The 102,105-nt window shown below is 43.4% G+C and overlaps 1 protein-coding gene across 3 annotated transcripts; it reads left to right on the forward strand.

Annotated features, from left to right (window-relative positions):
• The first annotated feature begins 5,760 nt into the window (after positions 1–5,760).
• MINDY1 (MINDY lysine 48 deubiquitinase 1) lies at positions 5,761–80,628 on the forward strand. 3 transcript variants are annotated; one of them, XM_068253550.1, is made up of 10 exons: positions 5,761–5,909; positions 31,634–32,860; positions 39,046–39,103; positions 45,760–45,824; positions 47,541–47,699; positions 49,370–49,472; positions 52,682–52,824; positions 53,352–53,534; positions 65,824–65,964; positions 76,619–80,628. In XM_068253550.1, exons 2-10 carry the CDS (start codon positions 32,234–32,236, stop codon positions 76,697–76,699), a joined length of 1,560 nt encoding a protein of 519 aa, XP_068109651.1. In that variant the 5' UTR covers positions 5,761–5,909; positions 31,634–32,233; the 3' UTR covers positions 76,700–80,628. The 3 variants fall into 3 exon arrangements, with proteins under 3 accessions (XP_068109651.1, XP_068109649.1, XP_068109650.1); XM_068253548.1 differs by having other exon boundaries at positions 5,762–5,909; positions 65,794–65,964; XM_068253549.1 differs by having other exon boundaries at positions 5,762–5,905; positions 65,794–65,964.
• The last annotated feature ends 21,477 nt before the right edge of the window (positions 80,629–102,105 follow it).

Below are 102,105 nucleotides of genomic sequence, written 5' to 3' on the forward strand. Positions count from 1 at the left end.
AATTTGTAAACACAGGTTATTATTATTATTATTATTTCTTGTATGTATAAAGCGCCAACATATTATGCAGCGCTGGACATTAATTTAGGTTACAGACAATATTTAGGGGTGACATACAGCAATATGACAATACAGGACTACAAGAACAAGAAAAACCTGGGTCTCCTAATGGCAATGGCTGAAAAGAGAAAGGCCTCACTGTGCAAATTGCATCCTCCAGATGGCCTCTTCAGCTATGTGTGGGCCTTAAACTTGAATATTCAACTTCTACACCCACAAAAAGAAGTTTAAACAGGCCTCACTTGTCAATATAAAAAAATACTTTATTGTGAATAAGGCAATCAAGGGTTGTGAAACAGTTCCACTACATCTAAAACCATTAAAAACACTCTAGGAACCCCAGAGAATGCACAGCAATTCCCCACCTCAATTGCTCCATACATACATACGCCATTCATCCCACAGGAATTTATGCATGCATTACGATAGTTGTCATGACGCAGAAAAAGTTGCACGTGCTGATCAAAAATTCACTATTTGCTACAAAAATTCCAGACCTACAAAGTCTAGTAAAAAAACACGCTGTCTCCAGGTTAGAGATTGTCACTGGTAGTTTATATCTGCAATCCTTTGGCCAGCAGTTAGCACTAATGTGCATACAGATGCAGTCCAACTTTTGCTACAATCAGGCTGAGCTCATAGCACAGCTTTTCAACTCCGGAATCTTCTCTGCCACAGCAGAGCATCTAATTTGTAAACACAGGTTATTATTATTTATTGTATTTATAAAGCGCCAACATATTATGCAGCGCTGGACATTAATTTAGGTTGCAGACAATATTTAGGGGTGACATACAGCAATATGACAATACAGGAATACAAGAAAACCAGATCACACAGCACAGTATGAGTACAAGGTAATGCTTAGTCAGTCACTGGATGGAGCATGGAGATTAGACAAGTTAGGTTCACTCAGATGCATAGCATGGGTTTACAGTAATGGAGGTGCATGATCAGGTAGGACACAAAAGGAGGAGGACTCTGCCCAAAGGCTTACAGTCTAGAGGGAGAGGTAGGGACACGAGAGGTAGGGGACCAGAGTTCAGCTGTGGGTTTAGAGCAATTGTGAGGGGTGGTAGGCCAGATTGAAAAGGTGAGTTTTGAGGGCCTTCTTGAAGGTGCTGAAGGAGAGGGCTGCCCTAATGGGTGGAGGTAGGGAGTTCCATAGTGTTGGAGCGGCTCTTGAGAAGTCCTGGTGGCGTGCATGGGACTGGGTAATGCTGGGGACGGTCAGGCGAAGATGTCTGCTTCCATGAAAGCAGGAAGTAGACACACTGCAGATTTATTGCAGGAGTTCTGTATGCAGTAACAAGGAAAAGTGTTTATTTAAAAATTGTTTTGCTGTTTCTTATCTTTTAGAGCAGAGAGGAAGTTCTGAGTTCTGGTCGCTTTAAATACCTATCTGTTCACTATTGCTACGTGCCATCTTTATAGCTCCATCCCCCTTTCTTAAACTTACACCCCTTCCCCCTTATGTGTCCCTCTTCCTCACCCCTTAGATTGTAAGCCTATTTGGCAGGCCCTCCTCATTGTGTGCGCTTCTCCGCCACCATGGACTTGAAAGCTGTACTTATCCCTACATAGTTTACATTGTTACTTTGTGTACCATTATAATGTAATGCTATGTCCATGTTTAAAGCGGACCTGAACTCATAACTTCCTCTCTTCTCTTAAAGATACGCAACATCATAATAACCTTTAAAGAAAAACATTTCTTTGTTACAGCTGATAAAAATCCTGCAATAAATCTGCAGTGTGTCTACTTCCTGCTTTCATAGAAGCCGACATTGTTAAAATCCAGTGTTTACAAATTAGCTGCTCTGCTGTGGCAGTCAGCTGACACAGGTGAGAGATCAAATTACAGCTTGTTATTAAACGCTCTAAATGTACACAGGGTGCATGTCTCTATGTTTTCATTCTGTCCTGTGCAAGAGTTCAGGTCCACTTTAAGGCCTGCTTGAATGAGTTGAAGGTGGGGGTAAGCCTGATAACAGAAGGGAGGGAGTTCCATAGAGTAGGGGCTGCTCTGGAGAAATCCTGGAGCCTCGTGAGTGAGCAAGTGATGCCAGTGAGGGACATCTGAAGAGTGTTGGAGGAGCAGAGAGAGCAGGTTAGGGAGTATCTCTGGACATGATAACAGATGTATGAAGGGTAGGTATGATGGATGCATTTGTATGGCCAGGCAGAGCAGTTTAAATGTAATTTTGAGTGGGACAGGGAGCCAGAGAAGGGACTTGCAAAGAGGTGTAGCTGAAGAGGAGCAGTGGAAGGTTTTAGCAGCTGCATTCATAACAGATTGCAAGGGTTGGTGCCTGGTCAGGTAAAGTCCATGAAAAATCAAATAGGTGCCACCACTCATTTGGTATATTGTGAAAAATATCTTTATTGGTACAAAAGTGCTGGAGTACTAAAGAGGTCGGTAAGAATCTGATTAGGTAAGTCCTGCTGTGTCCGGTGAAGATTGCCATTGATTTCTGCTGCCTGAAGCTTTGTTTGCGGACTGTACCCTTGATTAGGATATAGCCTAATAGGACATACCAAGAACACTGGGGTTTATTCATTCTACCCACTTACACCCACAAGAGTTGCAAAGAGACTCCTGGTACCGGTACCTGGTATGAGTGGTGAGGAGGGAATGAGAGGCGCAGTGTGATTGGTGGTGTGGGAGCGCTCCATTTTTAAGTGGTTTTAGCTTTATTTACTCAAGCGCTTTTGTACCAATAAAGATATTTTTCACAATATACCAGATGAGTGGTGGCACCTATTTGATTATACTTGGTATCCTACACAAGTGACGCCACTCCTGCTATCAGCAGTTTTCTGGTCACACGACGTGGTTGAGGTTGTGCAAAACTTAAATTGATTATGTAAAGCCCATGAATGGGATGGACATTGCAGTAGACCAGATAGGAGAGGACCAGACCATGGACCAGAAGTGTGGAGTTGTTGGGAGTTAGCTAAGAGGAAAATGTTGCCAATGTTGCGGAGATGGAAGTGGCAGGACCTGAATAAGTTCTGGATATTGGGGGGGGGGGGTGAAGGAGAGTGCTGAGTCGAGGGTGACAACCAGGCAGCAAGTATGAGGGACAGGGTGGATGAACAAGGTGTTGATAATAATAGGGATGTTGGGGAGCAAGCTCGACGAACGTGGTGTGAAGATCATGATTTCCTCGCAGAGATGACATTGACAGTGGCCTCAATTCACTAAGATCATGCTGGAGATAATAAGGCAAAAGAAAACTTGCCACCACACAGTGAGAGAGTTATCTTATCTCTTCATTCCTTAAAGGGAAGGTCCAAGCAAAAAAAAAAAAATGAGTTTAACTTACCTGGGGCTTCTACCAGCCCCATGTAGCCATCCTGTGCCCTCATAGTCACTCACTGCTGCTCCAGTCCCCCGCTGGCAGCTTTCTGACCTCGGAGGTCAGGGCCGCATTGCGTACATTTTTACGCATTCCCGCTAGTGCAGGAACATTAACATATACATTTTTACGCGTTAGTGGTGCAACGCATACATTTTTGTTCCTGCACTAGCTGGAATGCGTAAAAATGTATGCAATGCGGCCCTGACCTCCGAGGTCAGAAAGCTGCCAGCGGGGGACTGGAGCAGCAGTGAGCGACTACGAGGGCACAGGATGGCTACATGGGGCTGGTAGAAGCCCCAGGTAAGTGAAACTCATTTTTTTTTTTTTGCTTGGACCTTCCCTTTAAGTTACCTCCTCTGTAGTTAAGTTACCTCCTCTGTAGTTAAGTTACCTACTTTGTAGTTATTTTCACACGCAGTTACTTAAAGGACTTACGAGCCCAGACATAAAAAAAAAAAAGATCAGTACATGTAAATTTTTTTTGTACCATAGAGGACGTCATCTGCGCCCTCCCCTACATTCCGCCGCCTGCACAGCTCTTAGCCCTCCTCCAGCCGCGCCCTTGTTCCCTGCATCCTCTTGTGCCGCCGTAGAGACGCGGCTGAAGGAGGGCTGAGAGCTGCACAGGCGCACTCGCGTGTATGCGTACAGCACAGCCGCTGCTCAGCGGCCATCTTTAGTGGGGAAAATAAAACGACCCGTGCGGTGGGGTCGGGACCCGTCGGGGCGCCAGATAAAACTAATTGCAGGCGGCGGAATGTAACGGAGGGCACCGATGATGTCCTCTATGGTACAAAAACATGTACAGGTACTGATCTTTTTTTTTTGTGTTCCCTCTGCCTAGTGTAGTATTGCTGCAGTTGTCCCTACCAGGAGCAGAGTAACTACAGTGCTACTTCTGCTGGGTGCAGTGTGGTTGCTTCACAGCCTTTTTGGCAGATAAAAAGTAGTGACTGTATTGTCTCCTCTGTTTGATTCATTGTGGTAACTGCACTGTAATTTGCACTAGACACAAATAGTCCATTTTGTTAAGTTCCACAGGGTTACATTATCCCCTCTGTAGTACTGTAGTAATAGAAATGTAGCTTCACTGACTTTGGTACAATGGTGACTGTCCTGTCTCCTCTGGTTGGTGCAATGTGGCAACGGCACCCCCTGTCTGCCAAGGGCAATGTAGCTACTTTGTCATCTCTTTAGGTGCAATGGGGCTTCTCTCTATAATAAAAAAAGAGTTTCACTTACCTGGGGCTTCTACCGGCCCCCTGCAGATGTCCTGTGCCTGCACCATCAGGCCCGCGTCCTCGTTTGCACTCCCATCGCAGGGAGCATCTTGCGCAGGCGCAGTATGAGAAAACCTGTACTGCTCCTGCACAGGACACTCCCGGTGACAAGAAGCACGAACGAGGACGGGCGTGGCCAGGGCTGCACAGGTGCAGTGGCCAGCGACATAAAAGTCGGCGATAACGGATGTGAGCCGCCACAGAGGACTGGAGGATCGTTTTTGTCCCGGCACAGGTACAGGCAGTCTGCAGGGGGCCAGTAGAAGTCCCAGGTAGGTTAAACTCTTCTTTTTTTTTTTTTTTTAAACCACTTGCTGGTGTCTTTTAACTGCAAGCAGGCTTTGAATTAACGTCTATGTACAGTCTCCATTGCAGCTCACACGCATTATAACGTGCATTATACAATGCGCATAGTATGAATTCAGTCTTTAGCTAGGTAATATATTATTTATGAGTAATTATAATACATACTTTTCCATCTTTTCCCTTCTTTTTTCATCTAGTCATACCCAGAGCCCACCTGAAAACATTTGGTCACAGAGCCTTCTGTCATGCCGCTCCTACATTATGGAACTCCTTACCTCAGCAGATCAGGACAGCTCCATCTCTGGACGTGTTTAAATCCAGACTGAAAACCCACCTGTTCAGTTTGGCATTTGAAGTAATATACTTTTATCAATACTACCAATTTCTGAATCTGAGAGAGCCTAATTGCTTTGAGCTCTATGGAACCTATGCTCCTATCTTATTTTCCTTTCTTCTTTAGGTCCATACTACTGTATCGCTCATGCAGCATGCAGCTCTGCAATCAAGAAGAAATTAATTTTATAGATGAAAATGTCAGAAGGAGATGGCTTCACAGGACACAAGTATATAGAAGAAAGGTTATAAAAAGAAATATAGAACTGTATTCAGAGTAAAAACCCACTAGTTGAATCTTTGCAATGTAACCTCCCTGCAGCAGGTGTCAGAAGTTTTGTTTGTGTCCTGCGTGATCTGCTGCGGATTGTCTCTGTGGTAGACGATGAGTGATGCGCAGTTCTTTCTCCCAGCCGCAGATGTCAGTAGAGCGCTCGATGTCCTGTTTGGCCAGTGGACTTTTTCGATGGTAGCTCCAAGCTGGAGAGAGAAGTTGATGAGAATAAAAACAAGCAGAGAAGCTACTGCCAGACCTGTGCCCTGAGAGGGGCCTCAACACCTGTAGGTAACATCTCGGCTCAAACTATAACCTGGTCTATGTGCTGTGCAGCTTTATGTAATTTGTATATGCAAACGACATATATAGTATTCTGTGTGTAGCAGGGTGTGTATATCTGGGGAAACCAGTTCACCTATCAGTGTGTCTGTGAGGAAACCAAAGCAGCCAGTGCAAACTCACATAGGCATGGGTAGTACATACAGACGCCATGTAGATAGTGGCATCTAACACTGGTACCTATGCTGCTTGCAATATGTAAGTGCTAACCTCTATCTTACAATTTAGTACTGTGCCCTTATCTAGCTGGAATTTAATCTGTCTTATTGTATTTTTTTATGAGAAGGCAGAGAGTAACAGTACCCTCAAATAATTTGGACCACTTGATAGCTTCAGGTGATGTTTGACAGGCTTGCAATTATTTATAAACCTAAAAAAGGTATGTTTCTTGTTTTAAATATTGCAATGCAACTTCATTGTCGTAAAATTGTTCATGGTAAACTCTCCTTTAGGCCAAAATAAAATAAATGGGGAGAAAATATGATACTTCTCTCCTCAGGAAAGCACCCTCTGGCCCACAGTCCCATTTGTTGTGGCCATGACTCCAGTAGTAAATTTAGGGCTGTGGAGTTAGCGAGAAGATGGAGCCTTTTTTTTCTGGTACTGAAGTCGACAAAAAATAAGATCTGCCAACTCCTAAAAAGTACAGTATAGGATTGCTACAAAATAGTTTTTTTTTTTAATCACTGAAGTGAATTTGTAGTGATTGTACTACCCAGAACAAAATACATAATAATCCCCATAAATTGTTGAGATTAAATAAAACAATTGCTGGTAAAATGCCAAAATCTATCAGAAAAGCACCACAATAATCGATAGTAAAAGAGATTGCGATTTCCAGTGAGCCCCAGTCCTTACTTGAGTTATACACAGCAGCAGCAACATAAGGTGGGAGCTGTGATATGTATATTTACCTAGTTTTATATACTCTGCTGTCCTATAAATTATGGTACCACGTCCTGTCTTAATCATTTACTTTCCATCTGCTGCATGATTTCTATGATGAATGACCAGCACTGTTTTGAATACAGTTCTGTAGCAGAGAGCTCAGGTGCCTTGCACATTATTAACAATGCACCTATAAATATTGTTAGGCTGAGCCTTGGTTCCCATTGTGTTTTGTGTTTGCCTTAGCAGAGACCGTGCCATTGTTTTCCTGACAATGCCAGAATTCCACAGGCTGCAGACTACCTTTTTACAGGATTTGATCTAGACATACACAGGTAGATTATGGTCCGATATGCTTAGCTGAATGATCCCTCTCTGATATGAGTGCGATTGGATAGTTATTGATTCCTACCATACATACTGCGAACTCAGTTTTAAAAGACATCACTAAAAAAAAACAAAAAACAATTAATCAACCATTGATAGAATTATAAGCACTGTACTGCTCGATGCAGGAAGAGTTATGGGCCATTGATGCCCCACCACCCAGATATTTTCCAACATTTTTGATCGATTAACAGCTAAAAATTGAAAGTTAATTGATTGGGTATGTAGGATTAGATTACTTGTAGATATGATCAAAGTGATTGAATTTGCTATATAGCAATGAAAAAAAATCATCTTTCTGTAGCCAACTTTAAGGGCCAATGTATAAAGCTGCAAAAAAGTATTTATTGCTGATTTGCCTCTGCACCTTTATTTATCCCTACCATGTCCTATTCCTAAAGCAGCAATAAGTGCCCAGCAGTAGTTCTCAGGCAGCGTTGAGTTCCCTGTAAAAGCAGGAAAGCAACATAAAGGTCACACTGCAAATTTTCAGTGCATTGCTTTGCATGCAGTGAGGGATACAGTTAATGAAAAGTATGCTTCACCTCCATTGTTAATATCCCCGCATTTTGCAGTAATGCACTGCTTACAGTGCATTGGAATTCTGCACTCTGTTAGCTTACACGGGGCCACACTGTGAAAATTGCATAGGGGTTGCATTGCCCCACTGGAAATGGTGCCTAAAGCCTAGTACACACATACAACTTTGATTGTTCAATGGCTGACCAATTTTACCACCTCCATGTATTATGAATACCAACAGGTTTTAAATGCTGTGAATTGTGTAAGTAAGCTCTCATACTACATGGAAGAGGTAAAATGGAATGTGTGTACCAGGTTTAAAGGACAACTGAAGCAAGAGGGATATGGAGGCCGCAATACCAGTTGCCTGGCAGCCCTGCTGATCCTCTGCCTCTTATAATTTTAGCCATAGACCCGAACAAGCATGCAGCAGATCAGGTTTTTCTGACATTACAGTATTGTGAGGCCCCGTTCACACTGCACGCGTTTGCAGCCGCGGTTTGGAAACGCGTGCGGGAGGCTGACATGCACGACATCAGACAGTGCATAGAGTGCACTGTCTGATGTTCACACTGCATGCGTTCCAGACGTGTGCGGTCCTGGAACGCATGCTGCATGCATTTTTTGCAAAACACGCGCGGCTGTCCTATTCACTTTTCAGTGATGGGTTCAGCCACGCAACGCATACAAATGCGGATGGCGTGCGTTCGCATGCGTTGCATTCCGCACGCATGGCCGTCCGCGTTTGTAATGTGAACGGGGCCTTACTCTGACAAGATTAACTGCATGCTTGTTTCTGGTGTTATTCAGGCCCTAATAGAACCGAATAGACCAGCAGGGCTGCCAGGCTACTGGTATTGTTTAAAAGGAAATAAATATGGCAGCCTCCATATTCTTCTCACTTCAGTTGTCCTTTAAAACACTCACTGATTTCCTGTAGCAGCACTTAAAGAGAACCCGAGGTGGTTTTGAAGAATATTATCTGCATACAGAGGCTGGATCTGCCTATACAGCCCAGCCTCTGTTGCTATCCCAAACCCCCCTAAGGTCCCCCTGCACTCTGCAATCCCTCATAAATCACAGCCACGCTGCTGACAAACAGCTTGTCAGAGCTGGCTGTGTTTATCTCTATAGTGTCAGTCTGCTGCTCTCCTCGCCTCCTGCAGAACTCCAGTCCCCGCCTGCATCCCTTCCCTCCCTGCTGATTGGAGGGAAGGGACGGGGGCAGGGACTGGAACTATGCAGGAGGCGGGGGAGCTGCTGAGACTGACACTACAGATGTAAACACAGCCTCACAGCATGGCTGTGATTTATGAGGGATTGCAGAGTGCAGGGGGACCTTAGTGGGGTTTGGGATAGCAACAGAGGCTGGGCTGTATAGGCAGATCCAGCCTCTGTATGCAGATAACATTCTTTAAACACACCTCAGGTTCTCTTTAAAGAGTAACTGTCGAGCATAAAATCAAAAATCAATTCTTTATTTTTATCTGGTAAACAAGTAATAAGGATGCTAATCAGGCAATCCAAAAGATAAAATCACTATTACTATTCTTGTTGATAAATTATCATTCCCCAGTTTACATGCCTTTTATTTGTTACACAGAACATTTGGTACACAAAAGAAAAGTTGCAGGGCATGCTGGGTTGTCTTTTTTTTTTTTTTTTTTTTTTTTTTTTTTTTACTTCCCTTCAGACTTAACTAATGCAGCCTGATTGGCTGATGCCTCTTTCCCTCCTGTTTTCCCATCCCACACCTCTGTTCCTCTCTGGTCAAAATTTCTCAGGCTGAAACAATGCACTTTCTATAGTGAAAGGCGGGCAAATCGGGCAGAGGAGACTAAAGGTAGCCATACACTGGTCGATTTGCCATCAGATTCGACCAACAGATGGATCCCTCTCTGATCGAATCTGATCAGAGAGGGATCGTATGGCTGCCTTTACTGCAAACAGATTGTGAACCGATTTCAGCCTGAAACCGTTCACAATCTGTGGTGGTGCTGATGCTGCCACCGCCCCCCGCGCCGCATACATTACCTGCTCCGCCGGCCCGACTGCCCCCGGTCACCGCTGCTCCGTCTCCGCTCTTGTCTCCAGGTCCAGCATGCTTTACTTCTTCCTGCCCGGCAGGAAGTTTAAACAGTAGAGCGCCCTCTACTGTTTAAACTTCCTGCCGGGCTAGAAGAAGTGAAGCATGCCGGAGACCAGACCAGCACGGAGACGGAGCAGCAGTGACTGGGGGCAGTCGTGCCGGCGGAGCAGGTAATGTATACGGGCTCTATTGCGTCGGTCGTCGGGTACTCGAACGCCGCTAGCGACGCGCTCCCTACCCACGGGCGATCAACGGTAATTTTCCACACGGAAACGATCGACGGGATCGGACGAAATGGATCGAAATTCGGCGTGTTGCGGGAACGATGTGACAGCAGATTCGATCCCAGTGATCGAATCTGCTGTCGATCTGGCGGGAATCGGCCTAGTGTATGGCCAGCTTAAGGGCAGATATTACATCACGACTGGCTTCAAAATGGCCACAGCAAATATGGAAACTGTCTAGAATAGGATTCTCTACTTTTCCTTTATAAAATTCACAGGAATCATAACGTGGACAGTACAATACATATGTTATGTAAGTAGAGCAAGTATTTATCTATCTATATATATATATATATATTTTCCTGAGATAGTATGGCTGACAGCTCCTCTTTAAAGAGACTCTGAAGCGAGAATAAAACTATTCAGCAGGGGCATGTTTACCCAAGCCCCCCCCCCCCCCCTGCAAATTCTACGACCAACTTGGTCGTAGACGTAGATTTTGCTGCTCCTGTAGGCAGGGCTAGGTAAACTATGATTCGTCAGAGAACATCTAATTTTTCCACTGCTCGAGGGACCAATTCTGGTGGTTTCTACACCACTCTAAACGCTTTGAAACATTTGTCTTTGAGAGCAGAGGTTTTCTAATTGCAGTTCTTCCATGGAATCCAGATTTGTGCAGCTCCCGACGAACAGTTTTTGTGGAAACTGGGTTCTTCTGTAGGTGTTCATTCAGCTCTGCAGTGATTTTAGGAGCTGTGGTCTTGCAAGCTTTTCTAACAATTCGATTTAGACAACTTGGACTTTCGGCCACAACCGTGTTTTGCTGAGGACGTTTTACCTTCTCTTTCAAAGGCAATCATTACTTTTGAGACAGTACCTCTTGAAATGCCAAGCGTTTTCCCGGATCGTCACTCGGACAGCACCCCTGGATGAGACCCGTCTCCCTCCCCACCGTGGATAGGAAACTGAAAAAGAAGAATTTGCATAAGCCATAGGCAGCCTCCTATATAAGGTACTCACTTGCTGCTATACCTCAGTATAGTTTCCTGTCCCGAAAGGAAGCGGAGGGAGAGGTCTCCAGGATGCCATCCGTGTCAGTCGGCAGGAGCAGCGGTTAGCAGGACTCCCAATGGAGCTGTGCAGTGAACAGTGGGGCGTCCTGCAGCGTATGGGAGGCTTCTCCAAATGTGGCAGCGGTATTATGCACGTAGGCGCGCGCATGGAAGAGTTTACTTCCGGTTTACCCGGAAGTAGTCACGCGCTGGCGTCCCGCGTGATCTGAGGTCTGCAGAGCGGCAGTGAAAGTTGAATCAGCGAAACAGTTGATTCTAATCAGGAGATTCATTTGCCTGGCTAATTATGCGGCAGGGGCCGCGGCGGTGATACGGAATCAGCGCTAAAGCTGATTCATTAAGGTATGTGAGGCTAATTAACATAATTATGCAGCACGGGCGGCATTAAGTGAATTCAGCTGGGTCTCTTTTACTGTATATTTAACTGGATGTTAGTCCATGATTCAGTTGTTGCTGGCAATCATGGAGGACGCTTCAGGTTCAGCTCCTTTGCTGTCTGCTAGGTCTGGCCAAGACCCCCTCTCTGGCAAGTAGATGTGGTACCTGTGATACTCCTGCTTGATACTATTATATATTATGAGAAACCCTAGTAATAGTTCCTTGTTTTGTGTTTTTTTTTTTTTTTTTTTTTTTTTTTTTAACAGCCTAAAAAACATGACAAGTCGGACAAAACTGATAAAGTTGAAAAGTCTGAAAGATCTGACAAATCTGTTACTCAAACCAGTCAGCATAGTTCAAGCAGGTCTGAGAAGAAATGTGCAATTTGTGGCAGTGGTTTATCTTCATCCTCTAAGAAGTTATGTCAGAACTGTACAGAAAAAGTTGTTAAAGATGAATCACCTTTTATATTTAAGGATTTGATAGGCTGGATGCGGGCTGAAATGTCCACTGCAATAAAAGAGATGAAGGATTCTGCCATTGCTTCCACTTCTATGATTCCGTCTGATGCTCCTGGTGGAGCTACTGGGGATATGGACACAGTGCCTGCTATTGCTATCCCATCATCTCCCGTATTAACTTTATCCCAGCCGGGGCCTGCTAGTTCTAAACGTAGAAGGGAAGGATCAGAATTATCGGAAGGAGAAATTTCTGAATTTAAAGAGGAACTGTAACGACAAAACGGCCCCTGGGGGGTACTCACCTCGGGTGGGGGAAGCCTCAGGATCCTAATGAGGCTTCCCACGCCGTCCTGCGTCCCTCGGGGGTCTCGCTGTAGCCCTCCGTACAGCCGTGACGCAATATTTACCTTCCTGGCTCCTGCGCAGGCGCTCTGGCGGCTGGTGGCTCCGAAGTAGGCGGAAATACCCGATCACCGTCGGGTCTGCTCTACTGCGCAGGCGCAAGTTTCCGGCGCCTGCGCAGTAGAGCGGACCCGACGGAGATCGGGTATTTCCGTCTATTTCCGTGCCGAAAGTCACCACAGCGCCCCCGCTGGAGCCAGCAAAGGTAAATATTGAACTGACAGTCGGCACAGTCGCCGGCTGTTCGGAGGGCTGCGGCGAGACCCCCGTGGGACAGAGGACGGCGTGGGAAGCCTTATTAGGATCCGGAGGCTTCCCCCACCCGAGGTGAGTACCCCCCAGGGGAGGTTTTTGTTGTTACAGAGTCTCTTTAAACAAACATCAGAGATAGAGGAACTTTCTAATACAGAGAGATCAAAATTTGCCTTTTCTACTGATTTAATGAAGGACTTATTGGGGGCTATGTATGATACAATGGGTATCAAGACAGAGGAAAAATCTGTGACACCTTTGGATGAGATGTATAGAACTTTGGCGGACCCCCAGCCTCAGTTTATCCCAGTCCATTCCACCTTAAAAGGTATGATTAAGAAGGAATGGAATAACCCTGAGAAGTGAGCCTTTTGGCCTAGATCTTTGTCTACTCGTTACCCTTTTTTCTCCTGAGGATCAAGGGTTTTTGGGGTACTCTGCCTAAGTTGGACCCATCCTTTTCAAGGGTGTCAAAGAAAACTGATTTATTATTTGAGGATTTCGGTAGTCTGAAGGATCCAATCGACAAAAAGATGGACAACCTTTTACGCAGGGCATAGGAATCCTCTTCTTTGACCTTCAAACCAGCTGTAGCATCAACGGCAGTGAGTAGATCATTGAAGACATGGTTGTTAGAGATGCAAAATAAGATTGCTTCCGGGGTCCCTCGAGAAGAAATTCTGAATGACTTTCCTAAGGTTTTTCTTATCTCTAAAGGCTCTCATAAGTTCATTTTTTTTCTGAAAAATCTAAGTATCTTGCAATTACTGGTCTAGGCAGCTTGCGTTCTGGGCGCACCGGTCCCACCCTGTGGGCACGCTCGACTTTAAATGTAACATTTAGCCCTAGTGCTTTTGGCAGTTCTGATGAACAAATTGCTGATCGTTCTGCTGGTTTTATAGTCTCTGGAAGTCCAATAATACGTAAATTGTTTCCTCTCGAGCGATTCCCGAGATCGTCCAACTTGTCAAATACAATGACTTGTTTATTACATGCAGTTTGGGCCAAGTTCTTGGCTTCCTCCGCCTTATCTTCTATCGCACTGACACGCTTCTCTAGGCCACTAGCCCGTTGCTCGACTGTCACTACACGAGCCTCAGTTCCCGCCAGCTTCTTCTTCAACTCAGCCATCTGCTGCCCTATCGTTTCCGAGATCATGGCGGAGAGTTCAGGTTTTAGCATGTCCACCATCTCTCTAGCCAGGATTTTATAGTTTACCTGGGGTCTCAGGGCTTCTTCGCCGTCTGAGCATGGCGAGGTCTCCAGCGGGGTGTTTTCCGGCGCGGCCTCCTCTGCGATCTCCGCCATCTTGGTGGCAGTGCGGGCTGTTGCGTCCTTTGTCAGGCGCTGTTGTTTGGTGTCCCGCGGAGTGCGCAGTAGGTACCAGTCAATAGTGGCCGTGTCAGTGGGAGCTGTCATCCTCTCAGGGTCCCTCGGGAGATGCAATTAGGCTTTTGGGGAACTCAGTTTAGGTGGGGAGATCGGAGCTCACAGCTTAAGCTGCCATCACGCCAGGCGCCGGAACCGGAAGTCCTTTCCTAAGGTTTTAAATGCCTCTAATTATATGGTGGATGCTTCAGACGACACTGTTAAACTTACGGCCAGAAGTTAACTCAGCCAGAAGAGGCATATGGGTTAAGACTTGGAATGGTGACAATTCCTCAAAATCAAAGTTATGTGGTATAGCATGTGAAGAGGGTCTCCTTTTTGAAACAAAGTTAGATGATACACTGGATAGAACAGCGGATAGAAAGAAGAACTTTCCAGATAAGAAAAGACCATTTCAGTATAAGCGGCCATTTTGTCCCCCTAACAGAACAAGATTCCAAATCCTCCAAAGGAAAACGTTGGGTCCCATACAGACCACAAAAGTCAAAGCCTAACTTCAATCCTGCCAAGAGGCAGGATAAGCAATGACGCCAGGATCCCAGTGGGGGGGGGGGGGGAGAATTGCAAAATTTTACGAAATATGGCAGCCACAATTTGCAAATCAGTGGTTACTAAAAATGTTGTTTCAGAAGGGTATCAGATCGAGTTCAGTCATGCTCCTCTGGTAAAGTTTTGCATTACTCCCCACCCCCAGGATCAGAGAAAGAGTCTAGCATTACAAGACTAGGTCCTCTCTCTACTAAAAAAGGGTGTGATAAGAGATGTACCAAAATGTCAGAGAGAAAAGGGTTTCTATTCTCCGGTGTTTCTGGTAAAGAAACCTCAAGGAAGCTACCGGTTTATTCTAAACCTAAGGAAGCTAGATCTGAATTTAGAGTACAGGAAATTCAGGATGGACAATATAAAATTTGTGATTCATCTCTTGCAGAGAAACGATTTTCTTGCCTCCCTAGCTCTAAAGGATGCATACCTGCACTTACCCATCCATCCGTCATCTCAGCAGTACCTAAGATTTACGGTCCACATGGAGGAAGAGGTAAGACATTTCCAGTTTATTGCTCTTCCTTTTGGACTTTCTTCTGCCCCATGGCTATTTACCAAAGTGATGTCTGAGGTACTAGCAGAACTTAGACTAAGGAAGGTTAATATTGTCGGTTATTTAGATGATTTTTTTTTGATATAGGACTCATCAGCAGAAGGTGTAAAGATACAGACGTGGTCAACGTTGGATTATCTCTAGGAGTTGAGTTGGCTTATAAATTGGGAGAAATCTTCCCTAGTTCCATCTCCGGTCATAGAGTTTCTAGGTTTTAACATTGATACTAGGAAGGAGAAGCTCTTCCTGCCTAATAGGAAGATTACTGCTATTCTAAAGGCTGTTTTTTTTCCTTTCAGAACGCAAGAACAATATCACTGAGGAAAGCAATGGCAGTACTCGGGCTCCTAACAGCCTCATTTCCGGCAGTACAGTGGGGGCAATTCCACGCAAGGGTTCTACAGTTGTGGATCCTCAGGTCATGGAACAGAAGCCTCACAGTCTTGGACAAGAGGATTCCTATCCCTTACAGCATAAAAGTGTCTTTGCTTTGGTGGCAGGATCAAGTTCACTTTTCAACAGGTCGGTTATGGAATTACCCGGAACAAAGGATAATTACAACAGATGCCAGTTTATGGGGATGGGGAGCCAACCTGGATGCTCTTCCAGCTCAAGGACAGGGGTCTGTACAAATCAGCTCAAAATCATCAAACAGCAGAGAACTAGAAGCAGTGTGGAAGGCATTACTACACTTCAAGGATCAGATCAAAGGATGTTACAATAAGGACCGACAACAAGGCGGTAGTTGCATTCATAAACAGACAGGGAGGCACAAGGAGTCAGACGTTGTGGAATTAAACATCAAAAATTATGTTTTGGTCAGAGAACAATCTCAGGTCATTGAAGGCACTTCATCTAAAGGGGATATCAAACCAAGTGACGGATTATCTCAGCAGGGAAGTGCTGAATCAAAACGAGTGGTCGCTCAATCCGAAAATCTTTCAGATGGTGATTTCACGGTGGGGATGTCCAGAACTGGATCTATTCGCCAGGAGAAGGAACACAAAGTGTCAAAAATGTTGTGCCCTGTACCAGGAGGATTCACCTTGGGCAGTGGATGCGTTCACGATCAATTAGGGGGGTATGATAATGTATGCTTTTCCTCCAATTCCATTACTTTCAAGGGTATTAAAGAAGATAGTCCAAGACAAGGCACGAGTCATATTGATTGCTCCAATGTTGCCCAAACGTCCATGGTTGACATTGCTTCAGTCTCTAGCAATATCAGAACCTATAATCCTTCCACTGACACAGGACCTGTTATCCCAGGGCTCAGTGTTTTATCCAGAACTGAATCTACTTCACCTCTCAGCCTGGAACCTGAGTGGGAAATTCTAAAGTCCAAAGGGTTCTCGGATGATCCTTCAGAAACATTACTCAATAGTAGGAAAAAGGTAACTCGTGTAATTTACCAAAAGGCATGGAGAGCCTTTAATGACTGGTGTACAAACAGGTCTTTCAGCAACGGGTCACTCAGATCTGTTTTGGAATTTTTACAATGTGGTTATAGGAAGGGCCTCAGTGTTAGTACTCTGAAAGTTCAGGTTTCAGCACTAAGTGTCTTTCTAGAAAGAAAATTAGCACAGGAAGATTATATAATCCGTTTTTTTTTTCAGGCACTGAGGAGGCTAAAACCATCTATATGATCAAGGGTACCTGCTTGGGATCTTAATACTGTCTTACAGGGTCTATGTAAGTCACCGTTTGAACCCTTATCTCAGATTTCGGACAAATTCCTCACGTTAAAAACCGTATTCCTTCTAGCCATTACTACAGCAAGAAGAATAGGAGAACTACAGGCATTATCCATAAAGGAGCCGTACTGTATTATTTCAGAGGATAGAATACCATTACGTCCAGATGCAGCATTCCTTCCTAAAGTGGTTTCTTCATTCCACAGAAACCAGGAAATATATGTCCCATCATTTTGTGAAAATCCTTCAAATGATAAAGAGAAGAGACTTCATTCTCTAGATGTAAGAAGATGTCTATTAGATTACCTGGAAAGGACTAATTCCTGGAGGAAGTCAGACGCAATGTTTGTCCTGTTTGCAGGCAAATCGAGAGGGAACAAGTCTTCTAAAACAACCTTAGCACGCTGGCTCAAACAAGCAATTGTATCAGCATACCAAGCGCAAGGAAAAATGTTAACTTCTTCTGTCAAGGCTCATTCTACAAGGAGTATCTCTACGTCATGGGCAGAGAGGGCAGGGGCCTCTATTGATCAGATATGCAGAGCTGCAACATGGTCGAGTCATAACACCTTTGTGAAACATTTTTGATTTAATGTATCTGTGGGCGCAGATTTATCCTTTGGAAGAAAGGTTCTGAAAGCAGTGGTCCCGCCCTAAGCCTGATCTCTGTTATATCGTCTCATCCAGGGGTGCTTTTGCCTCTGATATTTAACTTGAAAAGTAGGAAAATGTTTACACAGCTACTTAGACATTATTTGTACATTGTCATTTTAGAACACTTGGTTATTGATCAGAGGCATAACTAGGAATCACTGGGCCCCACTGCGAAACTTTGGATGGGGCCCCCTCTCTCACCTCGCTTTCCGCACAGGTAAACTCAGAACCAATGTTATTCAATTGGCTAGTGCACACTTGAATTTATTTTTCCTATGTAGATCAAAACAGACAGCAGTGAAGCATTGCACTCAATTTCTCTATCAATTACATTAGCTTCTGTAATAAAACGTGCATATTTTCACACATGCAGACACACATGGTGTGCAGAAAACTCATACAGAAAACTGACAGACACGTGTGCTCTCAGCTTCAGCTTATTACACTTACTCACTCTCTGATGGAGCAGAACTGGCTCTGCACTCTCCTCCAGCATCACTACAGTACACAGCACTTGGGAGGGGTAGAGAGGTTAGGGGCTGGACACTGTGCACAAGAGCCTGCTGCACTCCGAATAGGGACTCTGTACAAAACTTTGTATGATTCCTTATCAGTGGCTGAGCAGATGCAGTCATTAGAACAATTGTGCAGAGAGCAGAAAGTGTTTTTTCTCTGCGCCCTTAGTTGTCAGTCTCTCAGGACAGGGAAAAGAAACCTCTCCCCATGTAGCTTCTGGACCCCCCTGCGGCTGCGTCCCCTGCAGGGGCTATTGCTACGCCCCGGTATTGATAGTGTTCCTTTTAACTTTGTGGCCGTGCTACTCTTATGGCGTAAGCTTGGCCATGCCTGCACAGTAGTACAAATAGCTTTGGCTTAGTGCGCAAGTGTGGCGATGCTTATGCCTGAAGGGAGCCCAGCATGTGATTACTGGCAAGTCCTTATCGGTAAACTTCAGACTCGGAGATGGGGGACCAGAGCACAGCGTGAGAAGCCTCTGTAGGATCCCGAGGCTTTCCTCTTCTTATTGGGATCTATCCTTTGTGCTCCAGCAGTTGTGTAAAGAACTTTTTGAACCACTTGACAAAATACCAGTCAGACTTTTGACTTTGAAGGTAGCTTTTTTGTTAGCAATCACTACAGCGAGGAGAGTAGGAGACTTGCAATGCCTGTCAGTAAAAGATCCTTATGACGGTATTTGAAGACAAGATTATTTTCAGGCCAGACCCGACCTACATACCTAAAGTCAACTCTACTTTCCACAGAACGTAGGCAATTGTAGTACCATCTTTTTGTGAGAATCCAAAAACGGAGAAGGAGAGGGCCTTCCATATGTTGGATGTTAGAAGAGCTATACTTCATTATTTACAGAGGACTAAAGACTGGAGGAAGTCAAATAGTTTACTTATTTTGTTTATGGGTCACAAAAGGGGTTTACAGACAACTAGGTGTACCATTGCCAGATGGATCAGATAATTAATAATACAATGCTATCAGCTAGCTGGTAGTGAAATAGTGAAATACCTATGCAAGTTAAGGCACACTCCACTAGGTCATTATCAACCTCCTGGGCAGAAAGAGCTGGGGCCTCAATTGAACAAATTTGTAGAACAGCTATGTGGTCAAGCCAGTCTACATTCATAAAGCACTACCGGATTGATGTGCTGTCAAGTCAGGATGTTTCCTTCGGGAGAAAGATCGTGCAAGCAGTGTGTTCCAAACCCCAAAATGTAAGTCAAACAAAATGTTCTTGTACTCTGGGGTCTCTCAACCTATCGACCGTCCTGGAGGACGCAATGATTAAATCCCTGTTAGGCTTACCGGTAATAGGGATTTCTGGGAGTCCTCCAGGACGGCCTCACCTATACCCTCCCTTTGTATTTGGGTGTACCTTTCAAAAAAAATTTCGATTGATTTTCTGATCGCATTTCAGATCATTTCCATTAACTTTTTTATGGAAATCGATCAGAAAATCGATCGCAATTAAGATCGGACATGTTGAAAAAAAAATTGATCTGGCAGGTAAATCTAACAGAAAATTGTATAATGCAGCTTTCTCTCGACCATACAGTGCATCTAAAAAGTTTTCACAGCGCATCACTTTTTTCCACATTTTATGTTACAGCCATATTCCAAAAATGGATTCAGTGTATTTTTTTTCCTCAGAATTCTACACACAACACCCCATAATGACAACATGAAAAAAAGTTTACTTGAGGTTTTGGCAAATTTACAAAAAACTGAGAAATCACATGTACATACATATTCACAGCCTTTACTCAATACTTTGTCTGTGTACCTTTGGCAGCAATTATACCCTCAAGTCTTTCTGAATATGATGCCACAAGCTTGGCCCACCTAGCCTTGGCCAGTTTCACCATCTTTCAAGCTCTATCAGGTTGGATGGGTAGCGTCGGTGCACCGCCATTTTAAGATCTCTCCCCAGATGTTCAATTTGATTCAAATCTGGCTTCTGACTGGGCCACTCGAGGACATTTACAGAGTTGTCCAGAAGCCACTACTTTGATATTTTGACTGTGCGCTTAGGGTTATTGTCCTGCTGAACAATGAACCATCGCCCAAGTTTAAGTTCAAGAGCGCTCTTGAGCAGGTTTTCATCCAGGATGTCTTTGTACATTGCTGCATCATCTTTCCATTTATTCTGACTCTTCTCCCATTTCCTGCTGCTGAAAAACAGCCCCATAGCATGATGCTGCCACCACCGTGCTTTGCTGTGGGATAGTATTTTCCTGGTGATGAGCGTTGCCTGGTTTCCTCAAAGTGACACCTGGTATACACACCAAAGAGTTCAAACTTTGTCTAATCAGACCAGAGAATTTTGTTTCTCATAGTCTGAGAGTCCCTCACGTGCCTTTTTGGCAAAATCCAGGCAGGCTGCCATGTGCCTTTTACTAAAGAGTGGCTTCCGTCTGGCCACTCTACCTTGCAGACCTGATTGGTGGATTGCTGCAGAGATGATGGTGGTTCTGGAAACTTCTCTCTCTGGCTCCAGGTACCCAAAAATGTCTGACTTCACAGCACTGGATATACAGTCACAATCCGATGGAAACAGTAAATTCGGGCGCCTGAGGCTAGTGGACAAATCGGGCGCCGCCATTCACTTCTATAATAAATATCGTTTAATGGGCGCCCGGTAGGAAAAAAGGGCGCCGGAGAAAACTAACGTTTTAAAAGCGGCGCCCGGAGACTTAATGTTTTATTACTGTTTCTCATGATTACACATTATTTAATGATTTATACATGTTTAAATATTATTTTTAAACGAAAACCAGTACAATATTTTTCCCAAACATTATTTTTAAACGAAAAACATTACTTTTTTTTTACATTATTTTTAAACGAAAAAAATAACAGGGGGGTCTTAGGTTTAGGCACCAACAGGGGGGTCTTAGGTTTAGGCACCAACAGGCGGGTCTTAGGTTTAGGCACCAACAGGGGGTCTTAGGTTTAGGCACCAACAGGGGGGTCTTAGGTTTAGGCACCAACAGGGGGTCTTAGGTTTAGGCACCAACAGGGGAGTCTTAGGTTTAGGCACCAACAGGGGGGTCTTAGGTTTAGGCACCAACAGGGGGGTCTTAGGTTTAGGCACCAACAGGGGGGTCTTAGGTTTAGGCACTAACAGGGGGGTCTAGGGGTTAGGGGTAGGTACAGGGAGGGTTACTTAGGCACCAACAGGGGGGGTCTTAGGTTTAGGCATCAACAGGGGGGTCTAGGGGTTAGGGGTAGGTACAGGGAGGGTTACTTAGTAATTTTTTTTTTAAACGTTATTATGCGTTTCATTATTTAAACGAAAGATTAACGTTTTTACAATTGCCGATTTAATACACATTATTTAATGATTTATAACGTTTAAAAACATTACTTTTAAACGAAATACATTTTTAAACGTAATCCATGTTTATCGTTAAAAACCCGGCGCCCTTTTTTCCCATCGCCCCTTTTTAACGTACGCCAATCCGATATGTATTTATAAAAAACAGAGCAGTGGCGTACCAATGGACAAAGAAACAGCCCGAGTTAAAACTCGGGGCCATTCCTGAAGCCCTATTGTGGAAGTCAATAGTAACAATCACGTCCCACTCAGCCGGGAATAATCCATGGTTGTGGTGAAAATGTAAATGACAGCACCTGCAACCAGTGTACAAAGTTAGATTGTCACCTCCTAAGTGATGGTCCAGTCCCGCTCTGACTGTGTGGCAAGGATCTCTGATGTCAGCAGCTGCAAACTACATACAAAATCATCTTGTGCGGAAAGCACTGCATCCGTCTTCCTCAATTGCAATTTGGCTTAATAGAATTTGCTCTAATGGGTTCCCACCAATAAACTTTCCTTGGCAAAGCGCTTTTTTTACATCGCCAGCAATCCAAAAGTGCTGCCAAACTCACTCAAGTAGGTCTCAGGCCTAAAGCCTGGTACACACATCCAGTTTTCATTGGCCAATTTTACCTAGTCTACGTAGTGTGATTGGTTGCCTATACAATCCATTTATAGTATTCAAAACCTGTTGGCTCTCATACTACACGGAGGTAATAAAAATGGCCAATTGAAAATTGGATGTGTGCACCACAATTTAAGAGCAATTGGCAGGGGAAACTAACTGACATATTGGTGTGTTTTGGAATGTGAGTGGAAACCCATGCTGGAAGAAAATACAATCTCATAAAATTCACCTTTTTTATTTTAAAAACCTTTTACATCACTGCCCTAACTAAAACGCTGCATCCCCCGTGGCTGAACACTAACTAAATCTCCCCCCCCCCCCCCTGGAAGAAAATACAGACTTATAAGTTAAAGGGAATCTGAACTGAAAATGAAAAGTCAAGATAAACATACACACGTCATCCCCGTCGCGGCATCCCCGCGGCTGAACACTAACTAAATTCCCCCCGAACTCCCCGAGGCACACTGTGGGGAGCGCTTCAGTGAGAGGCAGAGCTTTTGGCTGTAGCTCTGCCTCTCCACGCGTCTATCAGCGTGGATCGGAGGCGGAAGTTTGGGGAATTTACTTAGTGTTCAGCCACGGGGATGCAGCGTTTTAGTTAGGGCAGTGATGTAAAAGAGATTTTTAAAGTAAAAAGGTGAATGTTTTGAGACTTCAGAGTCTCTTTAAGTTCTGATAAAATCTTGTCAGAACTAGAAGGAATCGTTGAAAGAAGAAAATGCTGAGCCTTTGAAAACAACTGATTGTGAGGTAAGTATGTAATATTTATTCGCAGGTACATCATGTATTTATTTTAAGTCAAATAGAAATTCAAATTTAGCAGTAGTGGTCTTGTTGTCACACCTCATGCCTGTAGCTTACCACCTACGAGTAGGGGAGAGGCAATCGTGAGTCAATTCCAGGAGTGAGCTCAAGTCACATGACCCATTCCATTTACTTTCAAGTATTTGGGAAGTAGGTGGAACCCTAAATTCTGTGGGTGTAACAGGTTCAGTGCTGTGTCAGACTGTCAGCTGAAGTTCACGTTGCAATCAGGTGGAAGAATGTGCTCACTCTGGAGTTGTGCAACTCTGTTTCTTTACACAGAGCTGCTTGCTACAGATATCTTGGTAAATCTGTAGGTTTGTCCTACAGGAGGTTTCCTGAGACACTAAAGCTGGCCATACACTGGCCCGATTTGCCGCCGTTCGACAGCAGATTTGATTACTGGGATCGAATCTGCTGCCAATCGTTCGTGCTAAACGCACCCGCCGATCCGATTTCCTCCCGAAATCGGATCGGTCCGTCGATCGTGCGGGAAATTACCGTCGATCGCCCGCGGGTAGGGAGCGCGTCGCTAGCGGCGGCCGATCAGATACAGGTATACATTACCTGACGCTGGCTCCTGGGCATCTTCTCTGCGCTGCACCGCTCTGTTCCTGCTCCATCCCAGCGTACATTAACTTCCTGTGTCACTCCAGTGACCAGGAAGTTCAAATAGAGGGCGCGGCGGGTAGCGGTGAATCGGCGGCGATCGCGTACTACACGCAGCTAGCAAAGTGCTAGCTGCGTGTAGGAAAAAAAAATTATGCAAACCGGCCCAGCGGGGCCTGAGAAATCCTCCTGTGCAGGTTACCCCGGGATAACCGGCAAGGAGGTTAAAGAAAATTGTAGTCAGACTTATAAGGTTCCAATGTGACATTTTCTAAATACTTTTTGCCTGTCTGCTGTGCTGATCCTCAGATAACAATAATATTTTTATAGCGCTTTTCTCCCTGGGGACTCAAAGCGCTGTGACCTGTATTATGCAGTCTCAAAGGCACGGGAAAAGAGGTGGGGTTTTAAAGCTGTCCAGGGAAGGAGCCTCTTGCACTGACTGTGGAAGCGAGTTCCATAGAGTAGGGGCTGCATAGGAAAAGGCCCGAGCACCAAATGTATCCTGGGAATAACCAGATTCATCTTATTGGCAGAGCGGAGGGTGCATGGAGGGGTATAAAGTTCCAATAGATCCGCTATGTATTTGGGTCCCATGTGGTGTAGAGCCTGGAATGTCAGCAGGCAGATCTTAAAACAGATTCCCCATTTTACTGGCAACCAGTGAAGAGTTTGCAGTACCGGGGAGATGTGTGAGCTGTGGGGGGCATTGACTAGGAGTCTGGCTACTGCATTCTGTACTAGTTGTAAGAGGCGCAGAACCTTATCTGTAGATCCGATGAACAGAGCATTGCAGTAGTCCAGGTGGCAGGATACAAATGCATGAACCAGGGCAGGTAAGTCTTCAGCTGGGATAAGATGCTTGATTCTCGCTATATTTCTAAGACGGAAGAAGGAAGACTTGACAACAGCTGATACGTGCTGGCTGAATGTTAGCTTTCCATCCAGGATCACCCCAAGGTTTCTCACAGAGTGTTTATACTGTACGGTATCTACCCCAATCGCTGGTTTAAAGTGGGGAGCGTTTTAGACTCTATCCATCATGTGTGGCCTGCCTACCACCAACACCTCTGTTTTGTCAGAGTTCAACCTCAACCAGCTGGTGTTCATCCAATTTTGTAATTCCACTAGACAGGCATTGATGTGTCTTGAGTACCAGGCTTGAAGGACAGATACAGTTGTGTCGTCTGTGTAACAATGGCATCCTAGCCCATAGTTATGGTCTATTTTGCCCACTCGGAGCACGTAGACTGCAAAGAGTAATGGAGATAACACAGAACCCTGTGAAACTCCATAGGCAAGTGGCACTGGGTTAGAGTAGTATTGTTCCTGACAGAGAACAATTATGCAGATTGGTGTTCTGACCTCACCTACTGTATGTTTGTCAGGTGTAAAGGTGTATGCACAAACCCAATTTTGTTTGGCCAATCATTGACCAATTTAACCACCTCCCTGTAGTATGAGGGCCAACAGACGTTGAATACCATGAACAGATTGTGTCGGTAAGCCCTTATACTACAGAGGTGGTAAAATTAGCCAATCAAAATTGGATGAATCCATCAAGCTTTATATGCTGTATTCACAGTGTGGGCTGGTTCACACTGTGAGCGATTGGGCTCAGTTTGCCGATCATTTATACCATTTTTCTAGAGCAAATTTTCTTAACCCGCTTGGCGGTATGATTGTTTCCGGATTTTGGGTCTAAAAGCGGTACTTTTTTTTTTTTTTTTTTTTTTTCTCCACTCTTTCAGACCCTAAAACCTGGAAAAAATTATGCTGCCAGGAAGATATGCAGCAGTTTCAGAAATCGCTCCCCTTCCTGGCTCCAGTGCTGCAGTTTTCTCTCCATCCTCCGGGTGGCACTGCATCCCTAAAGTGGGATTGCCGACTGTTTTCATGACGACAGCCGGCGATCTCACCAGGGGGGTGCGGAAACAAATGGCTGGCCGACGGCGGGAACTCCTGGGCGGTATGTAGAAACTCCCGCTGCATGCATTGCTCTGCACACAGCCTCCGGCGGCTACCCTGAGCACAGGTCGTAATTACCGCTCTGAGCTGCGGTTTTCCGCCCCGACCTTAGCTTGGGATTACTGCCAAGGAGGTTAAAGGAGTGTGCAGATTCCTTTCAAAATGGACCTGAAAATTGCTTTGTAAAATTGCAGTCGCTAAGCGCTTAGTGATTACGAGCTGGCCAGTGTAATGGTTAAGGGCTCTGCCTCTGACACAGGAGACCTGGGTTCGAATCTCGTCTCTGTCTGTTCAGTAAGCCAGCACCTATTCAGTAGGAGACCTTGGCAAGTCTCCCTAAGGCCTGGAACCCACTGAAATCAGCAAACGCAAAACGCAACAGCTAGCGTTTTGTCTGAGCGGTTTGCAAGCGGATTCATGCGCGTTTTTGGTTGTGTTTTGCAACATTGTATTTTTTTGCCCAGCGGGTGCGTAGCGTTTTGCGTTTTTATCCTGATTGGTCCTGTGAATTATTTTTCATTTTGTTACAGTGTGCTGAACCGCAAAACGCTAGCAAAACCGCTCAGTTTAGGTTTTGCTGAGCGTTTCTGCTAGCAATACTTTACATTGAAGCGCTAACGCTCCCAAAATGCTGCAGGTCCTGCGTTTGCGTTTCTGGGCAACGCAAACGCTCCTGTGGAAGTTGCCCCATCCATTAACATTAGCCCAGCGTTTTGGCAAACTGCTAGCGTATCGCAGTGCTGCCAAAACGCTGCCAAAAGCGCTCCTGTGGGTTCCAGCCCTAACACTGCTACTGCCTATAGAGCGCGTCCTAGTGGCTGCAGCTCTGGCGCTTTAAGTCCGCCAGGAGAAAAGCGCAATATAAATGTTCTGTGTTTGTTGTTTGTTTTTGTAGTGTGCAGTAGCCCTGTGCATTGCATAACACACACATGTTCTAATGTGTGTGAACTGCAATGGGCACTGCATGCGTTATAACATATACCTTAATGAAAAGCCTGCATGCAGCGAGTTAGAATAACGCAGTCTATTACAAAGCAGACCCATGGGGGCTGATTCACAAATTTTCTGTTGAATCATGTCACCTGGTTTATTAATTCACAATTTATCGCTCCTTAAATTACTTGGCTCATTATTTCTTTCTCTCATGCATTTGCCCTCCTTATAGTGAGGGTACGTTTCCACTTGTGCGGCGCGATTTGCTTGCGGAAAACGCGTCAATGAATCCACATACGGTTGCGGATTCGTTGACGTTTTCATGTGCATTTTCACGCGGAATCGTTCGCGATTTTAACAACGCGATTTTAACCATGTCAATGCCGGCAAGCATTGACATGGGTTTTTAAACGAAATCTCGCGCGGAAACGCCGGGAAAACCGCAAGACTCAAGTGCTTGCGGTTTTCCTATTTAGTTACATGACCGACGATTCGTGTGCGGCGTGCGAATTCTGACGGCTCTGCTGTGCAGATTTTTTCTGCACAGCGAGCCGCACAGAATTCCTGACAAGTGGAAACTGCGCCATCCACTAGTATTGTTTGATCGAATCTGCATGCGGGAAACGCATGCAGATTCGCTCTAGTGGAAACGAGCCCTTAAAGAGACTCCGTAACAAAAATTTCATCTGGTTTTCTTCCATCCTACAAGTTCCAAAATCTATTCTAATGTGCTCTGGCTTACTGCAGCACGTTCTACTATCACCATCTCTGTAATAAATCAACTTATCTCTCTCTTGTCAGACTTGTCAGCCTGTGTCTGGAAGGCTGCCAAGTTCTTCACTGTTGTGGTTCTGTGATGCATCTCCCCCCTCCAGGCCCCTCTCTGCACACTGCCTGTGTATTATTTAGATTAGGGCAGCTTCTCTCTTCTCTCTTATCTTTTACAAGCTGGATAAATCCTCCTCTGAGCTGGCTGGGCTTTCACATACTGAGGAATTACATACAGGCAGAGCTGTCTGCACTCTGCAGGAAGAAACAGCCTGACACTTCAGTGGAAGATTGCTGCAGGGGGAAAGAAACACACAAATGATCTCTTGAGATTCAAAAGGAAAGCTGTATACATCTTGCTTGAGTATGGATGTATTTTCTATGTGTGGACATACTGTACATCAACCTACTTCCTGTTTTGGTGGCCATTTTGTTTGTTTATAAACAAACTTTTTAAAACTGTTTTTTTTAAAACTGTTACTTTTTAATGCGGCGGGGAGCAGCGAAATTGTGACAGAGGGTAATAGATGTCCCCTAACGCACTGGTATGTTTACTTTTGTGCGATTTTAACAATACAGATTCTCTTTAAGGTGAAAAATGAGTCAGCTTTGTAAATCAGACCAATGGAATTGTATGAATGAGGCCTCTTGCACACTACATGCGATTCAGATTTGTGATTTTTGATGCAATTTTCCATGTGATTCCGATTTGCTATATTTTTTTATTTATTTTTTTAAATCGGTACTGCATGCTGCTTTTTTTTTTTCTGCAGTTTCCTTTTTGTTTTGATAGCATCCACGGAAAATCTGAATCGCAAATTGGATTTTCAGTGGGCCTACTAAGTGCACTCAAGTGGTTGCCTCACAAGCGCTTTGAGTCTGACAGGAGAAAAGCGCTATACAAAAAAAGGAATTATTAAACATGCGTATTTTAAGGGTCCATAAATTACTCGATTTTTCTGTTGGGTCAACCGTTCGATTTGATAATGTTATATCAGCGGAGAATCAATTGTTCAATTTTGCTTGGTTGGTGGGCACTGGCTGAGATCTGCCCGAATCGACAAATTTACCCGATGGAGCAGGATGGAAAATAAGAATCAGCTAATGTTCACATGCTTTTGATCGGCAGATAATTGATTTTTGGTTTCAGAGCATGAAGACACAACATCGTTCAGATCGATTAGTGAAAGAGAATTGCCAGGATCTTGCAGTGTGTGGGCCACTAGACTATTCATATTTCATCAACTACACTGTTTTTGATCGCCCAATAAAGTTGATTGCTCACTGTTTAGATGGAAAGTAATGTATGGGCAACCTAACTCTACTGAAGTCAGAACATCAGCATGGTGGTTAGGCATATGTTATTTATGAATGGAATAATGATGGCAGCCTCTGTATTGCTGTCAGCACAGGTTGCCTTTGCGTTAACAGATTGAAAAAAAAAAATGCATGCACAAAGTACCAACTGTGCAATGTTGGATAATGTGCAAAGGAGTCAGACATCTTTTGATTCCGCAGGCGGGGTTCACACTTTTCTCTATGTGAAAAACGCATGTTTTTCCGCACCCAATTTTTTGGGACAACCGGGGGCTGATTCATGAAGCTGCACAGCTATAGAAGCGCAAACTACAGTACATGACAGCACCACAGGCTAAATACAGGGAGGCACACTACGCTCGGTCGTGCAGTGTAGCATGCCTTCCTTGGTTTAGCACCCTGTTTACTTGGTAACACGCTCTCCTGGGTGCCATGAAGTATCGTGTTCGAGATACTTCACAGCACCCAGGCGTGCGCGTAACTAAGTTAGGCATGCTATCCTGCCAGCTGCACGTTGCATGCCTCCCCGTATTTAGCCTGCAGTGCTGTCATGTAGCTTGCGCTTTTATAGCAGTTCAGCTTCTTGATTCAGCTCCCATGTGCGTTGGTATTTGTGTAACTAATGATAGTCAATGAGAAATTGCATGCTGTGTGTGAATTTATTCTGCTAGATGTAAAGGGTTTTGTCTCCCACATACACCAAAACCCAAATGAAGTTTTGCAATTTTAAACTGATATGTAAATCTCTTTTGATTTCATTGCATGTGTTACAATCCCATTTTAACAAATTGGCATGTGACTTTAAGGGCCCTTTTCCACTAGCAATCGCTAGCGTTCACGCTGAACGCTAGCGATTGCTGAATCACAATTAGCGGCGATTCCCCGACGTTCGCGTCCGCGATTTTGCTATGCTATGCACTGCATAGCAAAATCGCGGCAAAAGTCGCTCCGTGGCGCGATCGCGATCAAGTAAAAAACGAATCGCGGTAGTGGAAATGACCTACCGCGATTCCTATGTTAAAAAGCAAACCGTAGCGATTGTAAAATCGCTAGCGGTTTGCGATTCAGCCAGCGCAAACGCGCTGGTGGAAAAGGGCCCTAAAGGACATCTGAGGTGAAAATAAACTGATGAGAAAAACACTTGCCTCCATCCTCCTTCTCCTAAAAATTACTTTTTTAGATATCCCACAGTTTTATTTTGTTTAAATCTAGTTTTTAATTTTTTACTGTTTCATTGTCTCTGCTCAATGACCTCTTCATTGACGTATGCTAGAGCTCAAATCTATTAATTATTGACTTTTTTTTTGTCACTTTCCTGCTCTCAGAAGCCATTTACTGACAGGAAAGTAGTTTATGGCTTTAAGTACTAATCAGTGAGGGTTATGCTAAAGTCAGACCCAGTCTGACCCGATCCAGGCCTGGACAGAAACTGTCACTTGCATACCAGATTTTTAACTCTTTGAGGCAGAGAAAGAAAAAGGCTAGTCATTTGTGTGCTTGGTACTATACATACACATGTCTATCTCATGTCACATGTATGTCACCACGTTCTATGGAAAATGTTTTGTCATTTGTGTCCCTGTGGGGGAGATTTAACCACTTTCAGTCTGGTTTCAAAATCAATATCCCTAAAAGGGGAACACAGGTAGCAAGATAGAAGAAAAACTTGAGGTGCAAATTCCATTCTCAGAATCCAAAATGGAAGTAAAAATGTTCCTGGAGTTGGACTTTCGTTAGGGTACTGACTGCTGCATTATGTTGTTTGAAGGTTTGTTGTTAAATTACAGCTCATCGTGTAGCATGTCAGCAAATCATTGGAAGGGTGTACACATTGAGTCATAGGATTCAGCTTATGCTTCTGCACACCTACGGAGAAAATGTGTTATCTGCTTAACCTACAAGGCTCTCCACAATCTCTCTCCCCATACATTTTCTCACTAGTTTCCAGATACCAACCCAATCGCAATCTCAGATCTGCACAGGAGCTTATTTTGTCAACCTCTAGAAATACTTCCTCACATTCACGTATACAAGACTTCTCACGTGCTTCACCCCTCCTCTGGAATGCCCTACCACAGCACATCCATCACTCTCCAACCTTTGAAATCTTTAAACGCTCCTTCAAAACTCATTTTTCCGACAAGCATATACTACAACTTAGGCTATTCCCCTTCAAGCTCTCAAGTTTTACTCCTTACTAGATAATCTAAACATGCACTGTGCCTGTATGTATACCACATACTTACCCATTCCTTCAGATTGTAAGCTCGCAAGGGCAGGGCTCTCTTACCCTTTTGTGTCTTCGAATGTATTTGTTACATAGCTTGCACTTGTTACACATTTTATTCATCATGTTACATCTGTCATTTTAATCACCAGTTCTGTATTTTGTACCAGTGTCCATATTTGATGTATATTATTGTCTGTATCATTATGTACTCCTTGTTTGTTTTCCTACTTTGTAGAGCCCCGCAGAATATGTTGGCGCTTTATAAATCAATTATAATAATAATAGTAATCTGCTTAAAGCAATGTTTTTTTAAGGTCTTCAATGTACTGAGTAGAGTCCTGTTATGCTTAGACAAGACAAAGAATATTTCTAATTTTTCTCCTGGCGGACTCAAAGTGCCAGAGCCACTAGGGCTCGCTCATTAGGCAGTTGCAGTGCAGGGACTCTTTTTCCAAGGTCTCCTTCCTAAATAGGTGTTGGCTTACTGAACAGGGAGAGCCAAGATTTGTACCCTGGTCTCCTGTTTCAGAGGCAGAGCCCTTAACACTATCCAGCCACTACAGTACACTATGCTTACTAGACCCTTGTGATGTTTTATGTCCTCCCTGTATAGTCTAGTGATGTTTCCTTTATGCTATGTTCAGTGGTACATTTCGGTAAAATGTAATAACCGCATTGTAAAATGGAACATTCCACTGCAATGCACAACCTGTGTGACATTCACAGTGCGGCTGGTGTGGTGGTAATGGCGTGCAGCATCCCAACCTCTACTGTATTCAGTGCTTTACCGCAAAAATGCATGTTTATAGTGAAGCATAATTTTCATTGACATTTGTCAATTTTCAGCGCCACATTCTTGTTTTATTGCATGCCTTCTGTTACAGGGAATGCAAAGCCCACTGTGAGCCTAGCCTTAAACTTCCAAAATTCCTTGCCTACCATCTGAATTCTCAGTTTAGGCTCACTTAGCGACTGGCTACTGATTCCCGGGTGCAATAACAAGTTTCAGTATTTCTGCTTTTCCTACACTGTAGTTTTTAATACTAATGCTATATTTTTTTTCTTCTTTTAACAGGCTACCATTTGGTCTCAACTTGACTAGCAAGAATCAACTAGTATATTCACACTGAACTTTACTTAAAACAAGAATCCTCAAGAAGATGAGTTAATTGAGGATCAATTTACGCAAAGTATTTTTTTTTTTTATCTTTTGATAAATGCACAATTTTTTTCCACCCTTTTGTTCATAACTCATACAGTAGGTGCCAACCCATCTACTTCCTTCCAAAACCTTTTCCCTTCTTACCTCCATTCAGATTCCATTTAGATAACATATTTTTTTTCTTGGAAAACCAGTGTTGTATTTTATCGCACAAAACACCTGACCTCGTTCAGAAAAACCTACAAATAAACCCAAAAATAAATTTGGGGTTTTGTTTTTTTCGGTTTATTGTTTTCCTATGCTTAATATTTTTAAGACTGCCTGTAAACTATTAATGTAAAATATTTACAAGAAGAATTTTTCAGAGTTTTTGGAAGTATATTTATATACCTATATATAATTTTTTTTTTCTCCTTGGGTGAATACATCTGACCCTTTGAGACAGGAAGAGATATTTTGTTATACTTTTGTATAAAATTGTACACCGAGAACCTTTGTGCAGTGTGTGGCATTATGGACCCTTCAACAGAAAATGGAAAAACTGATCAAAGGGAAGAAGCTACTGTCCCTGCCCAGCAGGAACCATCTGAAGTGCCGGAGAAAAAACCTCTAATCGTTCAGGAAGAGCTGAAAATTCCCAAAGCAGATTCAGAGAATCAGGAGATGGACTCTGATTTGGCTTCAGATACTGCACTGGAAAGAAGTCAGGAGACATCCGAGCCTTTCGAAGCGTCTGTCTCCAGTGACAGTAATGGCAGCAAATCCAGTGATCTGGAATTTGATCAGGAAGTTGAGGATGGTAATTTGCAGCTTTCTGCAGAGTCCGACAAGTTTAATACGACATCTACATCTGTGGAATCTGAACAGCCCGAGTGTAGTCGGCCATCGGAGGTTGAGGTAAAACCGCAGAATCCCTCTCTGCAGAACTTGCTGTGCTCCAGCACCAGTGTCAGCCCGTGTGAGGAGGCATTGGAAGGTGCGACATCCAAGCCAACAGGAAATGAGGAGCCAAGTGTGGCAGACTACTACTTTGTCAAGTGGATTAACTGGAAAGGAGAGAGGACGCCGATTATAACTCAGAGCGAGAATGGACCATGCCCGCTTCTGGCAATCATGAACATCCTCTTCTTGCGTTGGAAGGTAAGTGGAATCAATACGTGTGTTGTGTGTCTTGTCACATCCATCACACCCAAATGTTTTCTTAGCCTTCTAAAGGCAAAAAGTGGCAAAACTTTCTGTGATTTGTGTAGGAGTTCCTAGACAAGATTATGTCAGCTAAATAACATGCTAGTGTACATATGTCTAAGGCCCGGTTCACATTAACATTTAAAAACGGTCTGTTCCCGGATTAGAAGGGAACGGATCGCAATGGATGCTAATGGATCCAATGGTAACCTATGGATCCGTTCACATGCGTCCATTCTACCGAATCCGTTCCGCACAATCCACTGAACGGACCGCAAGTTTTCTCCTGCAGCAATCTTTCTGAACTGCTGAGCCCAGTGGAACAGAAGCTGAAGTGCTGCATTGGAGGCAATGAGAAAACAGGTTTCTTCCAGGGCTGTGGAGTTGGAGCAATTTTGGGTACCTGGAGACTGAGTCGGTGGTTTTATAAACTGAGTTGTCGGATGATTTTTGTACCGAATCCACAGCTCTGGTTTCTTCACAGTAGTGAGGAAATGGACTGTTCTATCCAGCACAATTCACTTTGCCGATGGGCGTGTGTGTGTGGTGGGGGGGGGGGGGGGGAGGCTGGGAAACGGGACAGAAGCAGCTTTATCTTTTACATTACAATGAACAGTTTCACTAAAAACAGAAGGGATGCTGCAATTAGCGTTGCTGGATTGCTCCTGTATCCATCAAGCCCAATGTCTGTAATGGTGTAATGCAAATACTTGCAGGTAATTCCATGGTAGTAACATGCTATGGAAAACTATTCCGTGCCTTAGCTTTAAATGTGTTCTGTGTGTGTGTGTGTTTTTTTTTTTTTTTCCCCAAAGAGTAGTCCTACTAGTTAAGATAGTTGTTATATACACCTACTTGCACTACATCAGTGTTGCATGCATTTCGTTTTACTGAGTAGCAAATCCCGTTTTTGTTTATTTCCACAACATGCTCTGGTTTCATTCAGGTTTAAACAAGTGTTTCGATGGTTATGGTCTCCAAGCTAAGCTAAAGCTAAGCTCCTTGTACCCCGTCCCCACCTTAGTTTTGTAAGCTTTTACTTGTCCAGTCAGATTTTCCAAAAATCTCAGTGAGTTTTCTCATGTGAATCAGTGTGTAAGTATGTATATATATGTATATACAGTGCTTTGCAAAAGTATTCGGGCCCCCTTGAAGTTTTACACATTTTGTCATTACTGCCACAAACATGAATCAATTTTATTGGAATTCCAGGTGAAAGACCAAAACAAAGTGGTGTACACATGAGCAGTGGAACGAAAATCCTACATGATTCTAGACATAATTTAAAAAACAAAACTGCAAAGTGGGGTGTGCGTAACTATTAAGCCCCCTGAGTCAATACTTTGTAGAACCACCTTTTGCTGCAATTACAGCTGCCAGTCTTTTAGGGTATGTCTCTACCAGCTTTGCACATCTAGAGACTGAAATCCTTGCCCATTCTTCTTTGCAAAACCGTTCCAGCACAGTCAGATTAGATGGACAGCGTTTGTGAACAGCAGTTTTCAGATCTTGCTACAGATTCTCGATTTGGATTTAGATCTGAACTATGACTGGGCCATTCTAACACATGGATATGTTTTGTTTTAAACCATTCCATTGTTTCCCTGGCTTTGTTTAGGGTCGTTGTCCTGCTGGAAGGTGAACCTCCACCCCATTCTCAAGTCTTTTGCAGACTACAAGAGGTTTTCTTCCAAGATTGCATTGCATTTGGCTCCATCTATCTTCCCATCAACTCTGACCAGCTTCCCTGTCCCTGCTGAAGAGAAGCACCCCCAGAGCATGATGCTTCCACCACCTGTGAGTTTAGGTGGATGGCCTTGTCTTGGTTAGGTTTCTTTGCAAAACAGCTCCAGCTCAGTCAGATTAGATGGACAGTGTTTGTGAACAGCAGTTTTCAGATCTTGCCACAGATTCTCGATTGGATTTAGATCTGGACTTTGACTGGGCCATTCTAACACATGGATATGTTTTGTTTTAAACCATTCCATTGTTGCCCTGGCTTTATGTTTAGGGTCATTGTCCTGCTGGAAGGTGAACCTCTGCTCCAGTCTCAAGTCTTTTGCAGACTCCAAGAGGTTTTCTACCAAGATTGCCCTGTATTTGGCTCCATACATCTTCCCATCAACTCTGACCAGCTTCCCTGTCCCTGCTGAAGAGAAGCACCCCCAGCGCATGATGCTGCCACCACCATATTTGACAGTGGGGATGGTGTGTTCTGAGTGATGTACAGTGTTAGTTTTCTGCCACACATAGCGTTTTGCATTTTGGCCAAAAAAGTTCCATTTTGGTCTCATCTGACCAGAGCACCTTCTTCCACATGTTTGCTGTGTCCCCAACATGGCTTGTGGCAAACTGCAAACGGGACTTCTTAGGCTTTTCTGTTAACAATGGCTTTCTTCTTGCCAGTCTTCTATAAAGGCCAACTTTGTGCAGTGCACGACTTATAGTTGTCCTATGGACAGATTCCCCCACCTGAGCTGTACATCTCTGCAGCTTGTCCAGAGTCACCATAGGCCTCTTGACTGCATTTCTGATCAGCGCTCTCCTTGTTCGGCCTGTGAGTTTAGGTGGATGGCCTTGTCTTGGTAGGTTTACAGTGGTGCCATACTCCTTCCATTTCTGAATGATCGCTTGAACAGTGCGCTGTGGCATGTTCAAGGCTTTGGAAATCTTCTTGTAGCCTGAGCCTGTTTTAAATTTCTGAATAACTTTATCCCTGACCTGTCTGGTGTGTTCTTTGGACTTCATGGTGGTGTTGCTCCCAATATTCTCTTAGACAACCTCTTAGGCCATCACAGAGCAGCTGTATTTGTACTGACATTAGATTACACACAGGTGCACTCTATTTACTCATTAGCACTCATCAGGCAATGTCTATGGGCAACTGACTGCACTCAGTCCAAAGGGGGCTGAATAATTACGCACACCCTACTTTGCAGTTATTGATTTGTAAAAAAAATGTTTGGAATCATGTATGATTTTTGTTCCACTTCTCACATGTACACTACTTTGTATTGGTCTTTCACATGGAATTCCAATAAAATTGATTCATGTTTGTGGCAGTAATATGACAAAATGTGGTAAACCTCAAGGGGTCCGAATGCTTTTGCAAACCACTGTATATACATACACATACATACTTACACACTGATTTACATGAGAAATCTCACTGAGATTTTTGGAAAATCAGGGAAACCATTGATATTGCCGATACTGATCATCCGCTTTGTCTACCAGATTGCACCACTCAATATTAGATCAGATTTCAACATGCGCTTCATGTGCAAGCATTTTGCACCAGCTCTAGCTTTGTGTATGGCTCATTACAGTACATAGGGAGAAAAAGGTGCTCAAAAAATCGTGTTGCAAACAATAAAATAAATGAGGGTTAGGGTGGCTTACCTCCGTGAAGACAAATTCCTCTATTACCGTATATGAATGTTATTTGCACTAGCAACGCATTTTGTGGGTCGTTGCCCACTTCCTCAGGCCAAATAAAGTGCTACAAAGTGCTCTGAGCCAAGAATAAGGCACATTAATGAAGACAAATTCATCTATTATATTAATTTTATTTAAAGAGTAACTGTTAGCCCCCAAAGTGAAATTTAAATCTGTACAGCAATGTTTTATTTTAGTATAAAAGTGATCAAAAAAGCCAATGCGTTCTGCAAAAATCAATATAATTTTGCTACTATGTAGCCTTTTGCCCACGCTAAAGACGCCCCCTCTCCCCCCCAGGACCAGGTGCCGATCTATTTGCACCACAAACAGCTGACCGCTCTGACACGGAGAGAGAGCGGCAGCACTTCCAGCGGGAGCACCGCAGAGCAGCCGCCGCCGTGCATCTCTCACATGTGATTCTCTCACATGTGACTCGGCGGCGGCTGCTCTGCGGTGCTCCCGCTGGAAGTGCTGCCGCTCTCTCTCCGTGTCAGAGCGGTCAGCTGTTTGTGGTGCAAATAGATCGGCACCTGGTCCTGGGGGGGAGAGGGGGGCCGGGCAAACATAGGCATGCTCTGCATGCTCGTCATCAGTATCTGATATGCGGCTTTGCGTCGTTAGCGTGGGCAAAAGGCTACATAGTAGCAAAATTATATTGATTTTTGCAGAACGCATTGGCTTTTTTGATCACTTTAATACTAAATAATACATTGCTGTACAGATTTAAATTTCACTTTGGGGGCTAACAGTTACTCTTTAAGGTAAGCCACCTCAACCTTTATTTTATTGTTTTTAACATAGTTTTATCACTTTTTGGGTGCCTTTTTCTCCTTTTCTGCTTCATATATCCCCCCCTCCCCCGCACTGCTTTGCTTTGGGAGGCGTTTAGGATTAGACCCCCGTGGGTTCTCAGGGACCTGTTTTACCTAAGAGTGCGACCACTTTTGGTTTGCCTGGATCCCCGAGTGGAGTTGGGTTCATAGATCTAGGCAGTGGTTGGTTGCCCCTTTTGCAACCTCCTTTTGTGATTCCTTTGTAGCATACTGCACCATTTGGGCTCCCGTTGTCTCTGTGCTTTTTTGGTTTAGGGTGTCGGCTCATTACAGTAGGCGGCTATGTAGCCATCCCAGCCACTGACCTTCCACAGCTCTTCCTCGCACTCCTACTCATCAGGAAAAAATAGCAGTAAACCTAAGATAAAATGTAAAAATTTTTCCTCTGGCATTTTGGCATATCAAAATCTTTATACTGGAAATATAATATACACAAGCACTACCAAATGCAACGACTGGTCCGCCGGACCCTCCCGCTGGGCGGTCTTTAGCCGACATTATGCGCTCAGTAGATCGTTCAGAAACTGCCTTATCAGTCCGCCGACAGCGCGTACACACGCGCATACTGTTGGCTAAAGACCGCCCAGCGGTAGGGGCCGGCGTACCCGACGTTGCATTTGGTAATGCGTATGTACGCACCTGTACTATAATAGCCACATATAGTGTAAAAAAATTTAAAAAAAATGGTAAATTGATATCTTAACATAATATGCCACTAGGTATGTAATTCCCCCATAGTGAGGAAGAAAAATAAAACATTTTCATAACCACATGGATTTAAAGAGAAACCGTGACCAAGAATTGAACTTCATCCCAATTAGTAGCTGATACCCCCTTTTACATGAGAAATCTATTCCTTTTCACAAACGGATCATCAGGGGACTTTGTATGGCTGATATTGTGGTGAAACCCCTCCCACAAGAAAATCTGAGGACCGTGGTCCTGGCAGTTTCCTGTCTGTGAACCTTGTTGCATTGTGGGAAATGGCTGTTTCCAGCTGCCAAAAAAAACAAGCAGCAACTACATCACTACCAGCAGTAAAAATGTCACCATGTGATAAATGTCAGAATTTAAATTAGGGAGAGGAACGATTTTTTGCAATGGGCAAACACTGACTAAATCATTTATACATAATTATTATTAAAAAAAAAATTTGTATTACATTATTTTTACTGGAGTTCCTCTTTAAGAGCTAGTAAAGTGTTTACCAATTGAAATATCTTTATTTCCACTAATAAAGCATCAACTAGGTGTTTTGGGTATAACAAGACATGTTATAATGATAAAGTTGAAGAGAAATCGAGAGCCCAATATGGTGTAGTATGTCAAAATTGATTGAATAAATGAAACAGTGAGATGGTAATACTCACAAACACGGGTTACCACCTAGGTAACCACTCATTAGCAGGTGAGGAGATTAGACCTGTCCTCACTCAGGATTAAGAAGTCGCTCTGTAGATAGGAAGAAAGGGGGTAGATCACCCCTCCACCTGGGATGGACTCAAATATATTTCTGAGGTGCTCTGCTTGCTATAACTGAATTGCTGTTTATCCCCTGCTTATTGCCTGAAGAAGTGGGCTGTGCCCGCGAAACACGTTGCATCTTTGGGGTATTTTTAATAAATGTGTATATCTATATATTTACAGTCCTTGGTGTCTGCTTTAACGGAGGCGAGTCCACCACTTCCTCCCAGCAATTTTTTAAACATTTTATGTACTTTTATCCTTCTGGCGCCTCTGTTCACCAACCAATATGTTATAATGATGTTACAGAAGTTGGTACTGCATTGTCAGTGGAGGTATTATGTACAAAGTATATTGAAGGACCTCTCCTGTATCAGTGACTTGTCTCTTTTTTTATCACAGGTGAAATTACCACCAGGGAAGGAAGTGGTCACCTCTGAGGAATTAATGGCTCATCTAGGTAAGTGAGGAAGCTGTGTGCATTGCATGTATATAATGATTATTTAGAATTTGATATAGCACTGACATCTTCCACTTTACAGAATGCATAGTCTTGGTACTAGCTGTACCTTTGTGGGGCTTACACTCTCTAATCACTGCCATAGTCCTATATGTCCATTGTAGTCTTGGGCCAATTTTTAGGGAGAAGCCAATTAACTTATCTGCGTGGTTTTGGGATGTGGGAAGAAACCCACATAGGCATGGCAAGAACATCTAAACCCCATGCAGTTAATGTTTTCACACTGGAAATGCTGAGGTATACATCATGCAGATATATTTTACAGTAATTACCCCCGTTATCTGGAACTCTGGCATCTGGAAGTCTCGACTACCAACATGACTGAGGGGCACAGGGGCAACATTTTAGCGATTTTCTGTGCAGAAAAAACTTGGCGATTGTTCAGGCTCCACTTGCTGCACATCTTGCAGCTCCCAGCGGCTTCCCTGTGCCCATGTACGGCCCCCAGCATGTCACGTGACACAGTGTGGGTCACGTGACACGCCAGGCCCCGTACATGGAGGACTCTGGACAGCCGCTGAAAACTGCAGGGTGTGTGGCAGATGGCGCCCGGACGATCGGTAAGTTGTTTCTGCTGCTCTGGGAGTAAGGTTAGTGTTGTTCTAGTGTCGGATCAAGCAACTGGCAAGCACATGTATCTGGCATCGGGCAGTCAGTGTCTGTGCTGTATATAGACGTGCATGCTACTGAGCTTTTAACCCTCCTGGCGGTTAATTTTTTCTGCCAAATAGGCAGAAATCCATTTATTTTTTTGTTTTTTTGGTTTCATGTAAAGCTACTAGAGTGGTAGCTACATGAAACGCCACTAGAGGGCGCATGTGTCCCTCTAGTGCGATCGACGACGGCATCAATAGCAAACAGGGGAACGCGTATATAACGCGTTCCCGTTTGGCTTCTCCTGTCGCCATGGCGACGATCGGAATGACGTCATGGACGTCAGCCGACGTCCTGACGTCAGACGCCTCCGATCCAGCCCATATCGCTGCCTGGAACTCATTGGTCTGGGCAGCATAGGGCTCTGGCGGGGGGGCCCTCTTCGGCCGCTGCGTGCGGACGATCGCCGCTGAGTGGCGGCGATCAAGCTGTGCGCGTGGCTAGCGAAGTGCTAGCTGCGCGCACAGCGCTTTAAATGGGGCAAATCGCCAGGGGCAGAGATATCCTCCTGCACGGCATAGCCCGAGCTCAGCTTGGGCTTACCGCCAGGAAGACACACACACACGCACGCACACACACACACACATTGTATTGTACTTTCGCCAACCCTGTGTGCGCCATAAAAAAAAATTCCGGGTAAAACCTCAGTTATACTTGGCAAAATAAATTATTCTGATATATAATGCATCTATGGATGTATGTGTCCCTCCTCCCTCACACATCTCTGATCACAATATGGCCAATTGGCTAAAATGTTTAGTTTGGGTGGGGTCCCAACTTTTTTGTTTAATTTAGATACATAATTGTAAAATATTTCCTTGCGTAATTCATTTATTTGTTAGGGGTTTTTTTTGTTTGCTTTTAGGACCATTTTAATGTAGTGTATGGAAACTTAAACTGGATGGTCAATTATTTTTTTTTCTCTTTTTGTTTATCTCATGTTGTTCTTTGGATCCCATCAACTTTTTTTCCTTTTTTCTTCTTTTACCTCTTCTCTTACTTTTTTTTCTTTTCTTTTTCTTTTTTTCTTTTCTAAAGTACATTTCTGTACATTCTATCTCCTTTTTGTTTATTTTTAGTTTGCCTTATGTGCTCAATGCATGGCCTTTTTTGTCTTAGTCTATTGTAACTTCAAACACCCAATTAAGGTCATAAAAATGTTTTATGAATAAAAGAAGGGAACAATCCTGCACTGCTCCAAGGCCTTTTTAATTGTATTTCAGTCAGTAAACATCTTCATCCATAAAACATTCAGGTTTTTCACAGGAAAGCAAACATAACTGACATACCCTGTTTTGGTCCTGGCTGTGGGGCAATGTGGGAGTGGCAGCGGCCCGCCTGACGACCGTTTCGCTCTGAGTGAGCTTCCTCTGAGGCTCCTCTGAGCGCACGGAGCCTCAGAGGAAGCTCACTCAGAGCGAAACGGTCGTCAGGCGGGCCGCTGCCACTCCCACATTGCCCCACAGCCAGGACCAAAACAGGGTATGTCAGTTATGTTTGCTTTCCTGTGAAAAACCTGAATGTTTTATGGATGAAGATGTTTACTGACTGAAATACAATTAAAAAGGCCTTGGAGCAGTGCAGGATTGTTCCCTTCTTTTATTCATCAGCTGTACTATATCTAGTTTACCTATCCATGCACGCAAAAGGCTATACCCTGCACCCTGATACCATATAGTGGAGACCCTCCCCCAAGGCTGATATCCACTGTGCCAGCCCCTTTTCACTCTGTTTATTCATCATAAAAATGTTTTACTTTACCTATTCTCTTTCCTGATAATCAGGTTCATGGGTGAAAAAGAAGTATCACTTCTAAGTGAAGGCCCCTTTCTTTATCTTCTTTACTGTTAAGTTTCACATAAAATTGCTTGAATTTAAACGGTCACCTGTTTTGTTTTTTGTTTCAATAATATAGTTATTGTTACATACCCATTCTGTTTGACTCAACTTCTGTTTCCATATGGAGTAATAAATGTGCATTCTCAAGGGACCTAGCACTGCCAAAATAAATCTCCTGTTCTGTTCTGACTTGTTTCCTGAACCCTTGATAAGAACTGAACACAGTCTGCCTCTTAATAAACAATACAGTACACTGCTTTCCTGGACTTCTGATTCTGGCTGCATACAGTAATCTTCTCCTTCATACACACCATTTTTATTTTTTTTCTTCTGCACTTTTTATGGTTTTGCATCAAAAGTTATTTTCTGCCTTCCCATTTTTTTGTGTTGCTAGAGTTCTGACAGCACACACATTTACAGTTGGGGAGAAATGAGTGAAGGCAGTGCAGACCTTTGTTTTGTGATCCTTCCCAATCCCCCATTATCTTTGAGCTGGTTCCATTATAAAAAGAACCAGTTAAAAATGAGAGGGAGAGAGCTTAGTCTGTTCTCTAAATATAATGGTGGAACCTTAAAGAGACACTGAAGCGAAAAAAAATTATATTATGATTTGTATGTGTAGTACAGCTAAGAAATAAATAAAACATTAAGATCAGATACATCAGTCTAATTGTTTCCAGTACAGGAAGAGTTGAGAAACTCCAGTTGTTATATCTATGCAAACAAGCCATTAAGCTCTACGACTTAAGCTGGCCATACACTGGCCCGATTTGCCGCCGTATCGACACCAGATTCGATCACTGGGATCGAATCTGCTGCCAATTGTGCGCGCTACACGCCGAATTTCGATCCATTTCGTCCGACCCCGTCGGTCGCTCCGTGCGGAAAATTACCGTCGATCGCCCGCGGGTATGGAGCACTTCGCTAGCGGCGTTCGATTGCCCGGCGACCGACGCAATAGAGCGGCAATACATTACCTGCTCCGCCGGCGCGACTACCCCCGGTCACCGCTGCTCCGTGTCCGCGCTGGTCTCCGGCATGCTTCAGTTCCTCCTGCCCGGCAGGAAGTTTAAACAGTAGAAGGCGCTCTACTGTTTAAACTTCCTGCCGGGCAGGAAGAAGCAAAGCATGCCTTACCTGGAGACCAGAGCACAGACTGAGCAGCGGTGACCGGGAGGACTCGCGCCGGCGGAGCAGGTAATGTATGCGGGGGGGGGGGGGGGGGGAGCGGCGGCAGCAGCACCAGTAGCACCACCACCACAACAGATTGTGAACGGTTTCAGGCTGAAATCTGTTCACAATCTGTTTGCAGTAAAGGTAGCCATACGATCCCTCTCTGATCAGATTCGATCAGATAGGGATCTATCTGTTGGTCGAATCTGATGGCAAATCGACCAGTGTATGGCTACCTTAAGTCTTAGTCGTGGAGAGGGCTGTTATCTGACTTTTATTATCTCAACTGTAAGTGAACTGTTTACTTTTTCTCTGCTAGAGGAGAGGTCATTACTTCACAAACTGCTCTGAAAGACTCATTTTGAATGCTGAATGTTGTGTAATCTGCACATATTAGAGAATGATGCAATGTTAGAAAAAACACTATATACCTGAAAATAAAAGTATGAGAATATTTTCTTTGCTGCTAATCTTCTAGTAATTATTCATAGTACACAACCAATTCACTATATCATATTTTTTTTTCCGCTTCAGTGTCTCTTTAACAGAAGAGGGATAAAAAGGCTGCCCACTATTAAAATAGGCAGTTTGTTAACCTTTTTTGTAGTCCTTTATTTTTGGGAAATAAGGAATTTGGGCTCGAACACCTGGAGCTTCTTCCAGCCGTTAGAAATCTCTGTGCCCCTCGGCAAAGCTCCGCTCTCAGCCACTCATTAGCTGTTTGCTCTGTAATGGCTGGCGACCCAGCTGGGTTGGCTTTCTTCTGCGCATGTGTAGGTGTGTTTTGCACATGCTCCCATGGCACAGAACACTCCTGGCACGCACCCCGCCTGCCCAGAAGAAGCCAACCCGGCTGGGATAGTGACCATTACGGGGGAAAGAACGGATCTTCGCCGAAGGACTTCTAGGGGCTGGTGAAACTAATATATGAAATAGGAACACTTTGCAAGTGTTTTGGATTAATTAGCTGATTAGAGTCTGACACTTTGAACCTAGAATATTGAACATTTTAACAATATTCTAATGGTGTAAGATTTTGATTTTGGGGTTTTTATAAACTATAAGCCATAATCCTCAAAATTATAACAAATTAAGGTTTGAAAGATTTCCCTTTGCCTGTAATGAGTCTATTTAATGTAAGTCACCTTTTAAGTTGAGTTACTGAAATGAATGGACTTGCAAACGATATTCTAATTTTTCAAGTTCACCTGTACACACGTCTTATTTGCTTCCCACGCAGTCTGCTTATCAATCTCTTCATCCTCTCTCGTGTCCTGTTTGTCCACGCTGATCAATGGAATCCTCCATCCTCCATTTTAAAAATGGCTATGATCTGTAACCACTTCCCGGGGTCAGCACTCCCTTAACCAGTATTACTACTTGAGGTATAGGGAAACATAGACATTACCTTGCACATCAGTTATCCTTCAGTTATACCGTAAAGGACAACTGACGTGAGAAGAATATAGAGGCTGCCATATTTATTTCCTTTTAACCTGCTTGGCGGTCTGGACGAGCTCAGCTCGTCCAGTACCGCCGGAGCCTGCCGCTCAGGCCCTGCTGGGCCGATTTGGCTCAAATAAAAAGCAGCACACGCAGCCGGCACTTTGCCAGCTGCGTGTGCTGCCTGATCGCCGCCGCTCTGCGGCGATCCGCCGCGAGCAGCGGCGAAAGAGGGTCCCCCCAGCCGCCTGAGCCCAGCGTAGCCGGAACAAAAAGTTCCGGCCAGCGCTAAGGGCTGGATCGGAGGCGGCTGACGTCAGGACGTCGGCTGATGTCGATGACGTCACTCCGCTCGTCGCTATGGCGACGATGTAAGCAAAACAAGGAAGGCCGCTCATTGCGGCCTTCCTTGTTTATTCTGGGCGCCGGAGGCGATCGGAAGAACGCCTCCGGAGCGCCCTCTAGTGGGCTTTCATGCAGCCAACTTTCAGTTGGCTGCATGAAATAGTTTTTTTTTTATTAAAAAAAAACCCTCCCGCAGCCTGCCTGGCGATCTTGATAGAACGCCAGGCAGGTTAACTCCAGTTGCCTGGCTTCCCTACTGATCTATTTGGTGCAGTAGTGTCAGAATACAACCAGAAATGAGAATGCAGATATGACCATAATGTCAGCAACACCTTTTTCTGCTGCATGCTTGTTCAGGGTCTATGGTTAAAAGTAGTAGATGAAGAGGATCATCAGGACGCCAGGCAACTGGTGGTGTTGTTATAAAGGAAATAAATATGGCAGCCTCCATATCACTCTCGCTTCAGTTGTCCTTTAAAGCAACTAATATTTCAGCTTCCTGAGAGGCAAGGCTGACAAGATCTTGTCAGAACTGAAAGGAATTATTGTTAGAAGAAAATGGTGAGCTTCTGAGAGGAACTGACAGCGAGGCAAGTATGCAATATTCATTTGCAGGTACATTGTGTTTGTTTTTAAATAATTTTACTCAGTTCATGTTCGTTTTTAGGACTGGTTCTCACTGCAGGTGATTTTTCTAAGCGCCAGTGATTTGAAAAGCACTTGCTAATCGCTTTTTGGAATTTAAAAAAAAAAATAAAATAAAAAAAATCACATTGCTGTGAGAACGCTCAGGTAGCATTCTTTTAGCAAGAGAATGTAAAATCACTGGCGCTCTACTGGGCAAGTTAAGACCTTGAATGCAACCTAAAACCTAGTTTGTGATTGTTCGTTTGTTAACTAGTGGCTTTTGGCAAATATGAGGTGTTTTGTATTTTTCCCTGTATATTTTAGTCTTATTTCCATGATGCTCAGGATACTGTAACTGTTGTATTTGTTTAATGTAACAATTTACTATAAACCTTTTAAAACAGAAAATCACTAGCACCTAGAAAATCGCTTGCAGTGTGAACCAGCCATAAGTCTTTAATTTTTTTCTCCTAGGTGACTCTTTTCATATTCATTTTCTCATTCATTCTGTGCAGGTGACTGTATATTGTCTATTCAGCCGCAAGAAAAGTCTGAAGCTCTGCAGCTTAATTTTCAGCAGGTATGTTTTTGCGCTGATAATACGGTAGAAGCCAAAGTATTATCTGCTGTAATAGTCCACCTATAAGTGTATTTGGCTTGCCTTTGTGTGTTACTGCAGCTGAGGTTCGGCTGCATAGGTGTGACTTTATTGCTTTTATGAGGTTTTTTTTTTAAACCTATTTTATTGGGTTTTTAATGCTTTAAATAACACACAACAGGCAAACATTACATGCAATATGAGTTGTTTTTATGGAGTGACACACATCAGACAACATAATTATTGTATTACAACGATGATGCTGAGAGACTATGTATATTTCATGCATGCTGACTTCACAGTTTTGCAATTGCAATTGCAATCCATCTTGGATCCTGGTTTATTATTAAAATTGGATGGGCATCCTATTAGTCCAACTCTGCTTTACTTCATATCTAAAACCCATTTTATCTACCTAACGTGTTACATTACTCGAAGTTCTTTATAGGCTTGGCATTGGGCACACTATGTACTTAAAACCCATGCTATTTGCATAACGGGACATACCATTTAGAGGTATTCATAAGCCTAGGTCATACTCATGACAGGGTTCTCTGTCAACTTTCCATTTAGATTTGTTATGATCATATTAGTCTGGTTCTATTATCCTTTGTGAGTGATTTGAATTCTTATTCTGGTTCAAATTGATATTATGACATTGTATTACCTCACAGACTGTTTAGTCCCAGTACCAAAATGTCTACTTTAGAGGTTATGTTTGTTATTTATTAATTATTACCATCACCTACTGCATGACATACAATCTAATCTGACTCAAGTCAGCTTTGAAGTATTTACAGTATATGACAGTTTTTCCCTCGCGCTCTGGAGATGGCAGAGTCCGATTTTGGCTCCTCTCCTGCTCAGATGCAGATGGTTTGCATCTGAGCAGTACAGCGGACCGCATTGGGCTTGACTATTCCCGCCAGAAACCAAGCGAAAGTCGCTAGTGCGTCTGGCATTGTTTTTTGATCCTTTAAGGGTTGCAAACGCTGGAACGGATGGATGGAGAGGGACAAGGGAAGCCTCATGAATATCCAGAGGCTTCCTCCCTCTGCAGTTAGTATCTGTTTTTTCTTTAACCTAAAGTTACAGATGTCCTTTAAGGCTATAATTTGCTAGTCATGATCATATGCTAAAGCAGGAAGTCATCACAGCAAATTCAAGCCTACAAATGAATCAGCTAAACATATGCTTCTCTGACTTCTGCTATGCACAAGCAACTATATGGGGAAAGGTGCCGTAATGACATAATTACAATAGCTTTACAACACGTGTGTCTAAAGCTATGTGCACATTTTACATTTCCCTCCTAATTCATTTATCCTCCCACCTTCCCACTCTAGAACAAAAAACACTGCTCAGTTGGGGGCCAAGTAGCGTGTGGGTACAGTGCATTAATGATTGCTCCAGGTGACAGAAATCAGAATCACGAATGTGTACGTACCCTTTTACAAAATAGTCAAATTCCAACTTCCTGCCAGCTGCCTTGCCAATATAGGATGAATTTCCAGATGCTAAAAAGTAGCATTTATGAACAGTTTTTAACTCTCTGTATTTGGAAGGTTTTTTTTTTCTGTTGCCGTACCATGAATCACTGCAGGGGAAGAATTTTCACTCTAGTTGTACATTAACTATTCTAATGTAGTGAAAAGTCAATCCTATTAATGACTGTTTTCTTCTTTCTGTTTTTTCCAGAACGTGAATGATGCCATGACCGTGCTGCCTAAGCTATCAACAGGACTGGATGTAAATGTGCGATTCACAGGGGTGGCAGACTTTGAGTACACTCCAGAATGCATTGTGTTTGACTTGCTCAATATACCGCTATACCATGGTTGGTTGGTGGACCCGCAGGTACTATGGCATGGCTGTGCATTATATGCTGTCTGCTTTCCTGATAGTTGCTAGGAATATTTACAAATCTACATTAATGTCTGAAATAAGTCCATGTATTGATAAATATTCCAGATAGGAGGGCTTAGCGCAGTGGGATAGCAGCTAGCACTCTCACCTTCCTGTTTTATAGTCACTCCTGAACTGGACATTATTTTTGTTGCTTCTGTATGCCTTCCTCCTGTTTCTCCAGACACCCTTGTCTCCTCTCCCATTCCAAAAACTTACTAATAAGTGAATTGCTCCCCCCACCACTAATAGGCCATAGAATATATCATAGAAACATTAGACTACATTAGGGGTTACATTATGATCTCCTCTGAAGGACAGTTAGCGACTTGACTGTTTAAATCTTTAAACACTGTGGAAGTAGTCGGTGCTATAAAAATGCATTCTAATATTAAAATAATAATAAAAAAAAAATTGTTAGCTGCTGATTCTCCTCATAATTTATGTATGAGAAGTTATGTTGGAAACCGCTTACTTTAAGGGCTCCCTCCTCACTTCAGGTTATTGAACTTTTTCCATTGAAACTTATCTGGTTCGGCAACTTTCTCATTTTGAACAGGTGGCCCAAATGGAACAGAATACAAGGGGAGGTTGGCTTGTAGACCACTAGAAAGAAAGGAAATGGTCACACATTACCATCTCTATTATTACTTGGTTGTAGTGTCTTTCCACAGCATAAATTACTATACATACATACATACATACATACATACGTTGTTGCGTAATTTTAAAATTTGTCCTTTGCATTTCAGAATGGGGCACCATTAGTGTGCTCTATGATGCTGCCTTGTGGACATGCAGTAGATATTCAGCTTGGATGAAGATGCAAATTCATCCACAGGCTTTTTCATTCATTGCCAAACTGTTGATTCCTCCACCAGCATTTTACACAAAATAGATTGGCATGCTGGATTTGTAACCATTTAGCAATAGCACTTTAATATGCATTTTATAGCACTGACATCTTCTGTAGCACTTTACAGAGTACATAGTTATGTCACCGAGTGTCGTCAGAGAGAAAATCTCAATCTAATCCTTAGCATTGTCATAGTCTGTCCTACCTTATTATAATGTATTCATATGGCACTGAGATCTTCTGCAGCACTTTACATAGTCATATCACTGACTCCTCGGAGGAGCTCACAATCGAATACCTTCCATCGTCAGTCTAATGATCCTATCATAGTCTAAGACTAATTTTGGGAATTATCGATAGGTTTTGGATATGGAAGAAAACTGGAGGCAATCTATGTAAACTTGTAGAGAATATGCAGATAATGTTCTGGGCTCTACTAATAAAAATCAAGAGTGCAATTTATTATGTCACCATACTGCGCCATTGTTGTGTAGCTAAAATGCCACTACATAAGAGTGAACGGCATCACAACATCATTATTAAATAGAGCGGTTGCTACTTTGCTGCTAGCTGGTATTTTGTTAGCACTTTGGTGTTAGTAGCAGTTTGATGTTATTACCTGTTATGTTGCTGCTTTCTGGTGGTTCCTTACTGGCAGTATGTTGCCAGAAGGACTTGCCAGCAAATCGCCTATTACGTAACTTGGGCTTCAACCTGTTATGGAATATATTTTAGTAATGATTACGATTGTTTAACTCTCTTGCAGAGCTCAGAGACTGTTGATGCTGTCGGCAAACTCAGTTATAACCAGCTAGTAGAGAAGATAATAATATGCAAGCACTCCCCTGACCCTAACCAGGTGACAGAAGGTACCACTTCCAATTTAATCATTTACTTTATGATTTCCTGTGTTGAGATGTTATCAGGTGAAGAAGTTCTGTAAAACAAACCGGAACTGCAGATATGGGCTAAAATATACCATAAAACACTACATTTATAACAGATGTCTAACCTTTTGTGGTAGCAGTTCTTGAAAATGGCCTCTTCTGTACCCTGCAATTGCTCTCTTTCTATCCCCAAGCAATATTGTGAAAAATGACATAATTAGACACTATACATCCTCTCTGCCCTAGACATATATGTGTGTGTGTGTGTGTGTGTGTGTGTGTGTGTGTGTATATATGTATATATATGTATATATATATATATATATATATATATGTATATATATATATATATATATATATATATATATATATATATATATATATATATATATATATATATATATATATATATATATATATATATATATATATATATATATATATATATATATATATATATATATATATATATATATATATATATATATATATATATATATATACATACATATATATATATATATATACATATATATATACATATATACATACATATATATACATATATACATACATATATACATACATATATACATACATATATACATACATACATACATACATACATACATACATACATACATACATACATACATACATACATACATACATACATACATACATACATATATATATATTTATATATATATATATATATATATTCATTTATATTTATTTATATATATATATATATATATATATATATATATATATATATATAATCATTTATATTCATTTATATATATATATATATATATATATATATATATATATATATATATATATATATATATATATATATATAATCATTTATATTTATATATATATATATATATATATATATATATATATATATATATATATATATATATATATATATATATATATATATATATATATAATCATTTATATTTATATATATATATATAATCATTTATATTTATATATATATATAATCATTTATATTTATATATATATATATATATATATATATAATGTATTGTATGTGTGTGTATGTATACTCTCTATCCTCTATAATAAAATCGAACTGTCTCTGCGTCCCATCCCTGCACTTCCTGTTTGTGTGTTTGTTAGTGTGTGTCCCGTGTATTGCGCTACTGCGTATGTGCAGGGAGGGACGCAGAGACTGAGGAGAGCTACGGGAGGACGGGGCCAGAAGGGGCGGGTGTGTGTGCGCACGGGGACTGTGTGGTGGACATGAGAGGGAAGAAAGGGGATGGGAGGAGAGGGAGGCGAGGTTTCGACATAGACCTAGAGCCCGTTTTTAAACGGGCTTACGTCTACTAGTATTTATATAATCTCAACCTTGCTCAGAGCTCATATACCCTTTGCAGTCTACTACTTGATATCTGAGATGTCCACTGTGCACTGCTGATGTCTCGGTGACCTTTTCATAGGACCTAGTTGTGTTGCACTGTGGGAAGTGTATTTGAACGTTTGTTTCGTTAGAACATCCCAGAAGCTCTGTTGTTTTTTTTTTTCACAATTCAAGTTTATTAAAAGAAACATAGAATACAGGTTGATCTTATACATAAAACATCTTGTATACGTAGTTTCAGTGAAAATTACAGAACAAGTTTTTGTTTCAAGTTTAAGGCTCATTGTACACTAAAGTATTTCTAACACTTGAGAAGCACATATTATGAGGCTATGAGCTAAACAGGTATCAAGGTAGCAATAGGTTTACTCTAGACTTAATCCAAAAGCAGGTATATGCTGTTAAGGTGCCTTGGAAAAACTAGTATTATACCCTCTACCAAATATATATAGAGGGAATAGCTTTCTATCCCGTTTTCACTTTTTTCTTTTCAGTATGTAACTTCACTCCATCTCCACACAATATGAGGTTATATGACCCAGGGAGTCAAACCAGTAAGAACACAGAGTAGGGACACCACGAGCCAAATATAGTGTAGTATGTATTGGTACTTGAAATGAAGTATGATAGAGTAATACGCTATACTCACAAAGCAGGGTTATCTCAAAGGCAACCACTGTAATAAGCAGGTGGGGAGATTAGACCTAACCCCACTCATGATTAAGAAGTCACTCTCCGTAGATGAGGAAAAAAAAAAAGGTGGGAACACCCCTCCACCAAGGGTGGTTTGATACTGTATATAGCGTAGTATGGATACAGAGGCTCCATAGCATACTGACCACATATGCTATTGTTCCGTTGTTATTGCCTGATGAAGTGGGATCAAACCTGCGAAACGCGATGCATTGTCCCCCGGAGTATGTAAATAAATTTGTTGTATTTGACAAACACATTGCCAATTTTTGTGTCTGCTTGGAGGAGGTGAGTCCACCACTGCCTCCTCATGTTTTAAACTTTTTAGATATTTTTAGCCTTTTGGCGTCTCTGTATCCATACTACACCAAACCAGTAAAGTCCAGATTCCTGATGGACCATGTGAGAGCCACAGCGGAAGAAAGAACTGGGACTAAACCAGGATGAGTTGCAAGCTTTGCTTTACATTGTATTACAGAAACAACAAGCTCAATGTTCTGATCATCAAGACCTTCATTCATCAATTGCACGTCATGAAGGTCTTGACGACTTAAAAACATTGTGCTTGCTGTTACTGTCATATAACTTTAAAACTCATCCAGGTGTAGTCCCGGTTCATAATTCCATTCATTAATTTTTAGGGCCCTTTTACACTTAATGCGTTGGTATGCATTAATACGCGTTGGTTTGCATTTTTTTCCATAGCAGTGCATTGTGACAAAGCTTTCCGTTTAAAAAACGTATAGTGGCAATAGGTAAACATGGGCATTATTTTGAAAATCTGTTTTCTTTGTTATAACTGAGAGCAACTGATTTAGTGTAAAAGGGGCCTTATCCACTCACCTAAGCCTCAGTGGCTCTCTACAGTCTGCTGAAAGGGTGTGATGTCACCACTTGTTCCATCCACCCCTTAGCCCCGCATCCATCAATAGTTCCACATCCATCAATAATTATACAGGTGACAGAACAGCTAAATTTTACTGATCCGCTAGTTAGGTTAGTTGTTGTATTTTTATATTTGTGCCTCTCAGTACAATGCCACTGGTCTTGTATGTATTATGAGATCTCTGTAGTTAATCATTCCCTACCTGTCCTACAGGCCTGCTGGCGGAACAGTTTTTGGAGTCTTCAGCAGCGCAGTTGACCTATCACGGTCTGTGTGAGCTGATGGCTGCTGTGAAAGAGGGGGAACTGAGCGTCTTCTTCCGGAACAATCATTTCAGCACATTGATAAAGCACAAGGTACATCTTTCTTTATTCTATAGTTTTTACTGCACTTTGCCAGAAGACTTATAATTTATACAAATGTGCTATAAACTGTACAGGCCCTCTCTCCGTCATACAGCACAATTTCTTTAGTCTAGTTATGTTTTTTTTTTTTTTCTTTTCTTTTTTTGACATATCTTTTTTTTTTTGAGGGTTTTCAAAACAAAAACTTGGCAGAAAAATAGAAGTACAGAAAGTATAAGAGAATAACAAGTGAATAGTCTAGTTATGTTTGTCGTTTAAAAGTAATGCCATGCTCTTTCTGACCAGGAGAGGGCAGCAACGATTAATCTGGAAAGTGTAATGCATTTTGTTGTTGTTGTTTTTTTTGCAAGTTTATACACTCTTATTTTTTGTAATAATAATACTTTAAACCCTTCATTTAAAATGTACAGGTTGAAGACATAACATTAAATTTATAAAGCGCACTTGGTCTAGAAGCCCTGCTTGTCTGTGTTGCGTTATCCTATCTGATTTTTAATCCTTTCTGTATCTTCTGACAGGGTCACCTGTATTTGCTGGTGACAGACCAGGGTTTTCTGCAGGAAGAAAAAGTCATCTGGGAAAGCCTCCATAACGTGGAAGGGGACAGCTGCTTTTGTGACTCTGACTTTCACCTGACTCAGCACCTGGACAAAGAGGGGGCGTGCTCCACTCAGCAGATTCAGCAGCGACAAGTTGACCAGGTACTGTAAAAGGGTTTATGGCATTTATGTGCAACTTTAAAGCGGTTTAAAACCCTGACATAAAATTCAATAAAAACATGTTTTCCTACTTTTTTATATGCCATACGGTTATCATATTTGCATTTGTGCATAAGTATTATTATTCATTTATAAGTTATAGGTTCCCAAAAGTACCGTTTTTTGCTTTGTGAGCTGACTTAGCATTTTATTAATAACTGCTTTTATTCATTCAGTCAGGCAGACGTGCCTTGACTCTTTGTCTGTCTCCGGGAGCTTCTCCACAGTCAGAGAATGTCACATTCCACACTTGATGCATTTAAAGAGAACCTGTACTGAGTAAAATTATTTAAAATAAACACATGAGGTAACTTCAAATAAACATTACATAGTTACCTTGCCATCAGTTCCTCTCAGAAGCTCACCATTTTCTTCTTACAGTGATTCCTTCCAGTTCTGACAACATTTTGTCAGAACTGAAATATATCAGTTGCTGTCAGTTACAGCTGAGAGAACTGATGTGTCCATGTTTCCCTATGGCTCAAGTGGGCGATGTTACAGTTTAACAGTGTGCTGACCAGGAAGCTGTTATGGGGTAATAGCCATTTTCAAAATGGAGGACGGAGAATTCCATTTATCACACTGGACAAACAGGACGCAGGAGAGGAAAAATAGATTGAGGAGTAGACTACACACTACACACGAGGTAAGTATGACATGTGTATGTTTATTTTTACTTTTTATTTTCAGCTCAGGTTTTCTTTAAGTAAACACAAGATTACATTGTTTAACATTCGGATGCAGCCAGCTCTGAAGGCATTGAAGCATCTAAAGCCTGTGTTAACCCATTAAAGTGTAGAGAAACCGAGAGCCCAATATAGTGTAGTATGTTAAGCATAAATGAAGTAAAGGTTATCGTGAGAAAATTATACTCACAAACATGGGTTACCACACAGGCAACCACTGTATAGGCAGGTGAGGAGGTTAGACCTGTCCTGTACTGAGGCGCTACACCTGCTATTGCTGAAATTCTGTCTTGTCCCCATTTTTATTGCCTGATGAAGCGGGCTGGGCCTGCGAAACGCGTTGCACTGTTTTGGGGTACTAATTAATAAATGTGACTACTGTTCGGACAGTCTTTCGTGTCTGCTTTATGGAGGTAAGTCCACCACTTCCTCCCAGCAAATTTTAAAGTTTTTATCCACTTTTATCCTGCTGGCGCCTCTGTTTTCCTACTGCTGTGTTAACCCATTGAATGATGTTCTATTAAAAAAAAAAATGCTGGTTGTATATAATATGCTGTGAATATTCTATTAGAGCAAAGAAGAAATTCTGGGTTATATTCCGCTTTAAAGTCACTCTGCTCAATTATCAGTAAATTGCTATTCAGATCTCGTATCCACTGAAAATAATAGAAAGGTTATATTTAAAATAAAAATAAATAAATAAAACCCCCTGCAATAGAATCGCTCTGAACAACCTGCCTCTGTCTTTCAATCTGAGTACTGTAACATGGAGCTCTAAGCAGTGCAAAAGGTTAGTACATGTGGCAGGATTTTATTGCCATCTTTATCACAACTAATGGTCTTCATGACCTCCTCCTCTTGGAAGAAGTGAGATAAGTGTATCAGGTTTGGACAAATACATAAAATACATTCCAAAGAAATGTAGATAAAGAAAGGCACCCATTTGGGATAAAGTGCACTAAAATCCAGTTAAAAAGATGTAGCAGTGGGCTTGCCGCCTACTGGGAATCTCTGGAGGGTAAGTAATAAACTAAGGAACTGTGCTACAGAAGATGGTATTAAACAGTCTTCATGATATATATCTGTATCAAGAACAAAAGTACACATGTAAATTGGGTTTTAAAGTGAATCTGAAGCCAATTTTAAAATAAAAAGCAGATGCTTACCTAAGGAGAGGGAAGGCTCTGGGTCCTAATGAGCCTTCCCGTTCCCTTCCCCTCCCCCCCCCCCCCCCCCCCCCACAGGCTCCGTTGTTTGAATCTCTCACCACGGGAGACTTTAGCAGTCTTTGGAAGAGCTTGGGGGCTATGTACTGTGCACACGTGCGTGCGCAGGTAGGGAGCTTGCGCAATACGGAACGGCCCATTTTCGGAAGCCTGAGTACCTTCCAAAGGCTGCTGAAGTCTCCCCAACCCAGAGGTCGTGGACTGCTAACGGGAGTGCCTGCGGGGGAATGCAGACAGCGGGGGAAGAAGTGTGTGTGTGTGTGTGTGTGTGTGTGTGTGTGTGTGTGTGTGTGTGTGTCCATGTGTGCATGTTATTAGGTGGCACGGTTTTGAAGCAGATGGATTTAGCACATGTTCCCTAGAACTTTGAGCCTCTTGCAATTGGTGATTGGTTTAGGCATCTGATGGGCATTCAGTCTTAAGGTGCTCTTCAATGATACAGTTTTTATTGTACACTCTTACCACATTTGTGTAATATGAGGGACATCCTAAAGTATTACCTCGAGGTATATTCATTTAGTTTACCCTCCTAATATATGAATTTGGTAAGCTTGTGCAATCAAGATTGTATCATCGATGAGCAGATTTAGGAAGATCATTTAGGGTTAGACCAAGCATGGGCAAACTTGGCCCTCCAGCTGTTAAGGAACTACAAGTCCCACAATGCACTGCAGGAGTCTTTCAGCCACAGTCATGACTCATAAAGGCAAATGCATTGTGGGACTTGTAGTTCCTTAACAGCTGGAGGGACAAGTTTGCCCATGCCTGAGTTAGACGATCAACAGAGTAGAAGTAACAAAATCACCATTGCAAAACTGAAATTTAAGAGTATATATAACTGCTTTGCGGATACCCTGGTTCACATATTCACTATGTCAAATGCATATGTACCCAACACACACACTTATCATCCCAGAGGATCCTGGTGAGCAGTGGCAGGGGCGAGGAGGGCACAAGAAGCCCCTGGAGCATCCGGAGGCTTCCTTCTTCTTGTGTGTTTTTTGTCCTGAGGTTTGCGTCAGGCTCACTTTAAAGGATACGTCCAGGCAGATAAAAAAATCAAAATCCACTTATCTGGGGCTTCCTCCAGCCCCTTGCAGCCGTCCTGTGTCTCCTGGTGTCCTCCGCTGCAGAAGCCGTCCTCGCCAGGTCGGCTTCTTGTGCGCTCCACCGCGGGGGTCACGTGGTCTGGCTGACGTCATCAGGATTGTACTGCGCAGGTGCAGAACTACTGCACAGTGCAGTCCTGATGACGTCGGAAAGTGGATTTAGATTTTTTTTAACTACTTCGGCCTCCTGGACGTACTAGCTACGCCCAGGAGGCCATGTGCGCGTCCCCGCGGGCGATCGCGTGTGTGCACGCGCGCTCCCGGCCCGCAGTTCGTTAGCCAGGCAATCAGTGAATCGGGCTATGGTGCCCGATCACTGATTCCTCTCTCCCGCAGAAAAAAGCAACAGCTTTCTCTCGCTTTTTATGGCTGTTGCATGGGGGATGCGTCTCTCTAAGCGTACATTACGCTTAGAGTGACGTCATGTAAACAAACTCATGGCCGCCATGTTGTGGCCAAAAAGTTAAAAAATTCAAGTCAACACACATTTACATTATAAAAATACTGTTTACATCCCACCCTCCCAAAAATACCCACATAAAATGTTTAATATAAAAAAAAACAAAAAAAAAACCTTACAATAAAAAAAAAAATGTAAAGATTTACCTAAGGGTCTAAACTTTTTAAATATCAATGTAAAGATGAAATATTTCTATATTTTTTTTTTATTTTAAACTTGTAAATAGCGATAGATGCAAAACGGAAAAAATGCACCTTTATTTCCAAATAAAATATTGTCGCCATACATTGTGATAGGGACATAATTTTAACTGTGTAATACCCGGGACATATAACAATACGTGAGTTTTAATTATGGAGGCATGTATTATTTTAAAACTATGGGGGCGTGGCTTGCTGATGGCACGAGCAGGATGCTCTTGAGCTGAGCTCCGCTTCACCGTCGCTCCCAGGCTATAAACAAGCACGTTTCAGCTCACCGTTTCGGTCCCACATGGGCGGTAGGAAAAGCAGGAAGGAGCGGAGACACTCTGGACACTCTCGTTCTCCCAAAATCCAAAGTTATTTTCGTCCGACCACCCGCTCGCTGAGCGCCGCTGAGGGTGCCAAGATGGCGGAGGGGCCTCCCATACAGGACAAGGCCGCAGCCATGCCTAACGCCGAGCAGATACCGGAGGCAGACGTTTCTATTCCTCCCTCCCCTCCACGGTCTGAGGGCTCGGACTCCTATGTTGACGCGGACCTCCATGATTATATCCGCTCTCTCCCGACCAAAGACGACCTGGAGAAATACGTCAGTAGAATCGAGGCCACCTACCGCAGGGAGTTGGAGGAGGTCAAAACAGAAATCCGCCATATTGGCCACAGAGTAGATGAATCTGAGAAAGAGATTGAGAAGTTGGAAAAGAAACAGAAAGATCACGATGCAATCCTGGAGAGACACACCAACCAAATTAAAGATATCTACATGAAGATCGACGACCAGGAGAACAGGCAGCGTCGCAATAACCTCCGGGTCAGAGGGATTCCGGAATCCACCAAGGTACAGGACTTAATTCCCACACTAACGGGCATATTTAATATGTTCCTCGGAAACCCCAGTGACTCCCCCATTGAAATGGACAGAGCTCACCGTACCCTGGGCCCCGTGAGCACAAACCCAGATCGCCCAAGAGACGTAGTGTGCCGCCTGCATTACTACACGATAAAGGAAGCTATCTCGTTAGCTGCACGGGACAAGGGCCACGTTGATTTCGATGGCGCCAAAATCACCATCTTGGCAGACCTATCCCGCCTCACTTTGCAACTACGCAGGGCATTTCGCCCGCTCTTGGAGGTCTTAAGAGCAAAGCATATCCCTTACCGCTGGGGATATCCTTTCCAGCTCCTAGTACACCATGAGGGGAAATCAGCTGCCCTCTCCTCGCCAGATGACCTAACGAAGTTCCGGGAGATCCTTGGCCTACCATCGGTGAAGTTATCCGCCTGGCCCCTGGACCCCCCGTCTCCTGAGACGCCCCCGGAGGCTTTACAACAGAGAAGCAGATGGCAGACTGCTGGCTGCAACAACAGGAGGAAGACGTAGATCATCAGATAGAGAAGACGCCACAAGGGCCTAGCTGTCTGAGCTGCCGCTACCACGGAAATTCGTGACAGGATAAGTACTTTTGCACTTTACGTGCGTTTGTCTGTTTTAATTGGCCTTTTCCCTCTTTTTTGTCTCTCCTCCACAAAAACCCGATGGTCCACTGGACCGGGCCCGTACTGTGTCATCGTTGTACTTTATAGGAGGACGGTCTCACAGACCCAAGGCTCCAATAAACAGTCATTGCTTGTCCTCCCACCAGGCTTCTTTAGGCGGACTCATCCCCTTGAACGGATATTCAACTTGGGTCCTTCTGTTCAGACTCAAGTATATACTAGAAGGTTTCACTCTGTTCGGTTTTTCCTTTTCTCCCGCACCCTTCCTTTTACTTCCACGGCCACAAGCATTACCGGGCCTGATGTTTTAGACTCCCAGTCAGGGCCTCCACCTTAAATGGACTCACCGTTTGAGTTGTGCGATATCTACCACTATCTCGCTTGCCTGGGAGCTCAGGTGTCGTAACCTAGTGTGTTATCGGTCTCCTCGCTCCCACCCATTATAGTCTAGTTTATCTAGACTTTCCACTAATCGTGATTTCTAACCTTAATATGTTTATTAAGTTGTGCATTTTGATGTTTTATGTTGCTCTTGCTTTCTATATATCTCACTTTCCCTCAGGAAACCCGTTGCTTACATTAATTATGTTCTTTACATGGCCGGGTCTTAGACTCCACATGGCCAATTGGTACAGAGAGGTCAATGAGTGCTACCTTAAAGAAAACCTGTACTGAAAATAAAAGTAAAAATAAGCATACACAAGTCATACTTACCTTCCATGTAGTCTACTCCTCAGTGTCTTTCTCCTGTCCTGCGTCCTATTTGTTCACTGTGATCAAGGGAATTTTCCTTCCTCCATTTTGAAAATAGCCATTACCCATAACAGCTTTCTGGTCAGCACACAGTTAAACTGTAACATCGCCCACTTGAGCCATAGGGAAACATGAACATTACTGGGCACATCAGTTTTCCTCTCAGCTATAACTGACAGCAACTGATATTTTACTGACAGCAACTGATATATTTCAGATCTGACAAAATATTGTCAGAACTGGAAGGGATTATTGTCAGAAGAAAATGGTGAGCTTCTGAGAGGAACTGATGGCAAGGTATCTCTGTAATTTTCATTTGAATTTACCTCATGTGTTTATTTTAAATATTTTTACTCAGTACAGGTTCTCTTTAAGCTTCATCTATTCCAGACATGGCAGTTGACGTGAGAAGAGGTTCAGGGGGGGAGATGTGTGGATGTGCCTCCTTTAATGTGAAAGGTTTTAATAAACCTACCAAAAGATCCCAGATCTTACATAGCATGCATAAAGCCAAATTTAAAATCTTAATGTTACAGGAAACTCACTTCAGATCTGATAACTTCCCTATGATTAAGGACCGGAACTATACCACATGGTTCCACAGCACCTTTCCAGACTCCAAATCAAAGGGCGTCTTTATTGGCCTCCACAGATCTCTTCCCTTTTCAGATGTAGAAACTCTAATAGACCCCTTGGGTAGATACATTTTTGTTCACCTGAAAATATGCAGCAAACAGTATACAATTGCCTCCCTTTACCTGCCTAACCAGAACCAGGGCCAGACCCTCCTAAGATACCTTTCCAAATTAGAAAAATTCGCCAAGGGTCAAGTGATCTTAGGAGCAGACTTGAACCTATGCTTAAACCCTGACATTGATTCCTCTGTGGGACACTCGAGTATACCCTCACACATACGCATAAAAATTAAAAACAAACTATTGGCGCTCAGGCTAGTGGACTGTTGGAGAGTACTTCATCCCAGGGACAAAGACTACACATTTTTTTCAGCCCCTCACGGGTCTTTTAGCAGGATTGAAATTGTCCTTCTCTCCCACAGTCTACTGGATAAAGCAGTCTCATCCCACATTGGGGTTAGACTATGGTCTAATCACGCTCCGGTCTCATGTGTGCTAGACTTACTGGGAGGATCTAGGAGCTCATTTTCATGGAAGCTAAATCCCAATCTTCTGAAAGATCAGGAGTGCCTAGATGATGTGGGTAGAGCAATAAAGGATTTCATTAGGGTCCATGAATCTGATGACACTTTGGATACCTTTAAATGGGAGGCACTGAAGTGCACCATTAGGGGGGTTCTTATTTCTCATGGGGCCCGATTAAAGAAGGTAAAGGGGGCTAGGTTATCTCAATTGTTTGCTGAAATCGCAGAATTGGAGGAGAAACTTAAAAAGGACCCCACCAATTCTCAACAATTGACTCTACACCTCAATACTTGTAGACAATCGGTCCTATCCATCTTGGATGAGCGTACATTGGCTCAAAGGGAGAGATTCAAGGGGGTCTTATACGAGAGGGCTGATAAGTGTGGTACAATCTTGGCAAGATATCTCCATCCCAGAAAAGGTGCTACCTACATCCCTTCCATTGCCACAAAGCGAGGTACCCAGGTACACAGGGCCAACCAAATTGCAGACACTTTCAAAGCCTATTATGAGGAGCTATACAATATCAAAGGAAAGTTCTGTGACATGAGTCCACAAGAGCTGTCCCAAAAACTAATAGCATACATACAGAAAACTGCACTTCCAACTTTGGATGAGGCCACAATTAAAACCTTGGAAGAGCCATTCTCAGAAGCAGAGACCCTTTCTGGCATTGCTATGCTCAAACCCGGGAAGTGCCCTGGACCTGACGGCTTCTCTGCTGTCTTCTACAAGTGCTTTGCTTCTGACCTGGCCCCCCTGATTACTAAGGCGTTCAACGCTATTTCTGAACACAATCCCTTCCCATATCAAGCTCTACAAGCACATATCGTGGTCATTCCCAAAGAGGGCAAGGATCCCAGTTCCTGCAGTAGCTACCGCCCCATTTCCCTGATTAACTTAGATATTAAGGTGTTCTCTGAGATAATAGCAGAAAGGCTGAAACCCAGTTTACCATATCTCATACATACTGATCAGGTGGGGTTCACACCCTTCCGTGAAGCAAGAGACAATACTCTAAAATCTATCTCAATAATTCACAGAGCTCAGAGAGACAAAATCCCCCTGTGTGCCCTTTCAGTCGACGCAGAGAAGGCGTTCGACAGGATTCATTGGGGATTTCTGAAAGAAACTCTTAGACAAATAGGCCTAGGCCCTTCTCTCCTTCATAAAATCCTGGGACTCTACAGCTCCCCCTCTGCCAAAGTTAGAGTAAACGGAATCCTGTCGGACACCTTCCACATTGGCAACGGGACAAGGCAGGGATGCCCCCTATCCCCCTTGTTATACATATTGTGTATGGAACACTTTGCTAATGCCTTGCGAGCCAATCCTGATATTAAGGGTCTACATTACGGAGGCCATGAAACCAAACTTTCTTTATACGCAGATGACCTGCTTCTCTACATATCAGAACCCCTAACTACGTTACCGTTTCCTTAAAGAGGCAAGAGAATTTGGGGCCCTTAGCAATTTTAAGATGAACATATCCAAAACGGAGGCTCTAAACATCTCATTGCCCCCTGATATACTGCAGCACATCAAAACCTCCTTTCCTTTTAGATGGGTTTCAGGGGCCCTGAAATACCTGGGGATCCTCCTTCCATCTGACATTACAACCATTTTTGAGCTAAACCTCCCTCCTCTAGTGGATAAAATAAATAAAGATCTAATGACATGGAATAAACTTAACCTTTCATGGCTAGGAAGGGTTAATGTGATTAAAATAGATATCTTGCCAAGGTTGCTATATGTTTTCCAAGCCATCCCTGTGGAGATCCCAAGATCCTTTTCCAAAGGCCTTAAACAAAAAATAAGCTCTTTTCTCTGGCAGGGTAAGAGGCCCAGGACTAATGTCAATCTTCTTTTTAGGGCTAAGGAGGATGGAGGGGTGGGTTTGCCTAATTTTGCTACATATCACGACGCTGCAGTCCTAACTCTGGTACTTGACTGGTTCCATGGTAGGGACCAAAAGCAGTGGGTTAGCTTAGAATCCAGTTTACTCATTTGACCAACGTGCTCTCCTATGGACCTCCAAGGCTAGGAGACCTGCCCCTAATACTCTCCAATTTTGGTCAGGTGTGGTCTTGAGCAGATGGGATAGTCTGTCCAGAAAGTACAACCTCTCACCTACCCCCAGCCCCCTTACATCCATCTTAGACAACGCAGATTTTGGCCCTGGGGTGCTTAGGAAGGATTTCTTGGGCAGGGGAAGAGATGACTGGCCGCAAATCAGACACTATATTGAATCCACCTCCCTACAACCACCAGAGAAGTGGAGAGGTTCTGAGGAGGCTTCGCCCCCAAACTGGTTCCTTGTCATTCAGCTCCGCCACTTCTACAACTCCTTATGCTCCCAAGGAAATGTACACATGCGCTTATCACCGTTTGAAGAGCACTGTTCTAGGGCCTCCAAGCCTCTTCACATGCTCTCCCAAACATATAAAATCCTAATTGCTGACTGTGGGGACTTGGCTCTCCAAAAACTACAGGAAACTTGGCAGAGGGATATAGGTAAAGAAATAGATCAACAGGACTGGGACAAGGTTTATGTCTTATCTCACAAAATGTCTCCCTCGGTATTAGCCCAAGAAAGGAATTTTAAACTATACACAAGATGGTATAGAACAACAACAACAACAAATAACATTTGTAAAGCGCTTCTCTCCCGTGGGACTCAAAGCGCATAAGCATGGCTCCGACCATCGTGGTACAGAGGAAGAGTTTTATAAACCTGGAAATGCCAGGCTAAACAGGTGGCTTTTCAGTCTGGATTTGAATAGCTCCAGGGATGGTGCTGTCTTTACTGGGTGTGGTAGGGAGTTCCAAAGAGTAGGAGCAGCATGACAGAGGGCTCTGTCTCCAGAATTTTTGAGGTGCACTCTGGGAGTGACCAAGTTTATAGAACTTGCTGATCTGAGGTTGTGAGAGGTGTGGTGCAGCTTCAGCAAGTCCTTCATTTATCCAGGGCCCAGATTGTGCAGGGATTTGAATGTCAGCAGTCCAATCTTGAAGAGTATTCTCCATTCTACTGGTAGCCAGTGCAGTGAGCGAAGGATCGGTGTAATGTGACAGTAGCGAGGCTGGTTTGTTAGCAATCTGGCAGCAGCATTCTGCACTAATTGCAGGCGACGCAGGTCTTTTTTGGGGAGGCCAGCATAAAGGGCATTGCAGTAGTCCAGCCGTGATGTGATGAAGGCGTGGACTAGGGTTTGAAGATCCTCTCAGGGAATCAGATGTTTAATCTTTGCAATGTTCTTCAGATGAAAGAAGGAAGATTTAACTACAGATGAAATTTGGTTTCTGAAACTCAATTCCCCATCGATTAGTACGCCAAGGCTGCGCACAAGGTTGGAGCTGTTTATGTCTGGATTCCCAATCCTGATTGGTGTTGCTTTAGGATAGAGCTGTTTTGATGGCGAGCACTGGCTTTGGACAAACAGGACCTCAGTTTTGTCAGCATTCAGTTTCAACCAGTTATCATTCATCCATGCCTGAAGCTCAGCTAAGCAAGAGTTTATTTTTGGGGTAGGGTCTGTTCCACCAGGTTTGAAGACCCAGCCAGACTAGCTAAATTTGACACTAATATCCCTGACACGTGTTGGAGATGTGGGACAGAGGTAGGCACTTATTTCCACATATGGTGGCAGTGTTCGTCCATACGCCCTTTCTAGCAGAAAGTATTCGACCTGCACAAAATCCTATATCTGCAACCTATGCCCTGTACCCCTGATATTGGTTTACTCTCCATTATCCCAGGCTCACTGGCAGTAGCCAAAAAATCTATCTTTAGATACCTTTTGATATGCGCTCGGCTGCTCATTGCCAGAAACTGGAAACGTCAATCTCCCCCCCCGATCCCAGACTTGATCAACCAGATGAACCACATAAAGAGAATGGACGACCTCCTCTTGTCTGCCCAAGACAAATATAATGTCTTTACCCTAAGGTGGTCAGTGGGGATGGACTTCTGTGACACAGACGCCCTCTCCACTTTCCTGGCATAGGCACTTACTCAAGCTGGTCCCCCTTTCGCTAACTGCCATACAGACAAACCACCTCGCACTCACTGCATTAAAGCACATTGCTCCTCTGTACAATTCACTAAGTCTTCTCTTGCAGCAGTACCCTAGGCCTCATTTAATGTGTCATGCTATGCATACCATTCACCCATCTGTTTCCTGAGATGACCCTGCTTTTCCCCCCCTTCCCGTTTTCCTTCTCTGTCCCCTCCCCTCCTCTTCCCTTCTCCCCCTCTTCCCTTTCTCCCTTACACCTACCACCCCCTCCCCCCTTCATTTGAAATATAATGTTAAATGATGACTGTGACAATATGTTACATACAAGATAACCTTTATTATGCAATTTTATCTGCAAATTGTTGACATTTGTATTTTGAAGCTTTACTTTCAATAAAACTGATTGTTGGAAAAAAAAAAAAAAAACTATAATGGCTGAAAACTGAGAAATGAATTTTTTCCGGTTTTTTTTTTCTTCTTCCTGTTAAAATGCGTTTACTGTGAAGTGGCTCTTAGCAAAATGTACCACCCAAAGAAAGCCTAATTGGTAGCGGAAAAAACAAGATATAGATCAGTTCATTGTGATAAGTAGTGATAAAGTTATAGGCTAATGAATGGGAGGTGAACATTGCTCGGATGCATAAAGTGAAAACGACTGAAGGCTGAAGTGGTTAATCTGCCTGGACATATTCTTTAAGTGTCATAAAATATTTACCCTTTTTGAAAGGAAATGTATTGCTCATAAGGGTTTTAGCTAAGAAAACTTGTTGGAGGAAACGCCCAGAATATAATTTTAACTTTAAATCCTAGAATATAGAAGTAATTCAATCTTACCTCCATCAATGAACAAACCTCATGGGTAGAAATGAATGATACACAACGCATTTTCATGGGTGCTGGCCCGCTTCCTCGGGTCAACAATAAAATGCCTAAGACTACAGCAGTCACAGGTGTGGGGGCCTATGAATCATCCCATAATCGTAAGTGTCTTGTCCTTCTGCTGGATTAGCCAGGATTTTTTAAAGTGAAATGTTTAACGTTTCCGAACCTGAATATAGAACGGTGATTGAGTACCCTTTTCCTCTATAGGATTATATGATTGCTCTGTCCTTACAACAGCAGCAACAGGGACCTTTGCCCATGAGTGACTTGGAACTGGCGAGACAGTTGCAGCAGGAGGAGTATCAGCAGCAGCAACAGCCACAGCAGCAGGCGCAGCAGCAGGCTCCAGCTGCAGGACCATCCCAATCCCCACAACAGGTATTTTTTGTTTTGTTTATTTTTATACCTTGTGGGAAGGATTAGACTATGACCTTTTTTTTGTTTTGTTGCCATCCACAATCAGAGTGGATGGCAAGGATTTCTCTGCCCTCCCTTGCAGAGACTGACCTTCTGGAATTGAATGCACCTATAACGGAAAATGAAGCCCATACTACTATAAAGGGATTGGCTAATGGTAAGGCACTGGGCCCTGATGGGTTTTCATCTGAATTTTTCAAATTACTACAGCAGGACCTGGTCCCTTACCTGGTTTCACTCTTTAACAAGATTTTGAGGGAGGGTAGTTGCCCAGTGTCGGCAAACATGGCCTATATTAAAACCTCCCTAGCGGTATTGACAGATATACACGTCCATACAAAACATGCTGTGAACAGTATAAACGTGTATACACGTCAAACTGCACTATATACTAGACCCTTGCTTGACACATTTTGGCAAGTTACAGGAAAAAAAGGTTATGAAAATTAATTGTATCACTTTTTGCACAGAAATCCTGGGGAAATTTAACGCTAGGGAGGTTAAACTATTAACTAAGTCAGGTAAAGAGCCTCTCCTGCCGGGATGTTAACGTCCAATTTCTCTAATGAATCAGGACATAAAGCTCTTATCTAAAATAATGGCGGTTAGCGGCGTTACTTCCTAAATTGGTCAGCCCCAATCAGGTGGGTTTTGTAAGAAATCGGTCAGCAGTAGCCAACATCCGTAAGCTGTTACTTGTCCAGGACTATGTTAATGCCTATCCCAGGCAATGCAAAGATTACGCGATTTAATGATAGATGCTGAAAAAGCATTTGATAATGTGTCCTGGGAATGGCTGGAAGTAGTTCTGGATAAAATGAAAATAACGGGGGCATTCCGTCGGCTTATATTGGCTATGCATACAAATCCCACTGCTATTGTTTACACTCCAGGTTTTCTTCCTGATCCAATTAAGTTGGAGAAAGGAATCAGACAGGGATGTCGGCTATCGCCGTTATTTAACCTGGTTCTGGAACCTATGACTCGTTATTTAGAGAATCAGCTATCGGGGATAGATGTGGGAGGCTACTTGGTGTCTCAGGCCATGTTTGCTGATGATATTCTGCTCTTTCTTAGGGATCCTTTGACCCAACTGAAACCGGCCTTAAATATTATAGGAGATGTGGGTTCTCCGAGTGGCTTTAAAATTAACATATCAAAATGCAAATTTATGTATCTTTCTTCCCTGGGTTCGAGTGCAGATCTACCCCACCTCACAGTAAAAATATGTTCACAGGTCACATACCTGGGCATTAAATTCCATAGGGACTCCAAGAATTATCAGCCACTTATAGCGGATATCAAAAGGCAATTGCTTAGTTGGGAAAAATTACCCATAAACTTAAAGTGGATCCGAGACGAAGTTTTGCTGTTCTCATTTATGAGCCCCTTGCATATAGTTTGTAGGGCAATCTTCCCCTCAAATTCTTTTTTTATCATGATTATGCCCAAATACTTTTATGTATTCATAAAGCCACGCCCCCCCAGTCCCTTTTGCGCCTCGGCGTCTGATTCCATGCTGCAGGGAATCATGGGACGTAATTGTAGGGAGGAGGAGGCTTAGCAGGAGGCATAGGCGTTTCCAGGCAGGGGCTGCTGAAGTCACGCGATACTAGCGTGAGCAGCAAAGTGCACTGCAGTAGGGGAAGTGACACCCGGGCAGAATGGCAGGGGCACTGTTGTGAAGATACACTCACCATGGGCCCCCCTCGTGTCTGAGCGCAGCGTGTAATTGTTATATTGTCTTTATCAGCTCTGCTCCACTGCTCCTGCATGTTCTCTCCGTGTGAATCAGCGCAGGCAGAAATGCTGATACACGTCCATCCAGTGACCAGCCGCTCTCACTTCTCTGCATGTCCTTGGATTACACGGGACATGTAGGGAGAGAAGGCAGAGAGTAGCCGGCTGCTGGATGGACGTGTATCAGCATTTCTGCCTGCGCTGATTCACACGGAGAGAACATCCAGGAGCAGTGGAGCAGAGCTGATAAAGACTATATAACAATTACAGGGGGGCCCATGGTGAGGGAGGGAATGGGAAGAATTTCTTTAGCAGCCTGGCTAGCAGGGAGCTGGAGGATCGGATGTCAGGTACTTGAGCTGCAGCCCCTGACTATCCCATCATCTTTTATTGCTCCCCCATCCTGACTTCTTAACCCCCCCCCCCCCCCCTTCTACTCTGACTGACCCTTTCCTCACCCTCACCATGCTGCAGCCTGTCACATCTTTGCCACTCTCCCATCACCTTCAGCATGTTGCTGGAATTTTCATCCGCTCTCCCCTCTATTGCCATCTCTACCATATTATGTCCTACCATATTATTATTATTATGTATTTATATAGCACTGACATCTCCTGCAGCACATTACAGAGTACATAGTCATGTCACTGACTGTCTTCAGAGGAGCTCACAATCTAATCGTACCACAGTTATAGCCTAATGCCCTACCATATTATTATTATGTATTTATATAGCACTGACATCTTCTGCAGCACATTACAGAGTACATAGTCATGTCACTGACTGTCCTCAGAGGAGCTCACAATCTAATCCTACCATAGACATAGTCTAATGTCCTACCATATTATTATTATGTATTTATATAGCACTGACATCTCCTGCAGCACATTACAGAGTACATAGTCATGTCACTGACTGTCTTCAGAGGAGCTCACAATCTAATCGTACCACAGTTATAGCCTAATGCCCTAGCCTATTTTTATGTATTAATATAGCACTGACATCTGCAGCACTGTACAGAATACATAGTCATGTCAGTGACTGTTCTCAGAGGAGCTCATAGAATGGTGGCGTAGTGGTTAGCGCTCTCGCCTTGCAGTGCTGGGGCCCTGGTTCGAATCCCAGCCAGGGTACTATCTGCAAGGAGTTTGCATGTTCTCTCCGTTTCTGCGTGGGTTTCCTCTGGGTACTCCGGTTTCCTCTCACATCCCAAAACATACAGATAAGTTAATTGGCTCCCCCTAAATTGGCCCAAAATTGCAATACATACTCTACATGATACATAGATAGATACATGACAATGGTAAGGATTAGATTGTGAGCTCCTTTGAGGGACAGTTAGTGATAAGACAATATATATATATATATACATACATACATACAGTACAGCGCTGCGTAAGATGTTGGTGCTATATAAATACATAATAGTAATAATCCTTCCATAATCATAGTCTAATATCCTACCATGTTATGGAGTATTTAGATAACTGTGAAATCTTCTGCAGCACATTACCGAGTACATAGTCATGTCACTGACTGTTCTCAGAGGAGCTCAAAATCTAATCCCTACCATAGTCTAATGTCCTACCATATTATTATTATGTATTTATATAGCACTGGCATCTTCTGCAGCACATTACAGAGTACATAGTCATCTCACTGACTGTCCTCAGAGGAGCTCACACTCTAATCCTGCCATAGTCATAGTCTAGTGTCCTACCATATTATTATTATGTATTTATATAGCACTGACATCTTCTGCAGCACATTACAGAGTACATAGTCATGTCACTGACTGTCCTCAGAGGAGCTCACAATCTAATCCTACCATAGTCATAGTCTAATGTCCTACCATATTATTATGTATTTATATAGCACTGGCATCTTCTGCAACACATTACAGAGTACATAGTCATGTCACTGACTGTCCTCAGAGGAGCTCACAATCTAATCCTACCATAGTCATAGTCTAATGTCATGCCATATTATTATTACTATGTATTTATATAGCACTGACATCTTCTGCAGCACTTTACAGAGTACAGTCATATCACTGAACATTTTCCACCTTTTTTCAAGCGCAGTCAATTATTAAAATCGCCCACAAAACGCTTAGGCAATGATTCCCTATGAGAGAGTTCACAGCTGAGCGGTTTGTTTCCGATCCGCTCAGCAAAGCGGTGCCTGTACCATTTTTGGGGTGTTTTTGCTATAATGGAAGGTATAGGAAAAACGCTCACAAAATCGCTTTGTGTAGTGATTGCGTTCGCATTTTTAAGAATAAATACATTGTATTTATTCTTTTACGGGTCAAAGAGTTCACTTCCTGACTTTAATTTGTGTTCAAAATTATTCAACCCCTGCTGAAATTGAGTGGTTTGGCCAGTTTGACATTGATTTTGATCATTTCAGTCAACTTGTTTACAATTAAATGAAAGAGGCACTTGTAAGTCAGACAAATATAACATAACATTTATAATGAAATGTCCACAAATGTATTTTCGGTGCTCACATCATTACTTAGTACAACATCCTTTTCCAGTTATAACAGCTTTTAAACGTGAAGCATAGCTTGACACAAGTTTCTTGCAGCGATCTGGTGATATTTGCACTATGAGGCGTACTGCTGTCAGTGATATAGGGGGGTCAGCTGCGCTGATAGGAGGTCTGATTATATTGCATATTACATGGGGACATTTGCACTGTGAGGCGTACTGTTGTCAGTGATATAGGGGGCCAGCTGCGCTGATATGGAGAGGAGTGACAGTTCACCTGCAGCCAGAGGTAGTGACAGGAGAGGAGTATCAGCTGTGTAAATCCAGGAACCTTTGTATCTGCAGGTATGCCTGTCTTCTTCTAGTTTGTGTTCAAATACACAGCTTCTTATCACACAGGAGAGCCCCAGCACACACTGAGCATGCACGGGATTTCGGAGGCAAGGGGAGGGAGAGGGGAGGGAAAGGGGAGTGGAGTTTGCACAGTCTGAGGTGTGGAGATAAAGATAAGATTACCTGTGCAATGATTACAACTAGAAAATGGCAGCTCTCATTGTATAACAGGAAAAAATATTTCTTTACTGATGAAGCTGTTTGTAACTAGTTTACTGTGTAAACCATCTAAACTTAACTAAACTAAATAAAGACAAGTTACTTGTTATAGTTAGTTTTTCACCTCGGATCCGCTTTAATGGGGCGAGCTGCACTTCTAAAATCCGTCTGCTTTGGCAGATTATTGTATCAATTGCAAACAATTCCTCTTTTATTGAAACTCAGATGTTAAGGATCTATATAAGGCATTCTCACAGTTTCTGTGGAAATCTGGAAAGGTCAGGATAGAACCCTCCAAGCTACAACTTCCTAAAGAATGGGTTGGCCATTCCTGATATTAGACGTTACAACTTGGCATGTCTTATAAGACATATGAGATTGGATTAATAATGCCTTGATGTACTCTAATTATGCCCATATCCCATAAAAAATTTGCACCTTTTAAATTTAGGGGAAAGCTTTTTAACGACACTATATTGGCATGGAGAGAGTTATGTAAATTATTCTCCCATCCTTTCCAGATTTCAAAATATATGCCCTTATGGGGTCTTCCGGGTTTCCCGGCTAGTTTAGCTCATAGGGGCTTCCTGGAGTGGCAAGATAAAGGCATTCAAAGGCTACTTCACATTGGTCTTCAAAAGTTAGATTTATCTAAAAGAGCCCTGAATAATTTGGCCAGATGGTCTAAAGACATACCGGGGGAGGATATTCCAACTAAAATTCTGGAAGCATATAAAGCGATTCATAAGGTGGTGGTGGGGGAAAATTGGCGGGAATCGCATTTAAAATTTGTGCATAGAGCGAAATACGCTTTTTAACATTAAATATAAAAACCTGCCACCTCATTATAATCCAAAGTGTCCTAAATGTTCAATGTTGAATGCTGATCTTTATCACTGTGTCTGGGGTTGCCTTATAGTGAAAATTTTTCTGGGATGAAGTGATAAAATGTATTAAGCAAATGTGCAATATTCAATTGGAGCCCACGCCATTGTTATACTTATTCAATTACGAGCAACCTGTCTCACAAAGTGAGGCTGGCACTCAGGCTTCTGGTAAATCCTTGAGTAAGCTGGTTCATTTAGTACTACTGGCAGCACGTAAGGTGATAAATGGATATTCAGCAGTAGCCCATCAGTCTGGGATGTTAAAGAAGAACTTACCCACTTATATCATCTGGACAAGTTGGATGCTTTGTGCCATAAAGATAAAGACTAAGTCTTTCTTCAAGAAGTGGAAACTTTTCATATTAATGACGTATAGTCAGCAAGATATTCGAGCTATATCGAGCTTTTCGGTATACTAAATGGTACTTGACAGAACATCTTCAAGGTCCATTGGGGAAACTAGATATCTCAGAATAATTAAACTAGCTAAATAGGTAAGGGATGACAAGACAAGGGGGAGAGAGGGGGGGGGGGGGGGCTGGGTTTGGTCTTTATCCGTTGGTGTTACTGGTCAGTGCTGCTTGGATACCCCTTTTCAAAATCCAGATTGACCCGGATACCCAGATATCCGGGTCGGTAATCCGAGTTTAAAATTTTTGTATCCAAATCGGATATCCGACCCTAGTATCCGGCGGATTCGGATAGAAAACCGGACGTGGCCTTTAAATTGCTTTAAAAACTTTTTTTAGGGTATATGTATTTTGTAAAGGGGAACAGTAATTGATGTGGGGACTTAAAAATCCCCCCCCCCCCAGGCAATTAACTTTAGGCCTAGGTTCCAGACAGCGGTCATGCAGCCCACATTGTGTCCAAAGTCCAACCGCACAACTGGGACATGGCAGTTTTCAGCCAAGACACCTCCAAAAAATTACGCAGCAATTGTGTTTTGGATTAAATATAGGTGGTATCAGTGGCCTGTGGCACCCTGGCCTGGCGGTGGGAGCTGCACAGGCAGCAGGAGCAGGGCAATGCAGCAGCAGGTGTAATGTGTGCCAGGAGCATGCCGGACGTGGCACGTTGCAATTGGCAATTGGCAAGTGGCAAGTGCCGAGTGACAGTCAGACAGCAGAGGAGAAGAAACTAGTGCACACTAACTGTCACACTGGCACTGCTCACAGCACAGCAGTTCTGTAGAAAGCTAACACAGTAGTACTACTACTCTAACAACTACTAGCACACTGACTGCAGTACTACAGTACTAACTACACAACACAGTAATCCTATCCCCTAATCCCTAACCTATACCTAAGGCTTATAGCTGGCCAGCAGGCAGCAGCTGGCCTGGTCTGTGCACAGCACACACACAGAAACATAGCAGCTGCCTGCAGCACACACTCTGACTGTCATACAATGACATCAATCAAGCTAATTAACGATTTAACAATAGTGTAGTGATAGTAGTGAAGGGGTTAATCACTGAACAGCTTTAGGTTTATATCTGTTTACAGCCATTGATAGGCCACCAGCACTGGAGCATGTCTCTCAGTGAGCACTCAGTCATCATGGCAGCCCTCCTTATATACAGGGGGGCTGGCCTGTGTTCCTTTCTGTGATTGGGTGGGATTGGGTTTAGGCTGGGAACCCGCTGATTGGCTCAACGAGGTCAGTTGGGGCTGGCCAGGGTTCCCCTCTGTGATTGGTTGCTAGGGCTTCTGCTGGGAGCCCTCTGATTGGCTCCAGGACGTCATCTCCTTAGTTACAGTATTTCGCATCCGGATATCCGCGGATATCTGGGTTATGCGGCCAAATATCCGCAGATAGCTAGCCGGATTTAAAAAAAAAAAATCCGGAGTCCGAATCGTATAGCTTAAAAAAGTTTGGATATCGGGGTTACACGGATATCCGGAATCTTGATGAGCAGCCCTGGTACTGGTAGCACATTATAGTAAAGTACAATGGTTATGCTGTTATGTATTATTTTACCAAGTTATAGTTGCAAAATACAAATTGTACTTGTAAGCTTTCATTCAGTACATGTTGATTCTTCTTGGAAATTGATCTGTAATGCAGAAATTTCAATAAAAATATTGTTAAAAAAAAAAGTGATATCGCTGAGCAGAATTTGCTGTTCTGTAGGAAATGGGGTAGAAATGCAGTAATGGATGGCAAACCATTGAGTGATGTCTGGCAATTTAAGGTACATTGATAAACAAACCAGAGCATTGTGTTTCTATCTACCGCAGCCGATCACTGAATGATCGCTAAAAAATATCATTGGGCAGTAATACACACACTAGATTCACAGCTGAAATGGCCCAAAACAATCATTTTAGCCATGGATTATGTGGTGTGTATAAAGTTAGTGAGCATGTGTGTATGTATTTCTGTCATTAATCGTATACAGACTGGAAAGTGGGGGGTTGGGGGGAGGGTTGTCGGAGGTGAGTAGAGGGGTGGCCACAGTTGAAAAATACAAAACATCCTGGATATATGCACTGTAGTTGTAGCTCCAATTATTGATTGGTAAGAGATTCTTTAGTGAGGCTGTAAGAGGTGTGAAGAACTAAGCAGGGGGTGACATAGGCGCACATAAATAACTAAGACACTTGGAGAAATCCCCTGTAAGCTAGAAGAGATAAAGTAAGCTATGAGTCAGAATCCTGTGTATAATCTTGCTCCTTACAGCATAAATATTGGCAGACTAGACACTGGGGCTTTCTCTTGCCACCTGGTGACTCTGTTAATCCCACTGTATATATACAACCATTACATCATTTACATTATAAGACACCTACAGTCTCTTTATAGATCTTACACTGCAAAGCACTGAAGATAATTGACCACCTAATTGGGCATAGTTTAGGACTGAAAGCCAATCGTGTACTATTATGAAATATATATTATAGTTTATCTCCAAGTGACATTATTATTATTATTATTTATTATTATTATTATTTATTATTATTATTATTATTATTATTATTATTATTACTACTTAATAAAGTGCCAAAATATTCTGTGGCGCTGTATAAAGTAGGAAATAAACATGGGGTACATAATATTACAGATAATGGAAGACTCAAAATATAGACGTTGGTACTGTGCGGAAAACAGAATTGGTAGACATAGTAATTACAGTAATAAATGTAACACAATGAACAAAAAAAATATAGGAAATTCCAAGACCCAAAAGGCAGAGAGCCCTGTAAAGGCATAGAAAGAAAACAAAAAGTTAAAATTCAATATGTACTGTATACCTAGAGTCTGTGTATTTTTATAGTAAATCTGTAATGAAAAAGTGCACCTAGGCGGTAAGCCTCAGGAGGGGTCACTGGATACTGAAGAGTAGAGTTGGGCCGAACGGTTCGCCTGCGAACGGTTCCATGCGAACTTCCGTGGTTCGCGTTCACGTCCCGGAGGCGAACGTTTGCGGAAGTTCAGTTCGCCCCATAATGCACCATGGAGGGTCAACTTTGACCCTCTACATCAGTCAGCAGGCCCAGTGTAGCCAATTAGGCTACACTAGCCCCTAGAGCCCCACCCTCCTTATATAAGGCAGGCAGCGGCGGCCATTACGGTCACTCGTGTGCCTGCATTAGTGAGAGTAGGGCGAGCTGCTGCAGACTGTCTCTCATAGGGAAAGATTAGTTAGGCTTAGCTTGTTCCTGGCTGCATACCTGTTCTGTTCAGTGAGCCCACTGCATACCTGTTCAGTGAACCTGCCACTGCATACCTGTTCAGTGAACCCGCCACTGCATACCTGTTCAGTGAACCCGCCACTGCATACCTGTTCTGTGAACCCGCCACTGCATACCTGTTCTGTGAACCCACCACTGCATACCACCCCAGCTGTTTGCGGTGCGTTACACAGTTAGTTTGGTGCGTCAGTGTGAAGCAGTACTCTAATTACACTACCTGATTGATGTATACACATGCAAGATGTTTTAAAGCACTTTAGGCCTGCCATTTAGCATTCAATGTGATTTCTGCCCTTAAAACGCTGCTTTGCGTCAAATCCAGATTTTTCCTGGGGACTTTTGGCGTGTATCCCACTCCGCCATGCCCCCCTCCAGGTGTTAGACCCCTTGAAACATCTTTTCCATCACTTTTGTGGCCAGCAGGATTTTTTTTTCCAAAGTTCGCCTCCCCATTGAAGTCTATTGCGGTTCGCGAACTTTTCCGCGAACCGAACGTTCCGCGGAAGTTCGCGAACCTAAAATCGGAGGTTCGGCCCAACTCTACTGAAGAGGTTTCCCCCGTCCCCTTCTGCCCATCCGTTCCAGCGCCCGGACCTCTGAACTTGCGTAGGCGCAGTAGTCATCAGGCTCCACAAGCAAGACAATGTGACGCATTGTCGCATAGTCACACTAGTGGATAAATAGCCGAGCCCGACCATGTCCGCTGTACTGTGCAGATGTGAGCCTTCTGCCCCTGCGTTTTTAAAGTGGGCTGATTGGGCTCGGCTGAGCCCGAGCGGTAATCCGCTAGTGCGCCTGTGTGAACCGCGTCAGCATTGTTTTGCATATAGACAGTTTGAGGGTCTCTGCGCCGGATCACACTGGCTGTGGAGAATGGGGTAAGCCTCATTAGGATCCAGAGGCTTCCCTCTCCCGAGGTAAGTACTCCCAAGGGCACCTTCCAACCCCCTATAGGTTCCCTTTAAGTTTTAGCTTTAGTAAGGAGCACAACTTAGCCAGATGTTGAAGGGGAATGGTCCAAGTTTTAGCAAATGCTCAAGAAATGGGGGAGTCACAGCCCTCTGTGTCTGTCTGTAATAGTCCATAATTCCCTGGGAAAAGCAGTAAGAAAAAATTCTCCATATGGACACAGATAAATGAAGTAGCCATGCTCATTTTATGTCCAAAACTGACAAAAACATTTGGCTGATATTGTGCTTCAAAAAAAGGTAATTGAATTTTTTTTCTTTCTTGTCATCAACAGGCTAGGCCTCAACCATCAGGACGTTCATCCTCAGATCGGCGACCACGACAGAAGCAAGATTCTGACTGTGTCCTTCTATAGCCCAGCCTGCATACTGGGAGGTTGAATCCAGGGTTTTACCACAAGGGGGCGCAGCACACCCCCACCCCCTCCCTTCTTCTCAGTTGTACAGCAGATGCTATGTATTTGTGCTGAGTTTGTACACGTTCTCAGACCTCCCTGATTCTTTTTTTTTTTTTTTTTTTTCTAAGCACTTACAATGCGTGATTATTTTTCCTTGTAATATAATAGACTTTTTGAACACTATCTAATTCCTGATATGCCTTTCTTGTACCTCCTTTTGCTGTTTTTTCTATGCGTACCGTAGTCTGAATTTTTTCTGGGCTGCAGGTAAAAAAACCCTCTTTTTATGTGGGCAGAGGCTAAAAACTGCAATGAAATCTTGTAATTATGAAAGTGTAAGTGGCATCACTGCAGATCCAGCTGCTTTGATAGGGTAAATGAACATAGCTGCCGACACATTACCTATACCCTTTTGCTTCAGGGAAGCCAAAGCAGAATGTGTTGAGGGGCTACCCATGTACTGCAGGTTGGACCCAGTAGAATAATGATGCACTTGCAGGGTAGACTGGTGAAGGAGTGGAGTATTGAATCCTAATAAAAACATGCACATTTCCACTGATTTGAAATTGAGCCAGTCAATCCAGTAGCTGCTGATTAATTAGCTGGCAGCTAGACAGCTAACCAGCTGCCAGGGGGTTTCATTGTTTTATTTCATTCTCTTGCTAGACCAGTGGAAATTTTCATGCAAAGTGGCCACTAACGATACAATTTTCAGAATGATCGTTTACAAAATATTCTTCGTATGAACAATTGAAAATAATTGTTTGGAACCACTAATAGGAAAAAGAATATCTCCTAACCAATCCAATCAGACTAATTAAATTGGTCTGAAAATTGGAACGATTTTCACTAATCTGATCGGGTTGGTTAGGAGATTTTCGTCCATTAGTGGGCCCAAGCAACCATTTCTGATCATTCATATGAAGATTTGTTCGTAAGCGATTGTTCAGTAAATTGTATCGTTAGTGGCCACCACTAGTAATATTACACCTCTCCATTAATTATAGCCAAATCTAATTCAGCTGCTTTCCTCTATAGTGGGAAATGCTGCTCTGTGACAGTCTGCATAGGGTCAGTGAACCAATATGTTGGAGCAGAAGGGTCACACGTAATGTCAGCTTAATTATACCCCTACCCTTATTGAAACAGTGGAGGGAGTTTAAAGGGCTACAGTGTATCTATCACAGTGCATTATTTTTCCCCCCTCAAACAGCGGTACAAACGGAAATCCAATCCATATTTCTTTTAAAGTGAACCTGTCTCATCGTAATAAGCAAAATGGGTAGCTACATGCGTTGCCACCTTGGTTGGTGAGGCTACCTTTCATGCTTGACATCAGGCTCAGTAGATAGTAGAGCCAAGCACTACTTTCCCAACATGAGACGGTGTATGTACACCCTAGTATTTCATGCATGTAGGCACCTCCAAGTTTTGAAAGGATAACTCCAAAATTTTTTTAAATAAAGTATTCCCCCATTTATGAGGCATTGCTATTAAAGCTCATATAAACCCAGAAGGCTAATTTTACAACAGTCATTTTGGTAAGTGCATGTTACAAATATTTGCTAGTATTACCATTGGAATTTACCTTTACAAATTGAAAAAAAGCTACAGTGCAAACTCTTTGTGTGTTTATATTGGCTCAAAAACTTCCCTGGCTTTAGCTTCCTGGTACTAAACTGAGGCCTTACATTTACTAAATCCTTCTTGTGGCCTCATATACAGTAGACAAGTGGTTTGTACTGTACTCCAAGAAATCGGAGAAACGTAGTCTGGATTTTTTTCTTCATACCTTAAATGTCCCATGGTCACACCTGGTTGACCCGTCCATCAGCTAAATCCTGAAAATGTGCTGCAATGGCAAGCCCATTTGACCTATGAAAAAGGCATTATGTCCAACCACTTTGCACAATAGACTTTTAATATTCATTGCTATCTGATTGCTAATACAGTTTACCTTGTTAAACTTTGGCTTAGGTTGTTTTTGATTATTCAAATGTATATTTTTTCCCTTTACTTCAATCTACCGTACATTCTAAGATTGCAGATTTGCCTTTTTCAGAGTATGCTTGTATGCATCCTAGTGTGTTAACAATGATGAGCTAACAGGGAGACCAGAGCCATTCTCACTCTATTGTTCATGGAGTTGCCAGTCAACTAATCTTTTCTTTACTGGTTAAAGAGATGTTGAGCAATGTCACAACTACTCGGTATATACCCCACCTCTTGCTGCAGAAAATTGTAGAATTATTTATAAGGAGTAAAAATTAGATACCAAACCTGATGGGTTTTACAGTCCAGTTATTCAGAATGGATTGAAATTTTTTTTATAGCGATGTCTAAAAAAAAACCCCACTATGGTAGACTCTCGGTTATTTGGGGTAGAGATGTGAAATCTTGCGCTACTGCAGGAAAAAAGGTCGATGAGGACCAGCAAGAATCACACAGTGGCAGCTCCTTTAATGCTCGGCTGTGAGCAGACTACTAAGAGATAAAAACAACAAAACGATTCCTTCACTCCATGTAGATATAGGAGTGCAGTGTGCATGCAGGTACGTTAACTGACAAAGGCGTGAATACGCCGAAACGCGTCTTGACGATACCTGCACACAGTCCCCTCGGAGAGCGACCTGATGTCCATATACCATCTGGACCCACGCTGCCGCTGGCCACTGCAGCCCCAGGCTCCACTCCTATGAGAGGACGGTTCTCTCCCAGGCTACATGCCTTATTGAATGCTTATCATTCGCACGTATCTAGTAAGTGCATTTTTGTATTTGCGCAGTTTTAATTTATTAAAAGGTATCACACTACGGAGCGCTCCTCCCGTTTTGTTGTTTTTATCTCGGTTATTTAGCACCAACTTGGATCATCTGATGCCGAAACTGTGTTTTCTGGTTGCATGAGACTCAATGTTTTAAATAGGCCCAGCTAATACAGTACAATACCCCACTCTATATACATAACGTGAACTCCGTATTAAATGATAAAATACAGCAACCAGTAAGTTACTCTTGGGGGAGCCGTGGAACTTTAAGCGCAGGAGAGCCCACAAAAAGCCTTAGAAGTTGGCCTTCTCCACAGTGAGTACTTTTGGCGATTTGTTCTGCTGAGTAGATTTTTAGTCCGGAGGTTCACTTTAAGTCTTATTTTCTGATGTGGCCAGATTGGGTTAATCGACTTCGGCCACTAAATGTGTGTTGTGTACTAGCATACATCCTGCTGCACCAGGGCCGGCGCTACCATAGAGGCAAAGGAGGCAGCTGCCCCAGGGCCCCAGAGCTTGTAGGGGCCCCCAGTGGCTACAAGAGGAAAAAAAATTTCAAATCGGCCTTATAGTTTTTGAGAAAATCGACTTTAAAGTTTCAAAGGAAAAAAAGTACACATTTAAAAACCAGCCGACTTTAATGGTTAATAGCAAATCCACCTTAAATTCTAGAAACCCTAAAGACCCTTGCAGGATATGTTAAGGAGATCATTGGGAATAAGAGAAAAAAACAATTTTTCAAAAAGACCTTATAGCTTTTGAGAAAATCGATTTTAAAGTTTCAAAGGAAAAAAAGTATACTTTTAAATGCGGTAAATGTCACTTTTAGTACCTAACGGTAGTGTAATTTTACATGTATCAAAAGAAAGAGCAATACATTTTCTGACAGGGTTTCCAGGGGGTCCATAAGCAGCCACAGCGCTTTGGCCAGGGATCGCTATACAGCCGCAATATGGCTGTATGAAGATCCCTGGCATTTTTTTCCTATTTTCCCAATTTTTTTTTTATGTTTAGAGTGTGGGAATTTTTTTTTTTTTTAAATTGTGGGGTCCCCCCTCCAGAAACGTTCTAACCCCTTGTCCCCCATACAGGCTGGGGTAGCCAGAATGTGGAGCTCCGACCGATTGGGGCTTCAAACCCTGACTATACCAGCTGCAAAAAAGGTCCCTTAATGCCAATTTTTGCTCCGGGTATCTGTTGGGGGGGGGGGGGGGGGGGGGGGGGGCGCCCAGGTTTATTTTGCCCTGGGGCCCCATTGTTGCTTAAACCGGCCTTGTGCTGCACCAATACATGTTTTATTTATAGGTTTTGAGATCAGTCCAAATTGGGTCTATAATATATTATTAGTGAGGGTAACCAGTAATATAAAAGTTTTCTTTAAATTAATTAAGCAAATGGTTTTGGTGTAGTAAATGTCTTCATAAATGTAAATCACCATTCCTATGAAAGTAGTATAAACTCAAAATTACATTTTGTTCTAAAACATTAAACACAGCACAAAATGAATAGAAATTTATAAAAACACTGGGTTAATGTCATTCCAGTGCATATTTACACTTCACTGCAGCTAATTGATAATATTGCTCATAGCAGGACACATTATGAAATTGTATTGTAATTATGTAATTACTGAGCAAACAAAGTAAAGTTCTCCCCTGGATACATCAGAACATTTTCTGCATGGTCCACACAGCTTAGTTTTAGCTATACACAAGCTGATAATTGGTTTATGAGCGAAGTAGAGGTTTGAATATTAACTCTTCCAGTAGCTTCTAAACCATTTATATATTTTCCCTATTAGTGTTATGCTGTGGTTAATGCTTTAGATCAGAGATTACTTATGAGTTTCATCCCACTTTAGGAGACATGTCAAAACGTGTTTTGTTTTAATTCTAAATGATCCATTCTGGATACTCAGATTGCGACACCCATCAGGTTTGGTATGTATTTAGGCACAGTTATACATTGAATAATTCCCATATTTGGTTTTGTGGTGACCCATGAATTTAACTTTCCTGGCGGTAACCCCGAACGTAGTTCGGGGTAAGCCGCGCAGGAGGTTTTCTCAGGCCCTGCTGGGCCGATTTGAATAATTTTTTTTTTTTTTTTGCTGAACGCAGCTAGCACTTTGCTAGCTGCGTCAGCACTTTGATCGCCGCCGCCCCGCGCTCGATCGCCACTATCCGCGTCGCAAGACAGCCCCCCCCCCCCCTAGACCCCTGCGCTGCCTGGCCTATCAGCGCCAGGCAGCGGCAAGGGGTGGATCGGGACTCCCTTAGACGTCACGACGTCGGTGACGTCATCCTGCCCCGTCACCATGGCGACGGGGGAAGCCCTCCAGGAAATCCCGTTCTTTGAACGGGATTTCCTGATCGCCGGAGGCGATCGGCGGGGCTGGGGGGATGCCGCTGAGCAGCGGCTATCATGTAGCGAGCCCTAGGCTCGCTACATGATTTAAAAAAATAAATAAAAAAAGCGGCTGCGCTGCCCCCTGGCGGTTTTTAATAGACCGCCAGGAGGGTTAAAGGAAATAAATGGTATAACTTACAAATGTTGTTCTTCAATGTTCAGTCCAATTACTTATTCTCAAAGTTTTCCTTTTTAAGCTTTATGATGTGACAGGTGCACTTTAGAACCCTTCCATTTATTTATTTTTTTTGCTAGTCCTACACTAAATGTTATATTTTCTAGTGTTTTTTTTTTTTTGTTTTTTTTTTTTTTACTTTTGTTTTTATGATTTTTTTTGGCACACTCAGGAGTTGCCGTAAATCACGCACCAGTACTTGTGCTGACAAATTGATAACATTTGTATGACTTCTCCAGCCTGGATAAAATTGATTATCAGATCACTTGAAGGTAAAATGTGAAGTCATCATGATCTGTTTCATTCAATTACCTCCCCAAGTGTTTGAGGCATTAAAATTATATCTTGTGGAGCCAGTATTCTGCAGTAATGAAATAATGTTAGCCACAGTTTTAAACTTTCATCTGTCATTATGGAGTAGCCACATACTAGCTGAAAGCTGGTATCAGGCTCACAGTGGTGGTGGTTCTGTAAGTAGGTAGGTGGGTGGGAAAGGGAGGTGCTTCAGTGGGTTTACAAAAGAGAACTCAGGGTGGGCATCACTAGTATGGTGATGGTGATGTTACTAGTAGTCCAAAGAGCAGGCAGACAGTGAAGAAGTGTTAAAAAGATTGCAGAACTACAAGCTCTGAAAAGTGTCGTCACCCTCCCTTTTCTATGAAGCTATGTAGCACGACTGGAGTGGGTCACAATCCACGTGATATTTGAGTTGTAGGTAGGGCTTAGTCATCTGAGTCACCTCTTTACTTTTTGTATCTCCGAGACTTTATTGATAAGATCTTCTCATCATAGTTAATATTTCTGTTCCTGCATACTTTGGCAATGTGGGTGTTCGGCTCCACCTGCAACATTCTTTGATATAAACAAATGAAAAGAATGGCAAGGGCGAGATCTCTGTGCAATAGCCAGAGCCACTTTGCAGAACTGGGAACTTGCGAGCACAGTGATCTCACCACTGGAATCCCTGAGAGGGCAAAGAAACTGAACTCCACAGCCTCCACTAACCACTGAAATATCCCTTCCAGATGGATTCACTCTACAGTTTTATTCCCTATGTATTGAATAATCTGCAGTAGCACCAGTTGTAATTCAACCATATTCTTTCTCTGATTCCTAAAATAAGACACTGTTTCCCAAGTGCCCTTTTGCCCTCATAGGCAGATTGGAACATTGCTTTCCAGAAATTAAGCCACTTTGATCCTCACGTTTCTGTAGACTAGATCTGCTTTGTAGACTTTTTTTTTTTTTTTTTTTTTTACTGCTATTGGATCATGCTCTGTTGCTGGATATGTCAGCTGGGGACCAGCCCATTTGCAATGCTGTATGTGACTTCTATTTATATCAATGTTCTCTTTTTACTTGTCTTTTTTTTGTAGTGGTTTACAGCAAAGGAAGGTAGTGGGTAATGCTGCCACTTTTTATTTTCCAGAATTAATGGTTTCAGTTACCGTATACTTCTGGTATATATTTCTGGTTTTAGGTTATGATCTTCCCATCTTTGTCCTTGTCATTAATAAACAAGTGTCCACACAAAGTTAACATACAGTGCCAAGGTACTGTCTGCTTTCCAGCACAGCCTTTCAGATCCCTGCAGCCATAGCAAAACTATCCACTGGCAGTTTCAATGGCCAAGTCTGTAATTCTAGCAAAGCATTGGTTACCCTATCCCTTTAGTCTTACGACCTGAAAACAAAGTGGGAAGAGCGGTGGTGTAGGCTGCTGAAATTCAGTCTGCAGTTCTGAAATGACAGCAAGAATTTAAATACTTTCAGTGAGTCGAGAAGCAAACCGTATACTCCACACTATTATACAAAACTTTGAGTGGGGTCTGTATCATCCAGCAAATAGATATTTGCTTATTTTCAAATTGTCTGCATTTGGTGGAAAAAATTACATTTGATTGGCTCAATAGCAGTCCCTTGAATATAGTCAACACAGCAACGTGTAAACACAATTTATAAACTATCCAGGTACCTTTGTAGTACTGAAGTTATGACTAAAAGATGTAATTGCTGATATGCTAGAGTAATTGCAAAGTAATTGCAAAGCTGCTATTTCACTTACCTTTTATGCAATCTGTTGTAACATAAGTTAGCATTGGAAAGGTTTGCCACCTAACAGTGGATATGTTTTAAGATACTCTCTTGCAGCTGTGTTGGATTTCACAGGCTTTCATCTGCACTGTAATGTAATCAAACCTGCACCTAAATTGTGGTCTTGGTTTGCACACTTTCTTATAGTGACAGGTGTTCTCTCAGGCTTAATGCATCTTATTTTTCCCCCCTCTTCAAACCTGGTCTGATATTTCCCACTTCTATCAGGTGTGAGTCTAAGACCTGTATTTGACACAGCTCCCAAGACATTCATTCCCATCCTTTCTAGGGGAAAAAGAAAACCTGGCCAGGAGCCCATTTTAACAGATAATTTCTATATCCCAGACTGATTCACTTATGCTGCAATCCTCACATCAGAGTTCAGTCTGTGCACATCCCCTTTGCAATCATGACTGCATTAATCTGAATAATGGAGCAACAGCTGTCCTGCCCACACATACTGCCGATTACTGCTTCAGGTCCTAAGACAAATTTATAAAACAATATTTTTAGGTGCATAAGCCTTCTTTCAGTAATAGATATTTCAGCTTTTAGAAAGCTACCAGATGGTGAATTTTGGAAAAGGGTTTTCGGGCTTGTTCACACTAGGGAAACATTGTGGCTAGGCATTATTGTATCGCAACACAGTCACTGTGTTGTGAAGAGCACTGTAGAGAATGATGCTGTACACTAACTCATCCAGTGCTTTCAGTAATGCTCTATGTCACATAATATATATGATTTGAAATGCACTGCCATGACACAAACGTGTTATTGTGTGCGATAATGTGTACATCTGTAACTGTACTTGGTAACTTGGTAATGCAAAAGGTGTGAACGGGACCTTTAAAGTCCTCATTCAGGCTCATTTTTAATGCATATTGTGTGGACTGTGTTATTTGCATTATTTGGTTTTCTTGCTTCCTGGCTTGTCGGGTTTGCAGCAATTCAGACTTCCTGTGTTTCAGATGCAGCTTGGCTAGACGTAATTACACAGTTCATAGACTGCTATTCAATCTCCCTACCCCATAATAACCCATGTGAGGGAGGAGGGAGGCACAAGGACCCTGTTGTAGAGGCTAGACAGACTTTTCCTGTTAATACAAAGCTGACCCTGCCCACAGAGGGCAGGAGCATAGAAAGGAAATGCATTATGTCAGGTGACAGCAAAGCACAGGAAGAAACTTTACCTTTTCTGGTATCTCTTTTCTTTCTGTACAGATATCTGGGTCATGTAACTGACCATTTTCAATAGGACTTTATCTAGAACTGTTGCATCAAGTGTGAAAACTGTTAGTGATGGCAACCCCCCCCCCCCCCCCCCCCCCCCTCTGGCATTGTCCCCCTATTCACCTTCACTAATAATGAATAATCCCGGAGGTGAATTAAGGCTTTGATCTTAAAAAATACAGATAATTCCATCAGTGGTCAAAACCAAGTACAATGCTTTCAGCCCCTGCTTCTCCTTTAGAGGATGACACTCGCTGCAAAATGACCTCAACCAACCTTCCACAATCATTCCTGGTCATTGCAAAAGTTTCATATTGGTTCTGATGTTTGGTTTTCCTTTTCTTGATGTTGTCACGCACTTTATCTCAGAACGCATGACCATGCAAGGTATTTCTGTTTTATTTATCCTGTCCCGTCTGTTCAAGCGGCCAACACTGTGAGCAGCTTATGCACCTTGTAGAGAAGATCATGTACAATTCTAAATAAACTCTTTGCACCCCATGTCGTGCTGTCTGTAACCTTTCTTTGGAATGATAGCTCAAGATATTTTAATGGCTGAGGGCCCGTTTCCACTGTTGCGACGCGATTTCGCCGGCATCCCGACGCTTGTAAAAACGCATGCGGATGCATTTCCGCATGCGGATGCGTTTCCGCATGCGTTTTTACCCGCGATTTCGCATGGCAGGGTGCCATGTGAAATCAACCATGACTCTGACAGGGCAAAATAACATTGAAAAAGGTGCGAAATCGCACGCGAATCGCGGGTAAAAACGCATGCGTTTTTCCTATTAAATACATTAGCGGCGATTCGCATGGATTCCCGACGCAGGCGAACTCTGTGGGTCCCGTCGTGCCGATTTGGCCCGCCGCCAAATCGCTCCCACACGCCGCACATATGGAAACAGCCCCAGCCACTTCAATGTACCAAGCGAATCCGCATGTCGGCGCCGCATGTGGATTCGCTATGGTGGAAACGAGCCCCGAGTCTTTGATGACCTGACAGAAAGGAAGTTGTATCATAAAAACATTATCGTTTTTAATACACATTTTAGTTGAGTTCTAAAAAATATACCATATCTGTATTTAACATTTATTTTCTATCAGGTACAGGTGGGGAGGTTTTTGTTTGTTTGTTTTCAAGTATTTTTCAGTTCATGCAGACAAATCTTGCATGAACTTTTTTTTTTTTTTTTTTCCCTGCACTCATTTAAAAAATATAATTTTTTATTCGTACATAAGATAGTACAATATTTATCGATCGTATTACATCTATGCAATTTTATACAGTGTTGCGCTATGTGAGTGTTTCACTATTTTATCTTGAGGAAAAACTGTATATGTTGGAGGCGTTTGCTTGAAAACGTAACGATTGATGGTGGCTGCAGCAGAGGCGGAGTACAGTATAGGCGAGGGGAGCCTGAATGCCCCGCATGCGCACTAGACCATTATAATCTGTGGTCCAACAAAATCGGTGAGTCGCTCTCCACGTGGTGTTGGTGGTGGGAGTGACACAAATGAATAATTTGCAGCACTGGTCAACCTCCTTTGAAATATATAATCAAAAGGATAAACTCGCCTAAATTGATCTTAGCGAAGCTCCAAAAAGCCAAGAGGATATTTGGACTTTTTAACCGGTTTCTTAAAACCAGGATAGTGTTTTCATGATATTTAACTGGACTGGTAATTTTAATGATATTTGGCAGATTCAAGTAGCTTCCAGGTTGTCATAAAGTTGTTTATGTATGGTAGTGCAAATGGTGATTTAACATAATACTCCATAAAATCTGGATCCGGGTGATCCGTGAATATTTGAGCGCAAGGCTATTAACAGCATTTGGCTGTAATCGCAAAACCCATGGAGGAGATAACCTTCCAATGGAGGATGTGTATAGGGTGAACAGTAGGGGGCCAAGGACCGAGCCTTGGGGGACTCCCACCGAGAGGTGGTTGGGAGTGGATGAGGACTCATTGAAGGCGATCGTGAAGGAGCGGTTGGAGGGTTAGGATGAAAGCCAGGTCAGGGTGAGATCGTGAATACCCATGGACTGGAGGAGAAGGGGGATGATCTACTGTGTCAAAAGCTGCTAAAAGGTCAAGGAGGAGGAGATTGGAGTATTTACCTTCAGCTTTAGCTAAGGCAAGGTCATTGACCACTTTGGTGAGAGCAGTTTCGGTTGAGTGGGCAGGCCGAAATTCAGCCATGCAGAGAAGTGACCTAAGAAAACAGAAGCAGGGCCTGGAGGGTGGTAGATAAATGCGATTTAGGAGCATCTGGTTACAAATGCTTGTTATGTTGCCTTATTTTACAACTATTGGGCACTTACTTCTAGCAATTGGGTGGTGACTGAAATGTGACATTTTGCCATCTGTGTGAAAGAGCCCCTATATAACTACTGTAGAGTTTGGGAGGTGGAGCTACATGTTTGTATGCTGCCATGGGATCAGCAGGAAGAATCCTTTTTAGCATTTATCAAATGAACAAAAAAAACAATATCAAACTTAAAGAGAACCTGAGGTGACATTTGGGTCAAAAGTTTCTAATACCTAAGGAGAGGGAAGTCTTTGGAGAGGCCTTCCACACATCCTCTGCTGCCCGTGACCCTCCTGCACACCGTAATTGCGCTGCTCTTCATGCACAAGTGTGGCTGCGCCTGTGCAATAGCACAGAGCTGCTCACATGCTTGTGCTGGTATACACTGTGGGAAGCCTCTACAGCAGTGTTCCCCAACCCCATCCTCAAGACCCACCAACAGTACGTTTTGCAGAAAACCACAAACATAGGCCCAGTGCACACCAAAAACCTCTAGCAGATTTGCAACATGCTGGAGGTTTTTGAAGCAGATTTTAGAGCGATTCTAGGCATGTTTAGAGATGTTTTCTAAACATGCCTAGCGGTTTTTAGAGCATTTTTGTGTAGCAGATACAAATATTGTTACAGTAAAAGCTGTTACTGAACAGCTTCTGTAACAAAAACGCGTGGAAAACCGCTCTGATATAGCGGTTTTCAGAGCGGTTTTCCATTTCCCTATACTTTACATTGAGGCAGAAACGCCTCAGAAATCTAAAAAATGCTGCAGCTTGAGTTTGCGTTTGTGGAAAAAATGAGCTCTGGTGTGCACCATCCCATTCACTTTTATTAGCCAAGCGGTTTTCCCCATGGAAGTGTTTAAAAAAACTATCTAGAACCGCTCCGGTGTGCACCAGCCCATACAAAGGTGAGGTAATTGGTGTCTCAGCAGAGCTGATTAACCACCTCTGTGTATCTCCACAAAATATGCACTGTTTGTGGGCCTTGAGGACAGGGTTGGGGAACACTGCTCTACAGGATCCAGAGGCTTCCCTCTCCTTAGAAAGTATTTAACATTTGACTCTGGATGGGTGGGTGGAAGCTGAAAATGTACTTTTGTGGTAACATGAAAACCTCTACCGTGGAGAAAAGAAATTGGTAGACAACTTTATTTAATCACTGATCTTTAAAATCTGGTAAGCACTTTTGCCTAGAAGGTCCTTGGTTCAAGTCCCTCTACTTTCACAGTCTTAGGCCTGGAACCCACTGAAAACCGCAAACGCAAAACGCAACCGCTAGCGTTTTGTCTGAGCGGTTTGCAAGCGGATTCATGCGCGTTTTTGGTTGTGTTTTGCAACATTGTATTTTTTTGCCCAGCGGGTGCGTAGCGTTTTGCGTTTTGCGTTTTTATCCTGATTGGTCCTGTGAATTATTTTTAATTTTGTTACAGTGTACTGAACCGCAAAACGCTAGCAAAACCGCTCAGTTTAGGTTTTGCTGAGCGTTTCTGCTAGCGTTTCAATACTTTACATTGAAGCGCTAACGCTCCTAAAATGCTACAGGTCCTGCGTTTGCGTTTCTGGGAAACGCAAACGCTCCTGTGGAAGTTGCCCCATCCATTAACATCATCTGAGCGTTTTGGCAAAACGCTAGCGTATCGCAGCGCTGCCAAAATGCTCAAAAAAACGCTCTTGTGGGTTCCAGCCCTTAGGGCTGGAACCCACAGGAGCGCTTTTGGCAGCGTTTTGGCAGCACTGCGATATGCTAGCAGTTTGCCAAAACGCTGGGCTAATGTTAATGGATGGGGCAACTTCCACAGGAGCGTTTGCGTTTCCCAGAAACGCAAACGCAGGACCTGCAGCATTTTGGGAGCGTTAGCGCTTCAATGTAAAGTATTGCTAGCAGAAACGCTCAGCAAAACCTAAACTGAGCGGTTTTGCTAGCGTTTTGCGGTTCAGCACACTGTAACAAAATGAAAAATAATTCACAGGACCAATCAGGATAAAAACGCAAAACGCTAGGCACCCGCTGGGGAAAAAAATACAATGTTGCAAAACACGACCAAAAACGCGCATGAATCCGCTTGCAAACCGCTCAGACAAAACGCTAGCGGTTGCGTTTTGCGTTTGCGGTTTTCAGTGGGTTCCAGGCCTTTTGGTTGATTTACCAAGGCTGAAGAGCACAAGTGATCCAGCAAACTGGGATAGGATTTGCTGCATCAGTTTTTGCAGCTTATGTTGATAGAGAAAAAGCACACAATGCTACACTGCTGTCAGTTTATTCTCTGCATGCAAAAAGTTTATACAGTTTTTATGTGTGAGCTAGCTCATTGATTAACCTCCCTAGCGGTATGATCCAGTGGCGTAGCTAAGAAACTGGGAGCCCCAGTGTGAGTTTTACATTGGGGCTCCCGAAGCACTCTATACATGACAATTGATACGGCACACAAAAACCTGCCAAGGACAGTTAGTGTCAGAGGTGCAAGAAGGGGATGGGGAACAGCTTATTAATGATCACTACTATTCATAGCATCTATAGAAATAATTACTATAAGCACAAGACCAATAAAAAGCTAATACTGCAGTTGAGGGAGGGCCCATCTAGCCCAAGTTGCTACTTCTACATCCCCCATTGCTACGCCACTGATTACTTTTGGGTTTTAGTGTCTAAATGCGGTGCAATTTTTCACAAGCTTTTAGGGCTCTTTCACTCTAGATGCCTTTTTCTGCGTTTTACCGCCACGGCCATAGTTTTCATTTTCCATAGTAAAATGAAAGTCCATAGACTTTCATTTTACCTTCCAAACTTATAGCTGCATTTTTGAGCGTTGCGTTTTGAAGCTCCCTGGCGCTTTTTTAGGGCCGACCGTGGCGTTTCGCATTTCAATGATAGTCAATGGAAACTGCAAACTACAGCTTTTTTAAAACGCTTCACCGCTGAAAAAAAATCTACAGCATTCAATTGAAAAAAGAAAAGATGTTTTCAGAGCTGTAAAATGCTTTGAAAACGCTATGGAAAAGCTATGTATTGGTGTTGAAAAGCATAAAAATGCCTTCAAAAAGCACTAAAACGCTGACAGCAAAAGACAGCGTTTTAGCCTTTTCTACCGCAGCCTCTAGTGTGAAAGAGCCCTTAGATTCTAAAATCATACCATGAGGGCCCTTTTCCACCTGCAATCGCTAGCGTTCACGCTGAACGCTAGCGATTGCTGAATCGCAAAACCGGCGATTCCCCCGACGTTTGCGGCCGCGATTTTGCTATGCTATGCACTGCATAGCAAAATCGCGGCAATTATCGCTCCGCCGCGCGTTCGCGTTCCCCGCAAAAACGAATCGCGGTAGTGGAAATGACCTACCGCGATTCCCATGTTAAAAAGCAAACCGTAGCGATTGTAAAATCGCTAGCGGTTTGCGTTTTTGCGATTCAGCATCGCAAACGTCGCTAGTGGAAAAGGGCCCTTAGATAGATCTGCAGCAGCCCTGTACACACCTCCCATGGATCTAGCTCGGGGGAACTGCCCTGAGCTGTGGATTTCCAGCTCATTGTCCTCTGTCCCCCTCCGGTACTGCCTACCGATCCCCTTACTTCCTGGTCGGGGTAGTCGTGGCTGGCTGTGCAGGGGCTGCTCGGTGGTGGGGGTCCTTGTTCGCGCTCTGCGCAGGAGCAATACGTAGTTGTGATGTAGTTGTTCAGAAAAGTAGTGCAGGTTGCATCTTCTTTTTTTTTTTTTTTTTTTTTCCACTTCCAGGCAGAATCACTGACACCTCCTGAAAACACTGTTGCATTATGGAAAATCATTACATGCTTTCTCAGATTCGATTTCAAATTGCTGCAAAATGCTGCCAAACTGCAAAAGTGTGATCCTACCCTCAGAAAAAGCTTGTAACCCTCTGTCTACGTCACAGCAGAATGTAGAGGGAGGCTGGTAAATTAGATGCTGTATAAGGGCTGGTGCACACCAGAGCGGTTTTGGAGCGTTTTTTTTAAACGCTTGCATGGGGGAAACCGCTTGGCTAATGAAAGTGAATGGGATGGTGCACACCAGAGCGGCTCGTTTTTTCCACAAAAGCAAATTCGGGGGCTGCAGCTTTTTTTCGATTTCTGATGCGTTTCTGCCTCAATGTTACAGTATAGGAAAATGGAAAACTGCTCTGAAAAACGCTAGATCAGAGTGATTTCCAGGCGGTTTTGTTACAGTAGCTGTTCAGTAACAGCTTTACTGTAACAATATTTGTAATCTGCTACACAAATCACTCAAAAACGCTAGGCATGTTTAGAAAAGTCTCTAAACATGCCTAGAATCGCTCTGAAATCTGCTTCAAAAACCTCTCGTGTTTTGCAGATCTGTTAGAGGTTTCTGGTGTGCACTGGGCCTAACTGCAGGCATGTGTAGGATGATCAATGAGATGTTTATAATTTCTCCTTGCATTCAAATTTCATGTAAATGTTATGCAGCTTGAACTTGGGCCAATAAAAATTGACAGAAAGTTATACCACTTTCAAGGTGCATAAAATTTACATGAGATTTGTATATGTTACGGCCAGAACCCGAAGTCTGGCCACTTCGTGTTCTGGCCGGTCAAAACGAGAAGTGGCCGGCTGATGCGGCCAATGTGAGAAATGTACCATCATCTCGGGCTTTGGCTGGCCAGAACGCGTTGTGGCTGTATGTGGTCGGCCAAGTCCCAAAGTCCTGCTCCCTCGGCTCTCCTCCACCTGCACTGCACTACTCAAACATCAGATCAGGGCAACCGGACCGGAGAGAGGCAAAGCGCACAAGTGACCCGCAGGACGTGAACACTTCAGTGCGGAAGCGCGAGTCGTCTGGCACTTCTGCATGTGAAGTGTACAGGTCCGGGCGGGTAGCGTGCGCGCTGCTCTGCCTCTCTCCGCTTCTCCCCGCCTCTTTGGTTGCTCTGATCGGAGGTCTGTGAGTAGTGCAGGAAAACCACCCCCCCCCCTGGCCATGCAAAGCGCACAGGAAAGCCCCCCCCCCCCAAGTCATGCAAAGCACACAGTAAAGCCCCCTCAGTCATGCAAAGCACACAGGAAAGCCCCTCCCCCCACTCATGCAAAGCGCACATGAAAGCCCCCCCCCCAGGTCATGCAAAAGCACACAGAAAAGCCCCCCCCCCCGCAATGCAAAGCACACAGTAAAGCACCCCCCAGCCAATCAAAGCGCACAGAAAAGCCCCCCCCCCCCCGCCATGCAAAGCACCCAGCAAAGTCCCCCTGCCATGCAAAGCGCCTACTGAAGCCCCCCAGCCATGCAAAGCGCCTACTGAAGCACCCGAGCCGTGCAAAGCGCCCAGAGAAGCGCCCCCAGCCTTGCATCCCCCCCCCATCTGTGACTAATCACCACTGTAATTTGATCTCTCCCCCATGTCCCTCGACTGCCACGGCAGAGCAGCTAATTTTGAATCGCAGGATGTTAAGAAATTTGTCTGCTTCCGTGAAATCAGGAAGTAGACACTCTGCTGATTTGTTGCAGGATTGTGTATTAGCTGTGACAAATAACTTTTTTTCCTGTGAAGGTTATTATGCTGTTGTGTATCTTTCAGAGCAGAGAGGAACTTCTGAGTGCCATTCATGGTGCTGGACAGGACTCTGGATTAATGCGTTTTGGACTTTGGCCGACTGACTTCTAGAACTGGCCGGCCAATGTCAGAAATTCCCAGCATTTTGGACTTTGGCTGATGTCAAATTGGCCAGTTCTAGAAACGGCCGGCCAATTGTAGAATTGGCCGATTTCTGGCTTTGGCCGTAACATATACAAAGAGAAATTCTTTGCATCTCATTGATCATCCCTAGTCATGTATAGCTCACACAATTTTTTTTTTTATTTTTTTTTTTAGTACAAAAATCCACTGTGACTAAATTCCAAGCTGCATGCTATTTACAACAAGCTGCATGCTATTTACAACAAGCTTTGTCAATGAAATGCATTATCATCTTTCTATACAGTATTAGCATCTGAAAATCAAAGAGAATCTGTAAATTTACAGAGAACCCGAGGTGGGTTCTAAGAATCCTAATAGCAGACAGAGGCTGGCTGTGCATATAATCACCAGCCTCTGTTGCTATATATCGTCCCTCCAGGGCCCCCCTGCGCTCTGCTCCCCTCTGCCATCTTGGGAAGGAGAAAAATGGGGGAAGCCTTGATAGATCCACAGGCTTCTCCCTCCTGAGGTAAGTAGCCCCCAGTGGACATTATTAAGTTTACAGTGTCTCTTTAATCTAGGAATAAACTATGCAATAGTGTTTACTAGAAGTACATGAAAAATCTATTACATAATAGGGCTCTGGTAAATGACTTTTCGGGTAGCAACGTTTTTATCAAATCCTACAAAAACAAGATAATAAAAAACCATTGCTGTAAAATGAAAATCAAACTATGGTTCACACAGGAGCCCATTCATAGCACATCTAAACTACACATGTCATCAACTCTGAGGCCATAGTCACAGTGACTGTTGCGTTCCCGGTGACAGCAGAAATGCAACAGATTGGGAAAGTGGAGCCGCACATTATGCTTGCATTCTGGGGTAGTGAAGCATACAGTTGATGAAAAGTATGCTTCACTGTTAACGCAAGCATTTAGCTTGCAGTGTATTATCATACCGTAACCTGTTATACAGCAACGTACCTGCTGCACTGTGAACAGTAGGTGATGCATTGCAGTGCGGTAAGCTGCATTACAAAATGGCTGTTACATTACACTGCAATGCACCTCTGATAACGTGGCCTAAATGTACGGAAATCAACGTTGGGACTTAGGCTACTTTTACACTAAGCAGTTACGTTGCATTCCCTGGAAAAAAAGGATTACAATGCAATAAAAGGGCAAAGTCGCATTGCACGTTATGCCTGTGGTGAGATGCATACAGTACATAGAGTACATAAAAAGTATGCTTCACTTCATCCTTTAAAGCACTGCATGCATTGTACTATTGCCAATGGGTATGTCACACTACACTGCTGTTGCACCAGTGGGAACCATTACAATATAAGTGCACCGCAATGCACCAGTTTGAAAGTATAAGTAATTCATAAGCAAAACATAAGAAAATAAGTATGGCTTTCAAGAAAAAAACATTCAAATTATGGTCACCAGCCCCTGTGAGCCAGGCTATCCCAGAGAAAATACTGGCGTCAAGGGACCCTAAATTTGTTCATCTCCCCAAGCCCACCACCCCCGAGGATTAGACCCTACACCAGAGATTGAAGTGGAGAACAGAGAGAGACAAAAGAAGAACAAAGCGGGAGAAGGAAAATATCTGAGTGCTAAAATTCTTCAATAAGAACACGTTCAAAGTGGGGCGTTGCAGTGTGACTTTATGGAGGCATCTTAATGCAAAAAGTTACACTGCAATAATAAGTCTATGCGACATTCAGGCCCATATGCAATTCACTTTTTCACCTGAGTTTTCTCCTAGGTGATATTTTTAAACTCGCCAATAAAATGCATTTTAAGCCCCCAGAAGGCAAGAATATGCTCAAAATAATTTTAACAGTCCTTTTTCACCAACGTTTTGGTACTTTTTTAGTTGAACAGTACTGGAAAGTTATTTAAAATCAAAGATGAAAAATTATCTCCTGGGAGAAAACTCAGGTGAAAAAGAATTGCATATAGGCCTCAGAGTGCAAGCGATGCAATCCAATGGACAACAGTATCCCAACGGACTGTTTGCAGTGCATTAACAGTGGCAGTGAAGCATACTTTTCAATGACTTTATGCTTCTTTGTATGTAATGCAATAGTGGCATAACGTGCAGTATGACTTTATTGTTCCATTGTGTTCTTGCTTTTATAGGGAACGCAATACCGCTCCCACTGTGAACAGGGCCTTACTAATCTATCAAAGCCAGGGAGCTCCAGTCAATTGCAAAGCTTTCAGACCTTGAAGAACTTATGTTCATCCATAAAAATGCTGGTAAGCAGGGCCGCTTCTAGACTTTTTGCTATACCCCCCAAATTGGAATGATTGCACAGCACTCCAAAATTATCACCCTCAGTGTAGGTAGGTAGACAGGTATATGTGCCCCTGTATACGGTAGCCGGGTATAGTTGTCCCAGTATACAGTAGGTACAAAAAACACACAATTGCTCCTCACGTGACATAGCAATTGAACGCATAAATGCACTGTGTGCTGCCTTGCACTACACGAGCAGATGCGCCAATTGTTTGTGGGCCTTAAACTCAGATACTCATAATCTGCAAAACCACCACCAAAATAAGTTAGTCCAGGCCTTGCTAGTCACATATCAAAAAATTACTTCATTGTGAACAACAGCCTCAAGCTGTACCAAGAATCATTCTAATAAAACCTCTAAAAACACTAAGAACCCCAAGATTGGAACGGTACTCACCGCACCCCACACTTGCTTCATACATCCAGTCACACCATCCATATGGCAGGATAAGAATTGCATGCAATTGCAAAACACAACAGAGCTCTGAGTGTGTATGTCAGCTATTTCTTGAATATATGCTAGCAGTCCACAATCGGAACAGGCCAGTGTTGGCACTTTAAATGGCTCATAGCAGTGCACAATCAAAACAGGCCAGTATTAACACTTCAAATAGCTGATAGACCGGATGACCTGTGCAATTTCAAATAGATGCATATCTTCCATAATAAAGAGTCATTCATATTTCATTCCTTGAATAGGTAGCAAGACAGTCCAGCTTTAGCAACAAGCCATCTTCACTTAGTATGCACAATGCAGCACAGCGTTGTTAGTTAAAGGGACACTGTAGGGGGGGGGGTCAGGGGAAAATGAGTTGAAGTTACCCGGACTTCTAATGGTCCCCCACAGACATTCTGTGGCCGCGCAGCCACTCCCCAATGCGCCGACCCCGCCTCTGGTTCACTTCTGGAATTTCAGACTTTAAAGTCTGAAAACAACTGCGCCTGCGTTGCCGTGTCTTCGCTTCCCCTGATGTCACCAGGAGCGTACTGCGCAGGCCCAGTATGGTCTGTGCCTGCGCCGTGCGCTCCTGGTGACATCACGGGAAGCGAGGACACGGCAACGCAGGCGCAGTGGTTTTCAGACTTTAAAGTCTGAAATTCCAGAAGTGAACCGGAGGTGGGGCCGGAGCATCGGTGAGTGGCTGCACAGGCACAGGATGCCTGCGGGGGACCATTAGAAGCCCCGGGTAACTTCAACTCATTTTCCCCCGACCCCCCCCCCTACAGTATTCCTTTAAATGGCAGAGGCCCTTCAATATAGATTGTAGTCGCTAACTTAGCAAGCTGTTGTTACACATTAGCAAGTCCAGCATAACACAAGCAGAGCACTGAGTCACATATTGTGCAGTTGTCACCTCATTTGGGGCACAGCCAAACCCCTGTGTCTTACATGTCCCAGCGGGTGCCAAGTGACTGTTTCTGCCGTTGTGGTTGCAACCTGCAGCATCCTGCCGACAGCGGCGGCTGTCCGTGATCCACCCGCACTTGATCGGCGGAAGCGGGGTTGTAGCGGTAGACGAGGCCGGCCTCCTGTAGCTCCTCCCAGTCCCACCTAGACTCTAGACTTTTTCTAGACTTTTTGCTATACCCACCGAATTGGAATGATCGCACAGCACTCCAAAATTATCACCCTCAGTATAGGTAGGTAGGTAGGTAGCCAGGTATACGTGCCCCTGTATAGGGTAGCCAGTTATAGTTGCCCCAGTATAGGTAGCTAGTATAGTTGCCCCCAGTGTAGGTAGCCAATATTGTTGCCCCCTGTATAGGTTAGCCAGTATAGGTAGCTAGTATATGGTAGTTTCCTCCAGTATAGGTAGTATAGTTGCCCCAGTATAGGTAGCTAGTATAGTTGCCCCCAGTAAGGGTAGTATAGTTGCCCCCAGTATAGGTAGAATAGTTGCCCCCAGTATGGGTAGTATAGTTGCCCCCAGTATAGGTAGTATAGTTGCCTCCAGTATAGGTAGTATAGTTGCCTCAGTATAGGTAGCTAGTATAGTTACCCCCAGTATAGATTAGGTAGGTAGATGGCCAACCCGCTCCCCGCGGCAGCCGCTTATCTTACCTTCTGAGCCGGGGGCCGCTTCCTCTAGTATGGATGGTCCCCAGCCAGCCCTCTCGCCTCCATCACAGACCTCAGTCAGATCAGCGCGACCCGCAGCTGCTGTTGTTAAGAGGAAGCAGGGCAGCGGTTCCCCTGGTAATGGCGATAAATACAGAAATTAAGTACTTCCTGTATTTCGCTGCTGCAGGGAGCCGCTGTCCTGCTTCCTCTGCACAGCAGCCTCGGGTCGTGCTGATCTGACTGAATTCTATGATGGAGGCAAGGGAGCTGACCAGGGACTATCCTAGAGAAGGCGTCCGTTGGCTGAGTAGATAAGACGAGTGGTAGGCAGGCGCAATGCCGCTCCAGGGCCCATGTAGCCTGATGAACTAGTTTCACTTGACCGTCCGCCCGTGCTGGTAAGCTTCTCATGGATAAAGAAGTCATCCACTCTGTTTTTAACTTTCTGGAGGTCGGCTCCCCGCATTTTCTAGTTTCTAGCAATTGTCGTCATAGCAGTCCTTTTACACTAATTCCATTGCAGTGCACATCCACAGAAATAGGATCGCACCGCAACAATGATGAAAAGTTGCATTACACGGTTTCAATGTAATTGTATGGTGCACCGCTCCCTAAACCGTGCTTGTTGCTGGTAGTGTGTTGTTTTATCGGAACTTGACAAAACCACACCACAAATTGAGCAGTGTGAAAAGCTCCATTGAAATATATTTGCATAATTTTTGATGCAATTATATTGTCTGTTGCACCACATACAACAAAGGCCGTATTAACTTTTCTCCTGAGTTTTCTCCGAGGAGTTATTTTGAAACTGTACCAATAAAATACCTTTACAGCTGCCAGCAAGAAAATACTCAAAATAAGTATGTTAAACTTTTTTACCTCTTTTTTAGTACCGTACTTCTTTTTTAATTGTCAGGTACTGAAAAGTTATTTTTAGATCAAATTAAAAATTATCTCCTGGGAGAAATCTCAGGAGAAAAAGATAATTGGATCAGGACCAAAGAATGAAAGGAACCTAAGTAGCCATAAATATAAATGTGACTAGACTGCAAATTTCTGAGCCCCTCGATTTTACCATGCAACTGTATTCATTTTTTTCCATATACTCTTTGAACATGAGTGCCAGGGGATTGGTCTTCACATAAGATTTGTACTGCATCAATTGCAGCCACCGGAGAGATATGTAGAGAGCGCACTTCTCTTGCGACTGGCCGCGACTGGCTGAAGTTATGGGGCCCAGTACCGGAGCTGGAGAAGACTGAGTATGGCGGCGTGGGAGCGGTCCGTGCGCATGGGGCTGGAGAAAGCCCCAGGTATGTATACATTTTTTTTTATTTTATCATCTCTGGTACACTTTAACCCTCCTGGCGGTCTATTAAAAACCGCCAGGGGGCAGCGCAGCTGTTTTTTGGTAAATTTTTTTTTTTTTTTAAATCATGTAGCGAGATAGCCGCTGTGCAGCGGCATCCCCCTACCCTCTTCGATCAGGAAATCCCATTCAAAGAACGGTGACGGGGCGGGATGACGTCACCAACGTCATTGACGTCGTGACGTCATCGGGAGTCCCGATCCACCCCTCAGCGCTGCCTGGGGTCTTGGGAGGGGGGGCGGCGTGGCGGATAGTGGCGAATCGGCTCGGGGCGGCAGCGATCGGTGTGCTCACGAAGCTAGCAAAGTGCTAGCTGCGTGCAGCAAAAAAAAAAAAAATTGTGCAAATCGGCCCAGCAGGGCCTGAGAAAACCTCCTGCGCGGCTAAACCCGAACTACGTTCGGGGTTACCGCCAGGAAGGTTAAAGGCTATGTCCAGTCTCCATTGCAGTTCACACTCATTATAACAAGTGCATTATGCAACTGACCGTAGTGAACCCTGCCTGGTACTTTACTATAAGGTAAATATCCAGTGGCGTAGCAATAGGGGGTGCAGAGGTTGCGACTGCACTGGGTCCCCTAGACTAGAGGGGCCCACTAGGAGCCCTACTTTATCCATCATATTAGCTTTTCACTGGTGCTGCACTGGTAATGAACACCGCTGTATGTGCATTGCAGTGATAATCCTTCAATGAAAACTGTAGTGCAAAGAATATGAAGGCTGCTATATTTATTTCCTTTTAAACAATACCAGTTGCCTGGCAGCCCCACTGAACTATTTGGCTACATTAGTGCCTGAATAACATACCTGAAACAAGCATGCAGCTATTTAGTCAGATCTGACAATTATGTCAGAAATGCCTGATCTGCATATGCTTGGTCATGGTCTATGGCTTAGGGCTTGTTCACACTAAGGGTGTTCTGCATTTTTCTTAAGTGCTGGCGATTTTCAAAATCGCCCAAAAAGTGCTTGTGCAATGATTCCCTATGAGAGTGTTCACATCTGAGCGGTTCGTTTGCGATCCGCTCAGCAAGCGCTGCCTGTACCATTTTCGGGGCGATTTGCCTCAATGGAAGGTATAGGGAAATCGCAAAGCACTTGAAAAAGCGCTTTGTATAGCGATTTCCCCAGAGCTTTCCTGAATAAATACATTATATTTATTCATTTCCGGTTTAAAGAGTTCACTTCCTAACTGACGTCAGGAGGTGAAAAATCGGAATAGCTCTGCAAAAGTGCTTACAAAAGCGTACCGTGCAGGTAAGCGCCAGGAAGGGGGGAAAAATGCCCAAAAATTTGAAAATCGCTGGAGTCAGCGATTTTGATTTTAGACGTGAACCAGGCAGCCCTAAGCGCTGGTTCACATTATATAAGAGGCAAATGATCAGCAGGGCTGCCAGGCAACTAGTATTCAAGGAAATAAATATGGCAAGCTCAATATCCCTCTTGTTACAGTTGTTTTTTAACAAATTGTTACCTTAAGCAGGGGACACACTTAAGGCAGGGGTCACACTTACCGGCTTTTGTACGGGCTTCTGCACAGAAAAACTGACTTCAACTGAGAACTCATGTTAATCAATGAGCTAGGTCACACTTGAGGCAGGGAACACACTTGACTTTCAGTTTTCCGCGCGTGTTTTTCTGCATACTTTTTCTGCACACCAAGTGTGTTTCCATGCAGAAAAACGCACACATTTTTTTCACAGCAGCTGATGTAAATGATAGAGGAAACTGCCAAAATGTGCAGAATCAGGATGCAGAATGTCAGTTTTTTTTCTGCATGCGAACAACACAGTAAGGGCCCGTTCACACTGCACGCGTTTCCAGCCGCGTTTTGGAAACGCGTGCAGGTGGCCAAAACGCACGACATCAGACATTGCATAGAGTGCAATGTCTGATGTTCACACTGCATGCGTTCCGGACCTGTGCGGTCCGGGGACGCATGCTGCACGCAGATTTTGCAAAAACGCGTGGCTGTCCCATTCACTTTCAGTGATGGGGTCAGCCACGCAACGCACACAAACGCGGATGGCCATGCGTTCGTACGCGTTGCGGTCCGCACGCGTTTCCGCACGCATGGCCATCCGCATTTCTGATCTGAACGGGCCCTAAGGCCTAGTGCACACCAAAAACCGCTAGCAGATCCGCAAAATGCTAGCAGATTTTGAAACGCTTTTTCTTATTTTTCTGCAGCGTTTCAGCTAGCGTTTTGCGGTTTTGTGTAGCGGTTTTGGTATAGTAGATTTCATGTATTGTTACAGTAAAGCTGTTACTGAACAGCTACTGTAACAAAAACGCCTGGCAAACCGCTCTGAAGTGCCGTTTTTCAGAGCGGTTTGCGCTTTTCCTATACTTAACATTGAGGCAGAAACGCATCCGCAATCCAAAATCTGCAGCAGCCCGGGAGTATGCGTTTCTGCAAAACGCCTCCCGCTCTGGTGTGCACCAGCCCATTTAAATACATTACCCTAGCGGATCCGCACCCGCAAGCAGATCGCAAACCGCAGCGGAAACGCTCCGGTGTGCACTAGGCCTAAGTGTGCACTAGCTCATTGATTAACATGAGTTCTCAGTTTTTCTGTGCAGAAAACGCGTACGAAAACTGACAAGTGTGTTCCGTGCCTCAATGTAGATTTCGCACGCAGCAAAAAAAAATGACATCTTGCGCAATTTGTCAGTTTTCTCTATAAATTACATTAGCTGCTGTAAGGTAGAGGTCACATTTGTCTTTCAGTTTTCTGAAAAGTGTAGAAACTGAAAGACAAGTGTGACCCCTGCACTGTTTTCGTGTGAGTTTTCTGCACAGAAAAAACTATTTCAACTGAGAACTTATGTTAATCAATGGACTAGTTCACACTGAGGCCCCATTCACACTTGAGCGTTTTGCTGGCGATTTTGGCAAAACGCTCAAATGCTAGCACTTCTGAAAGCGCTAGTGTAATAAAACCCTGTGGGCCCATTCTTACTTGGGCGATTTGCGCTAATCGCTGCAAATCGCCCCC

Source organism: Hyperolius riggenbachi, chromosome 9, assembly GCF_040937935.1.
Source record: "Hyperolius riggenbachi isolate aHypRig1 chromosome 9, aHypRig1.pri, whole genome shotgun sequence".
Taxonomy (NCBI): Eukaryota; Metazoa; Chordata; class Amphibia; order Anura; family Hyperoliidae; genus Hyperolius; species Hyperolius riggenbachi.

Bases quoted from the DNA above. Each gene is read 5' to 3' on its own strand.
- MINDY1 (XM_068253548.1), top strand. From the start codon at position 32,234: ATGGACCCTTCAACAGAAAATGGAAAAACTGATCAAAGGGAAGAAGCT. The intron at 52,825-53,351 runs GTACATCTTTCT...ATCTTCTGACAG, and splicing joins GCACATTGATAAAGCACAAG to GGTCACCTGTATTTGCTGGT. The intron at 53,535-65,793 runs GTACTGTAAAAG...TTTCCTCTATAG, and splicing joins AGCAGCGACAAGTTGACCAG to GATTATATGATTGCTCTGTC.